At 42.5% G+C, this 123,866-nt stretch overlaps 6 protein-coding genes across 17 annotated transcripts in view; 4 read left to right on the plus strand and 2 right to left on the minus strand.

Moving 5' to 3' along the window:
- Positions 1-12,032: 12,032 nt before the first annotated feature.
- On the plus strand, positions 12,033-15,071 carry LOC111956093 (C-type lectin domain family 6 member A-like). Its single transcript, XM_024134737.2, is given in 6 exon segments — positions 12,033-12,162; positions 12,345-12,437; positions 12,663-12,827; positions 13,346-13,497; positions 13,957-14,075; positions 14,460-15,071. Coding segments are annotated over 6 exon segments (777 nt in total). The 5' UTR covers positions 12,033-12,077; the 3' UTR covers positions 14,623-15,071.
- A 9,857-nt stretch (positions 15,072-24,928) lies between these two features.
- On the plus strand, positions 24,929-41,016 carry LOC111956174 (solute carrier family 2, facilitated glucose transporter member 1). Its single transcript, XM_023976624.2, has 11 exons — positions 24,929-25,140; positions 25,594-25,780; positions 32,533-32,634; positions 33,283-33,443; positions 34,078-34,318; positions 35,090-35,252; positions 38,825-39,012; positions 39,464-39,568; positions 39,658-39,756; positions 39,956-40,159; positions 40,291-41,016. The coding sequence occupies exons 2-11, from the start codon at positions 25,766-25,768 to the stop codon at positions 40,567-40,569; spliced, it is 1,557 nt and encodes a 518-aa protein (XP_023832392.1). The 5' UTR covers positions 24,929-25,140; positions 25,594-25,765; the 3' UTR covers positions 40,570-41,016.
- A 2,461-nt stretch (positions 41,017-43,477) lies between these two features.
- LOC111956105 (polyhomeotic-like protein 1) lies at positions 43,478-55,079 on the plus strand. 4 transcript variants are annotated; one of them, XM_023976543.2, is made up of 15 exons: positions 43,478-43,566; positions 44,601-44,719; positions 44,963-45,073; positions 45,319-45,396; positions 45,636-45,773; positions 48,319-48,483; positions 48,780-48,861; positions 48,954-49,969; positions 50,077-50,200; positions 50,477-50,646; positions 50,851-50,965; positions 51,049-51,136; positions 51,754-51,907; positions 52,205-52,415; positions 52,773-55,079. In XM_023976543.2, coding segments are annotated over exons 1-15 (2,724 nt in total). In that variant the 5' UTR covers positions 43,478-43,565; the 3' UTR covers positions 52,925-55,079. The 4 variants fall into 4 exon arrangements, with proteins under 4 accessions (XP_023832311.1, XP_023832313.1, XP_023832312.1 ...); XM_023976545.2 differs by having other exon boundaries at positions 50,851-50,941; XM_023976544.2 differs by lacking the exon at positions 43,478-43,566 and adding an exon at positions 43,925-44,097.
- A 4-nt stretch (positions 55,080-55,083) lies between these two features.
- LOC111955555 (tyrosine-protein kinase STYK1) lies at positions 55,084-68,203 on the minus strand. 4 transcript variants are annotated; one of them, XM_023975760.2, is made up of 10 exons: positions 67,930-68,203; positions 64,837-64,892; positions 62,127-62,342; positions 60,128-60,361; positions 59,526-59,707; positions 58,897-58,974; positions 58,330-58,544; positions 58,198-58,238; positions 57,962-58,058; positions 55,084-57,804 (listed from the first exon to the last, which is right to left on the minus strand). In XM_023975760.2, exons 2-10 carry the CDS (start codon positions 64,889-64,891, stop codon positions 57,609-57,611), a joined length of 1,314 nt encoding a protein of 437 aa, XP_023831528.1. In that variant the 5' UTR covers position 64,892; positions 67,930-68,203; the 3' UTR covers positions 55,084-57,608. The 4 variants fall into 4 exon arrangements, with proteins under 4 accessions (XP_023831528.1, XP_023831529.1, XP_070292583.1 ...); XM_023975761.2 differs by lacking the exon at positions 67,930-68,203 and adding an exon at positions 67,769-67,814; XM_070436482.1 differs by lacking the exon at positions 67,930-68,203 and adding an exon at positions 67,569-67,604.
- Positions 68,204-70,184: 1,981 nt separating this feature from the next.
- clcn1a (chloride channel, voltage-sensitive 1a) lies at positions 70,185-99,911 on the plus strand. 2 transcript variants are annotated; one of them, XM_023976530.2, is made up of 23 exons: positions 70,185-70,354; positions 81,027-81,333; positions 82,023-82,154; positions 85,046-85,174; positions 85,514-85,647; positions 85,759-85,836; positions 86,095-86,173; positions 86,452-86,577; positions 86,853-86,937; positions 87,838-87,939; positions 89,939-90,023; positions 91,202-91,357; positions 91,852-91,921; positions 92,330-92,440; positions 93,051-93,264; positions 93,463-93,596; positions 93,694-93,878; positions 94,256-94,337; positions 94,532-94,602; positions 97,390-97,437; positions 97,719-97,823; positions 98,008-98,094; positions 98,313-99,911. In XM_023976530.2, the coding sequence occupies exons 1-23, from the start codon at positions 70,304-70,306 to the stop codon at positions 98,796-98,798; spliced, it is 3,057 nt and encodes a 1,018-aa protein (XP_023832298.1). In that variant the 5' UTR covers positions 70,185-70,303; the 3' UTR covers positions 98,799-99,911. The 2 variants fall into 2 exon arrangements, with proteins under 2 accessions (XP_023832298.1, XP_023832297.1); XM_023976529.2 differs by having other exon boundaries at positions 70,186-70,354; positions 94,532-94,614.
- A 4,461-nt stretch (positions 99,912-104,372) lies between these two features.
- LOC111955667 (protein FAM131B-like) overlaps positions 104,373-123,866 on the minus strand; it is a 27,585-nt gene continuing 8,091 nt past the window's right edge. Inside the window, exons 2-10 of one of the 5 annotated variants that reach the window (XM_023975914.2) lie at positions 119,265-119,312; positions 118,813-118,850; positions 115,563-115,598; positions 114,866-114,959; positions 113,413-113,637; positions 113,158-113,298; positions 111,041-111,366; positions 108,997-109,245; positions 104,373-106,673 (exon numbers count right to left, since the gene is read on the minus strand). In XM_023975914.2, the coding sequence (XP_023831682.1) occupies positions 106,458-106,673; positions 108,997-109,245; positions 111,041-111,366; positions 113,158-113,298; positions 113,413-113,637; positions 114,866-114,959; positions 115,563-115,598; positions 118,813-118,850; positions 119,265-119,312 (1,373 nt within the window). In that variant the 3' untranslated portion in view covers positions 104,373-106,457. Of the gene's footprint in view, positions 106,674-108,996; positions 109,246-111,040; positions 111,367-113,157; positions 113,299-113,412; positions 113,638-114,856; positions 114,960-115,562; positions 115,599-118,812; positions 118,851-119,264; positions 119,313-123,866 lie in introns of all 5 variants that reach the window. The other 4 variants (XM_023975913.2, XM_023975916.2, XM_023975915.2 and 1 more) reach the window with 4 other exon arrangements.

Below are 123,866 nucleotides of genomic sequence, written 5' to 3' on the forward strand. Positions count from 1 at the left end.
ATCTGTTCCCCCTCACCAAAATGACAGCTCATCTTGCACTGATGGCCTTTTAGTGTGACATGGGATATCCAAGTTACAGTCATTCTGTGTGTCTGAACCCTTATTGAGTGTTGCTTTTACCATCCAAGTGAGTGAATTCTTCTTGTGCAGTTCTTCCATGTAATAGTTCAGCCATGCAGAGAGGGAGAGCGTGACAGAAAAGTCTGCGTCAAGTGTTTACTTTCCGAGGGACGATACTTCAGTTGTGAGATTAAAGTCAGACAGCTCCGCCACCCACGATGACCGGGGCATTGAGTCTGCTGTGTTAGTACATATGTCAAGGGTCTTATTATAACACTTGGTGTAGGACTGTCACAGCAGGGAGCATAGTCACTGCCCATTTGAGGGCGTCTCAAGGAGAGTCCACAAGTTTCCAGAGTGAAGCGTGATAGTTTCTCTCTGCTCGAGTCAGGGTGCGGGAGCCATCATCCACTGCTCTCAGTTTTCACTTGTCGTTGGTAAACTACACACCTCCAATCCCTCTTCAGAGGCATGCACACGATGCAGGATAAAGGCTCCTTGAAATCTGGGGTAAGCAAGCCAGTGGATTAGTCAACTTCACTCACACCAAGTGCTCTAATGACGCTCTAATGAGCATCCCCTTCCTATATCTACTTTCTGGTTGGGCAGAGCCTGTCCTGACTGCTATCAGTGCTACCTCTTGGATCCTTACTACTTCCCGGATGCTGTGGGTCTCCGACTTCAACTGCTAGTAAGGCACGTAGACTCATTTAAGCATGTTGTGATGAAGTTTTGTAGCATAACCCCTATAAGTACCCTATGAGAAGGCCAGTAGTCTCCCTCAGCTGCCGTCTCAGCTTTGATGGTGCCTGTTTACCAGTTCTTGCCACCTGCTACAGCGTCTTTAACATCCATTCTGTTAACCCTCAGCAGAAATGATTTTTTCCTAAATAACGGTACCTCATTCTTGAAATAGGTCATCACTTTATCAGCCCTGAGGGTTTAATACCCCATTTATTTGCTGCCTGAAGTACCTGACGGACATCTTCCACATGTTGTTCAAATCGACTAAAAATAAGACACATCAATCCAATATGGTATACAAGATTCTCTCTCTTATGACGCCTCTAAGGACTTTCCCTATCGCATTCTTTGTGTTTGTGAAGCGAGGGAGAACTGTTTTGATAATGCCAAAGGGAAATTCTATTCCATTCATAAAGGCCCACTATGCACGGTGCTGAAGGCAGTGGTATTTTTCCTGGACTCCTCTCCCCACATAAACGCCTTTCCTTGATTCCTAAAACTGTAAACCATGAGTTTCCTCAGCAACCCAAACCAATGCCAGTATTGTTCTCTGTATATCGGGTATTTGAGCGCCTGTCCAGAACAGTCTTTCTTGTTCAATCCCTGCATATACTCACACACGAACAGTTCTCTAAAACTCACCACTCTTTTTCACGTACACCGTGGACCAGAGGTGATGCATTATGACTGAAGTTGACTTCCTGTATGAAGTTTTTGTTTCAGGAGCCCCTGAATGTGTACTCTTTTCACCTCAGCATACATATGGGCGTGGCACACCGTTGTATCTCCTTTGCACTGTATGTGTTACAGTCAATCGTTATCTCCACTCTGAAGATTTTCAAATACACCCTATGTCCCATGTCATCTTGGTGGAACAAACAGCTGATTCCTCTTCTGAGCATCCGTTTGACTAATTCTTGTTGTCTTGCTCAAGTGCTGAACATCTACAGGTGGGTCCCACCACTCCATGTGACTGTTGTAGGGCAGGCCTCTGGTGGGGACTCTGTCCTGAACCTGTGCTACAGTAACCTTTTCTAAACTGGGCACAGACTGGGTGACACGCTACTACTTCTGTAATGTCTATCACCTGTTTGTCTTGGGTAAAGTATGTCATGTTTTTGGTAGTATTCACTACTGCAATGTCAACTTTTCGAGATGGCGTTTGATGTTTTCACAACCTGACGTTTGTAGTCAGGCCACAGATCACTCTCACGTCCGGTTCAAAATAACATAAGGTTCATCATTGAAGGGGACCTCTCTTGGATATCAGGGATGAAATCTAAATTTGGTTTTTCTCCACCTGGAATGACTAACGTCAACGTCCTGCCTGCTGTAACAGAGCATATCGCCTCCCGTTATCTGAGTTGCCTGAGCAGAGTTGAGTAGTCTTTGCCTTTCCTTGTCCTACATAAGTTAAAACTTCTCAGTCATCTTAAATGTATACATCCAACGCTGAGACTCACCTTGTTAACTTTTTGTTTAATATTCTCTTCACACTCATTTACATTAAATTAGGTTCTTCAGTATCTTTCATTGGACTAATATCAGGAACCTCAACTGTTTTCCTGCAATGACGTCAGCTTTGGGAATCAAGCAAACTAAACCATATGTCAATTGTCCCAACCCAGAAAAAGGAATTTCAGTGCATTTGGCTACGCATCAGATCCAGTTTCTCTGTATTGCCCATGATGTCTATTAGTGGTCTTATGTTGTAGTGCCCGTGGCAGATTACGTTTCTCCATTCCTCACTAGATGGATGAGCCGTGAGCCCCTGTTGTTCCTAGGCTAGGGTCTTTACGCACACGTCCAATAATAACGACTCAAAGCTTGACGGGTTTTTACCAATGAGCTGTGCTATATTAACAATGTCCTGTGGTAGCTGGCCCCACCTCTCTGTGTCATGACAAGGGGAGTTGGTGGTCAGTCTTACATGTAGGTTGGTGACCTGTTTCCAATGATGCTGTTGGCACACTTTGGAACAATAGGCAGGCTTTATGACACAAGGAAGCACAACATTAAACTGAGGTCTCGCTACTTTGCACTGCAACATGGATGAACTTAGTGTATCGAGGGTTCACTCCCCGTTTCCATGGTTTGACCCCAGGCGTTCCGTGATGTGCGCTTGCCCGCTGAATCCCTACATATCCTACTGCCATGGCTTATCTACTGAGCAACATTTGTAGGCACATGATGGCAAGTCTGTTGAACCAGTCTCAACAACTTTAGCATTTTGTTTTCCTCCCTGTTGGTTGGACTTGGTTTTCTGTTGGAGCGACTGTACTAATGAGGCTACTGAAAGGTCAGTTTTTCGAGATTCGCTTCACATTGCTCTCATCAATTTTAGCTCAGGACGGATTATATTTCTTTTGTTTTTGACTTGTGGTCTGTGAGGGCATCTGCTGTGCACATTCCTCTCCGCTATCCCCGGTTATCCCAACCTCACTCTCTGTACTGCGTTCAACTCGTGTGGTGTGACTTACGTGAAAATCCACTGGCCTTTTGCAAGTCGTTCGCGTTTTCATTGCCCTGGGCAAATTAGCATTTTCTCAAGAACAGTTCATCACTGGTGTTAATATTCTGGAGATGCACTCATCTCTGACATTATCATTTGTTAATCCTGTAACAATGGCCTGCAGGCATTGGCTCTTGACTAACTCTGTCCATATTTCAGTCCTGATTGGGCATAGCTGAGGCTGACAACACTTTCCCGTCTCAGGTCAAAGACTCGGACTAAGGAGTCCAAGGCAGACTCTCCCGCTCTTATGTTGCTTTAGTCGAATTAGTGATACAGTTCAGCAGCATCCCTTACTTTCTGCAATAATATGTCCTCCAAAGATTTGCCTTCAGTGTGTAGAGTGGTCCATGTCATGTTGTTTTCCCTCCATCTTTAAGCCCTGGCTCACAGCTCTGATTAGCTGCTTCTAGTCATTCTAATTCATGGTACCCCTCTTCTCCCTCCATTTTCAAATCTGATGTTGTAGGGTGCCGAAGCTGAGCTTATCTTTCTGATTCTGATCCTATCTGTCCATGGATTTTAACAGTCTTTCATAAATGGACACCTCACTCCATTCTCTCTCTGGGCGGGGTGCCCTTCTGGAGCTGAGAACACTTCTCTGCTGGGCTGAGGAGCCCCTCCCTCTTCTGTTTCGGTTCTGCTGCAGCTCCGTCTCTCTACTGGGTTCGCTGTCCACTTGTATCGTTGGCACCGCTGGCTGGGACTGTAGGCAGACTTTTCACAGTAATCTCAGAGTCGATATTCCTTTTGGATTTCATCTTTCAGTTGAAAGCAGCCAAGACATTCCTCATTCCTCTGCATTCCATTAAATCCTCCTCTCACAGTAATCTTCCATCATTGCGCACGCAAAAGCTCGATGGCTTCTTTCTTTTTACTTCAGTCACTACACTTCCTAATCCACAGTACAGACAAGTGCCGTAATTGTACTCAGTAAAGCTCCAATAAACTCTTCGATTCATCAACAACATTTCCCTCTCTCATATTGTCCTAACTCCGGCGTCGGCAACAACGACTAATTGCAGAAAATGGCAAAGATAGCTACAAATCCACGTTTTGGTGGTTTTAGTCACCGCTAACTAGCTCAGCTAGCTACTCTCCCAAATGTCTCTACTCGTTGATCTCGTTTACCAGGAGACATCACGGGCGCGGTGCTCACATGAAAAATGAAATCTCAGCAGTGCCTCCAAATTTGTTTACCCCCGTGTTCTAATGGGTTACCTATCTCCAGGACCTGCAGTGCCCCCCCTTGATGATTCCCTCTACACCCCAGTGCCTTATTTGTTGACTTCTGTAACAAGTAAAAGCTTGGTTTTTCATGTATGTTAAACATTAGAAGCCTACTCCTAAGTTTGCTTTATTCATAGCTTTAGCATCTCCAACCCGGATGTCTTAGTCGTGGTGAAATTTTTTAGACAACACACCAAAGACCCCAGAGACATGTCCATTCCCTAAACCTATAACAGATTTTCACGCACCAAGCATATAAAACTGCCAAAGGGGCGGTGTTGTGCAATCTAACTGCAGAGATAAGCCTGTCAGAGTTTCTATGTGTGACTATCCAGTCTGTACGCAAAATAATTTTGAGCATTACTTCTAAAAATTCACCTTTCCCAGAAACAAGTCTCTCACGCGTTGCCCGCTTGCTATTAGACACCCCTCTGCCCCCCAGTGTGCCCTGGACACATATGTGAATTGATTGCCCACCATCTTATCTCTGAGCTCGTGCTCTAGGTGACCTACTGGGTACATGCTTAACACCCCGGCCATGCCCTCGAACTCTAAGCTGATTGCCCCTCAATCCTCATCACCAAATTCAATCATGAACCTACAGGTACCACCCAAATCCGTAAACACGGGCACTCCTCATGGATATCCATCCTACTAACTCGCCCTCACAAATACTCCTCTGAGCTTTTTCAGACAAAGATCTCAAGCAATCACTGCCTCATTGCCTGCATCCGTAATGGGTCTGCGGTCAAACGCCAACCCTCATCACTGTCAAACGCTCCCTTAAACACTTCAGGCGAACGAGGCCTTTCTAATCGAAACCTGGGCCCGGCTAATCCTGGCATGACATTGACTCACTCCCGTCAGTAGAGGATGCTGGTTATTCTTTAAAAGTGCACTTCCATCACGCACTCTTAAATCAAGCAATGCTCCATTCCAAACATGGCGATGGCGACAGTGGTTGGAGGGGGCGACCGTCCTTTTTGTCGTTTGGACTGACCATAAGAACCTTGAGTAACATCCGTTCTGCAAACGACTTATTGCACGTCAAGCTCGTTGGGCGTTGTTTTTCGCTCGTTTCGAGTTCGTGAATTTCCTATCGTCCGGGGAATAAGAACACCAACGCCTGATCCGCTTATCCCGTCTCTTTAGTTCTTCTGTGGCTTCTACCGACCCGGAGGGGATTCTCCCTGAAGGGCTGTGTTGTCCGGGTTGACTGTCTGGGGAATTGAGAGACAGGTAAAGCAAGCACTCACTCACACTGCGTCGCCGCGCGCTTGTCCTAGTAACCTTCTGTTCGTTCCTGTCTCTACTCGTCTGGCTGTTCTTCAGTGGGCTCACTCTGCCAAGTTAGCTGGCCACCACGGCGTTCGGAGGTACGCTTGCTTCTATTCGCCAGCGGTTTTGTGGCCTACTCAGGAGCGGGACACGCCGCCGTTTCGTGGCTGCTTGTTCGGACTGCGCGCAGACTAAGGTCAGGTAACTCTCCTCCTGCCGGTCGTCTCAGACCGCTTCCCATTCCTTCTCGACCATGGTCTCACATCGCCTTAGACCTTTATTACGGTCTGCCTTCGTCTGCGGGAAGACTGTGATTCTTAACGGTTAATCGATAAGGTTCTCTAAGGCGGCACATTTCATTCCCTCTCGCATAAGCTTCCTTCCGCTAAGGAGACGCACAAATCATCATTGAGAATGTGTTCAGAATTCATGGCCTCCCGTTAGACGCCGTTTCAGACAGAGGTCCGCAATTCACGTCACAGTTTTGGAGGGAGTTCTGTCGTTTGATTGGTGCTTCCGTCAGTCTCTCTTCGCGGGTTTCATCCCAGTCTAACGGTCAAGCAGAAAGGGCCAATCAGTCGATTGGTCGCATATTACGCAGCCTTTCGTTTCGAAACCCTGCGTCTTGGGCAGAACAGCTCCCCTGGGCTGAGTACGCTCACAACTCGCTTCCTTCGTCTGCTACCGGGCTATCTCCGTTTCAGAGTAGTCTTGGGTACCAGCCTCCTCTGTTCTCGTCCCAGCTCGCCGAGTCCAGCGTTCCCTCCGCTCAGGCTTTTTGTCCAACGTTGTGAGCGCAACCTGGAGGAGGGTCAGGTCTGCACTTTGCGTTACAGGGCGCAGACTGTGAGAGCCGCCAATAAACGTAGGATTAAGAAGTCCTAAGGTATTGTCGCGGTCAGAGAGTGTGGCTTTCCACTCGTAACCTTCCCTTACGACAGCTTCTCGCAAGTTGACTCCGCGGTTCATTGGTCCGTTTCCGTGTCTCTCAGGTCGTCAATGCTGTCGCTGTGCGACTGCTTCTTCCGCGACATCTTCGTCGCGTCCACCCTGTCTTCCATGTCTCTTTGTCCAGAGCCTTTTCTTCGCGCCCCCGTTCGTCTTCCCTCCCCCCCCCGTCCTTGTCGAGGGCGTCTCCTATTTACAAGGTACGGAGGATCATGGAATGCGTTCTCGGGGACGTGGTCACCCAGTACTTAGTGGATTGGGAGGGTTTACGGTCCTGAGGAGAGGAGTTGGTTCCATCTCGGGACGTGCTGGACGCGTTCGTTGATTGATGATTTCCTTCGTTGCCGCCAGGGTCCTCCTCGAGTGCGCAGGAGGCGCTCGGTGAGTGGGGGGGTACTGTCCATGTTTTGTCTTTGATCATCATGTCTTGTCCCTGTGCTTCCCTCTGCTGGTCTTATTAGGTTCTTTCCCTCTTTCTATCCTCTCTCTCCTCCTCCCTCTCTCCCTCTCCCGCTCTCTTCTCTCTATCGTTCCGTTCCTGCTCCAGCTGTTTCTCATTCTCCTAACGACCTCATTTACTCTTTCACACCTGTCCCTATTTTGCCCTCTGATTTAGAGTCCCTATTTCTCCCTCTGTTTTCCGCTTCTGTCCTTGTCGGATTCTTGTTTGATGTTTGCTGTCCTGTGTCCTTGTTCCGCCCTGTCGTGTTTTTGCCTTCTTCAGATGCTGCGTGTGAGCAGGTGTCTATGTCAGCTACGGCCTGTGCCTCCCTGAAGCGACCTGCAGTCTGTGGTCGCGTATCCAGTCGTTCCTCTCTACTGACGAAGAGGATTTCAGTTTCCTGTTTTGGATTTACCTTTGATAGATCCAGGAGAATCATTGTTTTGTTTGATACTGGATTACTGGAATAAAGACTCTGTTTCTATTACGTCGCTTTTGGGTCCTCATTCATCAGCATAACAATTTGAGTCAATTGGAGGTGTACCTGTGGATGTATTTCAAGGCCTACCTTCAAACATAGTGCCTATTTGCTTGACATCATGGGAAAACCAAAAGAAATCAGCCAAGACCTCAGAAAAAAATTGTAGACCTCCATAAGTCTGGTTCATCCTTGGGAGCAATTTCCAAACACCTGAAGGTACCACGTTCATCTGTATAAACAATAGTTTGCAAGTATAAACACCATGGGACCACGCAGCTGTCATACCGCTCAGGAAGGAGTTCTGTCTCCTAGAGGAACGTACTTTGGTGCGAAAAGTGCAAATCAATCCCAGAACAACAGCAAAGGACCTTGTGAAGAAGTTGGAGGAAACAGGTACAAAGGTAACTATATCCACAGTAAAACGAGTCCTATATCCACATAACCTGAAAGGCTGCTCAGCAAGGAAGAAGCCACTGCTCCAAAACCGCCATAAAAAAAGCCAGACCACGGTTTGCAACTGCACATGGGGACAAAGATCGTACTTTTTGGAGAAATGTCCGCTGGTCTGATGAAACAAAAATAGAACTGTTTGGCCATAATAACCATCGTTATGTTTGGAGGAAAAAGGGGGAGGCTAGCATGCCGAAGAACACCATCCCAACCGTGAAGCACGGGGGTGGCAGCATCATGTTGTGGGGGTGCTTTGCTGCAGGAGGGGCTGGTACACTTCACAAAATAGATGGCATCATGGGGCGGGGAAATTATGTGGATGTATTGAAGCAACATCTCAAGACATCAGTCAGGAAGTTAAAGCTTGMTCGCAAATGGGTCTTCCAAATTGTCACGTTCGTGTGTAGAGATGGACCAAGGCGCAGCGTACGTAGAGTTCCACATATTTTATTACAGAAAGTGAAACTTAGAAAAAACCAAAACAATAAAGAATAAACGAACCGTGACGACAATGCAGTGCTCATAGGCAACTAAACATAATCATTCAAACAATAACCCATAACCCACAGGTGGAAAAATGCAACTTAAGTATGATCCCCAATTAGAGACAACAATTACCAGCTGCCTCTAATGGGGAATCATACACAAACCTCAACATAGAAAATTAAACCCAGAACCCCACATAGAAATAATAAACTAGACTAAAACCCCTAGTCACGCCCTGACCTACTCTACCATAGAAAATATAGGCTTTCTATGGTCAGGACGTGACACAAATGGACAATGACCCCTAGCATACTTCCAAAGTTGTGGCAAAATGGCTTAAGGACAACAAAGTCAAGGTATTGGAGTGGCCATCACAAAGCCCTGACCTCAATCCTATAGAAATTTGTGGGCAGAACTGAAAAAGCATGTGCGAGTAAGGAGGCCTACAAACCTGACTCNCTGTCCCAACTCTACCTTTCACACAAAAATGTTAGAGGACAATTTTTTTTACTACTGTGTTGTACACACGCGCAACTGATAAACATTCCATTTTATTTTTCAGATCAATTTAGCTCTACAAATATCAACTGATCAACATTCAACTGGATTGTATTTCTATCAGTGTGTCTGCAATGGCTGACAGGTTTTATGAAACACCAGAGTTGAAGTTGTGGACATGAGCCCGCATAAATGCAGGTTAACTGCCTGTCAGGAGGTCTAAGGTAATGCTGACATCCCCATTGTATCTTGTGGTTTASAGTAAGATTTACCTGACAAATGGAGCTCTGATCTAGATCCAGGCTATTTCCGTGTTGTCATAGCATACACATGCTCTTAAATACATTCACACATGAATGCACATGCACTCAAAATAGCTTGGGGAAGGGAAACAATTCTGTAATGCTCTAAAATGCTTATATTCAAAGGCAACTTCATCTAATGTTGGTTTTTATTAATTGGGTCCTATGTTTTTTATGCATGTAAAATGCTTATAAAAATAGATAAAAATATAGCCTGTCTTGAATATCAACTGTCAAATGACAAACAAATACAAACCATTTCTTTTTTTTGTAAATATAAGGCATTTTACACAACACATCCTTTCCTTGACTGTCCTTTCACTATGGCCATCCCTTTTCTGTCTGTAAAGCATTCAAATCAGGAATTGATTCAGTTGTATTTGCTTACTCACCCCCATTTCACTGTAGGCTATTAAGTTCAGAATGGCTATGTCTCATTGAATTACACGAACGCTGATCGTAAAAGGGTCATCTGTTGTTGCCATGGTGATAGTATAGCACTTGGCTGGACATGCCCCCTGACCACTAATAGTCAATACAACCATAACAGTACACAACAATTACAGTGGGTTACATCTACATTTGTAGATATTTGTTAATGTGAGAGGACATAGTGGTCTGGATTGTTTTTTAAGAGTTTATAATGCCAAGTTGAGCATTAAAAACTCATGCTCCCATTTTCCTGTTAGTGGGCCAAATGTATGTGAATAAAAATAAAAATTATGTTTCTCATTTGTTACAAATAAAATAACTATTTATTAATGAATACTAATACAACTGGTTATAATTCAGGTTAAACATAGCATTGAATGCAGTTGTATAACCAAGATCTGTGTTGCTTCGATAAAGTTTGCTTAATCTCGCCTTTGGTATACATTTTAATCTGTACATAAAGACACACTCAATAGATATTTTTTTTCTTGTCTGTAAATATTGAACAACCTTTTATTTATTAATTTTTGTGTGTTTGGTCAAAAGTCCCTTTCCTTTGTGTGTAAGCCAAAAATGTCAAATGAATTGTAAAACTTAAATGAGGAATACATGCATTAACTCTGTTAAATATGTTTAAATAAAATCGAGATTTTGAATAAAATGATTGCGTATCTCATGAATGGATATTTCATGTAATTTCTTTCATTGCTGGTCTTACCCTGCAAAGGCTGGTGCTGGTCCAAGCTTTTGCTCCAGTCAAGCAGTAACACTTCTAATTAAAGCATTGAATAAAGACTGTTAATATTTGTTAAAACTGTGATTAGTAGAATCAGATGTGTTACTGCTTTGATGGAGCAAAAGCTTGCGCCCACACCAGCCCTGTCAAGGTAAGATTTCTAAACACAGAGCATGCTGGGAAGGGCAGCTACTGCTATATTGCTTACACATATCCAGTCCCTTTACAGATCTGTGAACACCTAACGGGTAAAGGATGGGAGGCCTACATACAAAGGAAGCAGAGGCATGATGATCAATCAAGTCCACCTTGTTGGCCACAAGAGGGCGTGAGTTGCCTTTGGAAGGTGTTCTGTATGTTCAGTAGCCTATATCGTCATGACGGTTTATAGACCAATAAAAGTCAAAGTTAGAACGCTGCAGCTTTGTTTTGAATGCTTTAAAGAGGCAAGCAGCACAYCAGCAAAGATCCTATATCATATAAAATCAACAAGATTAGAAGAACAAAGTATACGAAATACATTTACTTTTGGCAAGGCTTGGGCTCCAATATAGGCTAGGTTTGGAATAACAATGCTACAGGTCCTCATCTTTTTAAGGAATGAACTGTAGCCTATTTTAACTCACAATATTAACTGTAGCCTCAGCTCTGTAAAGTATGTTTTTCTTTCTTCGTATGGCACTTTCAAACCCCCAGGGATGTCCTATGCCTTGATATTTGCCTGTGTCGAGAACTGAGAGCTGATAAGCGTGCAGAGGGTGCGTGCTGTTGGAAGAATTCAAATCCTGTGGCTGCCGGTCTTAACTGGCTGGTGATTATCATTTGGCAAAACAAGACTCTCATACAGCCTACACATTGGTCCGCTTAAAAGCATACCATAGCACCTAAGCCGCGTCGGTTGAAACAGATATGATTATGGATTATTGAGGATAAGGGGATAAGATTTTTTTTTGAAATGCAACACTGTAGGTGTCAAAGTATAGATAAGCTCTGCATTTTAAAACAATAGCAGTTATCAAAGCATGGAGGGCATTTGAATAGAAGTCTTGTGGCTGGACATTGCATTCTGTTATGGCATACATACTGATTGCTGACCTCTTTATTTTGGGCACCATGTTGAATTGACAACACCTAGAGACCAGGGCCAGGTTTCCCAAAAGCATCTTAAGGCTAAATCCAGTTTAGAACCATAGGATCCTTAAGATGTTTTGGGAAACGGGCCCTGGAGAACCACAGATATTCTTCACAGAAACGTCACAACAAGCTATGTCGAGTTTTTACAAGTTGTCCACAAACATCACAACAGAATAAGGGTGTTTGACCATGATCAAAACTTTTCCTGCCTAACAGGTTTGCTATCAAATGTACTTTGCATGAAGCTAAGGGTGACATACCGTCTCAACGCTCATTTGGGAGGTGGAACTCAGCAGAGCTGGATCTATTTTCAGTCTCCAGCAGTGTCCTACTGCTTCGGGGGAATGGGAGTCATAAGACCAGTGGAGAATGGGACATCTGGACCAGGCTTGCTACATCCTAAAAAGARGGWGGGGTCAACAGAGAGAGGTGATGCCATTATCATAAAGTGATAGCACATTTTTATCCATAAACAAAAGCTCAGCTCAAATTCAAGTCTGGATTATTGCCTGTTTGATGTCTAAACATAATGACATAATGCTGTACTTTTTGTGTGTGAAATATGTCTATAGTGACATTAATGTCTGTGGCTGAACTATTCCCCCTCTCAGATTGGTGGTACACCCAGTACAGACAGTTATCACATTACCTGGCCCTGCTCTGTTTTCTACTGACCATGGCCACACTCCTACAGACCTTTTACTGTGAGTTTTATTTGGTCATCATTTTGAATTGAACAGGTTCAAGGATCAGAAATAGGAGTCCACTGATTTACATTGTTATTGAAGGTCAACACTTAAGGTTTAAACCCTAACTTGATCATTTAATTATAATTGTCTCCCGATGCTACCTCATCCTCACATTGCCCTTTCACTGTTTTGTATCCATCGCAATGGGGTCGCGGGGGGGTGGGGGGGGGCGTGATGCAGTGGTGCAGATCACCTTGGTCTTCCAATCCCAGTCCACCTTGCAGGAGGTCAGACTCAAAGACCTGACTCAGAAGCTGAACACCCTGAACCACTCCTACCTCCTCCTCTTCCACAAGTARCCAGCACTCAACCAGTACTGTCCCATCACCAATAGCAGCACCAATGGTGAGCACACGTTCAGGTTGATCAAACTCTTGCTATGAAGCCATTCATTATGAAGAGTTTTGCGTGAGTTTGCATAGTCCTGCGATCTGTGAGCTTTTAGCCGGGACATGGAGGATGGCCTACTGGAAATACTCRCATCCAATGGCCTGTTTGATATATGGACAGGCAGACAAAAGATGGGGAAGGATCACCAGGATCAACCTAAAATTCCAAAATGGCCGATAATGACAAGAGTGGTGCAAATTGGATACTATCACACTAGGCCTAGGCTCTTGGCCTGGCATCCTAATAACAGCATTGCTTTAGCTATTATCAGATCATATTGTAACACAATATATAATCAGCACTTGATGGTTTTAAGAGTATTTCTATTGGTGTATTTAGGAAATATTTTAATTATACAGCTGATCCTATAGAGATGTAAAAACCTGTTACATGGGGGACCTGTTTCACCCCTGTTCACCTTTACCCCTATAACATTGACTAAGCTCTGGCGTAACCTTCCACCTGTTTCGCAGAACGCGAGTGCAGGCCGTGCCCAGAGGGATGGGAGTCTTTTGGGGAGAGATGCTACCTCTACACCCATGACAGACTGGACTGSATTTCCAGCCAGTACCACTGCCTATCTGTAGGGGGCAACCTTGCCATGGTGAAGAGTGAGGAGGAGCAAGTATGACAGCCATGAACCCAATCACCCAATGATGTCGATACATATTAAGGTTTCTTTGGAGGAATGTAATTGTAACCTATTTCTCAATTCTGTAATATCACATTTGGATCTCATTTGAATCAAGAGATTATTTAGAACCTAAATCATGATAAATCAAAATCCTCACAGAAATCCTGTGCTTTGGCAGTAAATGGAGAACTGAGATTTACTGAGAATTACCTGGAACTATTGCCAATAAATAGGCTGCTCCGTCACTCAAAGCTGCGGTATTCCTTTATACAGTAGGCCTAATACAGACACAAACATAATCTAAGATCAGTCATTCATGTTTAGACATTCACTGTGCAATTCAGTACATTTGACCCTCTCAGTTAAAGTTAAGAATAGATTTAGGAGTTATACGAAAGTGTGGTGCCGTGTCTATTCGAGGCATCCATCTGAGTGTTGCATGTCTCTCAGATTTTTCTGTGGAAGAGAGCCAAGGAGTTGAGCCAGGGAGACTCCTACTGGATCGGCTTGAGGAATGGTAACCCAGGCGGGGCCTGGCACTGGGTGGACGACTCCCCGGTGGAGAAGGGGTAACTTAAAATCTTAACTTAAAGTTACAGAAGAGTTGCCTCTGAGGATAGTCTTGACGCTAAACGTTTGGATCTCAATTCTATTAGTTTGGCGTGGAGTCCTGAATCGAGACTGGATTACATTACCTCAAATCACAGTACCATATGAGGATACTTACTGTGTGAGGTCTCGTTGAAGAGATATTGGACTAGTTAAGCTCATGAAGACAGCGTATTCATTGCCATATGTCCATTTCATTTGATGAAATTCCATGTATGATGCATTACTGATGTATTACTCTGCATTGATGGTTATTTGACAAAGTAACCAAATGTATCTACAGTACATGGTCTTTTTTTTTTTTTTTAAAGCACAAACTGATGGAGTCTGTGTTACCTCTACAGGTTTTGGGACATATTTTGGGATCACGAGCCAGAGAAGGGGGACACCAGGGAACTGTGTGCCCGGCTGTCGCCAGGAGACAGCCACAGGGCCAGTTGGTACGCCACCATGTGCAAGAACAGCCTGAAGAGCGTCTGTGAGAGGACCCAGGGCACCCTGCAGTGACAGACCATATCTCAGAAGAGGAGAGAAAGGGGAAGGGAGAGGGTAGTCAGAGTCAGTGCAGTTTGGTTGCATTAAATATCTTTTAACTGTCTTTTGATGTATGGTATTGGTAATTATGCAATGTATGTACAACTGAAATACATAACGAAATACCTATGATTTGTCATTTTCTCTTGCTGGTGGATGTGGGGGTTTGCACATTGAAAATTAAGTTGCTGTAAAATTGCTAGCCTACATCCATTTTTTGACTTTTAAATTAAGAATATAAACCCATTGATTCTCTAAGTATTCACACCCCTTGACTTTTTCCAAAATGTGTTGTGTTACAGCCCAAAATTCAAATGTATTGAAGTGTAGATGTTTTTGTCACTGGAATATACACAATCATTTTACAAATTATTTAAAAATGGAAAGTGGAAATGTCTTCAGTCAATAAATATTCAACCCTTTTGTTTTGCAAGCCTAAATAAGTTCAGGGATAAAAAAGTGCTTAACAAGTCACATAATAAGTTGCATGGACTCACTCTGTGTGCAATAATACTGTTTAACATGATTTTTTAATTACTACAGTATCTCATCTCTGTACCCCACACTCTGTCCCTCAGTCGAGCAGTGAATTTCAAACACAGATTCAACCACAAAGACCAGGGAGGTTTTCCAAAGTCTCTCAATTTTTTTTAAATTTAAATTTAAAAGCAGATTGAATATCCCTGGTGAAGTTATTAATTACACTTTGGATGGTGTATCAATACACCCAGTCACTACAAAGATACAGGCGTCCTTCCTAACTCAGTTGTCGGAGGGGAAGGAAACCTCTCAGGGATTTCACCATGAGGCCAATGGTGACTTAAAAACAGTTACAGAGTTTAATGGCTGTGATGGGAGAAAACTGAGGATGGATCAACAACATTGTAGTTACTCCACAATACTAACCTTATTGACAAGAGTGAAAAGAATGAAGCCTGTACAGAATAAAAAATATTACTAAACATGCATCCTGTTTGCAGCAAGGCACTAACGTAATACTGCAAGAAATGTGGCAAAGCAAAACTTTTTTTCCTGAATACAAAGTGTTATGTTTGGGGAAAATCRTTATTTTCAAGGATAGTGGTGGCTYCATCATGTTATGGGTATGCTTGTAATTGTTAAGGACTGGGGTGTTTTTCAGGATAAATAAACATAATGAAGCTAAGCATCCTAGAGGAAAACCTAGTTCAGTCTGCTTTCCACCAGACACTGGGACATGAATTCACCTTTCAGTAGGACAATAACCTAAAACACAAGGCCAAATCTACACTGGAGTTGCTTATCAAGAAAAGAGTTGCCGAGTTACAGATTTGACTTAAATCTGTTGTCTAGTAATGATCAAAAACCAATTTGACAGAGCTTGAATAATTTTTTAAAGAATAATGTGCACATATTGTACAATCCAGGTAGAGACTTGCCCAGAAAGTCTCAAAGCTGTAATTGCTGCCAAATGTGATTCTAACATGTATTGACTCAGGGGTGTCACTACTTATGTGAATGTTAATTTCTGTATTTCATTTTCAATAAATTTGCAAACATTTCAAAAATATATAATCACTTTGTCATTATGGGGTATTGGGTGAGAAAACAAATCTATTGAATCCATTTTGAATGCAGGCTGTAACACAACAACGCTTTGAATAAGACAAGGGGTATGAATACCTTCTGAAGMCATTGTAACTTATGAATGCCTCATGAGCTGAACTACCCCATCAGAACCCAAAATATAAGTTTGTTTTTTAACTCCATTGTTTGTAACAATGGAATTATAAACAAACACTGTCGGCCTATAGCCGCAAAACATAGCTACAAGTTGAAAACTATCATTTTGATATTATTTTATCTAACCTTTGTTTCAACAGGGAGTCTGATTGAGACCAAGGTATCTTTCACAATGGAGCTCTGTATTTGACAATTTAACACATTTAACACATATCCATATAAAATACAAGAGACTAGAAAAATACTAAACTACAGACACACTCAAGAAAAACAATCACGTTCTTCAACAAAGTCATCGACCAACATTTTGAACTGCCTGAGAGGCACCAACGTGTCTAGCTTAAGGGAACTCTGAAGATCGTTCCATACATGGGGTGCATAGAAACTAAAGGCTGTTTTTCCATTCGCTCTAGCAACACACTGAATTTCCAGAGTCAGCATCCCTGTGATTCCCACTGGGTCAGAAGTTTACATACACTAAGTTGACTGTGCCTTAAACAGCTTGGAAAATTCCAAGCTTCTGATAGGCTAATTGACATAATTGAGTCAATTGGAGGTGTACCTGTGGATGTATTTCAAGGCCTACCTTCAAACGTAGTGCCTATTTGCTTGACATCATGGGAAAATCAAAAGAAATCAGCCAAGACCTCAGAAAAAATTGTAGACCTCCATAAGTCTGGTTCATCCTTGGGAGCAATTCCAAACAACTGAAGGTACCACGTTCATCTGTATAAACAATAGTTCGCAAGTATAAACACCATGGGACCACGCAGCTGTCATACCACTCAGGAAGGAGACGCGTTCTGTCTCCTAGAGGAACGTACTTTGGTGCGAAAAGTGCAAATCAATCCCAGAACAACAGCAAAGGACCTTGTGAAGATGTTGGAGGAAACAGGTACAAAGGTAACTATATCCACAGTAAAACGAGTCCTATATCCACATAACCTGAAAGGCCGCTCAGCAAGGAAGAAGCCACTGCTCCAAAACCGCCATAAAAAAAAGCCAGACCACGGTTTGCAACTGCACATGGGGACAAAGATCGTACTTTTTGGAGAAATGTCCTCTGGTCTGATGAAAACAAAATAGAACTGTTTGGCCATAATGACCATCGTTATGTTTGTAGGAAAAAGGGGGGAGGCCTTGCATGGCGAAGAACACCATCCAACCGTGAAGCACGGGGGTGGCAGCATCATGTTGTGGGGGTGCTTTGCTGCAGGAAGGGGCTGGTACACTTCACAAAATAGATGGCATCATGGGGCGGGGAAATTATGTGGATGTATTGAAGCAAACATCTCAAGACATCAGTCAGGAAGTTAAAGCTTGTCGCAAATGGGTCTTCCAAATTGTCACGTTCGTGTGTAGAGATGGACCAAGGCGCAGCGTACGTAGAGTTCCACATATTTTATTACAGAAAGTGAAACTTAGAAAAAAACCAAAACAATAAAGATAACGAACCGTGACGACAATGCAGTGCTCATTAGGCAACTAAACATAATCATTCAAAACAATAACCCATAACCCACAGGTGGAAAAATGCAACTTAAGTTATGATCCCCAATTAGAGACAACAATTACCAGCTGCCTCTAATGGGGATCATACACAAACTCAACATAGAAAATTAAAACCCAGAACCCCACATAGAAATAATAAACTAGACTAAAACCCCTAGTCACGCCCTGACCTACTCTACCATAGAAAAATATAGGCTTTCTATTGTCAGGACGTGACACAAATGGACAATGACCCCTAGCATACTTCCAAAGTTTGTTGCAAATGGCTAGGACAACAAATCAAGGTATTGGAGTGGCCATCACAAAGCCCTGACCTCAATCCTATAGAAATTTGTGGGCAGAACTGAAAAAGCATGTGCGAGTAAGGAGCCTTACAAACCTGACTCAGTTACACCAGCTCTGTCAGGAGGAATGGGCCAAAATTCACCCACTTATTGTGGGAAGCTTGTGGAAGGCTACCCGAAACTGTTGACCCAAGTTAAACAATTTAAAGGCAATGCTACCAAATACTAATTGAGTGTATATAAACTTCTGACCCACTGGGAATGTAACGAAAGAAACAAAAGCTGAAATAAATCATTCTCTCTACTATTATTCTGACATTTCACATTCTTAAAATAAAGTGGGTATCCTAACTGACCTAAGACTTGGAATTTTTACTAGGATTAAATGTCAGGAATTGTGAAAAAACGGAGTTTAAATGTATTTGGCTAAGGTGTATGTAAACTTCCGATTTCAACTGTACTTCAATAGGTGCGTGAAGATGTCAGGAATTGTGGGAGTTTCCCACGCAACGTTAAAGAGACTACCTACTTACWGATAGAGCAAGTAGTGGTGAGTGCAAAACCTGTCACCTGTGATAAATTGAAGTGCACTATGGAAACACTGCCTTCATGTAAATGATGTCACCATAGTCTACAACAGGAAGAAATGTTGATTGCATTCTACTATTTAGTGATATTCATMACCTATTTCTATAGAAGGGCATGTTTATCCTCAGTTTCTTACAGTAACTGTCCAGTGTTTCCAGATTTCTATGAAATATGACTTATAATTCATTACAATACGAGTGAAATAGTTTTCATTACAAGAAAATGGTAATTAAATATGTTAAAAATCTGCTTTTCTATGTCGGAATGGTGAGGGCATATAACATTTATAAAAAATATTCATGCAAGTAGACTGCTGATTGGCCATTGACATCATCCTCTGTGAGGAGCATTTTTAAAACGTCTATTTGAGATAAAAGTTTTAGTTGCGGCCAACAATATTATTTGGGTACGGGTTAAAAGTTCAGTTTTCACTGGACAGTTATTTTAGCTAACTTATCAATATGCTTTTTAAAAGACTACTTATGGTCTATCCACATGCCCAGATATTTGTAAGCAAGAACACAATAAATGTGGTTATCATCTAAAGTACATAAGCTTAAATCATTAACCTCATTTTTACAAGCTCTAGAAAACGACATATGCTTAATTTTACATGCATAATGGATGGTCAATCCTTGCGTAATGGATGGTCAGTCCTTGCATAATGGATGGTCAGTCCTTGCGTAATGGATGGTCAGTCCTTGCATAATGGATGGTCAGTCCTTGCATCCATAGCTCTGTCTATCAATTTGAAAGTGCTAACATTTCTCCAGCCCCAACCCTTATCCATTTACAAAAACAGTGGAGGGGTCGTGCCTTTGTTATTGTTTAAAATGCAGATTGCCCCTTTAACTTCTTAATCCAGAAAGCCCAAATCTGCTCAAACAATCCTAAAACAAAGCAGCTATAATCATCAGCTTTTCAGATACAAAATATACTTATATTATTTCTCTGACTGAGGAAACAATAAAAGTTTCTGGCATTAGCTTGGTTTGAGATTCCCTAAAAACATGCCACTTCGATACAGCTACGACCTGAAGGGACTTGAAAAGTAACTTCTAGCCGTAGCTCCAGCGAAGTGATTGCAACCTGGTCTCAGAGCATTTCGTATGATTATGTATGTAAATCTGAGACATTCTATTTAGTATGACATGTTAGGTTTCATATGGTATGTATTAATATGTGGATGTCCATCACCCATTTCATATGATATGTTACGAATTACAATACATATTATATGTAATGAATTTGCGAAACGTACAATATGTTACGAATTCTAGCTAGTGGATAACATTAGCTAGGCTAGGGGTTAGAGTTAGGGTTGTGTTTAGGAGTTAGGTTAAAAGGTTAGGGTTAGGGGAAGGGTTAGCTAAAAGGGTTAAGGTTAGGGTTAGCTTAAAGGTTTAAGGTTAGGGTAAGGGTTGATACGATAGAGTGATTATGAAAATTTGTTGGGATTTGTGTAAATCATTGTTTTGATTAGTATGAATGTTTTGCAGATTGAAATCAGTCAAAATGTCTGACGTAATCGAAAAGTAAATCAAGAACTACAGAACGGCTCCTTTTAATCCCCGATTCCCCAACACTAACCAGACCCAAAACTGCTTCCAGAATCACCTGGGTAATAACCACAACACTTTCTACCTTTGTTTGCCATTCAGCGCCGTACACAGAGTTGTTTAGGCTAGGCCTATATGGCTCCGGTGCTGTTCTCCTTTCAAACGATAGACCTTATTCAAACTGGATATTCAAAGACTTTTATACATCTCACGGGCATATCATACGTTCACAGGCAAAGCTATTTTCTTTGCTAAACCAATGTATGCTTAAATAAGGGTTTTTGAAGAATGAATCAACTTCGGCTAGGGTTGGTCGATTTGTTTATTATCTGTTAGGTTGAACGTGAGGAAAGTTCAGCACAGTTTTGTTTTCCATAGACTTCTATAGACACTCCCGCTTCCCGTCCCACTAGCCTAGATTTCCAATCTGTAGCGTCGATAATCATCAAAACAACATGACATAGCTATCATTAAATCCAGTCAATAGTTACAATGATAATAGTCTCCATGTTTTCTWGTGCCAGGCCCACTCTGGGTGGTTGCCATGGCACTTGCTGAATTCAACTTGAGCTTTAACCAAAGCAGGTAAAGCTAGAGGTAGGTTCATGTCAATAGGTGACAGCTCAGTTGTTTCGGTTGTTTCACTTGCTCCTATGGTTTTGCTGCGTTGATACGGGTAACTGTGGGAATGCTTTGTTAGGATTAGCCTAAGTCTAGGCCTAACCCAAATGCTTAGTGGGCTCCTGCTTTTTAGTATTTTTTTAATCCTTTGTGATTCGCATTTTGGATTTATTTGGGCCATAATTAATACACAACATCATTTTCAGTGTGCACGGTATGAGGCCTCACCTTCCCTCTGTATTATGTAGCCTAGTACAATGTGAACACCTTAATTGTCAACTGACATCTAATTGTCAACAGACATTTTCAACTGTCACTGACCATAATGAGCACTCATCTACTCAAAATGCTATTGACTACTGTTGTTTCCCTACTAACTTGAATACTTGAAGTATCCTTGCGTATTAACTGCAAAATACTGGCACTGTAAAGGCTAAATTAATGAAAATATCCTCTTCGTCCGTTCAAATGCATTTTGTTAGTCAGCACTATGTCCCTTCCTCCGTCCAGACTTCCACAGATCTAACAAGGCTCTGTCAGACAAAGGCCAGGATGTTGCACCCTGTGAGTGGTACCAGAGAGTCTACACGAGCCTGTGCCCGTTGAGCTGGGTCCGTGTCCCTCGTTCACTCATTCTCTCTGCACCATACTGCCTTAGAGTTAGCTTTGAACACTCTAGTGTATATTCGCTTTCAATCATGTACCCGCTGAAGAGACCTCTATTCAAATCAGTGGTGCCAGTCATCAGTTATAAAAAAAAACTTGCTTGTTAATGCAAGGTTAAAGGTGATGTGGCTGGTCACAAATTTCAAGATGAATAGTTCATAGGGTTGCTTCCTACATATGTCTGGCACCATCTCCGATCTTAACTTAAAGAACATATTCTATCATGTTCTGCCAGATGGTCCTTGGGAGGAGGTCATGACGGCCTCCCCTCATATATTCACCTGGCAAAGGCAGGAACCAAGGATTGTTTATGAAATCAAAGACAAGATGAACATTTTCAAGACTGTTTCTTCACACAGTAAAATTTCCTTCACAAAAGTTTACAACATAGGTGCACACAGGTTGAGAGAAAAATGTGAGGTGCTACCCACAGAGTGCTGTTGAGGCTACTGTAGACCTTCAWTGCAAAATAGTATGTTTTTTTAAATATTTATTTATTTATTTATTTATTTTTATCCCATTTTCTCCCCAATTTTCGTGGTATCCAATCGCTATTAATTACTATCTTGTCTCATCGCTACAACTCCCATACGGGCTCGGGAGAGACGAAGGTCGAAAGCCATGCGTCCTCCGAAGCACAACCCAACCAAGCCGCACTGCTTCTTTAACACAGCGCGCCTCCAACCCGGAAGCCAGCCGCACCAATGTGTCGGAGGAAACACCGTGTACCTGGCCCCCTTGGTTAGCGCGCACTGCGCCCGGCCCGCCACAGGAGTTGCTGGAGCGCGATGAGACAAGGATATCCCTACCGGCCAAACCCTCCCTAACCCGGATGACGCTATGCCAATTGTGCGTCGCCCCACGGACCTCCCGGTCGCGGCCGGCTGCGACAGAGCCTGGGCGCGAACCCAGAGACTCTGGTGGCGCCACCCGGGAGGCCCCAAAATAGTATGTTTTAATCAGTTATTTGGTGACGTGATTATATTTAGTATAGTTTTATCTAAAATGGATAACTTTTTTAATGTTTTACAATTTTTATATTTCTGAAAATCACTGAGGAGGATGGTCCTCCCCTTCCTCCTCCGAGGAGCCTCCACTGCTATCCACAACCCGGTGGCCGTTGGTGGGAGGAGCTATAGGAGGATGGGCTCATTGTAATGGTTAGAATGGAATAAATGGAACAGCATTGAACATATGGAACCACACGTTTGACCATTTTCCATTTATTCCATTCTAGACAGTATAATCAGCCCGTAATCCTATAGCTCCTCCCACCAGCATCTGTCCCAACCTGTTGAAGACATTCTAAAGGATACCACTATTTTCTTCCACTAACACATCATAGCATGGGTTGGAAACAGTGTTTACAGGCCTATGTGTGCCTATGGTTGAACATTGATTGGCATGTGCGTTGCTAAAAGATACGTGTTCAACAGAAACTACAAAATGAAGTTGTTAGAACAATAAAATGAAATAAAATCCCTAAATGATGCAACTGACCATGGGGGTTGTAGGAAAGGAATTGCAATGAGGAAAGGGTCAATTACAAAAGAAAATTGCTCAGAGACTAAATACAGGCACAACCATTGGTGGTTTTAGGTATAGGCGACATAGGCAGCCGCCCAGGGCGTCATCTGGCCGGGGGCACCACGGGGCGCCCGCACAAAAAAGAATTGGAACTGTGACATTTGCGCGATCGGTTTTCTATCGCTCATTTGCACGTCACGTCAATGATATCATGTCACCGTGTGGGACTGTGTGTCAATTAACCTTGTCGGAGTGGGCGCCCTGATTTTAGTTTGTGAGCTAGGCAGGCTACTGCCTGGGAAGGTCTCCCACCCAGAAGTACGAGATGGGGAGGGGGGCGGGGGTAGGTTGACCCCAGGTCTCCCTACTGGAAGCCCGAGGTAGGGGGAGCGGTGGAATCTATCAAATAGCGCACCTCTAACTTTGTACAATAATAATGCAATTAGTAAAATCAGTCACACTATCAAATGCTACCAAATAAACCACAATTCATTCATAATACTGTGAATATATAGTTTCACATACATATTGTTGCATTTTTTTCTGGTTTGTGCCAAATCGTTAAGAATAATATAAAACCAGTCTGCACACCACCAAGGTGAATCGGTTTAGTATTGACTCTTGGTTGACAGTGTTGGGGGATGGGTAATGTATTGATGCTGGAGTGCCAAATCAACACAAATTCGTTTCTATTTGTCTTTGTTACTTCTTTTTGATATTTGTGAGTCTTATTTTTGTAGATATTTTTATATTTATATAGTTCTAAATGTTATGATTATATATTTGTGTTGTTCCAAATGTCTGAATAAAAATGACAGTTAGTGCAGAATGGTGCTTTTSTTTTGTTTGTTGGGGGGCGCTGAAGGGGGGGTTCGGACAGGGAGCCATACACTCTAGAACCGCCACTGGGCTCAACCTTTATTAAATTACCAGGATGATGAAAGGACACAACCTGGGCCAGTACCATCAAATTCAATTAACATTGATGCTGCAACATCAACTGTGTGTGCCATGTTACTCCAACACACATGTCAAAAGTATTTTTGGCCTGTATTGGCCAAAATATTGTAGGCCTTCTTTTATATTGAGAATAATGGGGCACTGTGTAAGGGAGCATTTACTTTGGCCTATGGTCTGAATAATTACTAAGAGCTTTGCTCTTTATTTGGTAACAAAGCCTACAAGTTAACAATGTAAATACTTATGAACAACATTTGTTTCATTCTGCTTGTACATGTTGACTGAATAACCCTGAGGCATGGGCTACTCTGTTATTATCCTCACACTGGGACACGAGATTTCTGACAGCCATGTGATGTAATACCCAATACAGTTATTTAGTTTCAGTCCAACTGGCTCTTACAAATTCTGCTTGAGAACAAGATACGGGAGTCAATTTATTCAGCATATGTCTATAAACCTTATTGTSGAACTGGCCTATGTTACAACTTCATCCATTTAAACAAATATTAGATGGGAAGAATAAGGTCGCACGAAAGCGCATCCAAATGGATGGATCACTATCCGTATCGCGTTCGGTGACAGGCGCGTGATGCGTTGCTTTGGTACACGCGTAGCTGCAGCAGCATACATCAGCTGATCACTCTCAAGGTCGACTTCGCAGAGCATCATGGGGAGGACACTGAATCCACTGGTTCTACCCGGGGACCGCTACATCCCCAACAACTAAAACAACGCTGGTTCACCATCACCACCTTAATAGGAGAATCACGCCTTTGCCCATGACGGCATAGCTGTCAGGAGATGCGATGCAAAATAGCGAGTCACGGATAAATCAGAAAGGAGGTTGGTTAGCAGAGAGCATCTCGTTTTTCATAGGTTGATGGAAGCTGGGCTATTGTCGAAGGGGAACGTCGCGCATCCACTACACGAACCTGAGCTATAGGAAACGAATAACGTAGACATTTTCAAGAGGCTGTTTTTATAGTACCGCATTGGTGCCAGTGGAATCGTTAAGGGTGAGAGGGGAATAGCACGTCTGGTCACGACAGGTGAATTGCGCAAATTGCTTGATTTATACTATTATATAACATATGTATGTCAGCATTGCTGACAAATCGTCCGTATGAAGGATTGATAGTAGGTCAAGTATACTGCTTGTTTGCCCGTTAAGAAGGCACCCGGCATCGTGTGGTAATGGCTCCATTTGACCGCCAAGTCTCTTTTTTGCATTTCATAGAGTAGTGATTTTTAAGCGAGGTATATTGTTTGCTGCTATCGGATTCATTGTTGTCTTTTATGCATTGTAACAATGTAGCCTAACAACTGGACATAAAATAAACAAATTGAATGGAATCGTAAACGATTGAATACATTGCTATCTATGAAGATGTTATAAAGTAAGCTAGTCAGATATGAAATGATAAAACAATGTTATTTTAGGGCTACTTGAGATGAATTCGTAAAAGCAGCAGGGTAACGTTGTTGTTCTTCTTGTGTGTCAGTTTCAGCACCAAGGACAGCGACGTATCAGTTCCTTATTTTTGAGGCTGCAGCTTTGAAGACTGGGCGGTTCCGCAAGCCTTTTCCACCTGAAGATCTTTTCTCTTGTCCTCCTGTCCTGTTTGTCAACTTCTCATCAAGAGCTGCTTTTTGTTATTGAGTATTGCACTGAAGATGGTGGAGGAGGAGGTAGGTGCTGCTCCCTAATATAACAATGTGGACATAGTAGTAGCCTATGCTGCTGTTATTATATGCTGACCACGCACTACTCAGCTATACTAGACTTTGACCATACAATGTGTGGCCCCTGAAAAGGTCCCTTAACCTTTTTATGAGTACAATCCACCAAATTATTTCCAATTCTGTTGCATGCAGTCAGAATGTCATGTGACTGTTCAAAACCCACTTCATAGTGGTGTGTGTTGTACTGTCTGATGCTGTATATCAGTGAGTCATCCTCATCTTCTATGCTGAGTTTCCATGAGCGAACCAGTGATAGAATTGGACAGTTTACTCTTCTATGAATTATAGGGTCCAGAAATAGCTTTTTTTTAGTTTTGTTATGCCTTTCCTATAATGCAAATTGGATGTCATTTAATTTAGTTGAGAGAGAGAGAGAGAGAGAGAGAGAGAGAGAGAGAGAGAGAGAGAAGGTATTTCCCCTTCAACAATGCATTGGTGCAAGGAGCAGCAATGTCATGTTTTATCGCTGTGTGTTTTTGGTCTATTTTTAGCAAGTGCCAATTTAACCGTCACCTCCAGGCAGTTGTTATGACAATGAGGGAGAGACAGATTCTCTTGGATGAAGGGGGCTATGGAAGAAGCCATGTGTGCATCCATAGAAACAGGGAGGGTGAAAGAGATGCAGTCTGGGAGGGGCTGTGGAAGAAGTGGTGTATTATATCATTAGAAAGAAAGGGAGGGGAACAAAAAGAGGGACAGAGAGATGAAGCCCTGAGACAGAATCAGAGTGTACAGCTCACTCAGATCAGATAAATAAGTTCCACTTCTGTGACTCTGAAAAGGACTACAACCCTGTAGCATGCTTATTTTTATCTGAGCATTTGCTCACTTTGCAAACAACCCTATTTCTAGGCTTCTAGCACAGAGTTGCATTGTAAACATAACTGAGGTATGACGGTGCGTAATCGTGGAATAAACACCCAGCATTTGAAGAGCTCTTTTACCACAATCTTATTTTAAAACTTCTCTCAACTCTAATCTTATTTCATGACTTGGGTGTTCTTTTAAAATGACGCATTCAATATAGATCAAATTACTGTACTAATCAAGAGAATTTTACAGATTAGTTCACTGTTTTGAATGCATCTCATGGCTGCTTGTTTCTACTGAGTAATTGGGACTTGACAGGTAGCGAGGGGGGTTAGGGTAAGAGAAGAAGAGAGATGGGGAGTGGTGGAAGGTGCACTTCAGTATATAAACAGAGTGATAGGGGGAGGGAAGAGAGAGAAGGGGGGGAGCGGGTATGGTGGGGTCTATGGTGTATTGCTCCTGTTTGTTTAGAGTGTGTTAAAATACCACAGACTGTCACAGTGTACGTTTTGCGGACACACACTTTGTCTTGTGATACATCCCTGCCTACTTCAGTTCCTGTTTTTCATTGGGATGTCTGTTATAGATTTGTATGGCTTTTGTGAAAACAGTTCCACTATTTAATGGAGCCCCCATCACTTTGGGAGACCTTCCCGTCAAAACAGAGAGGTACAAACACAGCAAATATATACCATTCAAATATGTTTGGAAATCTGACAAATGGTGATGAGTAGGAGAAGAGATGGAAAGGCAGTGTTTATAATGGACCAGAATTGCATCATTCAACTATAGTTAGATGTAAAGTGATGCAAAGATCAAATAAATTATACCGATGCCAAGAACTGTTTATCAGGTATGAAGGGAAGACAAAGGGCTGTGAGAAATAGGTTTAACTCGGGACACATGAAAGCTGGGGTGTATACGAAGGGTACCGGGCAGCAGAAGACGAACAGCAGAGGCACTAATCATTTTAGAGGTGGGAAACGGGCCAATAAACAGGGGATAGAGTTTGCGGGATTCCACCCGGAGGTGCAGATCCCAGGTGGATAGCCATACCTTCTGTCAGAGATGATACCAAGGAGCCAGGGTCCGATGGCGATCCGCTTGTCCTCCAGGTACGACGACAGCTGCGTACAAACATCTGGGCAGAAGGTACGCCGACCTCTTCCTCCTGCTCAGAGAAGAGCGGGGGCTGATACACCAGGGAACATTCAAAGGGCGATAGGCCCGTGGCAGAACAGAGAAGGGTGTTGCATGCGTATTCCACCCACACAAGCTGCTGGCTCCAGGTGGTGGGGTTGGCGGAGATCAGGCAGCGTAGAGTTGTCTCAGGGGCCTGGTTGGCTCGCTCCAACTGCCCATTGAACCCAAAGGACACTCTGGCCGACGACCCAATGAGGGTGCAGAACGCCTTCCAGAACCGGGATGAGAACTGAGGGCCATGGTCGTAGACCATGTCCACGGGCAGTCCATGGATCCGGAAGACATGCTGCACCATGAGCTGGGCCGTCTCCTTGGCTGAGGGTAGTTTGGGGAAAGGAATGAAGTGGGCGGCCTTGGAAAACCGGTCGCCCACCGGCAGGATGGCAGTGTTGCCCTCAGACGGGGAAACCCATTACGAAATCCAGGGATATGTGGGACCAGGGACGGTGAGGGGCAGGCAGAGGTTGCAGAAGGCCAGCCGGAGCTTACCGAGGAGTCTTGTTCTGAGCACACACCGTGCAAGTGGTGATGAATGCAGAGACGTCAGGAACAATGGTGGGCCCCCCAAAAGCGTCGTCGCACAAACGCCAGTGTTCGCCGGGAGCCTGGGTGGCAGGCAAGTCTGGAGGAATGGGCCCACTCCAGGACCGCGGAGCGGAAAATGTCAGGCACGTACCGGTTATCTGCCACCCCCCCCCCCCCAGGGTTCGTCTGGGACCGCTGCGCCTCCCGGACCTGTTTCCTGATACCTCAGCTGATTGCCGTCGCCAGGCACGAGGTGGGAAGGATGGTCTCGGGCTCCGGGGTGGCAGCCTTAGGGTTATAGCGGCAAGACAGGGCATCCGGTTTGACATTCTTGGACCCCAGTAGAAGAGGGAAAAGTTGAACCGGGTAAACAGCAGGGTCCATCTTGCTTGCCTGGAGTTGAGGCGCTTGGAGGTGCGGAGATACTCCATGTTTTTGTGGTCGGTCCACATAATGAACGGATGTTCCGCCCCTTTGAGCCAGTGCCTCCATTCCTCCAATACCATCTTCACCACAAGAAGCTCCCGATTCCCCACATCGGACCGTCTGAGACTTCCGGGATGGCTCGGAGGCGATGTGGAATCCCTGGACGTGCGAGTGACATCGAATTCCCTCTCCATCCGTCGTTCCCGCAATCTCCCATTGATGCGAATGGTCAAAGTGATGAGGGAGTCAAGATCCATGGGCAACTCCCGAGCCACAAGCTCGTCCTTAACCTCCTCAGAAATGCCGTGCAGGAACATGTCGAACAATGCTTCCGGGTTCCACGCACTCTCTGCTGCCAACGTYKGGAAATCCACCGCATAGTCAGCCCCTGCGCGGGCGTCCTGCCTGAGCTGGATTAGCTTCCGGGCAGCTTCTCTCTCGGAGAGAACGGGGCATCAAAAACCTTCCTCACCTCTCCCACGAACACCTTCAGGCTCACGCATATGGTCGGGTGCTGTTCCCCTACGGCGGTAGCCCAGGTGKGAGCCCTTCCAGACGTCAGTGTGATGAGGTAGGCTATTCTGGAGCAATCCGAGGGGAAGGAGGAGGCCTGAAGCTTAAAAATGAGGGCACACTGGGCTAAAAACGCCTGACAGGTGCTCGACTCTCCATTAAAGAGTTCCGGGGGAGGTAACCGGGGCTCCCGGGAAGGAGGAGTGGCCGGTGGGGCGGCGCTGCTAACCGCCGTGTTACTGAGGGGCGGTGGAGTTACAATATGGCAGGCTGCCCACCAGCCAACCTGCGGAATTGCTCCCGCAGCATGTCCAACGCCTAGTCATGGCGCTCAGCCAACGTTTGGACCCCCTCCATCAGCCCACGAAGCAACTCCTCGTGCCTACCTATGGAGGCTCCTTGGGAGGAGATGGCGTTGATCAGGTGGCCTGGGTCTGCTTTTTCAATCATGGCCAGTTTGTACTATCAGGTATGAAGGGAAGACCCAGATGCAGACCACGTCGAATAAACGGTACCGGGCGGCAGGCTAGCTCAGGGTCTGTGTAAGTCAGAGGTCGGTAATCCAGAGGGGGGGTAGCGGTACAGGTCGGCAGGCAGGCTCTGGGTCAGGGACAGGACAGGCAAGTGTCGAAACAGGGAGGGCAATAAAAGAGAGACTAGAAAAAGCAGGAGATGTGACACAAAACGCTGGTTGACTCGAACAAACAAGACGAACTGGCAACAGTCCAACAGAGAACACAAGTATAAATACACAGGGGATAATGGGGAAGATGGGCGACACCTGGAGATGGTAGAGTGGAGACAATCACAAAGACAGGTGAAACAGATCAGGGTGTGACACATTATTTAGCTTATTATTTCATTGTATTCACAAGGCAATTTACAAGCAACAGTTGGGGCCTTAACATTTCCTATACTGGTCCCTCACATTTCTTCTCTCAACACCTCTTCAACCACAAGCTCTATAGGTGGACCAAAGAGCACCTAATCCGTGAGGCATGGCCAGTCCAGTATCACATAACCTCTAACAATATGCCTTCTCAGCAGTGTCTCTGCATAGAGTTCTATATTACTGGATTCAGCAGAAAAGACCCAGTGACCTGATGTATGTGGCCTTCAAGGAGTTTCATTTGAGAACTGGCTACAGGGCCATTTAAGAACACAGCCAAATGTAAATGGCCTGCATTTTGGTATCCAGCATGTACCCTTATGTATATGCATAAGGCTATAAAGTGGTCTGCTAATGTTATAATGTATACTCTAACAGAGGTGGGCAACTCCAGTCCTCGAGGGCCTGATTGGTGTCACAGTTTTGACCCAGCCCCAGTGAACATACCTGACTCCAATAATCACCTAATCAAGATCTTCAGTTTAGAATGCAATTTGATTAATCAGCTGTGTTTGCTAGGGATGGAGAAAAAGTGTGGTGAAAGACTGGTGAAATACCTTTTGTAGAGAAATGTCCCCGAGTAAGCCCTCTTCATAAAGGTGGAAACTCCTTAGACCCAAATAACTATAGACCTATATCAGTAATATCTGTTCAATAGCAAAAATCTTTGAGAAGTTAATGTATTCCCAATTTCATCCTTCCAATCTGGCTTTAGACCCAACCATTKTGCTACTACAGAATTAGTGAAACTTACTAATGATATCAATTCTTCATCTGACCAAGGCAAACGAACTGTTGCCATCTTTATTGATTTTACAAAAGCATTTGATTTAGGCAATCATTCTATTTCACCAGGAAAACTTTAAAACATCGGTTTCACTAACAGATCACTAAACTGGTTCCATGTGTATCTTAGCAATATAAAATAATGTGTTTTCATAGGACACAAATCACAACTTCTTGTACTCAGTATAGGTGTACCTCAAGGCTCAGTATTGACCCCCCCCTTATTTTCTCTATATTCAAACAAGCAACTCCAAAATGATTTGACCACTTTACAAAAATGGTTTCTTGCAAATAATTTGGTTTTAAATCAAACAAAGTCCTATATGATGCTGTTTGGTACACAGCAAAGAATAAACTCCACAGCTGACAATTTCATAATTCATGGAACAATGCTCGAAAGTGTTGAAATATCTGAATTATCTTTTTGAAAGCATATTGATTATATTGGAAAAACAATGAACTATAAGCGTGATTTACTGTATTCATTAAAAAGACCTTAGTTAATCCAACTGCTGCTTCCTGTCCTAGACTCTGGTGACATTATCTATCAAAACACAACAAACACCTTACTTTGTGAATTAGATGTCACTTATAACCATCTTTGCAGATTCCTTCTTGGATGCCATTTTAAGACATCATTGCACTAAATGGTCTGCCACTCCCAAACAGAAGACAACTGCATGGGTACCAATTTATTTTTTAAATGTATCAACTTAATTGTCCCTGTATAGGAACACCTAACCTTACAAGACTCGCACTACTCCTTTCGACAACAGCAGCAATTACAAATTCCAAGGGTACATCCTGAGATTGGAGTAAGATCTTTCAGATACAAAGGCCCTGACAGGGCATTAAAATCCCACAGTGAATTTAAGAAAGTTATTTTTCAAATGTTAAYAACAAACTGTTTGCGTTTTTAACTTAATAAAAACATCCCCATGTGAAGATATTTGTAAATATTGTATATACCTGTCTGTATGTATATATTATAGGTACTTAGTTGTATTAGTAGTTTTAGCAGTAGTCTGTATTAGTTGTAAGCCTATTAGTAGTTGTACAACAACTTTTTGATGTTGTCAATATACGTTTTTATTGTTATTTCATGGTTATTATTATTAGACAATAGTTGACATATTATTCTTGCTACTAAGTATAATTTTTATTCATTTGGACACAAGAGATTTCATCCTGGAAAATATTGAATAAATAATGAAATATTCAGTAGTGGTACAGGTCGAGAGAAGAATAAAGGTGGTTCAGGAAACGTGTAAACTTGTCTGAGACTTCGGGAAGTTTAGGCTTTACCTCAGTGAGCTAATGCTGTATGAAGTCACGTAGGCCGCAGATGACTTGGGTTTGACACCCGGCCAGAGACATTATTATAGCTTAACCTTTAACTGTATGATGTCATTTCCAGACAGTGCATGTACAACAGTATTAATGCCTCTGACAGAGTTTTAGTTTTACACTGTAGGGGCTCCTTGATCCGAATGTACTGTGCATAAACCCCTGATAACATACACTCTCCCCATTCTGTCTCTAACAGAAAAAGCAGGTGACAGGATACCTCCTGTTCTCCCTGGCCACTGCAGTCATTGGCTCGCTGCAGTTTGGCTACAACACAGGAGTCATTAATGCACCGGAACAGGTTTGTAGGTTTATTTTGTGTTTTCTTATAACAGTGAAAGCATGTGTGGGTTTTGGTTTTGTTAAACTGTATGTTATGTTTAATCGCTATACTATTGCACTGCGCTTCATCAAGCGTTAAATCAAGAGATAGTATCTTCAAAACGCTTTATCTCTAATCATTCTCTGTCACGTTCGTTATAGCGATGASACCAAAGCGCAGCGTGATTTGAATGCATCTTCTTTTAATAAAGAAAGAACACGGAATGAACTATACAAAAACAACAAAACGAACGTGACGCTATATAATCATAGTGCTGACGCAAGCAACTAAACATAGACATAGATAATCACCCACGAAATACTCAAGGAATATGGCTGCCTAAATATGGTTCCCAATCAGAGACAACGATAAACAGCTGCCTCTAATTGAGAACCAATCTAGGCAACCATAGACATACAAAACCCCTAGACTAGTGACAACCCCATAAACATACAAAAACCCTAGACAGGGCAAAACATATAATCACCCATGTCACACCCTGACCTAACCAAAATAATAAAGAAAACAAAGAATACTAAGGTCAGGGCGTGACATTCTCTCTCTCTCTCTCCCTCTTCTTTTCTCMCTCTCTCTCTCCCTCTCTCTTTCTACCCCTCGCCTGTTTAGAAACTGCGGGCTTTCTTCAACAACACGTGGATGGAGAGGTATGGCGAGCCCATCAAACCAGGAACGTGTACCATTGTGTGGAGCTTTTCGGTGGCCGTCTTTAGTGTGGGCGGCATGGTGGGCTCCTTCAGCGTCGGAGTGATGGCAGACAGATTTGGGAGGTGAGGGGTCACCCAGTATTCACCTATTTCACCCCGGTGCCATTTTTCACTGACTATCGTTTGATTTCTAATGTTAACATTTCCGAAACAGGGTAGCAAGTGCAGTTCTCAATGCAAAAACCAAAAATGTTGACATGTAGATTAAAAACCACTGCACCTTCACACAATGTAATATTATTTGAGTCAGGATACTTAGAATAACATTGCCAGTGCATTGTCAGTCATCTGCACTGATTTTAAAAGACACAACCATTTATCAGCTACCCACACATTGTCGATGGTACAACAATCAGCTGTGAATAAGGTTTATTAAAAGTATTGGGAATGTTTTCCTTAGGAGTGAATTTAGTCACTCTCCAGTTCTGGTCCTTTCCTTCGTCTATTTCTGTTTCTACCTCTGCTAAGCTGTCAAAACCAATGAGTCTCCAAGGAGTCAGCGGAGTGGGATTGGAATCGCTGCAAACTATTAAACTATTCCTCTGTTTCCTTCTCCCACTACTTCCCTCTACATCTCCCTCTCCCTCCCTCTTAACCTCTCTCTCTGTCTATCTCTTACTCTACATGTTGTCTCTTAACCCTCCAATCTGTATGTGTGTGTGTGTGTGTGTGTGTGTCTCGGGGTATTGGGATAAAGGAAATTGTCCATGTTCCTGGTCAACATCCTGGCTGTAATTGGAGGCCTCCTCATGGGTTTCTCCACCCTCTGCTCCTCCTACGAGATGGTTATTGCCGGACGCCTCGTCATCGGCCTCTTCTGCGGCCTCTTTACAGGCCTTACGCCCATGTACGTGGGGGAGCTGTCCCCCACCCCTCTACGGGGCGCCTTCGGCACCTTGCACCAGCTGGGCGTGGTGATTGGCATCCTCGTGGCTCAGGTCAGACCTTGATGGCAGCCATCTTGATTTCTGCCCCTTAACTTAGGAATAGTCTTAACATGTACAGTACCATAGCATGTGTCTGCTTGTGATGCTGGGAATAAAGTCCCCATATAAGAATATAATGTTTTATGTGCGTATTGGGAATATTCTTATATGCAGTGGTAAAAAATTTGGTGGGTAAACACTGATSGCCATTAGCAATAATAAAGTTATGGCCCCTATACTTTCAACGTATTTTCCCGCAAAAGGTGGGTAAATGCTCATGCTGAATAAAAAAAAAAGGCGCGTAAACGACGTTTACTTGCGTTTACTCTCCACTACACCACTGCTTATATGATTAAGTTGTAACCGGCAGACATTCCGATTTCTGATCACGCACCCTTGCCTCTTAACATTGGAGTAATGTCGTTGTCTAATTATATGCTAATTATTGTAATTATTGAATGAATATTCAACAATTTTTTAATAGGCGACTACATCTTGCTCTAAGAATACAATTAGTAATATTCCTCCCCTTCATTTTCTCCCACACACTGTCATGAAACCTTCTCCATTTGAATCCCTTTATAGAGCTGCCTCGTCCATTCCATGCCACCAATGGATTAGTGTATTGTTTAATACTATCAACCATAGTGTATATCCCATCAGTGCTTCCCATCCCATCAACGTACAGTATATCCCATTGATGTTTGCATGTAAGCTGTGGTGCTGTGAATGAAACACTCCTTGTAGTAAAGTTAATCCTATCTAAACCTCTCTGTGTTGTAGATCTTTGGCTTGGAGTCTCTGCTGGGGTCGGACAAGTTGTGGCCTCTGCTGCTGGCTCTGACGGTCGTCCCGGCCATGCTGCAGTGTATTCTGCTGCCCTTCTGTCCGGAGAGCCCTCGCTTCCTCCTCATCAACCAGAACAAGGAGGAGCAGGCCCGCAAAGGTGGGTGCTCCAAACCATAGAAACCATCAAATTGTTGAGGTTTGAGGGGCTTTGCACATTCTAGTAATTCTATAGCTACGCTCCAAACGCAATCATTTACTCTGGATGGTCAGGAGGATAAATGGAAACATTTAACACTCCTATTTTAGCTTGATACCTGGTATTGTATCTATTTGAGGAGAAATAATGTATTAGAATGTAGTAATTTGGCGAGTGGTACAAAGATGCCAATACCAACATACTTGTGTATGTCACAATAAAACATACACTCAGTGGTCAGTCTATTAGGTACACCACCCTGTTCGTGAAAATGGTTTGCTCCTACAGARAGTCAGTCACGTGGCAGTGGCTTGATATATAAAGCAGGCAGACAGGCATGAAGGCATTCAGTTACTGTTCCACTGAATGTTAGAATGGGAAAAACGAGTGATCTAAGGAGCTTTGAGTGTGGTATGATTGTCGGTGCCAGGCAGGCCGGTTTTATTAACTCATAAACGGCCAGRCTCCTTGTGCTTTTTGTGCACGACAGTGTCCAGGGTTTACCAAGAATTGGTGCGACAAACAAAAAACGTCCGGCCTGTGGGCGAAAACAGCTTGTTGATGAAAGGTCGGAAGAGAATGGCAAGAATCGTGCAAGCTAACAGACAGGCAAATAACGGCACAGTACAACAGTGGTGTTCAGAACAGCATCTCGGAATGCACAACTCGCCGGTCCTTGTCACGGATGGGGTATTGCAGCAGACATCCACACCGGGTTCCACTCCTATCAGCTAAAAACAGTGGGCACGCGATCACCAATACTGGACAATTGAGGAATGGAAAAACATTGCCTGGTCCGACGAATCCCGGTTCCTGTTGAGTCAGGATTTTGAGTAAGCAGCATGAGTCCATGCCCCCATCCTGCCTGGTGTGAAAGGTACAGGCTAGTGGAGGTGGTATAATGATGTGTGGAATGTTTTCCTGGCACACTTTACGTCCCTTGATAACAATTGAGCAATGTTTCCATGTCCTGAAGAATTCAGGCTGTTTTGGAAGCAAAGGAGGGTCCGACCCAGTACTATATGGGCGTACCTAATAAGCCCTCATTGGACACTATATATACAAAAGTATGTGGACACCCCTTCAAATTAGTGGATTCGGGTTTTTCAGCCACACCCGTTGCTGACACTCACTACCGAGTTCCAAACTTACTCTGGAAGCAACATCAACAGAGCTTCGTCGGGAGCTTCATGAAATGGGTTTCCATGGCCGAGGATCCGCACTCAAGCATAAGATCACCATGCACAATGCCAAGCGTCGGCTGGAGTGGTGTAAAGCTCGCCGCCATTGGACTCTTGAGCAGTTTAAACGTGTTCTCTGGAGTGATGAATCACACTTCACCATCTTGCAGTCCGACGGACAAATCTGGGTTTGGCGGATGCCAGGAGAACGCTACCTGCCCGAATGCATAGTGCCAACTGTAAAGTTTGGTGGAGGAATAATGGTAAGTGGTTCTTTTTCATGGTACGGGCTAGGCTCCTTAGTTCCAGTGAAGGGAAATCTTAATGCTACAGCATATAATGACATTCTAGACGATTCTGCACTCCCAACTTTGTGGCAACAGTTTGGGGAAGGCCCTTTCCTGTTTCAGCATGACAATGCCCCCGTGCAAAAAGTGAGGTCCATACAGAAATGGTTTGTCAAGATCGATGTGGGAGAACGTGGCTGGCCTGTACAGAGACATAACCTCAACCCCATCGAACACCTTTGGGGGGAATTAGAATGCCACCTGCGAGCCAGGCCTAATCGCCCAACATCAGAGCCCGACCTCACTAATGCTCTTGAGGCTGAATGGAAGCAAGTCCCCGCAGCAATGTTCCAACATCTAGTGGAATGCCATTCCACAAGAGTGGAGGCTGTTATAACAGCAAAGGGAGAGACCAACTCCATATTAATGCACATCATTTTGGAATAAGATGTTCGACGAGCACGTGTCCACATACTTTTGGTCATGTAGTGTCTGTTAAATACCCTTGAATGTGAATTGTGCATGCCAAACATAGGCCTGTGGCATTAATGCCCTTCCTCTGACTGGGCATGAATTTAACGCATACAGTGACAGGATTAGACAGGCCAGGCGAGACGAAAGCTTGTTGAGCCAAGAAAAGAGTCCTTGACTGACGCACAGCATAGGCCAACAGCAGGTTTTGAAATCGGTCCCTACAGTATTTCACACTGTGGGGGTCACCTGAGTGCATGTCTTAATCTCCTTTACACTGTTTTGTTTCAAACACACTGCTTTGGTGAAAAAGATAATAAAAAAGGGAACATATGTTTTGGTCAGTCTTTTATGTGACGGGTACCGTAATGAAAGAACTGGCAGGACCATGGACAGCTACTGAACAAACAACTACAACACAGGCCGGTTTTAGTGTTGGTGCTACTGGCTAGTCTGCTAGAAAATGTACTCAACGTATTTAAAGGTTTAATGCAGTTTTTATCTCATTATCAAATCCCTTTTGTCTGACAATTAAGTATCTTACTGTGATAAGACCATTTTAAATTAAAATGGTCAAAAATAAACAAATTAGCCTCTTGGCAAAGAGCAATTCTTCAAGCAATAATTTTGCAAGGAATGCCTTGGAGTGGTCTGAGTGGGGAAGGAAAAACTGAAAATGAGCTGTTATTGGCATAGAGGTTTGAAACTCTCTTATTGGTCTATTAACTAATTTACCGCCTGGTGATGTCACCAGGCAGGCCAAAACTCTATCCCACCAAAAACAGGCTGAAATTTCAGGCGGTCTTATCAAACAGCTCTTATGCTAAAAGGGCATTATCATAATTTTCACCATTTAGGGGCCTCCTGAGTGATGCTGTAGCCTAAGGCACTGCTTTGCAGTCCTGAGGCGACACTACAGACTCGGATTCGATCCCAGGCTGTGTCACAGCCTTCCGTGACTGGGAGCCCCATAGAGCGGGGCACAATTAGAGGGTTTGGCGGGGGGGATTTCCTTGGCTCATTGCGCTCTAGTGACTCCTTGTGGTGGGCTGAGTGCCTACAAGCTGACCTCAGTCGTCAGTTGAACGTTGTTTCCTCCAACACATTGGTGCGACTTGTTTCCGGGTTAAGCGTGCAGTGTGTTAAGAACGCATGACTCGACTTGACCTTCACCTCTCCCAAGCCCGTTGGCGAGTTTCAGTGATGAGACAAGACCGTAACTACCAATTGGGAGGAACAAGGGGGTTATAAACATAAATATTAATCATTTTCATAATTTCACAGTATTATTCCAACCTCATAGTGTGGAAATATTAATAAAACACAGGAAAATCACATTTTTGATCACGCTGGGCCTTTAAAGATGCTTTGCGCTACATTTCTTACTTCCTTCCTCAAAGAAAATGATATCTGTAGGATATCTTGTACAAAACAAAGAAAGATTTATGCACCTAAACTATTTCAATATTTTCTTTAACATATTGTCATTACCTAACGATTTTACAAATACATCCTCTTCTTTTACAACTTGTATGTCCTTCACATTAAAGTGTAACTTATCTGCCTCTCTCACTCTGCCATTTTCTCCCCCCAGCCCTGGTGCGTCTGCGTGGCTTCGACGACGTGAGTAAAGACATGCAGGAGATGAAGGAGGAGAGTTCCAAGATGGCCATGGAGAAGAAGGTGACCATCCCTGAGCTGTTCCGCACCGCAGCCTATCGGCAGCCGCTCCTCATCGCCGTCATGCTCCACCTCTCCCAGCAGCTCTCCGGAATCAATGCTGTGAGTGAACTATGACTCCCAGGGGGCCACAGTACAAACACATTCTAAATAGTTGAAAGGTCACCAAAGATATCTCAGAGGACAGCTTAACAATACAGGGTCGCATTCACTAGGCACGAAACGGAAGAAAAAAGGCAGCGACGGGAAGGTACTATCTGAATTTATCCAATAATAAAAGCTGTGCTACGGTCTGCCCTTATGAAGGCGACCCAGGCCCATGCAGAGTTGAATAGTTGAATAGCATTCAACATGCCTTCTACTCTCAATGATTGCATATTTGGGAGATTTGTTTGGATTATTCGATGGATTAAACATGATTTAATGGACGTACGTTTTACAGTATGATAAAAAATACCACTTTGATAAGATGTGGCTTCCTATTCATTAGAGTGTGGCCTTGTTGCAGATTAAGAACCTAATCTTATTGTCGCCCTCCACCAACCCTGTTCAGGTGTTCTACTATTCAACTGGTATCTTTGAGTCAGCCGGTGTCACCCAACCCATTTACGCCACTATTGGAGCAGGAGCTGTTAACACTGTCTTTACTGTGGTATCTGTAAGTATAACATGCTGCATATATTCGGGTTTTTGTGTTTCTGTTATGTATGTTTACGGTACGGTAACTCCTTTCTCTGTCTTTGTCAGCTCTTCCTGGTCGAGAGGGTGGGACGAAGGACTTTGCATCTCGTCGGATTGGCCGGAATGGCCGTCAGTGCCCTGCTCATGACTATTGCCCTCCTGTTGGTGGGTGTCAGTTTCTATTAGTTGTCACTCAACATAACAGATATGTCATTAATTACATTAATTCATTTTCATTGCTAGTATTGATGATTATCTCCATCTCCCTCCCTCCCTCCTTCCCTCCTTCCCTCTCTTCCCTCCATCTTTCTTTCTTTATTCCTTCCTTCCTTCCCTCTCTCTCTCTCCCTCTCTGTCTGAGTAGAAGGGCTACTCATCTCTGAGCTACCTCAGCATTGGGGCAGTGTTTCTGTTTGTGGCCATGTTTGAGATGGGGCCTGGTCCTATCCCATGGTTCATAGTGGCGGAGCTCTTCTCCCAGGGTCCGCGGCCTGCCGCCATAGCCGTGGCCGGCTGCTGCAACTGGACCGCCAACTTCCTGGTGGGAATCAGCTTCCCCAAACTGGAGGTGTGAGAGGTTTCCCATTAGGGACGAATCCTAAACCACTTAAGTCAAAATGTAAATTAATCATACGCTGACTAATTAGGTTAATTACTGACTTCCACTGTTTTTCTCTCTCTTTGTTTGTAATTCTGTAGGAGCTGTGTGGGCCTTATGTCTTTATCATCTTCATGATCTTACTTATCTTCTTCTTCATCTTCACCTTCATCAAAGTCCCAGAGACCAAGGGCAAGACCTTTGACGAGATCGCCCGTGAGTTTGGCGGGAACCCCCTGCCCCCTGCCACCTCTGTGGAAGCTCCTCATAGTAGTATCAGCGTAACACTTTCTGCCTCGCCCATCAAGGAGAAGGTTCCATTGGTGGAGGCGGCAGCAGCAGAGGATAAGTCCAACTCAACTGTACAGGAGAGCTTGTAGAATCCTGTGTTGGGTCAATGGTTAAAGGTCAAGGGTTGGGGGTCAGCTGGTTCAAAAACAGATCAAAGTTTAATTCTTTGGCAGTTCAGGTACATGGGGACGGGTGTTTGACATGAAGGGAAATATACCATGCGTGTACATGGAAAGTCACAACACACATATTTCGGTGGATACAGTAGCTAGGATGAATTAGTGTTATTTTTTCACATTTCTTTCTGTGAATATATTTCTCAACCTATAGGTCAAAATGTGTATTTTAATTGTGTTGCCTTCTTTTACTGAGTGCATCATCATTTAAACAGCTTTTAGTAAAGCCAAAGTGGGTCTAGTCAAAACAAACAACCTCAATAGTGTTTCTGGTAAACAGTAGTTTTAACAGTGAAACAGTAGATTAGGGTCAATTACATTGGTTGGCTTTCATGGTTTAGGAATAGCTTTTATAAATAACCCAATAATCCCAGAATGACCGTACTTGACATCTAATTTCAACAGTTGTTGTATTTGAGAACAAAATAATATGCTTATACCTTACTCAACGTAAGAATCCACTGCTAAACATCACATTCAGATGAGAGAGAGAGAGAGAGAGAGAGAAAGAGAGAGAGAGAGAGAGAGAGAGAGAGAGAGAGAGAGAGAGAGAGAGAGAGAGAGAGAGAGAGAGAGAGAACTTATTTCACTTTAACTTGCTTTAGGTGCACCTTATTACCCAAATAGAAATCAATTAAAATTCCATGATTGCTAATATACTCTTCAAAAAGCGATTTATGGCAAATTAATCAACATAGGGAATAATTAGAGAAATATTTACCTGAGGGAGTGCTTTTACAGCTAGCCGATAAAACAATACTTTAGGATAGCGTAGAATTGCATTAACTATATTGTCTAAGGGGACTGCAATAGAGGTTTCAAATTAAAAAGGGTTCAACTTTATTCGAAGGATGGGTAACTTTAATGCAGATAGTTATTTTGGATATTAGATTATAATAGATTGTGATATGAGTCGCGATGTTATGAACTTGGATTCGATAAGAATCAACCATAGAGAGCAAAGGACTCCATCGGTTTTCTCTGTGGTATTGAGTGCAATTTTGAATTGTTCTGCTGTGAGAGCATTCATTAAAAAATATTGAATATGATTATGATGCTTATCTATTCAGTCTGTATTTGGAATAACACAATGGGACTTTAGTTGTGACCAAATGTGAGGATTTGTGCAAAATGCTTTTTAATGACTCCATTTTAAGTCTATACTCTACTTTGTGACACTTTGTCTGAAGATTAACCTTGTGGAAAATGTTTAAAAATATAAATTTATTCAAAGATTTTATTGTATAGATATACTGTAGTATATATATATGTGTGTTACAAAAAAATATATGTATTTTTTATTTGTGGTTGTGTAAATTAGACGTAGTAATTTTTCTCCAAGCACTTTCACAATTTATTTTGCCTAGAAAGATGACAGGGTCATGGCTTTGTTCTTTATTCATATAATATATTGTGGATATATGTATGTATTGCACTGGGAAAATACATTCCTTTTGATGGTAGTATTCAGTATTTGACCTCTCCTCCAAGGAAAAAACGTTCTTCAATGGCAGCCCTCCCTCACTACTGTTAACAAGACTGTGGTACTTTACTAACTGAACCATACTCAGTTACCTTATGCACATTCACTTATTGTACAAAGTTAGGAGAGTATTTATTTGTAAATATGTATTTTCAAAATGATATTTATATGTTGACTGCAGTGGTTGAATGTCGGCTTGTTCTGGCTTATGGGGTGCCCATCGTCCAATGAGTGAAAAAGAGAAGGAAAGAGAGAACAAGTATTGGATGGTTTCCTAGTAATCCACTGAAGCATTGATATACATTGCTCTATTAACTTTCGGTTAAAGTATTATTTATGTCAAAATGGACACTGGATTTAAAAAAAACAGTTCCCTTACCACTGCTCCACAACACTGCTTCCCTCACTCTCCCTCTCTCTTCCACTTTCCACATGCCTTCCACTTGTTCAGTATCCACCTTATGCTGTCCCCAGTGTGTGCCTAAAAAAGTGTATTTATTTTCAGTTGATGATCATTGTATCCTATATTGTCACAGAGACCTATTCCATTTCACATCAGAAAACCATGTTGTTTTGAAATGGATTTTTACCAATGCGGTTGGTATTGCTTTTATGTTTGTTTTTCCTGGCCTGTGTTCCATGGCCTTCCGTTTACTTTGAGTGATTGTGTTTGTGAGTTCCTTGTTTCTGCTGCTTATTTGTGCCTCTCCTTCAGCTAATGTGTACTGTATGTGTGTGTGTGAACACGTTCTTCCTGCTTCCAAAGTCTTGTACTCTTCTTCTCCATGAGGCACCAAACAAAGGGCATTTAAGCAAGGTCTATAGCCCAGCCATAAACAATTAAAATGATTAAATAATCAATGTTGATATTGAATTGAAAAATATGGTCTAATTTATAAATATCGAGATCACGTGAAGTGCAGAAAAGCACACTATTGAATCCATTTTGTAATTTTCCTGTATTGAAAAAATGTATCACACAAACAGTATAAATCTGGCTTTGAAATACCCTATGAGACATAATGAAAAATTACAACAAACTAACAACAACCATACAGCCCCATATGTCACATGTATTTGTTTCACTTGTGTTTGTATAAATGAATATACTGTCGTTAAATAAAATATCACACATCTAACAAACACACAACCTCTGATACCTTCTGTACAGATACTATCCTTGGCAAATACAAAGTCAGCATCTTGCTTGGTTTAATCAATCAATGTACTGTGTCTGTGTGTGAAAGTGTGATAAATGTTTTGTTAACCTAATTTTTGACATCCACCAGCTGGCATTACACCTGTTCGTTTGTTTGTGTGTTTCATTTGGAAATAGTATTTCAACATGACTTGGACTAGGTGATGCTGGGAGAGACCATTTTGAGTGACAGGTTTAGAGCTTGAAGCTTGGGAGGAAAGCGGCCAAAGTAAGTACATTTTTAAACATCGTTTTGAAATAAAAACGTAACGGTAGCTTTACTTACTAACGCATCTTAGTTCATGGCAAGGTAAAACGGTTTCTTTCATTTTAGACACATGAAACAATGATTTCTGGGAAATGTGTTTATGATCGCAAAATTGGGGTAATCAAGTTCATAGTAGCGGATGCACACGGCTGCAGGAGTATTTTCAAGATGCAGCTACAGTGTAACAGGGAGCATCACATACATTGTAGCAATTACTGACATATTAACCGTGTTGCTATTGCAGGTAGAGATTACATTGTAACTATGTTGTTGTTAAACATTTTGGCACGCATAGGTCATGTGTGCCGTCATTGCTTTGCGCCGGAAAGGGACAAACATCAAAAGGAGGCGTTGTCCTCCACACAATTTTATGCAAAATATCAACAACCTAATTGAATGTACTATAATATCGTCGTGCAAAAGGAATTGTTGCATACTGCGACGCATTGAAGTCGAGAGAGAAACAAAGGTGGCAATACACCGACGTCCACGGTGAGCAATGGATTTGCAGCATACGATGGGCACGGGTAGCTAACTAGTCACAGTAGCTAGCTTGTGTACTAGCACTGGCTGCAACTAGGTACTGTAGCTAGCTAGCAAACTACTGTAATGGCTAGCAGCACTCAACTTGCTTCTAATTATAGTGCAACAAGTGAGCTGTATAGCATGTTGCTGGCTAGCTAATAATGATTTACCTTGCAAGCGACTAATAATGCATTTATTACTAGCTATTGAATTTATGTTGCATGACAATCAAATGTTTGCAAGCCAGGAGAAGGAGTGAAAGGAGGCATGACATTCTTGATTGATGGATACAATATCGTGTCAACATGTAAATATAGATGTTAGTTATCCAGGCATGACAGATATATTCCACATCTCCACAGAGTTGCAGTGTGAATAATCCTTTACCTTCCACCAGTGACTGATAGCCATGTCTTTTGACATTGTTTTCAAGTCAGCATTTGATTGAACGCTTCTCTTCTTTTCCTCAGTGATGGAGACAGATGGGGACCAAAACCAGGGCTCTACCAATGGAACCACTCCATCAGGGGTGAACTCCCGCCCCTCTCAAATGAACTCCATGTCCCTGTACGAGAGACAGGCTGTGCAGGTCAGTAACTGTGGGTGGGTGTGCATGCATGCATATGAATGGGGATATTATGTATAGCCTAATGCCTTTTTCTGACATGGCAATCCCAAATTGTACTCAGTGTCACACCGGATCATCTGTAATCCTGCCTGTAGTGTAGTTATCTCATTATCACGGTGTAAGCGCTCGTATATCAACCTGCAGGTTATTGACAGTGCAATGTCATTACTCCCTCTCCCTGTTTTCTATCTTGTGCAACTGAAGGCCCTTCAGGCGCTGCAGAGGCAGCCCAACGCAGCGCAGTACTTCCAGCAGCTTATGCTGCAGCAACAGATCAACAGTGCCCAGCTACAAAACCTGGCTGCAGTACAACAGGTAAAGAAGCATCTTTATGAACCACCCCTACTAATAATGCATGCTCAGAATAGAACAGTATGGGTGCTGTTTTGACATGGTCAAGTTGTGAATGTTTTCGGCAATAGGATGACAGTACACTATGTTGAAACATCATCATGAGGTTTGCTACATAGTCCGTTTTTACTGCTCTAAACTTGACTAGGATAGAGCTTCTGTCCATGCAGTATGGCTTTTGACATTAGTCCCTGTCGTCCCTGTTCTAGGCCACCCTTGCTGCCAGTCGTCAGTCCAGCCCTCCCGCCAACAGCACCTCTCAGACCACAAGCACAACAGTCACATCTGTACGTTTACACATCTATGACAACTAGTTGGCGTGCTACCCAAAATCACTGTTAAGAATACAGCTTCAAAGAGGCCACTCCAGTAATATTTACTTAACCACAATTTGCTATTTGAGAATGATAATGATATTCTATATATTTGAAATCACTGGCACCTGCATTGTTTGATTGTCTCCAAAATAGTCATTACAGTTAGCTTTGATTGTTTTCAAATCCACTTTTTTTCCTTTCCTCTTCAGATGAATGTAACCACTTCTGGGGGTGGTGCCATAACCAGCACCCGCGCTATAGGCCCAGGCTCCTCCGCGACATCCACTATAAGCCAATCAGTGCTGCTGGGCGGAAACGCGGCAGGACAGGGACAGATGTATCTGAGAGTGAGAACCCATGCACTATTGCTTGATTCACACTATAAGGCTGACCCGAACAAAACTTTGCTGGCTTAGTTCCAATTTCATTATGGCGGATGCATAACCAGGTCAGCACAGTACAGCTTAGGGCTGTGACGGTCACGAAATCTAGTCAGCCGGTAATTGTCAAGCAAATAACTGTCACTCTCATGGGAGTTAAATCCAGCATCTCCTGGCTTCCACACATAGCCTACAAGCCACTGAGGCAGACCTGTGGAACATCTACATTTTAAAAAGTCTAATAAATCAATGTAATATAGCCTACACCTTCACAATAAATCCATTATTTATTTTAGACTGGTCTAAAGAAACATGATATGAAGAAAATGTAGTCTATTCAGAAGAACAGAATAGCAAACTCTAGGGGCTCCCTAGTGGCGCAGCGGTCTAAGGTACTGCAGTGCTTGAGGTGTCACTACAGATCCGGGTTCAATCCCGCGACGCATTGCTCTCGACTTTCTCCTCTCCCGAGTCCGTACAGGAGTTGCAGCGATGGAACAAGACTGTAACTACCAATTGGATATCACGAAATTGGGGGGTCAAAAGTTTTTTTTTAATACTCTGAGTTCTTATGTTAGGCCCTGATCTGGCTATGCCATATGGCTGTGGGCTACACTAGTTCATTTAGCAGACAAGATTTGCTTAGAATTCCATAGCATTATTTTATAGTATGAAGTATACAATTGAACAAAGCTGAATAAAATAGAAAGGATATTTTTGCCGAAGGATTTGAGGGAGTGCGCACATGCGACTATTCTTTGTTGAGCGGTTAACATAGAAATAGGTACTCCTATATGCTTAATTTAGAGTTATTAATGTATCTTTAATTGTTCTACCAACTAAATGTTTTGATGCGACTAATGATGATTTGAAAAAAGTCACTTGAAAGGCATGAGTTCTGCTTTGTTTTTTTGCGCAGACTGTACACACTTCGTCAGTCTCTCGTTCACAATTTGAGAAACACTTGATAATGCCTCGAATTTCCGGCGGGATCCCCTTTGTGTGGCCATAATGCACCCTAAAAAATCCATGCCTTTTGCACCCCTTCTCCCTGAGTGCTGCCTGTTCCGAAGCACTTCTCACTCACACCACTCTCCATCATGTGATCTGGTCTCTCACAGGCTACAAGTGAAGACAGACACATTGGGGTGCGTATTGAAGATATTGGAAGAACTGTCCACATTTACTTTTCGTCAGCCAACAAGATGAGTAGGCCTAACGAACAGAAAAAGCACTAGCTTATATCAATCTACTATTCCCCATAGTACAAAAGTTTACCTATTCTGTGCGAGAAATAAATATTCCGAACATAGTCTGGGGCAGTTGTGGGATGTGATAAATGCCAAATTAATTAACTGCTAGCATCAAAAAAAGTTTTATGCAATGTGGCTGACGCAACAGATCAGAACATTTAACTTAAAATGATGATAAACTATTTGGCTATTTCTTCACATTATAGGTGCAGCAATGCGCACACAGCAGTAAGCTATAAGTGTAAATGTTCCATTAGTGGGAAAACACCATTATTAAAAGTGCTTTTATTATAAAGGTGCATTTTTATGGTTATCTTCCCCAAACTCGAAACTCACGCTGCTTATGTATGCCAGTTAAGCTCTATTTGGCCACGTTAGTTGTGATACAAACCTTATCAAAACATTTAGGCCTATGGGCTACATGAGGTGTGGACTATGATTCGAAGAGAAAAAAAGGCATTGTTTCTTGTCTTAAGATGGGCATCAAGTGATAATATATCATTCACAAGTGATAAGCTAATATTGTCACCCATCAGACTATTCTTTAATCTTGTCTTTACATATACTAAATAATATATGTGTGAAATCCGTTTTGATTTAGAATGGACCATTATCATGCGCATGTCTCGAAACAGAGGCAGGGGAAAAAATACATGTCATCTCTGCACTTAAATAGCGAATGGAGGACACTCATCGCAGCCAGGTAGGCTATACTCCTGTTGTAAAGATAAGCAATGTGCTTAATATTTGCTTAATATTAGGAAAGTTGAGAAATAAATATAGTAGGCCTAGCCTATGGAAAGCTGATGGGATCATCCTCTTTTTAATAGAGGCCATCACTCTGTTTGCTCGCGCAATTGCATAACCTATAGAAATGTTGCGCAACATGAGCTCATGGGCTCTCATTAAGTGTTTCATTAGATTTTCAATGACATTTACATTGATGTCAGAGTGATTAGAGGGACAATAGAGTGCTGAGTACCAGGCAGTTAGCAAGTTTGGTAGGCTACTAATAACCATCACCAGCATCAGAGCTTGGAGAAGCCTAATTACCGTGACTAAACGGTCACATGGAATTTGACTGCCTTCATGACTGGTAACCGCCGGTGTGGCGGTAATACGTTCACCACAACAGCCCTAGTACAGCTTAGCTTGGTTTGGTTTGGGCTTGGCTCAAGAGTATGAGTATAGTATCAGCTTTTGTCATTTGCCTCCATGAAAGGACTCTTTGATTGACAGTCTCTTTTGTTATACTGTAGGTGAACCGGTCTCTGAGGTCTCCCCTCTCCTCCCAGCTCATCTTTATGCCTGGTAGCACAGCAACCACTGCCATGGCAACAGTCACGCAGCAGCCACAGACTCAGCAGCAGCAACAACGGGAAGATACACCTACTTCCTCCAGCAACCAATCAGACAATGACCAGGTATGGATCAACTTTGTATTCGTGACTGAGAACATTGGAGTGAGTCCTGCTTTAGTGATGTAATCTACAAAAGCTCGTTCCCAGTCCTGTTGGTGCTGTCTTGCCTGTTCCTGTGGCCATTACAGCACAAACAGATCTGGGACCAGGCAAAATCTTGAATATTTGTGCAGTCAAACTACAGTATTGGGCTCTGAAATTGGTGAAACTCTTGCTTTTTCTTCTCTTGCATCCCTCTCTCTGGCCTCTTCTTTCCATCAATCGTCATACACTCATCTCCCCCTTTCTCTCTGGGCCAGGTACAGAACCTGGCTCTGCGATGTGTCGGCATTCCCAAGGGGGTCGGGGTCAAGACTGAAAACCCAGAGAGGGGTGAAACAGGTGGGGAGTGAATTCGCAGCATACCTAGCCTTACTTACTTGGCATACCTCCTTACGTGTTAGTTGTTCATTTTCTTCCTCATTCTTTCCCAGCGACCTACTCCCTTATCCAGTCATCTCACCAGCAGTTCAATCAGTCCACTCCACAGTCTACCACTAAACCAACCCAACAGCAACAGTCCCACATCAAGATCCCCACCTACATCCAGAGCTCCAACGCCAACCTGTCCTCTCTCAACCTCAAGACAGGCAACCACCACTCCAACGCCCCCTCACCCTCCACCTCTGTCCCACTCTCACAGCTCCTCCTCTCCGGACCCAACTTTGGCCGGGGCGGGGCTATCACCACGGTAACCTCCGCCGCCACGGCGACGCACATTCTGGTACCCACCTCCAATGCGCCCACCCAGTCCCACAGTTACCAGGTGGCTGCTGCCACCATCAAGCCCAATGTTAGTACTCAAACGCTGGTGGTTCAGCCTTTGCAGAAAAGCACTGTTAATGACAAAGGAGGCCACGGGAACGGTCCCGTTCCAATCCAGCCGAAAACTCAACAGGGTCTCCGTATGCCCCTGCAACTGCCATCCCGCAACCCGCCTGCCATCCTCCCCGCACCCCCCGCCAACAATCAGACTAGTGCCGCCCAGCCTCCGCCGCACATCCCAGTCCAGATAGTAGGAGCCAGGCAGAGCTCCATAGGAAGCCCCCAGGCTTTGGCCTTGGTCCAGGCCCGGAACACCTGTTCACAGGATGGAGCTACTCTTCTGAGTAGTTCCAGCAGAGCCAGCATTCTCACCATGGTGGCCTCCATCACTTCCAGAGAGGGAGGGGTGATAAACCGACGGACGAATTTAAAGAGCCTTCAATCAGCCCAGGAAGCACTCCCATTGGCCCACATCTCTCACGTGCAAGCCAATCAGAATCAGAGCCCTGGGCTGAAGCCAAATCCAAATTGCACCTTGGCCAACAGCATCTCCTCTCAGTCCCAAGCAGCCATCTCTCCTCCCACCCTCTCCCATTCCTCCCACACTTTACCCCTGCCTTTGGTTGAGGCGAGCAGCACCGTAGTGGCTGCCAATGGAGAGTCTATGTGTTCTCAGCCTCCCCAGGTGAGTTGTTCATTACTAATAGCACTGATGACACTACAATTTACTGATGTTTCTAAACGACGTAGTGGTTGTCGATTCCATTTGTGAAGTAATGACATTCCTCTCAGGGTAAGTCGATGAAGAGGAAATCCGAGTCAGTCGCAGCCAATGACGAAGATGGTCCCCCTCCTCCCCACCTTGTTCCAATGAGTGAACACTCCCCTGCCCTCTCCTCCTCCGCCATGGAAGCAGGTAAGGAAGCTAATAAATGGGCCCACTTGTCTTCAATACTTTGCCTTTCTCATTCCTCTCATTTACGACCACTGAAAGGATAAGAGTGCAAGGAGACAATTTTCCGCCTTGGCCCAGCCACCAAGCTGACAAATCCCCTTGGATCAATACCTATGCATGATTCCGAAAGCCTCACGTTTGCACAGATTTAGCCACTGTGGCCAGGCAGACTTGTTTAAAATTGTTCAAAAAGAAATGATAAAATCCTTCCTCTCCCCCCACCCTTCTTTTCTCAAGGCCCTGGTCCACTTTCTCCCTCTCCCTCTCTTTCCCCTGCTCTCTCGATGTCCCGTATGGGGGGTGGCCAGGGGGAGAGAGCCCCCCCTCAACAGGCTGTGGTCAAACCCCACGTCCTCACCCACCTCATAGAGGGCTTTGTCATCCAGGAGGGAGCTGAACCTTTCCCTGTACGTACAGTATTCACTTTGGGATTTGACGTTTTTGGAGAAGTTGTAGCTCTCATATACAATACAACATTCATTCATTCATACCCTTTGGGGATATATACCACCTGATATAAATAATGACATGCACTGTAGACAATATTCTCAATTCCCTGTAATCAGTATTGTTGAACACAACACATTTTGTTCCTGTATTTTGATTGACAGGTGAGTGGGCCAGTGAAGGAGCCAGCTGGAGAAGATTTGGCCATGGACAATCTAGACGCTAGTCAGCCTGAGACTGTGAATACAGCTACAGGTTCGGCTCAGACCACAGTCCCAGGTCACGTTTCTATCAAAGCCTCTGGTTTGACCACAAACTGCAATTGGTATTGTTCTTTAAACCTTTTTCTTTTCTCTTCCCAGTGCTGAAATGTGAGTACTGCAAAAGCTTCGCCCCAGCCAGACAGTTTAGAGGGACCAAGCGCTTCTGCTCCTTGACCTGTTCCAAGAGGTACAGTCATAGTACAAATTCACTGCAGTATGTCTACTATATGTCAGTATACACTGAGTGTACAAAACATTAGGAACACCTTCCTAATATTGAGTTGCACCCCCTTTTGCCCTCAGAACAGCCTCAATTCACCGGGGCGTGGACTCTACAAGGTGTCGAAAGTGTTCCACTGGAGTGCTGACCCATGTTGACTCTGCTTCCCACAGTTGTGTCAAGTTGGCTGGATGTCCTTTGGGTGGTGGACCATTTTTGATACACGCTGGAAACTTGAGCGTGAAAAACCCAGCAGCGTTGCAGTTCTTGACATACTCAAACCGGTGCGCCTGGCACCTACTACCAAACCCTGTTCAAAGGCAGTTAAATCTTTTGTCTTGCCCATTCACCCTCTGAATGGCACACATACACAATCCATGTCTCAATTGTCTAAAGGGTTAAAAATCCTTGAACCTGTCTCCTCCCCTTCATCTACACTGATTGGAGTGAATTTAAGTGACATCAATAAGGGATCATAGCTTTCACCTGCATTCACCTGGTCAGTCTATGTCATGGAAGAGCAGGTGTGTTTAATGTTTTGTACACTCAGTGTATGCCTACTATATTCCTCCATGTTGCTCCAGGTATAATGTGAGCTGCAGCCAGCACTTCCGCCTGCGACAGGGGGGTCACCTCTCCCACTCTGACGAGGACGGGGTCCTGAGGAGGAGGGTTCCCCACAGGACCAGCTCCGAAATCGCCAGTGCCAAAATAGCCGGGAGACCCTTACCAGTTAAGGTAATGGTCAGTTGATCATTGATAGTTGTACACTTGTTTGTGAGCTGACATGGATGACTGAAGAGACTTCTGTCACGTGTATCGCTGTCTGTTCAAACTAGAAAGGGTGGAAAGTATGGTGCTCTCTAGATGGGTTTAAATCACTAACCCTAATTTAAACGTTTACCTTTCAATCCTCAAATAGCCTCAAAATCTGCTTGACGGTAAATGCCATATTTGTCGTGTTCAAGCGTGGCCATGTTGTGACTACCCTGTTGCACACGTACCTCTCACACAGTACTGGTTCATTGTCTACAGTGCCGCTCAGAGTCCAGCCGATCGGAGGACGTCTCCAGCTGCGGAGAGGAAGAGGACGACCTCATGTCCCTCTCCCCGGCCTCCTCTTCTTCCTGCCACCAGCCTCCGCCCACACTCCGATTGGAGGGCTCGGAGACGCCCCACTTCCTGCCCGGCAGCCCCGCCCAGTGGAGTGTGGAGGAAGTGTCTCAGTTCATATCATCTCTGCAAGGTTGGTACCACAGAGATGAGCTCTATATTGTACTTCAGTTACTATAGACATCATTGGTTGATACCATCAGCTTAGAAGGACATGCGTTGTCATGCAACAACACCCAAATGCTTCTCTGTGTTTCTGTTGCTTTTGAAATCTGGAATTACAGTTATCTTGTTTTTTTTGTTGTGCTTTTTTAAATCTCTCTTATTCTATGATGAGGTAGCAGGCCATTGCTATTAGATTTTCACCATTGTAAATGCTATTCATGTTATTGTCTTGCTTATTGTCTCCCCTTCCCTCTCTCTTTCCCGCCCTCTCTTACTCCCAACCTCCCTCTTTCTCTCCCTCTCTCTTCCTTTTCTCCTCTCCCAGGCTGTGAGGAGCTGGCGGACCATTTCCTGTCGCAGGAGATTGACGGACAGGCCCTGCTGCTACTCCGAGAGGAGCATCTCATGTCCACCATGAACATCAAGCTCGGTCCCGCCCTCAAGATCTGTGCCCACATCCACAACCTGAGAGACTGAGAGGAAGAATGAACGGAGGAAAGGAGAGGTACTCCCAAGAGAAGAAGATGTGATGGAGAGAGAAAGGAGGTGACAATATGGCTGTTGAAATACTTTTGAACCGTATTAAGTGGGGTCCCTGTTGATTTTACTATGTTTTGTCAAAACAAACATAGAATGAAAAGCGGAAAAAATGAGCCTTCTATCCACAAAACGTGGACCTTAAATGTGGAGTATTATGTTATATTATGTGAGTGTGCAAACCCTTTATATGTGTGTAATATTTGCCTATATATTTAAATATACCTTTGTTGGCTGGACTGCCTTTGTTTACGCTGTAGAAAATCATTGTGGCCTTTGAGTAGTTTCGACGATCGAAAATTAGTACTAGAACGGAGTCGCCCGTAAAAGAAAAAAAACGTGTTTCATATCATTCCTTATTTTTACGAGTCATTATGAATGGTAGGGTCATGTTAAGCAATAGACCATTGCCTTTGCCAACGATTACTGGGGAGTAGCAAATATATTGGCCTAAGAAACTTGATAAATAGAGGGAGACATTTTCTGTCTGTTGAAATGAGCAAGTAACTCACAATTTGTGCACAGGATTTATATTAAAAAACGTCCTTTTTAAAATATATGTGAAGTGGCAGCAATAATCTATGCGGATCTGAAGTACAGGGATACCCGATCCAAGTGATACCATCCCATAGGCTACTGCAGTTTTCCAAACATGTTTCAGATTATATGCCTTCCTGCCTATTTGAAATGTTAGGTTTTTTTAAACCTCAACGGGATCGTTATCCCTTAACCGGGACGGTTGTTGCTAAATATGCGATAATGTGACTAGAAAACATTGTATACAACAGCCAACTTTCCAGGACATAGACATGTCTTATATGGGCAGAAAGCTTAAGTTCTTGTTAATCAAACTGCAGTGTCCAATATACAGTAGCTATTAAAGGGAAAAAATGCCATGCTATTGTTTGAGGATAGTGCACAACAAAAAAACACTTATCACGGCAACTGGTAAGATACATTCACCTCTGAAGGTAAATAATGTACTTACATTTAGTAATCTTGCTCTAATTTGTCATCCTGAGGGTCCCAGAGCTAAAATGTAGTTTTGTTTGAAGAAATCAATTTTTATATTCAAATGTAGGAACTGGTTTCTACAGTTTGACCCCACTGCTGTCTCCCACTGGTACCACAACCACCCCGCCTGGTCATCTAGATGTGTGAAGGTTAGGGTCTTGATCCATCATGTATGACATTCCTGGGAGTGTGTAAACTTAAATGTTTTATTACCATAGCATTTTTCTATGTCCTCTATAGTTATGTACTTGAAAATGTATAAATTGACCTATTTGGCACATTTGGGAAAACTCCTGGCAGACTTGATGCAAAATATTTGTGTAGCGAGGTAATTCTTCACTGAACCAGTCGGAAACTTTGCATACACACTGTTGACATCTTGTGGACAAAATCTAAATTACACCTAGGATCCTATCTTAATGTATGGCCTTTCTCTTGCATTTCAAAGATTAAGAAGAAGAGGGGGAAAAAATGAAATCGCATGTTTTTTGGTTTGTATTATCTTTTACCAGATCTAATGTGTTATATTCTCCTACATTCATTTCACATTTCCACAAACTTCAGTGTTTCCTTTCAAATGGTATCAAGAATATGCATATCCTTACTTCAGGTCCTGAGCTACAGGCAGTTCGATTTGGGTATGTCATTTTAGGCGAAAATCGAGAAGAGGAAAAAAAGGTCCGATCCTTAATCTTATGTAAGGTCTTTTCAGTGTTACTCACAGGAAGAGCTATTTACAGTAGTGGACAGAAAATGTCACCAAGGTCGTGCTCATTAAGGCATCAAACGGAAGAAAACTGACTGAAACAGAGAGGGACTACCTGGACTTATCCAATAAGAATCAGTCATTTTCATGCCGCGTGCCCTAATGAACATGACCCTGGATTGTGGTATTCCTCATAGCTTTCCTCATAACTTGCACCTGTCCAAGGCTCTTGTTACAGTAGCAATGACTGTGGCTATTATGAATAATCAATAATCTTATGATTAGGTGCTCTGCTAATTGTGTGTTTTAAATTTAAAGCTTGGAGAAGGCTAGGTCAATATCGTGCAAAAAAATAAACGAACTACTAGGACAACACGCAGAAGTGCTAGTGCTTTTATTTTGCAACTGAAGTGATGAGTGTTGTGTAGACTGAACTTATGTGTAATCGCTAGTAGTGCTCTTTACGTGACAGTCCTATGGCTGGTTAAGACTTCTGAGTTTGTTAAGGCATATTTGTTAGGCAGGGATCCCAGCTCAACTAAGAAAATAAAGGATCACTGCTTGTGGTACGACAGATACCTTAAAGGGAAAATCAAGTGATATACATGTACAATGCATCATCATGAGGATGTGGCTGGTGACACTTCTTGAATATCTTCAAAACTGCTGACATGCAAAACATCTTGGGACTGTATTAAAAGTGGCCTAATGGGGGAGGGGAAAATACCAAAATATATTTTTGGGTGGATTTTTCCCTATAACTAACCTTCCCTGCTGGGCTAGATTTTATGATGAGAAACTCAGCCATTTCTATTTGATTAAATGGCAGACTGATGGCACAGTGGTTGTTTTAAAGGGTTAAAGTGTGAGTGGCCACAGTTTACAAGTAGAATTCTACATCTGCTAGTGTGGGATAGAGACCCAAGTAGGGCCTTGGAAGACACTGGCATTGTAGCCTGCAGGGAAGGTTCATTTGGTTTTCTGTTGGAGCCACATAGATATTCAGTATATAGACAGTGGATAAATATATATACATACATACACTGAATATACCAAACATTAGGAACACCTTCCTAATATTGAGTTGCACCCACACCTTTTTCCCTCAGAACAGCCTCAATTCGTCGGGTCATTAACTCTACAAAGTGCCGAAAGCGTTCCGCAAGGATGTTGACCCCAATGCTTCCCACAGTTGTGTCAAGTTGGCTGGATGTCCTTTGGGTGGTTGACCATTCTTGATACACACAGGGAAACTGTTGAGCATGAAAAACCCAGCAGCGTTGTCGTTCTTTTATTTTTGTTGTAATCTTTAAATCTTTTACCCCTTTTTTTGTGGTATCCAATTGGTAGTTAGTCTTGTCTCATCACGGCAACTCCCTTACCGTGCGTCCACCAAAACACAACCCAACCAAGCCACACTGCTTCTTGACACAATGCCCACTTAACCCGGAAGCCAGCCGCACCAATGTGTCAGAGGAAAAACCGTGCACCTGGCATCCGTGTCAGCATGCACTGCGCCCGGCCCACCACAGGAGTCGCTAGTGTGCAATGGGACAAGGACATCCCTGCCGGCCAAACCCTCCCCTAACCCGGATGACGCTGGGCCAATTGTGCACCGCCCCATGGGTCTCCCGGTCGCGGCCGGCTGCGACAGAGCCTGGACTTGAACCAGGAGCTCTAGTGGCACAGCTAGCACTGCAGTGCCTTAGACCACTGTGCTACTCGGGAGGCCCAGCATTGCCATTCTTGACACAAACCAGTGCATCTAGCACCTACTACGATACCCCATTCAAAGGCACTTACATTTTGTGTCTTGCCTATTTACCCTCTGAATGACACATACACAATCCATATCTAAATTGTCTCAAGGCTTAAACATCCTTCTTTAACCTGTCTCCCCCATCATCTACACTGATTGAAGTGGATTTAACAATTGACATCAAAGAGGATCATAGCGTTCACCTGGATTCACCTGGTCAGTCTGTCATGGAAAAAGCAGGTTGTTTTGTATATACATACATACTGAACAAAAATATACATTTGTTTACATCCCTGTTAGTGAGCATTTCTCATTTTCCAAGATAATCCATCCACCTGACAGATGTGGCATATCAAGAAGCTGAGTAAACATTATGATCATTACACAGGTGCACCTTGTGCTGGGGACAATAAAATGCCACTCTAAAATGTGCAGTTTTGTCACAACACAGATGTCTCAAGTTCTAAGGGCACGTGCAATTGGCATGCTGACTGCAGGAATGGCCACCAGAGCTGTTGTCAGATCATTTAATGTTAATTTCTCTACCATAAACCACCTCCAATGTAGTTTTAGAGAATTTGGCAGTAAGTCCAAACGGCCTCACAACTGCAGGCCACGTGTACCCACGCCAGCCCAGGACCTCCACATCTGGCCTGTTCACCTGCGGGATCATCTGAGACCAGCCACCCAGACAGCTGATGAAACTGAGGATTATTTCTGTCTGTAATAAAGCCCTTCTATGGGGAAAAACTCATTATGATTGGCTGGGCCTGGCTCCCTAGTGGGTGGTCCTATGCCCTCCCAGGCCCATCCATGGCTGTGCCCCTTGCCAAGTGATGTGAAATCCATAGATTAGGGCCTAATTAATTAATTTCAATAGACTGATTTCCTTATATGAACTGTAACTCAGTAAAATCGTTGAAATTGTAGCATGTTGCATTTATATTTTTGTTCAGTATAGTTATGTCCTGATACCTGAGTGTTTCTTCAGTCTCTCACATTGTATTGAGGATAGTATGGCACCTAAAGAAAAACAAGATTTGGTGTTTTGACATTTGAAACGCTCTTCCAGCAGTCTTCACGATAATGTGAAAAAGCGACACTGAATTTAAGACCTTGGTTTAAACAAGAAGCCCAGGAGCCAATCAGAGAACAGTGTAATTGTGGGCCTCTCCATATCCCGCCTCATGCAGGTACTTCTCAATGTCCAGTGGCCCAGGCACTCGAAGAACTGGCCTATTGTTGGCACTCTTCTCTCCTGTTTGAAGCTTCTGGATCACCTCAGCCAATGCAGGGCGCTCGTGTGGAGCGAACTGGCCACAGGACTTGATTATGGAATACCTGAAAAGGGTACAGTAGCTTTTGTAACCAATTTTAACTGGTTTTGTGGGGATCATTGTGGCCACTTCTACCAATGTCTAAGAACTAGTACTGTTATATGTTTTCTGTGGTATACTAGGTCATTATTAACGGATTATTACTTAATGTGGTCGCTTACAGTGAGTTAGAACAATTAGCTGGTCTCTTCTGGGTCTTTCCTCTCTGGAGGTATTGGAGAAGATCACCGGCCATGACTTTAGGGAATGGTGGGTCACCTACAAAGTGGAGGAATAAATTTGATTATTAGGGTGCGTATACATGATTAACATGATATCCGTGGGATAAAAGTTTGTGATGGTTGTAACAGTTCAACAGACCAGTAATGATAGATTATTTATTTAGAAAAGCATTTACCGAGTGTCACCATTTCATGGAGCAGGATACCAAAAGACCAGCTGCAAAAAAGGATGGTTGGAGAGATCACTGTCAAAGTTCAAAGTCTCATGACTTTTTCATATTATATGTCCAATCAGATTGGCGACTTACACGTCACTGCTTTGACTGACAAGTCTCCTTGCCAATACTTCTGGAGCCTGCCACTTCCTCGTCTCAGTGTTCTCCAGCTCTCCTGGAGTTCCTGCTTGTGTTTTCCTGCGGTATGCTGGACCCAATCCCCACAGTTTAGCCGCCAGGTCTCTGCCAACCAACACGCTCCGAGCTCCAACGTTGCCATGGATACAGCTCTGACCATGCAGGTATTCCTGAATGCTCACATAGAGAGGATGCTGTGTTTTACAATGGCTATGGAACATTCAAGCATGTAAAAGCCATTCATACAGACGAATCAAGTAGGTAAGGCCAGGAGTTTTTCCTAAACACACAACTTGATGAGGTAAAACTATTGGCCCTACTTATAAATTAAAATGATATGCATGCATTAACCCTTTTACATCAGCAGTTGTCACTAAGTGCTTACACAGTTCTGAATAAGAATGATGGAATCGTCAGGTCGACATTTTCATGACATATGCACACAACTTGAACTATCAATTTCAATTGTAGACATACGGACAGAGATGGATGGAAAGGAGAGTGAGATAGAGAGAGACCAACCAGAGCAGAAGCCACTTGTCCTCCCATGGTGAAGATACGCTTCTCTGTGATGTCGCATGGGGACTCCCCACCTGTGTCCTGCCAAGAAACAGCACTGTGAGTCTCCATTCACACTATCACTAATGGTCATGTCCATGTTCACTGTAGTCTATATGATTACAGAGTGTTTGCTCAGCCTCTTGAGATCCACGTACAACTCGAATGTTCAGGCATACCTGGCGACAATTCACGATTTACGTAAAGGTTGTGCAAGGCAGATCTCTGGCTATGACCCGTCCCTAACACATCATCATCATGTTCAGTATACTCCAGTCTGTAGGAAAACGTTTTGGTGAAACAATCTTTCTTCGGACAAGTTCAAGTAGGCTACCTCTTTGTTTCACTCTTGTTTTATACAGTGTTCTCCCTGTTGAACATCCCCAGATATTTGGCAATGTAGGAGTACCCATAGAGATGTATATAAGCCATTTTAGCATGGACATTGCAATTGAGGGCTTCCACCATGCTTCACCCATTTTAAAGTAGTCAACTGGGTGGGGATTCCTATGGGTCGTAGCCTCAATGGCGCTGCCCATGTGGTCATAAATATAAAGTGAGGTCCTCTATCCATCTCTATGGGAGTACCATACCTGTCGACACCTCCATAGGAACCCCAGCAGGTCCCTGTGCTCCAGTTCCTCCATCACGGTGATGTGGGGGGTACGTAGGGAGAGCACGCCTATCAGACAAGGCAGGAAGGAGTGGGTCCCCAGCTCAGACAGGAAGGAGGCAAAGCCCAGGAAGGACTGGCGCTCGCTGGCATCAGCTGTCTCTGGGGGAGAAAAGGTGCACGTTGAGATTTACTACATTGCAGTTGGACTGCGTAGAATCACTGATCTACAAATTACCTAACATCCCTCATAACTACTCAATATGTTATCAAGATTAGTGATTCTGTGCCTCGCTTTGCTCAAACTGATCCCCTCAAACACACCGAATGTGTCTGGCAGTAGGCCTTCTACATCTGGCAGTAGGCTACTGAAGGGAAATGTAGTCATTTTTCTTATGGGTTGGCCTAGGTCTGTTGATTTGAATATCGAATCAAGATGTCATAGTGACACCAAGACCAGGTAACATCCCCAAAATGTCAGGTTTTATACTCATAAGCCTGAAGGTCTTACAATACACTGACTGTCAGTCTCTGGATGGGAGTGTCTACTTTATAACTCCAATGTATATCAAAGAATGTTACCTTTAAGTGTCCGTAGAATCACATCTCTGTTTTCCATCCTTGCCCGGTAGAGGGTGACAGAGTCGTTCGGTTTGACAAAGAAGGACAGGGGCAGCGGAGTGACTAGGTTGAAAGAGCCATGCTGCCCCTCTCTGGGCATCTCCGGTACTGCAGAAAAGGTGTCTGGGGCGTCACGCCGGATCGGAGTGCTCATCGGTAACTCCTCATCCTCCAGTGGGTTCAGCTCAGGAGGAGCTGCAGGTAAACAGGTGGGTATTACGCATATATCAAATTATATATATGAAATTCCTCAGACCAAGAGATGCAACTCATGCATTATAAAACAAAAATCAGTCTCTGCCTATGTAAGCTTTTTAAAGTAGAAAATAACTTTGACTCTTGGTTGAGGTGAAGCCAACATATCCATTGTTAATCAGAGCCAGACTAAATCAGTACCACAAAAGATACAATACATCTCCTTCAAATGTTGATATTTGATACACAATTAAATGTTCACAATACAGTAAATAGCCTATTAAATAGTCGACAAGTTAACAAGTAATGTTACGACCTCCTAATGCTCGGCTATGAAAAGCCAAATGACATTTACACCTGAGGTGCTGACCTGTTGCACTCTCTACGACCATGTACGGCCATGTACGCATATAATCTCTACCCGACACAGCCAGAAGAGGTCTGGCCACCCCTCAGATATTGGTTCCTCTCTAGGTTTCTTCCTAGGTTTCTGCCTTTCTAGGGAGTTTTTCCCTAGCCACTGTGCTTCTACATCTGCATTGCTTGCTGTTTGGGGTTTTAGGCTGGGTTTCTGTATAAACACTTTGTGACATCTGCTGATGTAAAAAGGGCTTTAGAAATACATTTGATTGATTGAAATGTTGGATTCACATCTCTAACTAAAGCAAAAATAAAAAAGTTAAAGAATAGGATTAAACCAGTGGCTCAGATGAAACTATGCAAGCTTTAGAAATCCTTTAAAATGTTGATATTTGGCTGCATTGTCAACCAAACACAACTCAATATGACTTTTGTAATACACTATCTTACAAAGTAATGTAACAGTATTTATTCAACCTTAAAATGAGTAACACATCCATGGCCACATTTTGAAGTTAGCCTATAAATGTCTTCTTATGAAAGGATAGAAAGTGTGCATGTTCAAGATAGCATGCAAAACTCGCAGGTCTGTGGAGATCTATAATAATCTGTGAAGAATCTTGCGCAGCATTGATCACTTGCACTATTGTATTTGAATGTAATCTTAACTGCAATCCAGGTCATTTGGTTGTGCTATTAGATGAAGCACAGTGAAAAGACATTAAGTTGTTGTATAAATGCAAAATATCTGACATTGTATTCCCATTTGAACTTTGTTCTGTTTTTAAATGGTTGAAAGTGCAGTGATTTAGACACATTTAGATGACAACTAAACCAAATAAATCTGACATTGTTTTTCCATTGGAATTTGGTCATACCTTTTAGATGGTTGAAAGCATAGTGATAACACATTGGGAATTCAACAAACTTCTTTGTCTTTTTGATTGGGTGAATAAAGATGAATCTCATTGATCAACGTCTCAACCAAATATTACCCACATTTCCATGTTGAAATGAGGCAACAATGACACAAGATCTTGGCAGGATGTTGGCTTCTCTATGACATTTCGAAGGGGGGGGGTGTTCAGGGGAGGGTCCACTTCAGACAAAAAAAACTCCCAACAAATCATGAGTTTGGGTAGGAGGGGCTTAAAATGCAGGCGGGAATTGTGCTCATGTTTAAAATAGGGCGGTAACGTTACCGGTGACGCGCATCCCATTTCTGACTCATCCTCTCTGTCCCGACTGACAACACAACTTGTAAAGACGTATTGAGCTGGAGCGTCAATACATTGCCGGAAGCAACCCATCTGTCTAGAAAGACTTGTACAGAGTGGGAAGATAAAAGTATGCTGACTCATCAGTCAAGCTCATTGGCATTACATCAATGTGCACACCAACTTACCCTCAATGCCCTGTAGGTTCTGTCTGGCACTTTGCCTCTGTGTGTGTCTGCTCAACCTTCTGGTACTGTGTGGTCGGGCTACGATTACGCTGGGTCGTCCGCGGATTCCCTTTCCAGGGCAGCACCTCATCAGGAGAACGATTAGCAGAGTGACCAGGAAGCTCGCAAGGAGCAGGATGGGCACGATGATGACTTCCTGTTTGTACACTGTGATCTCTGAGAGACAGAGAGCGAGAGAGATCAATATCAGAGTTAGAGTATTACTACCGTTGGGCACTTTGACAAGGCACTTAACGTCTAACCTGTTACAGATGACCCTGTGCTGCAAAAGGACAACATTTTCTGAATCACATTGGGCAACAATAGAGTGAAAAAGAACCAAAGAAGTATAGAATGTAAATGGTTGAGGATGACTATGAAGAAGCTTATTTTTCAATACTATTCTTTATGTCTGTCTCCCTGAAATGGTGGTCTTTGTGTTCTGTAATGTCTCTGTCAACACTATAGTACATGCCATTTAAAAGCAAGCAGGTGTGGTCTGGCATTTGTTTTGATAGTCAGAAACATGAGTAGGATACACTTGAAGTAGCAAGAACAGTACATGCCAATAGGAAATAATATGATATGAATGAGGAGCACGAAATCACCCCTGACAAACAGTAATTACGTGTCTGAAATACAGTACCAGTCAAAAGTTTGGACACACCTACTCATTCAAGGGTTTCGAAGAATCTCAAATATAAAATAGATTTTGATTTCTTTAACACTTTTTTGGTTACTACATGATTCCATATGTGTTATTTCATAGTTTTGATGTCTTCACTATTATTCTACAGTGTAGAAAAGAGTAAAAATAAAGAAAACCCCTGGAATGAGTAGGTGTGTCCAAACTTTTGACTGGTACTGTATTTCAGACACGTAATTACTGTTTGTCAGGGGTGATTTCGTGCTCCTCATTCATATCATCTTATTTCGTAAGCTACTTACAATATGTACACTGCCTTCATTTAAAGGTCCAAATGCAGTGGTTTTTATATCAAATCGTTTCTGGGTAACAATTAAGTAACTTACTATGATTGTTTTCAATTAAAAATGGTCAAAAAGCAACAAAAATAGCTTTTTAGTAAAGAGCAATTTCTCAAGCAAGAATTTTGCTTGGACTGTCTGGGAATGGTCTGAGTGGAGAGGGGAGAGAGGTTTGGCAGAGAGGTTTGGCAGAGAGGTTTGGAACTCTTATTGGTCTATTAAATAATTTACCACCTGGTGAAGTGACCAGGCAGGCCAAAACTCCATCCCACCAAAACAGGCTGAAATTTCAGGCAGTCTTTTCAAACAGCTCTTACACTAAAAGGGCATTATCATCATTTTCACAATATTATTCTAACCTCGTAGTGTGCAAATATATTTTTAAAGCACTGGAAAATCTAGTTTGACTGCACTGGGCCTTTAAGTGCAATGGAAATAGCATACTGAAAAAGGTGTAGATTGTGGTACAACATGTTTGCGCCACACCTTGATTGTATGGCTAAGTCTACCTACAGTGCGCCAGCCAAAGTAACTGGAATGCTTAAAGCCAATTGTTAATAGATTTTAACAGTCTGGTTGTTATTCATTCTTCTTGTTCCTTCAAATCTTCTGGAGAGCCTGAACCATCTTTCCCCTAACCTGTGCTGCTCTGTAGATTGACAATGTACCGGACAACGCGGCAAACCCTGTGCTGTTCCCAGCCTGTCTTGTGGGCATGCTGGATATGAGTACTGGGACAGCAAATGCAACACATTTCTATTATCTCTGTATAACGGATCAAAGAAATATTGTATAGTGTTTTATTAGGGCACACAGTGGAAAATTAGTGTTTCTTATTGGACAAATAAGTTGTTTCCTTTTTTTCTTTTTCTTTTTGGTACCTAATAAATCCCAGTCCCTCTAATCTATATTTCACAGGTCTGATGCTATCTATGTAGTGTTTTATGTATCCAAAATGTTTTCTAGACGGTTGGAAGTGGCTTCATCGTGTTGGTTGCAGCTCTTTTGCTACATCTCTGTTTGGTAAAGGCTGGGAAAGGGAACAAGTCTCCAGATTGCCATATTTATTCAATTTGACAAATTATCTTTACATAGCATACCCCTTGAAATGTATGTTTGGTTAAAACACAAAGATCTTGTGTAAAAAATTGACTGTGATGTCGATCACATTTCAGCACAAATAGAATCTCAGTAAATGGACAACCAGTTTGTGACAGAATGTTAAAGCCCACTTTTTACACTGGTGGGAAGATCAGCAAAACGGCCCAGGAATATATCAGAGGACAGCTAAATGTAACCTGGTTAAACATTTCCTTATTATTTCCATAACATTGTCTATCGCAGTGTTTCCCAACCCTGGTCCTCGAGTATCCCCATCACTACACATTTTTGTTGTAACCCTGGACAAACACCTTATTGAGGGCTTGATGATTAGTTGACAAGTTGAATCAGGTGTGCTTGTCCAGGGTTACAATACAAATGTGTACTGTTGAGGATACTGGAAGACCAGGGTGGGGAAACACTGATCTATCGGATCTAAAGAGTCCATGGAGTTCATGGAGTGTTTCTAGTCAATACCTTTGGCTTGGAGACCCAACAGCTAGTGGGTGTAAGTTGTAGAAGGTGCAAGACAAGGCGACACAGGAGAAGTAGAGAAAAATGATCATGAGAGAGGAGCACTTACCACAGATGGTGTCCCCCGGTTGACACTGATTATCAGCATCAGAGTAGGACGACATCCTGAGGAGTGGGAGCGAGCAAACACACAGATATCATCATTAGATTACCACCGGTCAGCAGCCTCAGAAAGTCCTCGGCTGTAACGACACAGCATGGAGTATTCAAACACCTTCGACTGTCACACAAGACACATAAAGACATCTGGAGTCCATTTTCTCCATCTCAAAGTTGATTCCACTGCATTTTTTCATTGTTTCCCTCTAATCAGGGACTGATTTAGACCTGGGACACCAGGGGTCTGCAATTAATTATCAGGTAGAACAGAAAACCAGCAGGCTCCGGACCTCGTAGGGTAAGAGTTTAGTACCCCTGATCTAGGTTAATCAATGTCTACTTTAGGAAAAGGGAAAAGACTGTACACTTGTACAAGTGTCATACAATTCTCATGTCTTGCACTTTTTCCCCCAATCGATAATGATGACAATGTGATTAATTTGAACCCTGGTACATGTTTTTGTTATTCTGTGTACATATGTTTTGACTGTGCTAGTATAATTGATGTAATCTCAGAGAGATTGCTTTCTGAATGAATAACCTAGATTAACTCTAGATATTGGAATCCCAAGTAACTATGGTCTCTGGGTAGATCTGATGCTGAGGCAATTTAAGATACAGTAGTGTGACTATGGCTATAGTATAATCACACTGACTGCAGGAGGCGTACAATATGGCAAGGTTAGTGTTATACCACGCTTGGCATTTTGGATGTGTCCTAATCACGTAAAACCCTGGATGGGTTGGGCATGCCGGGTGATGTAAAAAATCTTCCCAGCGTGAAATAGTTCTGAAATTGAACAGCATGACGTCACAATCGGCACACGATCAGAACAATTGGAAACTATTTCACGCTGGGAAGATTTTTTTACATGACACCGGGGCATTGGTGGTGCTGCATCATTGGTGGTATTTAGGCCTGGGTACAGTACAGTATGTTACATTCAACTACACCATTTTTAAGTCTCATCACACAGTCTGACTTTAATTGGTCACTATTCATTCTCTGATGACGCTGCTGTTTGAAGTTATTTCCATATGATTTGGGCATGACATTTGAAAAATGCTATCGTTGATAACCTCTTCCTAATTTAGTAGGCAGGTTCAGGGCAGGTCAATGTGACAAGTAATTATTAGGGGCTATAGTAGGAAGAGACTGTGTGTATCTGAAATGGCACCATATGCCCTATATAGTGCACTACTTTTGACCAGAGCCCTATGGGCCCCACTACATAGTGAATAGGGTGACATTTCAGATGCATCCCCTGTTTTCGTTTGTCACCACAGAGATAACACAACAACCGGTTGTATGGAACAAGTAGAGGTCCCATTGACAGTTCCCTGGACATTTGTTTCTTAGATGGAACTACAATTTGAATCAACTTGAGACAACAGAGATTGGGCCAATTCTCTTTCCTCTTGCTTGAGGATAGATTTACTGCTGTGCAAATGTCAAATGTAAATGTTCAAAATGGCAAAATTGATCAAATACACTGTCATCTTAAGAACCAGATGTGTTGTTTATGCAGCCATATTTAGGATTATAATACTATAATAACATCCTTTACTTACAACATGGCTGCCTAGCTTGGGGGACCTGTATTTACTCAACAATGTTATCATTGTCTTGCCAAATTATCATACAAGACGACAAGTCGACTATGGTAGAAACAAATTGGTTAGGCATGCTATGTCCTTCTCACCTTACTTTATTTCAGGTCACAACCTGTCTAGATGAAGGATAAATCCAAGGAAAAGTGATGAACTCAACACTTGAAAGTCACCTGACTCTACTACTGTCTACCTGGATGTGGTTATACCAAGTTATATATAGGCTTAGGGTGTGTTTTGTTTTGTCACCTGTTTCTGTCACTGTCCTCAGGTAACTATAATGAGTCGCGGTCACAGTACACTCCTCCACATAGTGTTGTTAGGAAGCACATTCTGACAGCATTTCTCCGTTTTCCCCTCCCTCACCTCTTTACAAGTATGTGTGTCACTCAACCAGCCTGGCCGCATTTCTCTGTGACGTGCATTTCTCACACACAACCCACACACATACACAGCACATAATACAAAACATTCAACTTTTAGGTTTCAATATATTGGACCTTGTATTTTAGCCGACAATGTATTTGACCCTTTATTTTAACCGTAAATGTACATTTCTTCACACATTTTATTGTGGCAACCTACGTGGCATGCTCCCTGTGTAAGGCTGATTCTCATTTATTGTGTAATGGTATTATGTCCTCAGCATCCAAAGCTCCTCATAGGAAGCAGTAGTATTATCACGTTTTGATATGAGCTCCTCAAAAGAAGCAGTCGCATACTCACGTTTGGTATTAGCTCCTCATAAGAAGCAGTAGTATACTCACGTTTGATATTAGCTCATCATAAGAAGCAGTAGTATACTCACGTTTGATATTAGCTCCTCATAAGAAGCAGTTACTATCACTCCGTCTCTGATATTTAGCCTCCTCATAAGAACCGTAGTAGTAACTCAGCGTTTCTGATATTTAGCTTCCTCGATTAGAGAGCAGTAAGTATACTGCGACGTTTGGTTTAGCTCCTCATAAGAAGCAGTAGTATAATCACGTTTGATATTAACTCTCTCATAAGAAGCGTAGTTATACTCACAGTTTGATATTAGCCCTCATAAGAAGCAGTAAGTATACTCACGTTTGATACTAACTCCTCATAAGAAGCAGTAGTATACTCACGTTTGATATTAGCTCCTCATAAGAAGCAGTATATACTCACGTTTGATATTACTCCTCATAAGAAGCAGTAGTATACTCACGTTTGATAATACTCCTCAAGAAGCAGTAGTATACTCACGTTTGATATTAGCTCCTCATAAGAAGCAGTAGTATACTCACGTTTGATATTAACTCCTCATAAGAGGCAGTAGTATACTCACGTTTGTATTAGCTCCTCATAAGACAGTAGTATACTCACGTTTGATATTAGCTCCTCATAAGAAGCAGTAGTATACTCACGTTTGATATTAGCTCCTCATAAGAAGCAGTAGTATACTCACGTTTGATTTTAACTCCTCATAAGAAGCAGTAGTATAATCACGTTTGATGTTAACAATCGTCTATTATAATCCCCATGTGATAAATCCAGTTTGTGATATTTGCCATCTCCCACTTTCCCAGCCTCACTGTCAATCTCTCTCTTCTGTTGTTGTGTGTTTCTTTCCTCATGTTTCTCTGCTTTGTAACTCTCACAGGTTAGCCCTGCCCTTTGCTGCACCTTTTCCTCCTCAACCTTATCACCTCTTCACGGTGAGTTCTGTTTTTAGACTTTTGGTGTGTGTGTCCTCTATTGTGTAAAGTGCTACGGCGTGCGGGTTTGCAATGCCCTCACAACTATTTTAGTCTCCTCCTAATCACCGGTGTCCATCAAAGGTCAAAGGTGTTGTCGATTCACGGTGCCTCCAAGTGGCCAGTCAACACCTGCGATTTCCATTACTTTTCTCATAGTGAAACTGCTCTATCCACCCCTATCAACAATCACAGGCACTGCGGGCGTTGGGGAAGTAACTTAGGTACTATTAGGCTTTTGGTGCACTGTCACTGTAGCTCATGAATGAGGCAATGGAAGTTTGCCCTGCCTTACAGTGGTATGGTACTGTGTACAGGGTGAGTGGCTTTGCAATGGCATGTTGGGGTTTCTTTTGTGTTTTGTAATCACTCACCAGTTTTCCAACACCATCGGAAAAACACCCATGGAAACTGCTTGCTGTCCATCTGTTAACTGTTAAAGTAACTGTCCAGTATTTGCATATTTCTATGAAACATGACTACTAATTACTTAAAATATCAGTGAAATAGTTTTCTTTCCAAAACATGTTAATTAAGTATGTTAAAAAGCAGCTTTTCTGTGTTAATGGTGTCGGTGTATTCATCATAAAAAAATAGTAATGCATGTTGACTGCTGGTTGGCCAACTCAGGTGTATGACATCATACTCTGAGGAAATAGCAAGCATTTTTGAAATGATCTATTTGATATACATGTTTGAAGTGTGTTTAAAAATATATATAAAAATCTCCAACTTATGCTTTGGCTACGAATACGAGTGTAGAATGAGTCAACAACATTATTTGGGTATGAGTTATTAACAGAATATGAACTTTTAAAAGTGAGATTTTCACTTAACAGTTACTTTAAACACCCAAAACATCAGTGCTAAAGGGGCTGTTTTAAAATGCTCTGAAAACATCTTGTGATGTGAAAACCCCTGTGCTTTCCCTGCCTCTACCATAGTACGTAATTGTCCCCTTTCTGGTCATTTAAATTTAATTTCAAATGCCAAGATAATCAAGTTTTTAATGAAGTTCAGTATTGCCTTAAAGTTGCACTATTCAAAAATCTCTCCGCCATTTCCTGGTTGCTAAAACTCTAATTTCAGTTTGACAAAACAAGATGGTACAATGATTCTCTACTGTACACTATCTAAACCGCTCGGAAATATATTTTCCATAACCAAAAATATTGTTGTTTCAGCTGTTTGAAGCTGGTGTACAAAACCGCCAGTAAAAGACTCAAAAACAAAACTTAATAACGGGGAGCATAGAAATAGCACACATAGAACATATCTACTGCTTCTTAGACTTGCTTTCAAGTAGAATGATGGATCTATAACTCACATTTCTCTGTGAATTTGGATCGGGTCGCCCAAAAAGTTACATATTGCCACGTTAAACTTCTTGGAGACATATTTTTCAGAGTTACGGATGTTTTTCTATTTGACAGGCACTGCATATCAACATCTGTTTTCTCAATTCTCATCTGCTCTCTATATAGTGTACTGTTCAATACTGTACAGTAGAGTTGCTGGCCCAGACAGTAGCAGTTGCTAGACCCTGAACCTTTCTGGACCCTGAACCCTCCAAACCCACGAAGCCAAAAGAACAGTCTGTGCCATAGCTATGCCCTCATCATATTGCAGTGCCAACTCCAATGAGGAACATCCCTCACAACAATGAACCTCTCTCTCTCCCCTTCTGTCTTTCCCATTTTACCTGCCGTACCTCTATTCTAATTAACAGGTGCTCAAAGTCTTAGGGGGTTGCCCCAGGCAACAGGGTGGGTACGCCATTACCGTAGATCTAATGATAGAGGGAGAGAGCGGGATAGAGAGAGGGGAGGTTAGGGATGTGTGAGGTATCTGTTAGTTTACACGCACTGCTTACCGGGACAGAGGTGGGCAATCCGAGTGGTGGGGAGATCTGCTGCAAGGGCTCGCTTACACTGTGTGAGAATGTGTGTGTGTGTGAGAGCGTGAGAGTTTTTCTCTGTGTGTGTGTGTCTCTGGTGTGTGTGTGCCTGCGCACACTCGCGGGCGCAGAGCTGGAAATGCTGAGACAGACAGCTGGTTTATTTTTGGGTCAGTGACAGTGTGTCAATGGCCGCAGATGCGTCGGAAAGGAAGGCTCTGAGATACCAACAGACCCTGGTCAGTTCTTTCTCCCACGCTCTCTTCCGCTCTCTTTCTGTCTCTCTCTCTCTCTCTCTCACTACCTATCTCCTCTTATCTTTTTCCATTTGCTCTCATATTGCGTTACGCAGCAGCAGGCTGTCTCTATCTATGACATTAATCTTGCACAATCTCTTGCATGACATAACGGGTCGTCTCTGCTCTTTACGGTCTGTGCACAGGGAGCATGGGGACACACACACACTGTCTGGTAACGGTGGTCCCGGAGACCTCTTAGCAGGTCCGTGACTGTGGCAACAGGTGTCTGTGTGTCTGAGGACCCCACACCTTCAGTCTCCGTCAGGGTCTTAACTCTCTCTGTCTGGCTCTTTCTCTCTGGCTCTTTCTCTCTCTCGCTTTCTCAGCCACCTGTTCATTATCCTCTCCACCTTTTAATTCCTTTCATTTATTACCAACAAACATAATGCATTTTTACGTAGAAATAGATGGCTGTTCAACGACCTCCTTGATATTGTACGGTGGTAAGTGCCTCTCCATGCTCTCAGATAGACCTGGGAGGAATGTGTTTGCATGTAAGTGGGATTTCATCCATGGAGATGAATCTAGGTTTACAGCAGTGTGGTGTGGGAAGGGGGTAACCCGATCGTGCATGTGGAATATATTTGTTAATCTCCGCTCGTCACGTAGTCTAAGATGACCCCGGGGTCCAGAGTGTTCCAAAACATCTGGAGGGACTTAAACCATTAGACTTTCAGTATGTATTTTTTTTTTGATTCGTAAGAAACACCGGCTGCAAATTGGTGTGGCGTATTGTATTTAACAGGGTAGTTCTATACCGTGGGCCTTTGGCTAAGGTCATAGGCTGTTAGCCTGTGTATCCACATGCTGGTGGTTGTGTGTGTCTGTGTACGCATGTACTGTATGACCTGTGTGTGTTAGTACAGGCCATGTGGACTATGATAACCGTGTGTTTACACTGTCGCCCGGGGAGCAGGGCTATATTGAGAAGTGTCACTTTTTTTGAGCGGGAGTTTGTTTCTGTTCTCCTTGTCATTGTGCTGTGGAGGATCAAGAAGTGAGATCACAAGGGGGCCTCCCATTCCAATTGAACTAGATGCCATTGCCAGGCACAATAGAGAGTTATGTGGAGAGTTGTTGACAGACATGCGGAGAATGTATGTGGTTAATACTCCGTAAGACTGAATGATATTTTCGAAGACCTTCGTGTGTATTACATTTGACTTTAACTGACATAAGAGCGGTGACACACAACACTGTCCAACCTTCCCCGTCATGTGACCTATTGCTGTAGATGTCATGTGTCTGTAGGACAACTGGACTAGCAGATGGACGGACCTGCATATAGGCAGAGGAAAGTAGACTGGTTGGCAGGCAGACAGACAGCGCAGATTAGCAAAGTAGATGGGTAGATTCGTATTTGTTACTAATACTATTGCTACTACAATTGCTTCTTATATTTGTCTCTTCTGGTGCCATTAGGCTGTCACTTGAGGACATGCAATATTGTGAATACAGTTAAGGGTATTGTCAGGCCCGACGTGCAGTGGAGGGCCCTGCAACCGCTAACAGTGATTATTCTTAACAGGACCGTTATGTATTTGATCTATCGAAACTATCAGTAACAGCCTGACGCTGTTACAGAAAACTCACTCATGGAGTCTTCATCTATTCTCATGTTGTTATCTCTGATTTTCATCCACCCTACCTATCTCACAGGTGTGTCCAGGTACTTTTCATTGTGAGAAGTACAAAAAGAGCCGGTATGAGGATTACGAGCAGATACGTTCCTTGAGATTAAATCTGTTTTGCAGTGAGTTGATCAAATCTGACACTGGCGTTTTGTTGATTTCTCTCTATATACTTTATAATAAACGCGCTCGCTTTCCACTTGACGAACATGCTCAGGTGTCGCGGTCCGTCCACACGAACCAAACTCCCCTTACAGAAGTCCTTAAGGGTCAGCGGGACGGACAGATAGTGAGAGATCGAGAGAGTAAGAGGTGTGCAGCGGTGAACGTTGGGTCCCACCGGTGCTAAATATAACTCCCAGAGTAGAGTTACACGCGGTGAGAAAGGGGGAGAGAGGGAAAGTGTGTACGAGGTGCATGATGTGTAGAGGCAGAAGAGAGCGAGAGGGGCTTGGAGAGGGGAGGAGAAATCTGGAGAAAGAGGGGGATTACACGGACGGTCAGAGGTAGGGAAAGGCAGAGGATGACTGAAATAGACTAATGGAGGGCAGCAACGTGATGGTATGTGATAAAACGGGTAGATCAGGCGCACGGGTATCATTTCAAATTTGAATGGGTTGACTGCTCAAAAATGTTGAACGTTTAAATCAACCAGCTTGTTGATAAGGTGTTGATACAGGCACTTTACAAGACTAATCTGACACAATGTATAGGCAAGCAAATTGATGGTGAGGTTAACCATTTTGTAATAATATTACAATGGTTACAAAARCTTTAGCATATACGTTGTGTAGTATATTAGCAGTGAAATAAGTAAGTAGTATATTATACTGTGTAGAATAGCCATATGTTAGGCATGCATTACATCCATTGACCTGTTAGTTGATATCATGACTGCCCTGAGTGAGATCCAGTTAGATGCTAGTTAAGTAAATGTCTGGTAAATGTTTGAATATTTCTGTGTGTTACTAGACATATATTTGGTGAAGTCTTTAAGATTCCAATTTACATCAGAGATTTGCCTTCCTGTCCCAGTGGTTTGCCAAGATGTTGTGTTACCAGAGTATATCCTGCATGTGAGAGATAGCCTTGAGTTTGTACAGAAACCACAAGGCAAAAGAGAAAGGAGTGGGTCTTGCAGTACGCCTCTCCTCATCACAAATCTGTAGGGGGAGAATTTCCTCAAGTTCCCCCCCAGATAAAAAAAAAAAATCAAACATACAGTATGGAATTCCTTAGAATAAAAACAAATGTTTATATAAAACATTATTAGACATTATTTTTTCCCTCTCCAGTATTAACATGATTATCTTTTGAGTATGGTGTGTAGAGGAATTCCCTCTCAATTGCAGGCTGGTGTTTCAGCTAACGCCACCTTGCACTAGTTGCCAGGGGCGAGTTGGAGGAGGGAGGTTTCTTCTTCCTTGGTATAGTAGAACTAGTGACATAACAAGCCTTTACTGCTGCACTACAGGGGACTGAAAGTATTTCCGACTCCTTTTCTGGAGGCTAGTATTTCCCAACAGGTCCAACAGCTATATGGATTTTGTGGAAGCCTTTGAAGCCTGCTACTGATTTGATAACTGTGTTCAAATCCAACAGCACACTGTTATAAAACATTCACCGTCACTAAATCCTGTCCACAGAATCGGCAGACAACAGCTGGGAAAGTGCCCGCATAGAAAAAATACTACAGTTTACTATAGAATACTACAGGACTTACTGTAGTAAACTGTAGAKTACTATACTATACACTGTTGGATCCCTCAATCGGGATGTGCTTACTATATAATTGTGTAATATACTGTAGAATACTATATTACACACTGTTATATCCCTTGATCGTGTAGTGTTTACGATAGAATGTTGTAGTATACTATAGTAAATGCTACAATATTATCCACAACAACAAAAAACACTGTAGTAAATACAGTAATGTCCGCAAAAACACTACACTTGTATAACTATAGGAAATTCCACAGTATTTAACTCTGCCCATTCCCCTACCCCATATCGCAATTTGTGCCACCCAGAAGTGAGAAACTTACATGCCAATTATAGACCATATATTTTGTTCCCTACAGGTTATAGAAAAGAGCAGAAGCTCTGAACTATCCGTTCAGACCCCAGTCCTACCTACCTACATGTTATGGAACATTTGCTCTTTTGGTATTTCTCCAGTAGATTTCCTGAAGGAGACTCGACTTCTATGTCAAAGATAGAAAATGTTAAACCACTATAGTAATGTCTGCAAAATCACTACAGTAAATACTACAGTAACAAAAACACTACAATAAATACTGCAGTATAGTATTGCCAGCAAAAACACTACAGTAAATACTACTGTTCTTTTACTACAGTATTAATACTAAAGTTAACTGTAAATACGACAGTAAAGTCAGCAAAAACACTACAGTAAATATTAGTGTTTTTACCATATTATAAACTGGGTGATTCGAGCCCTGAATGCTGATTGGCTGAAAGCCGGGATATATCAGACTGTATACCACAGTAATGAAAAAACATTACTTTTTACTGTTCTAATTACATTGGTAACCAGTTTTTAACAGCAATAAGGCACCTCGGGGGTTTGTGGTATATTGGCCATATACCACACCCCTTTGTGCCTTATTGCTTCAGTATACTATAGTATTTTTTTTATGTGGGTGTTGATTAAAGAAAATCCTCACATATTCTGTCTGGCTCAATGTACACTGAATAAAAATATAAACGTCTTGGTTTCATAAGCTGAAATACAAGATTCCCCAAATTTTCCATTGATACAAAAAGCTTATCGCTCTTCAATTTGGTGCACAAATTTAATTACATCTCTTAGTGAGCATTTCTTCTTTACCCCTTTGCCAAGATAATCCACCTGACAGGTGTGGCATATCAAGAAGCTGATTAAACAGCATGATCATTACACAGGTGCAACTTGTGTTGGGGACAATAAAGGCACACTAAAATGTGCAGCTTTGTCACAACACAATGCCACAGATGCCTGAAGTTCTGAGGGATTGTGCAATTGGTATGCGGACTGCAGGAATGTCCACCAGAGCTGTTGCCAGAAAATGTAATGTTAATTTCTCTACCATAAGCAGCCTGGTTTGCTGATGTCAACCTTGTGAACAGAGTGCCCCATGGTGGCTGTGGGGTTATGGTATGGGCAGGCATAAGCTACAGACAACAAATACATTTGCATTTTATCTATGGAAATTTGAATGCACAGAGATACCGTGACAAGATCCTGAGTCCCATTTTCGGGCCATTCATCCCCGCCATCACCTCAATTTTTTTTTTTTTTTTTAAGTATTTGTGACCAACAGATGCATATCTGTATTCCAAGTCATGTGAAATCCATAGATTAGGGCCTAATAAATGTATTTCAGTTGACTGATTTCCTTATATGAACTGTAACTCAGTAAAATCTTTAAAATTGTTGATTGTTGCATTTATATTTTTGTTCAGTGTATATAATAGTGCCTATTTTCCTCAACATGTTGGTAACCATTAAGAGGTTTGTTGGACACTGAGAGCTGATACAGGTATGATACTTATTGTCAATGTATCCCATGGTAAGCCGAGCTGTGACATGTCTGGTCCAATGGAAGTCATGGCGTGTGTGCAGCTCATGTATATGTTGGTGATTTTACTCGGTATACATATCCATGTGTATGACTGACGTACAGTACTCTTTCTAGGACCCACAGAGACAGACTTGTACATGCACAATAAATTACGAGGTGTCGAAAGGTTATTGAAAGGCAGCCCAAAGCGTAAATGGGGCGCCAGGTAGCCTAGTGGTTAGGTTGCTGGATCGAATCCCCGAGCTGACAAAAAGTAAAAATCTGTCGTTCTGCCCCTGAGTTAACCCATTGTTCCCCGGGCGCCGAAGACGCAGATGTCGATTTAAGGCAGCTCTCATTCAGAGGGGTTGGGTTAAATGCGGAAGACACATTTCAGTTGAAGGTATTCAGTTGTACAACTGACGAGGTATCCCCCTTTCCCTAAATGCTAGGACTGAATGATTCCTAGTGTGGTATTGTTGACTAGAGGTCAACTGCACTGTGCAGATGTTGTTTGTATCTGAGCACTTGTAGTATACAGTATACTCCCGACTTCAACTGTATATCAGAAGGTTTTCAGACTTCCCTCAACAGGTTGTTGGTTTCCCACAAAAGCTTTTGTTTCACAAATTCCATTATGTCTGGTGTATGACGTCAGTATCTAAATTATGTGATAAAGATCCGTTTATCACTTGATCAAAATGTTCATTAAACAATAAAGGTGCAGTGTGCGTATATACAGTTGAAGTCGGAAGTTTACATACACCTTAGCCAAATACATTTAAACTCAGTTTTTCACAATTCCTGACATTTAATCCGAGTAAAAATTCCCTGTCTTAGGTCAGTTAGGATCACCACTTTCTTTTAAGAATGTGAAATGTCAGAATAGTAGTAGAGAGAATGATTTATTTCAGCATTTCTTTCTTTCATCACATTCCCAGTGGGTCAGAAGTTTACATACACTCAATTAGTATTTGGTAGCATTGCCTTTAAATTGTTTAACTTGGGTCAAACGTTTCGGGTAGCCTTCCAAAAGCTTCCCACAATAAGTTGGATCAATTTTGGCGCATTCCTCCTGACAGAGCTGGTGTAACTGAGTCAGGTTTGTAGGCCTCCTTGCTCGCACACGCTTTTTCAGTTCTGCCCACAAATTTTCTATGGGTTTGAGGTCAGGGCTTTGTGATGGCCACTCCAAAACCTTTATTTTGTTGTCCTTAAGCCATTTTGCCACAACTTTGGAAGTATGCTTGGAGTCATTGTCCATTTGGAAGACCCATTTGCGACCAAGCTTTAACTTCCTGATTGATGTCTTGAGATGTTGCTTCAATATATCCACATAATTTTACTTCCTCATGATTCCATCTATTTTGTGAAGTGCACCAGTCCCTCCTGCAGCAATGCACCCCCACAACATGATACTGCCACCCCCGTGCTTCACGGTTGGGATGGTGTTCTTTGGCTTGCAAGCCTCCCCCTTTTTCCTCCAAACATGATGATGGTCATTATGGCCTAACAGTTCTGTTTTTGTTTCATCAGACCAGAGGACATTTCTCCAAAAAGTACAATCTTTGTCCCCATGTGCAGTTGCAAACCGTAGTCTGGCTTTTTTATGGCGGTTTTGGAGCAGTGGCTTCTTCCTTGCTGAGTGGCTTTTCAGGTTATGTTGATATAGGACTCGTTTTACTGTGGATATAGATACTTCGTACCTGTTTCCTCCAGCATCTTCACAAGGTCCTTTGCTGTTCTTCATGGATTGATTTGCAATTTTCGCACCAAAGTACGTTCCTCTAGGAGACGGAGCGCGTCTCCTTCCTGAGCGGTATGACGGCTGCGTAGTCCCATGGTGTTTATACTTGCGTACTATTGTTTGTACAGATGAACGTGGCACCTTCAGGCGTTTGGAAATTGCTCCCAAGGATGAACCAGACTTGTGGAGGTCCACAATCTTTTTTCTGAGGCTGATATCTTTAGATTTTTCCATGATGTCAAGCAAAGAGGCACTGAGTTTGAAGGTAGGCCTTGAAATACATCCACAGGAACAGCTACAATTGACTCAAATGATGTCAATTAGCCTAATTTTCTGGAATTTTCCAAGCTGTTTAAAGGCACAGTCAACTTAGTGTATGTAAACTTCTGACCCACTGGAATTGTGATAGAGTGAAATAAACAACTGTTTGCAAACAATTGTTGGAAAAATGACTTGTGTCATGCACAAAGTAGATGTCCTAACCGACTTGACAAAACTATAGTTTGTTAAGAAGAAATTTGTGAAGTGGTTGAAAAACGAGTTTTAATGACTCCAACCTAAGCGTATGTAAACTTCAGACTTCAACTGTATATGGATGTATGGGTTCTACTCCATATTGCATATTGTCCCAAGCAGCCCAGCACCCCATTGACATTGATGTGCGTTTGATTTCAGGAGGATGTTTTGTGTCAATATGCCCATCTACTGTGTAATAGGCCTTTTCTAAATTGGCCAAAAGTCCGTCCTCCGCCCTCTCTCTGTCCTCCCTCCTCCGTGACCCAGAAACCTAGTGGTCAGGTGGTCGAGAAGATGTCAATTCGTTAATAGGCAAACAGAAGAGTAACCTCCCCTCCGCGACAGCCACCTTAATCGAGGATAGTCGTGTTTCCTACCGGAGTCCTTGAAAGAGTTTTGTATTCTGCCACATATCGTTTTATCTATAAAATGTCTTGCACAACTAACTTAATTTGTTTTTATCACTTTAAACATTTATTTTGGGATCCACCTCTGTAAACGTAATTTGTCTGACGCTTGGCAGCGCGAGCGGAGAAGGAGTCTCATTTCATACAAGCGCATTTTTGTCCACGTTCCCTCTCCTCGATTCGTTTTGACCTTTTATCAAATAGAGGAGAGAAAGGATGGAGGAGAGAGGATGCAGAGGTTGAGCAAATCCAATTGAGAAAAGGCCATAGTATGGAGTTGCAATGTAGGCCTTCACTTTGCGTGCAGCAGGTATAAGAATAGATCAAATAAAATAATGAGTGTTTTTTACATGGAAGCCCACATTAACTATACAGTATTATGACATTATTCACGTGTCAAACTTCATTAAGTTATTCCGTCATTATGTACATAGACAAAGGTTCATCTATTTAAATGGGTTTGAAGACCATTGAACTGTTCATGTGGAAAATATTGGAGTGGAGAACATATTCCTTACAAGGTGGTCTGCCATTTTGATTGTGTTTTTATCATAGTAATTAGTAGACTTAATTGACCGTTTATGCAAGTAATTCGAATATGTCGTCTTCCATTTAGAATTAGAATGGAATATTTGCCACCTCTCCAGTTTGATAGTGAAATGTGTCGATCATGATTTACAAAGCGTGTGAAATACTTACCCACAACCAACTGCTGGTCTTGTCTGATAGAGGATCACATACCTTGGGTCTTGGCTTGATCTTTGGTTGGTATAGTAGCTTACCAACCCCCTGCTCCCCCCTCCCCCCCCCCCCCCCCCCCCCCCCACACCCCCATAAGAAATTAATGTAATAGAATGTATCTTTGAGTGATAGCTATGTATTGAAACTACAAAATGATAAAAGCCAAGTAATGTAGTATTAGATTTACTAGATAACAGGAAATGATTTTAGTGTGTGTTTCTGAAAGTATGTCCGTGTTTCTATGCGTGTGCCTGCATGTCTGTGTGGGAGAGCTGCAGGCTGGAGTTATCTCTTTACCAGATGTCTGGATGCTGTAATTCATCCAAATGTAGACACATGCTTCCGCTCAGTGAGATTTTAAGGTCAACATGTTGAGGAGTTTTGTCTTTCTGTAAACTGGCCTTCTTTAGACTAGTTGAGTATCTGGAGCGTCAGCATTTGTGGGTTCGATTACAGGCTCAAAATAGCCAGAAACAAAGACCTTTCTTCTGAAACTCGTCAGTCTATTCTTGTTCTGAGAAATTGATGTCACGGCTCTCGTCGTAATGAGGATCGGGCCAGAGCGCAGTGTGGTAGGTGTTCATGATTTTTATTAGATCACAAAACACTCGAACAAAATAAACAAGAGGGAAAACTGAAACAGTTCTGTAAGGTGCATAAACTAAACAGAAAATAACTACCCACAACTAAGGTGGCAAAACAGGCTGCCTAAGTATGATTCCCAATCAGAGACAACGATAGACAGCTGTCCCTGATTGAGAACCATACCTGGCCAAAACATAGAAACAGAAAACATAGAAATAAAAAAAACTATAATGCCCACCCTAGTCACACCCTGGTCTAACCAAAATAGAGAATAAAAGCCAGGGCTTTTATGGCCAGGGCGTGACAATTAAGGCTATTCCATGCGAGAAATTGCCAAGAAACTGAAGATCTAGGACAACGCTATGTACTACTCCCATTACAGAACAGCGCAAACTGGCTTTAACCAGAATAGAAAGAGGACTGGGTGGCCCCGGTACACAACTGAGCAAGAGGACAAGTACATTAGAGTGTCTAGTTTGAGAAACAGATGCCTCACAAGTCCTCAACTGGCAGCTTCATTAAATAGTACCCGCAAAACACCAGTCTCAACATCAACTGTGAAGAAACGACTCCGGGATGCTGGCCTTCTAGGAAGAGTTGCAAAGAAAAAGCCATATCTCAGACTGGCCAATAAAAATAAAATAATAAGATGGGCAAAAGAACAGACACTGGACAGAGGAACAATGCCTTTAAGGCCCTGCATCCCAGAGTCGCCTCTTCACTGTTGACGTTGAGACTGGTGTTTTGCGGGTACTATTTAATGAAGCTGCCAGTTGAGGACTTGTGAGGCGTCTGTTTCTCAAGCTAGACACACTAATGTACTTGTCCTCTTAACTAAACTTGGATTAGTTAACACAACGTGCCATTGGAACACAAGAGTGATGGTTGCTGATAATGGGCCTCTGGATGCCTATGTAGATATACCATTAGAAATCTGCCGTTTCCAGCTACCCTAGTCATTTACAACATTAACAATGTCTACACTGTATTTTTGATCAATTTGATATTTTAATGGACACATTTTCTTTGCTTTGCTTTTCTTGCTTTTCTTTCATAAACAAGGACATTTCTAAGTGATCCCAAACTTTCGAACGGTAGTGTCTGTATATTGCTTTTACATTCTTCTATGATAGATGAATGTTCCCTTAACGTAAGTTTCTTATTTTCATATGTAAACATATATGAAGTGTTACGTGTAGATATACTGTATGTATAATAATAGTATATACTACATGATGTATTTTCTCTAAAATATACACATTCGGTGTGAAAATAAAATATCTTAAACTATTCTTATTTTCCTAAAATGACATTTTTGCCCCTCTAACCTTACCTGAACTACATTTTCAGCGAGTCTTCATTGTCCTTTGCTCATGAACATATGGGTAATGTAGTCTCTCTTCCTCCTGTCACTTTCAGCTGTATGGGGAATACAGCGAGCACCCGAGTGGGTCTGGCCGCCGAAGAGAGGCCACCCGACTGCTAACAGAGAGACAATGGAAGAAACACGACCACCATCAACATGGTCACCATCTGCAGCATCGCCATGGCCACCATCACCACAGCCACCACCATGGCCACCCCCACAGTCACACACATGGACACGGGCACCACAGCAGGCACAGGGGTCGGCATCACTCGGATGAGGCAGGACCTGCACATACGGCTACAGAGCAAGGCAACCCTTTGTCTATAAAGAAACGCCGCTCCTACTCAAAGTGCAGAGGTGAGGAGTCCATGCTCCGTAAAGTCTGTGGTGGTTAATTTCTTTACTATCAAATGAGGAGAGACAAACTTATCACACAAGTCAGAGTCATACTTGAACTAATCTTTATTCACTTATTAATAAGGGAACAGGTCAGTACAACACACACACATAAAGTGAATCGATTGAGTGCTGTACAATAATGATGTCTGGTCGACGAATCACCCTCAGATGATTCGTTGAGAGCCCCGAGACAAAGGTACAAAGGTATTTTATAGCCAAGATACACCCCTTTCAGTCTACATCACAAACAACAGATGTATGGAATGGGTCACAAGGTTAAGATTTGTATGAAAGATACTTATAATTCACTGCAGACATTATCTGCTGTAAAAACAGTTATCTTGTGTAGAGACCAAGGTCTGGCCCTGGGGTCATCTCTCCCTGGTATCCATTAGAACAGAAACATTAACTCATGCTCTGGAATGCGGTATCACCCAAAGGCATCATAAATCTTCCAGAGGCCCATCCTCAGTAGAACACACACAGATGAGCGTTCTAACAACCTCTTATTCTGTTGCATAAAACAACCATTTGATGTTATAAACGTATTATAACATAATCTTGCAATTTTGCTTTCACAAGTCGCTGGTGATAAATGAACTCGAACAGTGTTAAAGTGAATCATGTCTGTCATGTTGTTTGCTCAGACTGTGTAGCGCGGGTACAGAGGTTCCTGGTCACCAAGCTGGGAGAGGACTGGATCTTCCTGGTGCTGCTGGGCGTCTCAATGGCGCTGGTCAGCTGGACCATGGACTACACCAGCGCCAAGAGTCTACAATGTACTACAATACCCACAATGCAACACATRTGAGCCACTGAACCGGCAGATCATACAGTTGCATGAATGCTTTTACACCATAAATAATGATCTAGACTAGACACCTAGTTGCTTATTGTCGGAGGGTTAGGGTGAGTGGTTATCGAAGTGTTGCAAAATGGTTCCGTGGTAACCTGATATGCAAAAATCWTCTTGCAAAACAAACATTACAAAACGCTTGAAATTATGGTTACAGTCATTACCCTCATTAGGGAATTTAGTGAAGTTTGTATGATGGAGTCTCTCCAGGCTCTGTTCTTGCACCGCTACTGAGTCAATTTTCAATGATATCTGGACAACACATCTGTACACTGTAAAAAAAAAAATATTGTTGATTCAACTTACAAATGTTTGTCACCAGGCTACTTTAAAATCGCATGTCAAGTCCAGTCCAGATTTTGTGTGGAGTTAAAGTTTTTCTTCAACCTAGTAAAGTTAGTGGAACTGACAAATGTGGATTTAATAACTTGTTGAATGAACTTCATACTTTTAGTCTTCATACCTTTTTTTTTTAGTTGTGCTAACAAAGCTACTAAAGTTGTTTTGAAGTCTAGAGGATAAGTATTTGCTAGTCAGAAAAGCTAAACTAAGTTTTTTTAACTTACCAAAGTTTGTTACCCGGCTGCCTTAAAATCTTAAGTTGTGTCAACTTCCAGTTGAAACAACTACTTTGAAAATTACCCATTTCAGAACTGACTAAGTCTTTGAAATGATATAATATATTTCAGTGGGGAACATTATGCTCCCATCTGTCTCTTGCTCATGTGTGAGCTTTTTCGCCAGTTTCGAAACTGACAGTACACACAACCAACCAACAGATCACTTTACCTACAATGGCATTCTCAGTAACAGTAGGCAGGTTTCCATTGACCCAGGTTTATTCGACAAAAGCAATGTTGCAAAAAAAATCATTGCAACGTGTGTAATGGAAACGGCAGATACAGGAGAAACTTTATTTTTTCGAACTGTCTTTATTGCGACAAATGATGATGGAAACTGTGTTTTCTGATTAAATGATGATAAACTAATAATTTTGAAGGTACATGGGGCACGTGATGTCACCACATAACTATAAAGCTCCACATCACAGTTCATTCTAAATACCTACTGATTACAAAATCTAATTTTTTCAACTATAAAAATAATGTTTCTTTGCAGGACAAGGATTGTCCTGACTTTCAAGAGTGCCTGAATTGCTTCAACTTGCTTTTCTGGTTGGCTGGCAAGTTTCACCATCCAATTGTTTTAGATCTACAGGAGTGCAGTGTTCACCATGGGACAGACCGTGGCGATACGTTGGCACATGAGAATTATTAGAATATGGCAAATATTAGTCAATTATACACCGGGTGGGTCTAATCCTGAATGCTGATTGGTTAAAACCGCATTCCAGCTGGTGTCAATTCCACAAGTTACCACCCGCTAAATCTATGAAGTTAAAATGCCTATTTACTCTGTTCCATCTGACTGCGCAATCCACTGTCTCATCAGCCCAGCCAGGCAATTTATAAACTTGATCTCCACTATAAAAAGCATCTTCACATTATCTCAGATTTCTTTTAGACTAACATTTAGTTTTCGACAGCGGAGATTTGTATTAACCTTGCTGTCTGTCTCTGAAACATTGTTTCAATATTAAAATACAATTTCCAGCTGTCCCATAGTAATGACCGAGTCGGGACGATACAGAAAGACAGGCAGGTAGCGTTTCTCAGCCAGTTGAAAATCATGAATCGGCTTGCATAATTTTTATGGATATTATACAAAGAAATGTAAATTGAAAAAATATCGAACTAACGAAGTGCAGGATATTTGCAGTCTTTCCAGCTTCAGCTTGAAGTGATTGTGTTAGCTGTGCTGTTTCCTCTGTTGGCTGTACTGTCTGACATGACTGTATGTTAGCCTTAGTTAGTTCACATGGCTAGCTAGCAAGCTATTTTCTTTCTAAATGTCGACAAAAAAATCACTGGGCAAATTAATGGAAACAAAGCTACTGACAGAAACGTTTTTCTTGTTTTCTTTTTACATGAGGTTGTTTATCTACCTACGTTGAATGCACTAACTGATAAATGCGTCAGCTAAATGTCCAAATGTAAATATATAACGCACGGATGCAAAGCATGCTGGGTATTATTCTAATGAGCCCCCCCAAAATAAATATAAGTCATCTGAACTTGACATGTTCAGTCAACACTACTGTTATGTTGCTTCTGTTGATTTAAATGTTGATTTGACTTCATGGTTGTGAATTTCTAAGTTGAGTAAAAATACTGTTTTTTGCCAACTCAATTTGATTTAATACGTTTTGAAATCTAAGAATATTTTTGGTCAACCCAACACATTATACAAATGTAGTTTTCTTGGCTAGACAAAACGAGTCATTTTGACTGAATCTCAATATCTTTTTTTTTACGGTGTACATTTCAATGAAACATGGTGACGCTCAACAAGTCAGTGCCCCTCTTATAGAATACCACTAATGCCAAGAGAAACGTCTACAAGTGGAAACAGACATGTGTCAGTCCAGATGGATTAGAAAACCCCATCTTAAAGTGTATTTTCTTTGTAACTGTCTGTGTCAGTGTCTGCCCTGTCATAACCAACTTCCGTTTCTCCTCTCTTCTCACCTACATTACCTTATCCTCCACCCTCTTCCCTGATCTTCACCCCGTGTTCTGTCTCCCCCCTCATTTCCTCCTCCCTCTTGCTCTTCTTCCTCCTCCCCCCTCTGTTTTTCTCATTTTCTCCAATACCTTCCTGCTTTTTCTCACATTCCTTCTCATGCCTCACTGTCACCCGTCTCCTCAATCCTCCTCTCCCATCCCTCTGTCCCTCCCTCTGTCCCCATGTCAGTGTACAAGTGGATTCACTGGGAGCTGAGGGGTAATGTCCTGCTCCAGTACCTGGCCTGGGTCAGCTATCCTATGGTGCTCATCATGTTCGCCTCCTCCTTCTGCCACCTGGTTGCCCCACAAGCCATCGGTGTGTACACGCTCAATGCTTACTGCTTACTTTCCCCATCACCCGCCACCCCTAATGACCTGTTACCCGCAATCTGTTATCCATTGATTTTTCTCCCCTCTCTGCTTGTGTACCTACCTAGCCCTGGCCTGACACACTGATGTCCTCACTATCTATCTAGAGTTATGACCCTTTTATTGTTGTTGAGTCAAATGTATATTTTTTCCTGTAAAACAGCAATTTTGTCATTCTTTCTCTTCCCTGACCTCTTTTCACCTCACCACCCTGTTTGTCTTTCTGTTTCTCTCTGTGTCTCACGCTCTCTCTGTCTGTGTCTCTCTGTGTGTCTTTCTCTTTCAGGCTCTGGTATTCCTGAGCTGAAGACCATTCTCAGAGGCGTAGTGTTGAAGGAGTATCTGACTGTCAGGGCTTTTACTGCCAAGGTCATTGGTCTGACTGCAGGTCTGGGCAGTGGGATGCCAGTGGGGAAAGAGGTGGGTTACACACACTCACATCTGATTCCCTGATTACAGCTGTCTAAAAAGCCACTAKAAGTTTCCTTGTTTCTGACCCCTTTCTATTTGTCCTTCATATTGCTTCCCAAGGGCCCATTTGTTCATATAGCCAGCATCTGTGCTGCTGTGCTGAGCAAGTGTATGATGTTCTTCTCAGGAGTCAATCAGGTAAGCAGTTACTTGACCAGCATTGAGAATAATGAGGACATTACAGTTTTGTCGGATCACTTCGCATTATACTTTTAGGCGTTTTTCATTTACTTTCTCTTTTCCTCCATCTGTACCTTACTGGTATGGGATCCTCTTATCCCTTTCCCTCAATCTGTCTGTCCCTTCCTCCTGCTCTTGGCCTCTCCCCTTCCTCACTCTACCTTACCTCTCTGTCCCCTCCCCCCCCTCCCTCTCTCTCTCTGTGTGTGTCAGTAGAGCCCATACTGCTACACAGACATCCTTACAGTTGGCTGTGCGGTTGGGGTGGCTTGCTGTTTCGGTACCCCTCTTGGAGGTACAACACTATATTCCTTTTCTTTCTTTCAATTCACCTTCCATCCATCTAGTATAAAGCAAGCTACGAAGTCAGCTGAAACAATTGTCACGTGTCTGACAATCAATATAGGCATGGTGCTGAAATAGCCTAAAAAGAATTTATGGATTTGTGACGTCATAGCAAGCCTTCAGTGTATAGTAAATATGCAATCTAGACTTTGACTGCATGGCACATTTTGTAATATCATATCTGAATMATATTTTACCAGTCTTTCTTTGATCCTGTCGTTCCACCAGGGGTGCTGTTCAGTATAGAGGTGACGTCCACTTACTTTGCTGTGAGGAACTACTGGAGAGGTTATTTTGCCGCCACCTTCAGTGCCTTCATATTCAGAGTGCTCTCTGTGTTCAACAAAGATGCAGGTGGGTCAATGTACTATGACATCAGTATGGGATGCAAGCTTTWTGGTAAACACATAACACTTTGTGACGGCTGTCTACAAACATGTTTGGCTCGAGGGAACCCTTTCCCATAGAACCGTATCTGTGAAATGATATAGGCCTATTCCGGTATGATCATGAAAACAGAAATTCTGCTAGGTGTTGCCTTCTGGTTTCCTCTATGTTGTATAGTAGGAAGGTATACATTCTAACACTCTCTCTGTCTCCCTCTTCCCCTGTCTTTTTGTCCACCACAGTCACCATCACTGCTCTCTTCCGCACCAAGTTCCGCATGGATTTCCCCTTTGACCTCCAGGAGCTGCCAGCGTTTGCCATCATCGGGTGAGAGAAAGGGTCGAGAGGGGGCCCCAGGAGCGTGGTGAGGGCACGGTGACCACACTGTGTGTAGTTCTTTGTCACAACCCAACATGAATGCATAATCTCAGTCTATGTGCCATTAATCTCTTATGTTGGTAGTTATTACAAGAACGGAGATGCGGTGAATGGTTTTGCTTGCTGGTGTGCTTGCTTCAGCTTCCTAGACTACAGAGCTAGAAATAGATATACTATAGGCTAGATCAACACTAACTAAATGAATAGCTGAAGCAAGCACGTATACACTGAGTGTACAAAACATTATGAACACCTGCTCATTCCATGACATAGACTGACCAGGTGAATCCAGGTGAAAGCTATGATCCCTTATTGATGTCACCTGTTAAGTTCACTTCAATCAGTGTTGATAAAGGGGAGGAGACAGGTTAAAGAAGGATTTTTAAGCCTTGAGACAATTGAGACATGGATTGTGTATGAGTGTCATTCAGAGGGTGAATGGGCAAAACGAAAGATTGAAGTGCCTTTGAACGGGGTATGGTAGRAGGTYCCAGGCGCACCGGTTTATGTCAAGAACRGCAACTCTGCTGGGTTTTTCACGCTCAACAGTTTCCTGTGTGTATCAAGAATGGTCCACCACCGAAAGGACATCCAGCCAACTTGACACAACTGTGGGAAGCATGGGCCAGCATCACTGTGGAACGCTTTTGACACCTTGTAGAGTCCATTCCCCAATGAATTTAGGCTGTTCTGAGGGCAAAAAGGGTGAGGGGTGTTCAATTAAATATCAGAAAGGTGCTCTTAATGTTTTGTACACTCGGTGTATATTCTTCAGAAAATGTACCTTTTTTGTTCTTATTTGGACCTTGAGAGTGAGTGAGGTAAAGGTCCTGGTGGTTGTCTCTTCAGGATCTCCTGCGGGTTCCTGGGGGCCTTCTTCGTCTGGCTGAACCGCCAGGTGGTGCTGTTCATGAGGAAACCCAATGCCATGACACGCTTCCTCACCAGACAGTGAGTTACAGGGATTGGGGAGGTATTTTGATGAGACACTTGAGAAAAATGCACACCTGAATTGGAGAGGATCAGGCTAGGGACTTAGATGGGAATAGAAATAGAATAGAATCATTCATTGTCCTCTTCCAAATAAATGATTGTTGCTGACTGGTAGATTTTACAAAAACCAACAGAAAATCAAACCATCACCCAGACATTGATTGATCCATCTATAAGCAATCTGTGGTCCCTGAGAAATAAATTAGTTACACACACTCGCTCTAAWACAAATGAATGATTTAGCAGCAACCAGTGCAGCTGCTTTTGTCAGAGCTGCACATATTTACACTGTAGATTATGGACGGGAACACTGGAATTAGACCAACAGAGAACAGGACSGGGTCATTATATTGTCAGCTTTGAAAGTGTTCAATTGGTGCTTGTTCTTAGGCCTGTCCTACAGGGAGACAGAGGGGGGTTATCTTGTAGGAGGAGAAGCAGGACGTTTTTGATGACGGTATTGTGGCATAGAGTGCAGTTATATTGAAAAGGTTATACGGTGCATTCAGAAAGTATTCACACTCTTTGACTTTTTCCACATTTTGTTGTGTTACAAAGTGGGATTAAAATGGATTTGTCATTTTTTTGTCAATGATCTACACAAAATACTCAGTCAAATTGGAAGATTTTTTTTTTTTGTGTGGGGGGGATAAAACACTAATATATTTTGATTAGATAAGTATWKAACCCCCTGGTGTAATATGTGAGAATCACCTTTGGCAGCGATTACAGCTCTTTGTCTCTTTCTGGGTAAGTCTGTAAGAGCTTTGCACACCTGGATTGTACAATATTTGCCCATTTATTCTTCAAGCTCTGTCAAGTTGTTTGTTAATTATTGCTAGACAGCCATTTTCAAGTCTTGCCATAGATTTTCAAAGCGATTTAAGTCTAAACTGTAAATAGGCCACTTAGGAACATTCAATGTCGTCTTGGTAAGTTTTTGTCCTGCTCTGTGTTCAGACTGGAATGCAGTCTGAACCAGGTTTTCCTCTAGGACTTTGCCTATGCTTAGCTCTAGTCCTTTTKTTTTTATCCTAAAACACTCTGTTGCCGATGACAAGCATACCCATAACATGATGCAGCCAKCACCATGCTTGAAAATATGAAGAGTGGTACTCAGTGACGTGTTGTGTTGGATTTGCCCCAAACATAATGCTMTGTATTCAGAACAAAAAGTTCATTTCTTCACCACATTTTTTGCAGTATTACTTTAGTGCCTTATTGCAAACAGGATGTACTGTATGTTCTGGAATATTTTTTATTCTGTACAGGCTTCCTTATTTTCACTTTGTCATTTAGGTTAGTATTGTGGAGTAACTACAATGCTGTTGATCCATCCTCAGTTTTCTCCTATCACAACCATCTAACTCTGTAACTGGTGGCCTCATGGGGAAATCCCTGAGCGGTTTCCTTCCTCTCCGTCAACTGAGTTAGGAAGGACGGCTGTATCTTTGTAGTGATTCCAAAGTGAGATGAATAACTTCACCATGCTCAAAGGGATATTCAATATCTGACTTGTTAAAAACATTTTTACTCCTGAAGTTATTTAGGCTTCCATAACAAAGGGGTTGAATACTTATTGACTCAAGACATTTCAGCTTTTTATTTTTTATTAATTTGTAAACATTTCTCAAAACTTGTAGATCAGAGACAATCTAAATGTAATACATTTTAAATTCAGGCTGTAACACAATGAAATGTGGAAAAAGTCAAGGTGTGTGAATACTTTCTGAAGGCACTGTGTATCCTATTTAGCAGACAATTTTATCCAAACCGATTTACAGTCACGCGTGCATACATTTTAGGTACGGGTGGTCCCGGAAATCAAACCCACTATCCTGGCATTGCAGGRGCCCTCTACCAACTGAGCTACAAAGAACCACAGGGATATAGGGTTGTAACGTAGAGTTMAAAGTAGAAAGAGAATGGCTGTTTTTAATCCTTATTCTTTCACCAGCCGACTGATTTTCCCCGGTGTTGTGACCTTAGTGATAGCCACCTTGACCTTTCCCCCTGGATTTGGACAGTTCATGGCTGGAGAGGTCAGATTTCAAAACCAATTTTGTTTGCCCATTTTTTGTTGTTGTTTGTCACTATGTTAAAATGACTATACTCTGTAGAAGACCCGGTTTATCGGGACTTGAAAACACGTCGGTAACACTTTATAACACTTTCATGAATAAGCATACATTATTATAAAGTGTTACAAATATTGTTAAGCTTGGCTAAAATGCGACTTATCTACTATTCTCAATCGTGAAACAGGTAACTGCAGAGACACACTCACAGGATCGTCTAAAGAGTACAACTATTTACCAAAATGTGTGAATTGTTAGCTCTCCACGTAATTTCAACCCAAAACATCTAAGTGGTGACGTTGAATCAACGTTAAACTCATTGGATTTGAATACAGTCATCAACGTAAGTGCGTTTTTAGTTAACTTTTTTTTTTGCCAAAATCCAATCACATGGTGTCATTTTCTTTTCTCACGTTGAATTCAAGTTAGTTGACAACTCAACCAGATGTAAATCGAAGCTAGACGTTGCCCTGACGTCTGTGCCTAGTGGGCTGGCTGCCAGTACCAGTATGTTTCTGCGCTCATGAGAATTCCACAAGGAGTTGGCACCCAGGCTAACCCTGGACTGGGTAGAATCTAGATGTTCAATATTAGCTAGATATTAATTGAAGAAGCCTCTTCGCCCAGCTATGTAGAAATAGCCCCAGGTTAATCATGTGTTAAAATAGCCTCCTTAGTGCGAATGAGGTGTGTTTTTAAATCACCTGTTGTGTGGTGACATCTTCACCCTCAAGCTACAATGTTTAGCACCTTTTTAAGATCTGACTTGTGCCCCGTTTCTACGGTGCTAAAATGCAGAGGTATTTCTGAAACCGACCATTCTGCTCACAGTACAGTATTGGCATTTATTTCAAAAACCTCTCTTTTGGCAATATATTGAATAGGCCTATGGGTTGACATATGTGATGCACACAAAACAATCTTCATCTGCAGTATTTTGAACAAGTTCTGACTACAGTACAGTTGGGTTTTGTAAAAATATCACTCTATATATTTTWAACTATTCATTACACGGTTTAAAACAATTTATCCCAAACTCTTTTAACACTAACACTTTTTAACAAAATGTTTRATTAAAACGTTTTAACAGTACTTGCCATTACTTTTCCCTCGTCCTTTCCCTTCTTTCATGCCACATGCAGCTGATGCCCAGAGAATGCATCAACTCACTGTTCGACAACTTCACCTGGACTCAAATCTGGCGCTCCCCCCCTCCCCCCGGCCTGGGGCGCTCCTCTGCCTGGCTGCACCCCGACGTCAGCGTCTTCGTCATCCTCCTCCTCTTCTTCGTCATGAAGGTACCCCTCCTCATTCCCCTGCTCCGTTTTTTTTCCTTCTCCACCCCGTAGTGTTTCTCAGTATAGTCACACATTGCACATAGCGTCACTCAATGACAGTGACAGACTCCTGGTTGAGTCACTCATCTCAGTAGAATAAGAATCTCCTACAAAGAAGAACCCTGTAGTAGAGATGTAGTCCTCAACAGATACATTAGTATCACACTTGACATAGTTGCCTAGAGATTTCCACTGTGTGTACTGGAGGATAAGAGTGCAATACTGTGAGTGTTAGCATCAGTATGTTTAGCGTTTCCCATTGAGAATAAATAGATTTGTATCTTGTCGCAATGGTATTGTTGGATTGGAGAACTGTCATTGGATAGAGTGGTCGGGAATGTAGTCTATCATGTGAAAAATACCTTTCAAGTCAAATCATTCGTCTACACTATGGTGGAAGTACTAAGATGCATTAATTCTGCTCAGTTAGTCATTTAATTCCACCCATGTCTCAGTTTTGGATGTCTGCTGTTTCGACAACGATGCCCATCCCTGCTGGAGCCTTCATGCCTGTCTTCATACTCGGTAAACAGAAGCGCAACATTATATGTCATTAGTCTAAATATGAACACAAATTACATATCAGTTTTTATTTTGTCTCATGGAAATTGACATTATCATTCGGTGGTGAAATAATCTGATCGAGCGATCCAATGTAGGCCTACAGTACATGACTATGGTATAAAACATCATGGATAATCATGAAGTAGAGCATTCTGGATAGTTTTTAAATCAGTGTACCTTCAAGGATGAGATGTCATATATAAAGAGTGTAAAATCATTAGTGAGCCACAGAGATAGATGAGTGCTTAGAAGGAGGTCAAATTAACATTGAGTGGTCGCAGGAGGGGGGATAAATGTCTGATAGCCAACATAATAGCAACGTAAACATGACATTCCACCTCTCATATCCACCATCATCTTTCTCCCCAGGAGCCTCTTTCGGCCGACTGGTAGGGGAGATCATGGCTGCCCTCTTCCCCCACGGGATTCTGTTTGATGGAATCTTGTACCGCATCATCCCAGGAGGGTACGCTGTCATTGGTCAGTCTCCCTTTCCACCTCCTCCTCTCCCTCTCTCTGTCAGTGCCTGCCCGTCATCCGCCTTTGGTGTGATAGTGAAATGTCACTGTCTGTTCTCTCTCTCCTGTCCTCCGCTGTCTCGGTGACCCATAAACTTATACGCTACCATTAATCTCCTTCATCTTCCCTCTCTCGCTCCCTACACATCCCCCTCCTTCCCTCTTTACCGCCACTCCTTTCATTCCATCCCCTTTTCCCTTTCTTCCTTCGCTATTCCCACGTGCCGTTCTGTACATCAGTCATCCCCCTGCTTTTCAGCCCCGAGTCCCTGATGTTTCTCCTCCTCATCCCTTGTTCTTTACCCCATGCCTCATCTTTTCTTTCCCTCCTGTACTTTTCCCTCGACTGTCAGTACTGTGTTGCCTCTTCCCATTAATCACTCCCATCGTTTTCCCATCCACCCATCACCCCCCCTCTTTTCATTTCTCCCTCCTGTGGATCATCCAGCTACACATCCCTTCCACCTGAAAATGATTTATTTCTCCCCATTTCTCTTTCTCTCCCCCTTCCTCTGTCTTCCATTTCTCCCTGCGTCCCCCCTTTCCTTGCTCTTCTCCCTCCTCTCTCCCAGGAGCGGCTGCACTGACCGGGGCGGTGACCCACACGGTGTCCACGGCGGTGATCTGCTTCGAGCTGACGGGACAGATCTCCCACATCCTGCCCATGATGGTGGCGGTGATCCTGGCCAACATGGTGGCCCAGGGCCTGCAGCCCTCGCTCTACGACTCCATCATCCAGATCAAGAAACTGCCTTACCTCCCTGAGCTGGGCTTTGGACACATCAGGTGTGCAGAGAGAAGCTGCAACCGAGGTGACATGTTGGCTCTGAGGGACCCAGTTGCATTGAGGGTCCCATGCGAAAACAATGAGTTGTTTGTGTCAATATGGCCTCCTCAGCATGCTTGATTCTTCAACATAGACACACCAGAAGTACACAAGTGTTGAGCATGAATGAATGATTGGCATTTCCTTCTGACTTACAGCCAGTATAACATCTTTGTGGAGGACATCATGGTTAGGAAAGTGAAGTTTCTCTCGTTACAGTCCACCTACAGGGAGTTGATATATCTTCTGGACTCCATTTCTCTCAAAACAATACCACTAGTGGATTCAACAGGTAAAATTAATGCGTTTTTCATGAACGTGAGGATACATTTCAGTGTCTTCGAATCATTTCTTGAGTGGTTCGTCATGTGACTCTCTCTTCCCCGTAGATTCTATGATCTTATTGGGCTCCATCGACCGCTCAGAGCTCCACGCTCTCTGTGATTGGTGGCTCTCTGCAGAGAGGCGTATCTTCAGGCAGGAACAGTGTTTACAGGAACAGAACCAGTATGCCAAAGACAGCTGGGAATCCTTTGCCTTTGTGGATGAAGACGATGAGGAGAGTGGAGATAAGGTTTGTCAGACCGAGAGGGTAAATGTTCATAGGGAATCAAAAACACACTCTTAGAAAATCTATCAAATCAAAGTTTATTGGTTGTGTACACAGATTTGCAGATGTTATCGCAGGTGCAGCAAAATAGGGTTCTGAAAGGGTTCTTCTAGGTTCTACATGGGTCTACATGCAACTTTGTTCATCCAAGAAGGTTCTTCGGCGGGTTCTAAAATGATTCTTTGTTTGGTGACAAAGTTCTACCTGGAACCAGAAAGTGTTCTTCTGTAGGGGCAAGCTGGAAAACACTTACTGAAGCGTCATGTGGCAAAGAACTTATTGTATTATGTCATTATTCAAGCTGTGAATGTGATGAATTACTGTTTTGTTAAATTTCCCAGAGCACCCCAGTTCAGGAAGAACGAAATGGCCCCCTGCCGTCCCCTAAACCGCAGGAGCCCTCGTCCAATCACACAGCTCCTGGTGAGTTGAACCATCTCTCTGGAACAATATTTCCATGGGTGCCTAGCAACAGTCCCCTATTATTATTCAGCGTATTGCATATTCATATTATTATACAGCTTTGAATTATTAGGTTATCAATCTCAACATCAAGATACCTTTGTAGAAGACTTTGACCCTCGTCCATCAAATCTTTTATCATCTGTCCTTTTCAGACAAGGGCCCTCTTCAGTCCGTTAGGAGAACTCTGTGGAATATATTCTCCTCCCAAGACAAACAGGCAGAGGTACAGTCACAGGTAGTCTATAACTGTGTGTGTACAGAATTTCTGTGTCTGTTTCTGTACCTGTGCGTGACTGTACGCTACTGCTGAGCGAATAACCACAATGTTGGTTGTTTTTCGGTAATTGACCAACTTCAGTTAAACTATAATAATTTAATTTTGTTCAGGTTGTTTTCTGCGAGTTCAATGCACATTTTCTCTAGAGATAAATCAGATCAAGCCCGAACTGTGCGATGTAGTGGGGAGTTTTAGTTTCCAACATGCCAATAATCTACTGAGTTAAGCGCAAGAAAACATGGTAGTTAACTACAATTACCATAATCCATTGCGTGCCTACTTGTCCGCTCCATGTGGTAGAGATGAGATGACTTGGAATTATGTAATAAAGTCAACAACAAAAAAACGAATGTAATATACACTGAGTATACAAAACATTAGGAACACCTGTTCATGACATGACCAGGTGAATCCAGGTGAAAGCTATGATCCTTTATTGATGTCACCTGTTAAATCTACTTCAATCAGTGTAGATGAAGGGGAGGAGACGGGTAAAGAAGGATTTTTAAGCCTTGAGACAATTGAGACATGGATTGTGTATGTGTGCCATTGAGAGTGAATTGGCAAGACAAAATATGTAAATGCCTTTAAACGGGGTATGGTAGTAGGTGCCAGGTGCACCGGTTTGAGTGTGCTAAAACCTCTACAGGATTGGTGTCCCCCCCCACGGGACGGTTAATCTAACATAGGCTAATGTGATTAGCATGAGGTTGTAAGTAACATGAACATTTCCCAGGACATGGACATATCTGATATTGGCAGAAAGCTTAAATTCTTGTCAATCTAACTGCACTGTCCAATTTACAGTAGCTATTACAGTGAAACAATACCATTATATTGTTTGAGGAGTGCACAATTATGAACTTGAAAATGTATTAATAAACCAATTAGGCACATTTGGGCAGTCTTGATACAACATTTTGAACAGATATGCAATGGTTCATTGGATCAGTCTAAAACTTTGCAAATACACTGCTGCCATCTAGTGGCCAAAATCTAAATTGCGACTGGGCTGGAATAATACATTGTGGCCTTTTTTCTTTCAAAGATGATGGTACAAAAAATATATAATTATAGGTTTTATCTTTTGCCAGATCTAATGTGTTATATTCTCCTACATTCATTTCACATTTCCACAAACTTCAAAGTGTTTCCTTTCAAATGGTTTCAAGAATATGCATATACTTGCTTCAGGTCCTGAGCTACAGGCAGTTAGATTTGGGTATGTCATTTTAGGCGACAATTGGAAGAATGGGGCGGATCCTTATTAAGAGGTTTTCTGAACTACAACGCTGCTGGGTTTTTCACACTCAAGTCTCCCATGTGTATCAAGAATGATCCACCACCCAAAGAACCTCCAGCCAACTTGACTCAACCTTGTACAGTCCATGCCCCAACGAATTGAGGCTCTTCTGAGGGCAAAAGGGGGTGCAACTCAATATTAGGAAGATGTTCCTAATGTTTTGTTCACTCAGTGAAATGGGCATCACTGTCATCATGGGACTTTTATTAATTGTTTTATTCTGTGTTGTTACAGCATTCAACCCACATAATGCATTTAAAAATTTAAAAATTATAATAATCGAAAACCTCAATTAATTTTTTCATAATCGAATCAAAACCAAACCAACCTCAAAAATCACTAATCGCTCAGCATTACTGTATGCACACCAAGGTCTTCCTAATGATCACTAAAGTATTTATGGAGTCGAGAATTTGAACAGCAAATGAATTACTGAGGTAATGAGCCGTTGAGATGTAGATGGCGTCTCTCCTTGGCGGTTCCATTGAAAACCATATTTCAAGGAAATATGAATATTTATCCATTATATTTGCGTGGGATGAATCTTATTACTGGGCTCTGTTCTTTATGTAATCACACTTCTTTTTCTAATTGAGTGTGACAAATGAATTCACAGGACTTGCAAATGGAGATTGTTCAGAGAGGCTCCCTAGTCAAACATATTTCCTCTATGTTCTCTCATATGGAAATCAGCATATGAAATATGGTTATTATTTGCCTTGTATGGCTGGTTGACTTTTCATATTACCAATTTATACTGCAAATATGAATAACAATGTATGTTAATGATACTATTCAATCTCCCTATTCAATGGTGATCATAATATTTTGCCACTGATTGTAGTTTTACAGTTTTCTACTGGATAGGCCAGCCTTTGGTACACCGCAAACTTGTGACTATTTCATTCTGAAAAGCCAAATCCATGACTATTTTATACTCAAGGATGCACTTGTAAGGGTGGGAATTGAATTGGATTCATACTTTTCCTGCTGCACAAATTACTGTCCCATCTCTCTTTTCAATATTGATTCGTCAATTTTCCCACACAAACCCATCGTTGTTGTAGTCTTCCACTGGCTAGCACAGCCTTGGGGTTGAAGTTTGCACCCTAAACTCATGGCCATCTGAAAAGTTATGTTTCACACACACAAGCAGGCTTAAAAAAACTAAAAGAGTATATCCACGAACATGCAGCCCACACAAAACATGTTGTTCTTGACACTACTCAACCAAATACGGTACAAGACTCAACATGTTTAGAAGAGACAAATATGAGTGATTGGAACAGTGATTGGAACCGCGYCAATCAGCTAGGTTATGGGACGCAGAAAATGGGGGGGGGGGGGCAACTAAAATGTGTGCATGACGTTAGTCAGGAAGTGTCTAATCTTACACCCTCCCCTCCCCGCTATTTTCTCTCTCTCATCAGGAGCCTCGCGCCAACCCTCTCCTGTCCGATACGATGACACCAGAAGAGGTAACTGATCTCATTCAGGCCCACTTGTGAGGTCCCAAGAACTTTACATCCCCTGATGCAATACCAAATGATTAGAGCAGGCTGCCTTGTACATTTTCAAACACTTTTGTCCTTGTCTAAAGAGTCTGGCCTAATATGTTGAAACCCATAAGAAGGTTAAAAGGTGTCAACAACCCTAAATCTCTTATGGAGGCAGTTGACGTTGAAGGTTGCTCTTTAGAGTGTATATAGCCAATTACAGTGTTGTGTTTCTTCACCTTGTGTCTTATTGGCTGGTGCAGATCAAAGAATGGGAGGAGGCTGAGATGGACAAGCCAATGGAAATTGATCAGATCCGAATAGATCCTTCCCCTTTTCAGCTGGTGGAGAGGACCTCACTACACAAGGTTGGTTTCAAGTGCTGCCAACTCATACCAATTTGGAGATGCAGTATCTGACATCATGTCTAGACACAACTGAAATACAACCGATAGTAGATTTGCTCAGAACAGAAGCCATAGCAGAATGCTGAACCTAAAGCAGTTAGAAGTGGGCTCTAATTCTACGTCTGACCTTTTATGCCTGTCCCAGACCCACACACTCTTCTCATTACTGGGCCTGAGTCATGCCTATGTCACCAGTATCGGAAAACTGGTGGGTGTTGTGGCACTTAAAGAGGTAAGGAAATGTCATCTTCTAATTTTCACTTTCTTTTATCTACAGTTTTTACTGTTTTTCCATTTTCTTTTGCTTGTGACTGAACCTTGCAATTTAGTAAGGGTTGAGTCGTTATTGCCTTATGAGTCTTACTTATCATGCTATTTTTATGTAATTCAATGTTGTGTTCTTCTGTGTCCCCTCTCTTTCCCTATCCCCACTACCCTATTCTCCCCCAGCTCCAGAAGGCCATAGAAGCCTCTACGCATAGCGGGGTCCGGCTACGCCCCCCCCTGGCCAGCTTCCGCAACATCAGACGGAAGTCATCCAAGCCCCAGACAACCTCAGCCCCCACCGCCCCCTCCTCCCCTCTCTCCCCCGCTCCCGTCGTCCCTCACGCCCCTGCACCGCCACCTCCCCCGACGCAGGAGGAGGAAGAGATGGCGGTGTGGATCGAGGGCACGAGGCGGGAGGTAGTGGCGGTGAACAGCAGTAGTAGCAGCAGCAGCAGCGGAACAGGGAGCAGCAGTAGCAACGGTAGCCCTTCGCTACCCCACTCGTTGCCCCTCTCCCTCCCCCTCACCTCGCCCCTTTCCATTCCCCTCACTGTCGCCCTCTCCGTCCCCCTTGCTGCCTTCTCCACCCCCCTCCCCGCCCTCCGGGCTGCCACAGAGCAGCAAGTGGAGGAGGAGGAGGAGGAGAGTAATGATGAGGAGCCCATCTAGCCTTTTTGACGAGTGCTGTTTTTTTTTATAACGTGTTTTTTTTTAATATGGTGTGAATTTCTCTTTTAGTCTTTCTCTATCCCTTTATTTTCTCTCTCTCACTATCGAGCTTTCCCTCCGTCTTTCCTCTCTCGGTGAATGATGTCTGAATCCATGAGGAGAAATAATCTGGGCTCCATAGTAGTACTTGACTTTTTAAGATCATTGGTTTAATTTTTTWTTTTATTTAACCTTTATTTAACCCACCTTTATTTAAACAGGAGACAATGGCTACCGGTGGTGTTTCAATAGCTAAAAATTCAACAAGGCCCACCCTGTGAGGGAGTTCTATGATCACCATGCTGGGTTGATAGATGACAGTGTTAAATCAGACTGACGACAGCCAACTCAGATGTAATGATGCTAGAGATTTTTTACTTAATAATGCTATGGCTACAAACGGAACAGCCACCATCCACCCCCCTTTGTAATTTAGATTAATCGCTCACTTGATGATAACACAAAACAAACACATGCTGAATGATTTTATGATGGTGAATTTTCCTGCCCCCACCCCCCCCAAAAAAAAAACTGGGGAGTGTTCTTTAGGCACTAGATGGAGGAAAATGGACTGAAACACGAGGGACTACCTCAGCAAATAAGAAATGCTCATATTTGTTTTACGTTGCGAAACATCGTAAAATGTTACTCTTTGCATGCCCTAATGAACAAAACCCGATGTTCTTCTGACACCACTGAGCACAGAAGAAAAAAGAAACGGTTATGACACAGGGTTTTATGTGAAAAGTAGTTGAATTATGAATGAACCTCTTTCTCTCTGGCTCTTTCTCTCTGGCTCTTTCTCGCTCTCGCTCTACTTCAAACAGTTTCTCAGGTTGCTCCCTATGTCTTTAAACCTGCAGATTTTGGACAGAGGAATCTTTGCTGTCTGTTAAATGAAAAGGATTTCTATTATATTTTGTCAATCTGTTTTTTAATGTCTGAATGTACAGTATGTATGTTTATCTGTCTTTAGTCGTGTATTTATTTATCTTTTGTAGAGACGATTTTTCTCTGAATGTATAAAACGATGACTAATGTAGTTAATAAAAGGTTAGTAACTTATCTGCCAAATGATTTATTGTTGTGATTATTCAATGCATATGGATTTAGAACAAAACAACTAATACAACTATTATAACAAAAGTTAATGCTACTTACATTAAATGAAGATAGGCTTTTTGAATAAACTAAGCAACATGCCTGTTAACTTAAAGCAGTAGAGGCATCTTTGTCATATTGATGAATTGGTGAACAAATGAGTGGTTCCCAGCTCCACTCCCACTCCAGTCTTTTTCTGTCTCTCACTTCTATTGTAATCAACGTTACAGGCAGTAAAACAATGTCCTCCAACAGAACAATTAGTCAGTTATAAAGAAACAGACAGAGGGTAGTGAAGCCTACAGTAAGACGCCAGTAACGAAATCAGAAAAGCCATATTGTTTACAGGACTGTAACGCTCCAGATTTCATAGCATTGTGGGCGAAACTAATGGATTCCAAAATTCAATGAATAAATGTTGTTCCCTTTTAATACTTTTCAGCTATGTCCGAATTAATGGGATATTTGAGTTGTCCTTTATCCATGGTGGACGTGAGTGACCCAGTATACTCTCTAAATCCTAACCCAGCTGACAAGCATACAGAATTGAATTGAGAATGTCTAATAAATTACAATTAAATTATTGAATTTGAATTGAAGTAGTAAACAGGATACAGAATTGCAATTAAAAAAGTAATTAAAGGAAATATAATTGAATTCAGTGAAATTCAAATGTCTCTTCTATATTTGGGGTAGTCTATACAAAAATACATTGTGTACATAACATCAATCATGAAAATAGAATTGGCTATTCTAAGCACTAAGGTTAAAAGAGTATTTTTATTTAACATTTCTTTAACTAGGCAAGTCAGTTAAACAATGACGGCCAAACCCTAACGACGCTGGGCCAATTGTGCGCCGCCCTATGGGACTCCCAATCACGGCAGGTTGTGATACAGCCTGGAATCGAACCAGGGTCTGTAGTGACCCTCTAGCACTGAGATGCAGTGCCTTAGACCGCTGCACCACACTTTTCCAGAGAAAAGTGATATATTCTTTGGTATCTGTAAGTGTGACCTGTCAGACTCAATGAAACTCATGTTTTATGATTTAGTGGAATTTCTTTGAATTGCACTGAATTAAATTCTACTTCCTGTCACTCAAACTCAAGTTCAAATTCTACATCCTGTGGGATGTGGCCAATTCAAATAGAATTTAAGCTCATGAGTTGAATGGGAGTCAAAATTCTAAATTGAGCCCAACCCTGGCATGCAGTGGCCAAAAAGCATCCCACCAGAGCTTTAAATGGTATATGTGACCAACCACCTCGATTAGGTCTAATGTGGCAAAATTTGAAATTGTGTTTTTTACATTGGATAAAAGTAGAGACTCAGCTACAAAATGGTATATCATACGCTGCAGTTGAGGAACAATGGGGAAATAATTCTGCTTTGAAAGTTGATAAACTTGTAACCCCACTTTTGAGAAAATGGACCTTGAATGTTCTGGTACACCTACTGGAGAGCTATTCTTTATCTACAACTATTCAGCATCATTCACACCCTCTTGAGCCTTAGTCCCACCCATCTCTTTAAGGATTCACATGTGAGGCACGTAGCTAACTTGATGGGTCATGTAATCATCTGGCGAATTGGAGTCTTGTTTAGACATGTAGCTAGCTAGCCAAACAATAAAAACAGATTGTCATAGCTAGCTACCATGCATGAAATGCTGTAGTATGAATCTGTAGGTAGCTAAATGTCACGACTTCCGCCAAAGTCGGCTCCTCTCCTTGTTCAGGCGGCGTTCGGAGGTCGACGTTTGGAACATTGGGGGTCTCGATCAGCCTTACCTCGGGTTTCCACCCCGAGAGTAATGGGCAGGTGGAGAGAGTGAACCAGGATGTGGGCAGGTTTCTGAGGTCCTATTGCCAGGACCGGCCGGGGGAGTGGGCGGCGTTCATGTCCTGGGCAGAGATGGCGCAGAACTCGCTCCGCCACTCCTCCATTAACCTCTTCCCCGTTCAGTGTGTATTGAGTACCAGCCAGTTCTGGCACGGTGGCATCGGAGTCAGACTGAGGCTCCTGCGGTGGACGAGTGGTTCAGACACGCGGAGGAGACCCGCTCAAAAGACCAGCGCGGACCGTCACCGCAGTGAGGCCCCGGTGTTCGCACCAGGGGACAGGGTCTGGCTCTCAACCCGAAACCTGCCCCTCCGCCTGCCCTGCCGGAAGCTGGGCCCGCGGTTTGTGGGGCCATTCAAAGTCCTGAGGAGAGTGAACGAGGTATGTTACAGGTTACAGCTTCACCTCGATTACCGTATTAACCCCTCGTTCCATGTGTCTTTCCTCAGGCCGGTGGTGGCTGGTCCGCTCCAGAAGTCTGAGGTACGGGAGGTCCCTCCGCCCCCTCTGGACATCGAGAGGGCCCCGGCGTACTCCGTCCGTTCCATCCTGGATTCAAGGCGTTGGGCGGGGGGCCTTCAGTACCTCGTGGAGTGAGAGGGGTACGGTCCGGAGGAGAGGTGCTGGGTTCCGGTGGCTGATTTATTAGACCCTGAACTACTGCGTGAGTTCCGCCGTCGCCGGCCGGATCGCCCTGCGCCTCGCCCTCCGGGTCATCCCCGAGGCTGGTATCGACGCACCGCTAGAGCCACGCGTCGGGGGGGGAGGGGTACTGTCACGACTTCTGCTGAAGTCGGCTCCTCTCCTTGTTCGGGCGGCGTTCTGCGGTCGACGTCACCGGCTTTCTAGCCATCGCCGCTCCATTTTTCATGTATCCATTTGTTTTGTCTTGTTCCCTGCACACCTGGTTTTCATTCCCCAATCAATTCATATGTATTTATTCCTCTGTTCCTCATCATGTCTTTGTGTAGGATTGTTTTGTGTTACGTGTATTTTTATATTGTGGATATTGTTACGCGCATTATTTTTTGTCTATGTTCCGTGTTTTGGGCACATTTTATGTTACTTTGTGCTGTCATTTTGACCGGAATAAAACGTGCGCCTGTTCACTAAACTCTMCTCTCCTGCACCTGACTCGCCTCTCCTGCACGCCTCCAATACACAATCCTAACACTAAAGTTAACCAACTAAGTTCAATGTTAGCAAGCTAGCTAACATTAGGCTATAACTAGCAATGCAAATGACTTTCTGAGATACTAATAATATTACTACACAGATCATACACGTAACGTTAGCTAGTGAGCCAGCAAGCTAATGTTCGCTAGCTAGCTAACCATACACTTAACTTGCAATGAAAACAACTTTGACTAAATTTGAAACTTATAATATCCGAAAATGTAGCTTAATATCTGAAAATGTAACTAGACTCTTAACCGTATACATGGATGAAAGCTTCATGGCAGACTGGAACCCCTTTAACTTTAACTAAGTAAGACATCCTGTGTCGTTTCCGTTTTGTTTGTACAGCTTGTTTGGCCCCTTGTGTCAAGTCAGTCCGGTTCACACTGACCGTGTGCAGAAAGTAGTCCATCACAACTTCTTCCCACTGATCTTTGTCGATAGCGCCTGCTAAATTCAGGTCAGCAATGTTGTTGAGAGCAGTAGCAACAGTTTTGCAGTTCTCCATGGCTAACATATCTTTCAAAAAAGCTGTGGTAGCAAGGATTATCTACACATACTAAGCAGCTCATGTTATAGACAGAAGTGTGCTACATGGCAGACCAATCCGAACTCATCTCTCGGCATGTCCAGCCTATCCATTATCTTAGCCAATCAAGGCTAGCGGGAAGGTTCTTGCCTTTTTCTGTTAATTAACCAACTAGACTTGTAATTTCACAATTATATTCATATTTACAGATGGTATAACAAGTTTGTTATTAAAGCACATGAAAGTTCACATGTTCCAGAAGGCATTTCTGCCCAAAAACGCATTTTGATCAACAAAAAAAGATATGTTAAAATCCCTCTCTTGTGAAGTAGTGATGTGCGACATACGGCCAGCTTCCTGAAACAGTCACAAATTATCCATAATTTTTGTGCGCGTGTGTAATCTCGGAAACCAATAACTAAAATCTTGTGTAAGATACCCAATGAAGTTCTGGGGGGGAAATATACTACAACAAGGGGAGGAAGCTCCACCCCCCTCTCTCTGCAAGTTTCAGACAAGTCTATGGGCCAAATATCCCCTCCCCTTCTGAGATATATATCACATTTTGGGGGGATGGTCATTTAGCAGACACTCTTATCCAGAGCAGCTTACAGTAGTGACTGCATACATTTGAGTAGTTTTCCATACTCGTCCTCTGTGGGAATCAAACCCACAACCCTGGTGTTGCAAGAGCCATGCGTTACTAACTGAGTCACACAGGAGCTTTGTCCAAAAAAGCTTTGTCTGTTGAAAGACGTTACGGTACCATTTATGTTACGTGCGTCTGAGATTAGTTTGTGTGTAAAACTATTGAACACCACACACAATACCACTGCCGACAAGAATATGTTTTTCGAGAATATATATATATATTTTTGCATACATACATAAATACATACAAACTGTACATACATACATTCATACATTTGAACACTCTCACATACACATACATGCAAGCACACGCACACACACAGAAACACACACTGATAAATATTACTTTATTTCCTTTTTTGTTTTTATAGAAAATCATAATTACACTACCGGTCAAAAGTTTTATAACACCTACTCATTCAAGGGTTTTTGTTTATTTGTACTGTTTTCTACATTGTAGAATAATAATGAACACATCTAAACTATGAAATAACACATGGAATCATGTAGGTACCACCAAAGTGTTAAACAAATCAAATATATTTTATATTTGAGATTCTTCAAAGTAGCCACCCTTCGCCTTGATGACAGCTTTGCTCACTCTTGGCATTCTCTCAACTAGCTTCACCTGGAATGCTTTTCCAACAGTCTTGAAGGAGTTCCCACATATAATGAGCACTTATTGGCTGCTTTTCCTTCACTCTGCGGTCCGACTCATCCCAAACCATCTCAAGTTGCTTGAGGTCGGGATTGTGGATGCCAGGTAATCTGATGCAGCATTCCATCATGCTCCTTCTTGATCAAATAGCCCTTACACAGCCTGGAGGTGTGTTCGGTCATAGTCCTGTTGAAAACCAAATGATAGTCCCACTAAGCCCAAACAGATGGGATGGCGTAACACTGCAGAATGCTGTGGTAGCCATGCTGGTTAAGTATGCCTTGAATTCTAAATAAATCACAGACAGTGTCACCAGCAAAGCACCCCCCACACCATAACACCTCCTTCTCATGCTTTACGGTGGGAAATACGCATGTGGAGATCATCCGTTCACCCACACCGTGTCTCACAAATACGCGCCGGTTGGAACCAGAAATCGAAAACTTGGACTCCAGACAAAGGAAAGATTTCCACCGGTCTAATGTCCTTTGCTTGTGTTTCTTGGCCCAAGTCTCTTCTTCTTATTGGTGTCCTTTAGTAGTGGTTTCTTTGCAGCAATTCGACCGCAAAGGCCAGATTCACACAGTCTCCTCTGGACAGTTTATGTTGAGATGTGTCTGTTACTTGAACTCTGTGAAACATTTATTTGGGCTGCAATTTCTGAGGCTGGTAAATATAATGAACTTATCCTCTGCAGCAGAGGTAACTCTGGGTCTTCCATTCCTGTGGCGGTCCTCATGAGAGCCAGTTTCATCATAGCGCTTGATCGTTTTTGCGACTGCACTTGAATAAACTTTCAAAGTTCTTGAAATGTTCCGTATTGCCTGACCTTCCTGTCTTAATGACGGACTGTCGTTTCTCTTTGCTTATTTGAGCGGCTCTTGCCATAATATGGACTTGGTATTTTACCAAATAGGGCTATCTTCTGTATACCCCCCGTAACTTGTCACAACACAACTGTTTGGCTCAAACGCATTAAGAAGGAAAAAGATTCCACAAATGTACTTTTAACAAGGCACACCTGTTAATTGAAATGCATTCCAGGTGACTACCTCATGAAGCTCGTTGAGAGAATGCCAAGAGTGTGCAAAGCTGTCATCATGCTACTTTGAAGAATCTCAAATATAAAATATATTTTGATTTGTTTAACACTTGATTGGTTACTATATGATTCCATATGTGTTATTTCATAGTTTTGATGTCTTCACTATTATTCTACAATGTAGAAAATAGTAAAAATAAAGAAAAACCCTTGAATGAGTAGCTGTTCTAAAACTTTTGACCGGTAGTGTATATATTATTACTTTGTATACGGTTTACTATTAATGTTAAATTACTTTCAAAAGCATGCACTTTCTTTTGGTTGTCTTGTGATTCTCTGTAATGTCCTTTTTCTTTCTCTATACTCCATTCTTTCAATTTTAATTAATTAGTTCAATATTACTGCAAAACAAGTCCTCACGTTTCTGCAAAATGACAGATTTGTCTTGAAAGTTCCCTTTTATCATTGTCGTATCCAATACTTTCTCCTCCAGGAAAAGTCGTTGTGTTTTTTCTCAGTCCCAGAGTGGGTAAATAGCTGGAAGTGGGGTAGAATAGCTTGATTGGTGGATTATGGATAAGTATATCCTGTTTGTCACTCTTTCGGACTATCCCCCTCAATTGGTCGCCACGGCAACAATAGACCCCTTGGCCACCTCTTCGTCCTTCTCCTCCAACGATTGGACAATGCAGGGTGTGACCACAAAGGGTATGCGTTCTGCCATTGGTTCTGGGCGTGCTAGTTGTGGACTGGTGCCTCCAATCGGGGTGGCGTCTTCTCTAAGCGGGGACGGGGTCAAAGTTGGTTCTAAGGTTAACGTAACCTCATCGTCCTATGAAAACAGTAAATGGATGGTTTACTGACTATACTGTACTTACCAAACTGTGAGGATCAGTCAAGAGGAACTACCTGTGGGTACATCATAAATCCATAACTCATGTATTACCCTTGAATGACATCTTGTGGCTGGAGGACTTTGAAGTTAAACACTTGTAGTAGCCAGGACAAACATAAAATCCTTCAATAGTTTTACCTGATAAAGTAGGATCCTGTTCAAATCTAATGTTAAATGTACCATTTATATTGCTAAAATGTATATTTTTAAATACTATTGCTGCTTCCTGTTGGCATGGCTTTTTGATATATGGCCGAGTGTCAAAATACTAAATTCACCAAACTGAGGTAAAAAGGATGTGTATTTCCTGGAATTCTTGTGTGGTTAAAATGTTAGTCTGTGTAATGTAGCAACACGTTCTGCCCACCATAGGGAACTTAGCGTAATACAGTTGCTTGCAAAAGTATTCATTCCCTTGGCATTTTTCCTATTTTGCTGCATTCCAACCTGGAATTAAAGTAGATTTTTGGGGGGTTTGTATCATTTGATTTGCCTACCACTTTGAAGATGCAAAATATATTTTATTGTGAAACAAACAAGAAATAGGACAAAAAAAGAACTTGAGCGTGCATAACTATTCACCCCCCCCCCCCACCACCTTTTGCAGCAATTACAGCTGCAAGTCTCTTGGGATATGTCTCTATAAGCTTGACACATCTGGCCACTTGGATTTTTGCCCATTCTTCAAGGCAAAACTGCTGCAGCTCCTTCAAATTGGATGGGTTCCTGCTGGTGTACAGCAATCTTTAAGTCATACCACAGATTCTCAATTGGATTGAGGTCTGGGCTTTGACTAGGCCATTCCAGCATATTTAAATGTTTCCACTTAAACCACTCAAGTGTTTCTTTAGCAGTATGCTTAGGGTCATTGTCCTGCTGGAAGGTGAACCTCAGTCCCAGTTTCAAATCTCTGGAAGACTGAAACAGGTTTCCCTCAAGAATCTCCCTGTATTTAGCGCCATCCATCTTTCCTTCAATTCTGACCAGTTTCCCAGTCATTGCCGATGAAAAACATCCCCACAGCATGATGCTGCAACCACCATGGATGGTGTTCTCGGGGTGATGCGAGGAGTTGGGTTTGCGCCAGACATAGCATTTTCCTTGATGGCCAAAAAGCTACATTTTTGTCTCACCTGACCAGAGTACCATCTTCCATATGTTTGTGGAGTCTCCCACATGCCTTTTGGCAAACACCAAACATGTTTGCTTATTTTTTTCTTTAAGCAATGGCTTTTTTTCTGGACACTCTTTCGTAAAGCCCAGCTCTGTGAAGTGTATGGCTTCAAGTGTTCCTATGGACAGATACTCCAATCTCCGCTGTGGAGCTTTGCAGCTCGTTCAGGGTTATCTTTGATCTCTTTGTTGCCTCTCTGATGAATGCCCTCCTTACCTGGTCTGTGAGTTTTTGTGGGCTGCCCTCTCTTCGCAGGTTTGCTGTGCTGCCATATTCTTTCAATTTTTTTTATAATGGATTTAATGGTGCTCCGTGGGATCTTCAAAGTTTCTGATATTTTTTATAACCCAACCCTGATCTGTACTTCTCCACAACTTTGTCCCTGACCTGTTTGGAGAGCTCCTTCGTCTTCACGGTGCCGCTTGCTTGGTGGTGCCCCTTGCTTAGTGGTGTTGCAGACTCTGGGGCCTTTCAGAACATGTGTATATATACTGAGATCATGTGACAGATCATGTGACACTTAGATTGCACACAACTGGACTTTATTTAACTAATTATGTCACTTCTGAAGGTAATTGGTTGCACCAGATCTTATTTAGGGACTTCATAGCAAAGGGGGTGAATACATATGCACACACCACTTTTCAGTTTTTTAATTTGTAGATTTCTTTTTAACATGTTACTTTTTTCATTTCACTTCACCAATTTGGACTATTTTGTGTATGTCCATTACATAAAATCCAAATAAAAATCTATTTAAATTACAGCTTGTAATGCAACAAAATAGTAAAAACGCCAAGGGGGATGAATACTTTTGCAAGGCACTGTATAACATCATTACATATGTCAAAGGAATTCAATATTTTAATACATTATGATAGTAAATGTACCACACTCACACCTTTTTACAACAATGACATCTATTCTTCCTACTTTAACCATGCCTACTTGTAAGGCCTGCTGTTAATATTGACAATGCTTAGTACCATTAGGCATCAATGCGTATGATAATATTGATGATATCTAAAACATTACAAAAACCATTAGTCTTAAAATCAACACATTTTCTTCAACCACATGGCTCACCTTAGTCTCCTCCTCTTCCTGTTGCTCTGGAATGCATTCGCTCTCCTCCTCTGGCTCCTCCCCCAAGGTCTCGACCACACCAACAACCATGTCAGCCATTGGCCCGCTCATGTGTCCGACAATCTCCACCTGCGCAGAGCCCCATAGGTCAGCCAGGCGAGGGTGAGTGGGCAGGCCCAGACTGTGGATGGTGCTGTTGGGTGTGGCTTGGAGGGAGTGGTTTGCACTGTGTAGTCTGTGTTCCATTGCCTGTAGATAGGGAACACAGTTCATTCACATAACATAATCAAGAAACCTCCCCATGACCCGATAGTACGTAGTACGATTCCATGTTAGTCCTGTATTGACGCTTTGCCTGTTTGATGGTTCAGATTTGCCAAATGGAGGGCGAAGGAGAGCTTTGTATGCATCTATGTGTGTGGAGTAAAGGTGGTCCAGAGTATTTTTTCCCTCTGGTTGCACATTTAACACGCTGACAGAAATTTACTACCCTTTACACCGCTGCTACTCTCTGTTGTTATCATCTATGCATAGTCACTTTAATAACTCTACCTACATGACATATTACCTCAATTACCTCAGCTAACCGATGCCCCTGCACATTGACTCTCTACCGGTACACCCCTGTATATAGTCTCGCTATTGTTATTTTACTGCTGCTCTTTAATTACTTGTTACTTTTATTTCTTGTTCTTATTCATATTTTTATTTTTTATTTTTTAAACTGCATTGTTGATTAGGGGCTCGTAAGTAAGAATTTCACTGTAAGGTTCACCTGTTGTATTTGGCGCATGTGACTAATAACATTTTATTTTATTTTATTTGACCTTGTTTTGTTCAGTTTCCAGTTGTCTTGAAAGCACAATAAATCCAGAGAATGCCAGACTTTCTAAACAAAGTTTGATGACAAAATTTGGCCACGAAAGACCGCTGCACCACGTTCCTGTTCAAGTTAGCACAGCACAACAAGGTGGGTCCAAAAATGTATTGAATGCTGCTGCATAAATGATGTATTATGCCAGGGAGATATTTATACTGTAGCTAAGAAAGTAATACTAAATGTATGTTGTGTAGTAAACTGTTAGTAGCCCATGTGCCTCACCCTAATAACTTGATCCTTTCCCCTTCATAACTTAGCCTATTGTTCTGACTTGGTGGTGCACATGTAGCCTATAGCCTCTTTTAGAGAAATGTCATCATCAAATATTGTAAGAGCTTTCATTGTCTGCTTATATGCCCCCTTTATTTATCCTACGGTTCTGACTTGGTGTACAGGGAGAATACTGTAAGAACGGCCCATGTTCTGAATTCTGTCACTGTACATTTCAAAATTGCTGAACAAATAGTTATATTGACTATGTCTGTCCTAGCTCACTCATTAATGTCTTAGTCGAAATTACGGATTGCCTCTTATCCGCTCGTCATCCCCTTATGCCATCGTTTGTACGTCTCAATTGTCAGTAGAAACCACATTTGTTTAAGCTATGTTTTTTTTAGAGGCCGTAAATGAGGCTGAATGAACTGTTTCGCTACGAGACAAGGCTCCGCTGAAAGCCAGGTGTAGCAGTTGTAAGGTGTTGGGACTCTGCTGTTGGAACAGCTTTGTGTAGGCCATAATAGTTTGTGGGCACCGTTTGTCACCATTATAGTCCAATTAATGTATTGTTCAGTGTTGTGTTGTGTAGTGGCTTTGCTGGCATGCATCTAATTATATTTATTTGAGTTTGCCCCCACCAAGATTTACATGTTAAAATCACAACTGCTAATAACACTAGTGTCTCAGCAAACTGCTAACATACTACTGTCTTACAATGGTTGTCAGTTAGACAGTTCCATGTTGTACTGTATTTGTATTTCATTAGGATCCCCATTAGCTGTTGCAAAAGCAGCAGCTACTCTTCCTGGGGTCCACACAAAACATGAAACATAATACAGAATGACATAATACAGAACATCAATAGACAAGAACAGCTCAAGGACACTGAAACACTAAGTCCACCAGGTGACAGTGATCTATGAGGCAGTCCAGTCCAGACTGTCTCACCTGTTGCTGTTGGTAGAGCATTAGCTGCTGGTGCTGGTACAGTTGGATCTGCTGCAACTGCTGGAGCTGCAGCTGGCTCTGCTGCTGCAGGGTGAGCTGTTGGGGCTGCTGCTGCTGGATGTAGCCCCCCACATTGTCCACCTCACCGTAGCCCTCACCGGGCGTCCCTCCTCCACCACCTGCCATGACGTAGGCGGCCGGCGAGGCCACGCCCGAGGGATCGTTGCTAATTGGCTCCCAGGCGTCGGAGGAGGAAAGGCAGTAGAGGCCCTGGGCTACGTAGGTGTTGGGCCATACGTCGGCTGAGGAGTGATGCATCGCCTGGTCTGTTGTGTTAGGAAGGGATGAAGGGAGAAGTATATGTTTACATTTTGGATGACATACAAGATATACACTGAGTGTACAAAACGTTAAGGACATCTGCTCTTTCCATGACATAGACTGACCAGGTGAATCCAGGTGAAAGCTATGATCCCTTTTTGATGTCAGTTGTTATATCCACTTCAATCAGTGTAGATAAAGGGGAGGAGACGGGTTAAAGAAGGGTTTTAAGCCTTAAAACAATTGAGACATGGATTGTGTATGTGTTCCATTCAGAGGGTGAATGGGCAAGACAAAAGATTTAATTGCTTTGGAACGAGGGCATTTTAGTAGGTGCCAGGTGCACCGGTTCGAGTATGTCAAGAACTGCAACGCTGCTGGGTTTTTCACACTCAACAGTTTCCGTGTGTATCAAGAATGGGCCACCACCCAAAGGCCATCCAGTCAACTTAACACAACTGTGGGACGCATTGGAGGCAACATTGGCCAGAATCCATGTTGACACCTTGTAGAGTCCATGCCCTGACGAATTGAGGTTGTTCTGAGGGCAAAAGGGYAGCAACTCAATATTAGGAAGGTGTTTTGTTTTGTATATTCAGTGTGTACTGTAATCTCAGAGCACAAAGCAAAGATCTTTGATGCATCACAGAGTTCATTTGTATTTTATTTAACCCTTATTTTACCTTTACAGCAAAGGCCCTTGAAGCAGCAGTATCACCAGATATCAGAAGATATTTACAGCAGTATCACCATTTCAACAAGAAATACACTGGCAACTTACCTAAAGCTCAACATATCTAAAGGTGAAAATGAAAGCTCGCTTGACGATGAGCAAACCGTGCCTTAGTTATTACAATGTCTATACCAAGCAGATTCTATTTGGTCTCTGACTTGATAATAGCAGAGAATAGGCCCGTATGGTGCTGTTAATGAGAGCAAGGCTAAGTACTTGTGTTAACCTACAAGCTCCCCTGGGGTTTTCTGTTACAACACAACACAACACTACCCAACCAAACACCCCAGGGCCACAGCGGCCATTTTGAGTTTCTCCGCAACATTTCTTCATACAGCCCTGATGCACCTCTAGCCGGCCTGTCAAACGAAGTGGAAAGGACATCAATCAAACCGGAGTAAATAAGCTCAATCAACGTGGCTGGAAGCCTTCGACAGTGAAATATGGAGCAGCACAGACCAGTACAGAGTGGATGTGGAGCTCACAAGTCAATTACGACCCCTCTTCCCCTCTTCAACTAAATAAGAGCTAAGTTATGTGGTTTTGCATTTGGAACTAAAATTGTTGTGTAAAAGTATATGCTTAATTTAGTATACATTTTTGTTTTTATTCATTCATTAAAGCTGGAATCCATAGCGGTGAAACGGCTATGTCCATTTTGCAATATTACAACAACAAATGTGCTACTTCAAACAATGAACACTGTCTCTTCCTCTCGGACATCATTGCACACCATTGCACGCACAATAGAACAACAAAGTATGTGGTACGATTTTTTTTTACCACAATGCTGGATGCTCATTACCTCAACAACAACAAAAACATGAACAAATGCTCCTGGGGCGGCCAGTGTCGCTGTTGCAAATCTCAGCTTTAAATGCTATATGCTATCAAATGTTGCCTTTACATCCTTCTCAATTTCACAATAAAGCACTATGGCATTGGATGAACAGATTCAGTAAGTGCTGTTCATTGAGATTTAGTTTGCACTTTAAAAACTAAAGGTCTAATAAAATGGCTGCCCTATTTGTAGTGTGTTGTGGCCATGTTTGTAGTCCTGTACCTCTGCTGGTGATGCTCTCCTGGTTGGTCTCACTGAGGTGGGCCACACTGCCTTGTTTGGAGCCAGCACAAAGGCCATCTTCCTCCATAGATCTCCAGCCCAGCAAAGTAGCCTCCGATAAGGCAAATTGTGCCATTAATCCTGGGAGAAGCAAGGGAAGAGACTTTCTAAACAGCGTAGAATACATGGTTCCAAATCTCATTTATTGACGTGTTGATTTGTTGAATTTTAATTGGTTCTTCTGTTCACTCTAACCTGCAGTGAAGCGGGCCTCCTTTTCTCCTTCACTGAGTTCACTGTACATTTCGCTCTCCATCCGCCTCTCCTTCTCACGTTGCGAGGTTGGGATTTTGGTGACCACAGCCCCTTCAGTCCCAGCGGATGGTGTGTTCCAGCTCTGCCATTCGATCATGTGAGCCACTTTGCCCGAGGCCATGGCAGTGGGCTTAGTTACTTTATCCTTCATGGAACGGGACACYCCTAAATAAAGAATAGATGGGGGGAGAACACTGTTTCACAACACATTCAATTTGTGAATATGGCACCTCCCACAATGGATTTGGGCTCAGGAAGTGAAATGGGCTGGGAACTGTGGAAAATGCTTAATGGCTTGTGTGTTCTTTCTGGGAGGCAATGGTACAGTAGCCGAATATGAATTCGGTACAAAATGGCTTCTTCCTCTTTCATGTATGTCTCAGGAGCTATGGATGGTTGGAGATTGAAGGGGGTGTAGATGGGGCTTACAGCATTATCAGAAGCTGTCTATTTATTCGTCAAGGCTTGTTGACTTGGTCAATCTTTCAGTCGTCTGTGGTGAGCAACAAGGGTGAAATACAGAACTTATTGTGACACATTAATATTCTGAGTCTTTACTCCTCAAATTAATCAAGAAGATGAGATTCATTAGACTTTAAGCATTTGTTTGTAATTTTGTAATCTTTGCTTTAAACATAATTCTCAAAAGGCCCCACTGCAAATCCTTAATTAAAGTGCAAATATCTGACGATAACAAAGGATGTATTCATTCAGAGTAAAAATCTAATTAAATCAATTGAGTGTGAACTGAATCCATTGGGGAATAGCAAATACGCTGGGATGAATGAAGCCTTGCTTATTTATTTCAAGTGGAGTTAAAAAATATATTGTTGTTCTCATAAAATGCAAATGTCATTCATAAAAGAATATTCATTATATATTTGTATTCAATGTTATGCAAAGTTATTTTGAGAGTAAGGAAAGTGGTTTTGGGGTCTTTATTATTCCAAGGTCGATATAATCTGACTGTTAAACACAAACACGATATCAATCAAATGTACCTCAACTTCACCAGACACAACCACAACACTGTTGTATGGCTCTGTGCACAAACAAGCACAGAGTCATAAAACTGCCTTGCCACCACAATAAACAATCCCCACCACCACAAATACCACACTACAAAACACTACATTTCCCAGCATGCCTGTGGAGTTGCATTGTGGTTTCTGCACTTACTTTAAAACGTATATATTTTTTTAAATCTGATTGGATTCCATCAATTGCCCATAACCGGCCATTGATGTGTGCATTAGGTATCAATGGGGAGGCAGGAAGTGAAACAGGAAGGGCACCCACAGGGGCGACCATGTTGGCTCCATCTCCTCTTCCTGTCTGGAGCCAACATGGGGCTGGTTTACCATCTACCAGGACAGACACACACCTGACACACCTGTCAGTGAGGACTTAGCCAGAGCACCGATCCCGTAGGCGTTGGAGTTCCTCTTCAGACGAGGCAGGATAGAGGAAGTGTCCTCCATAGAGAGCTATAGAAAGGGATGAGGGGAGGAGAGAAAGAAACAAATAATTGTGGAGGGGAAAAGGGAGAGGAATGACCAATTGTTGTGAGGGGGTAAAACAATATTGTTGGTTGAGGATTAGATATGCGATAAAATAAAATAGGGGAAAATCCTACTTAACAAATGATCAAATACAACTACCACCATATTAAGCAAAATATACATTACATTATCCAACACATCACAAATCATATCAGCACTTTGGTTAAACCAGCGATAGTCAGCACAGTAGTGTAGTAGTTCACTGTGCAGTCAGTGTACTGTACCTGTGGGGCCTGTGATTCATACGATTGATACATAAAGGAGCATCATGCTAGCAGCTAGCGTTAGCTACTGTAGATGAGGTAAGGTTATTACAGCTTGTTATCTCCCAGCCTGAGATACTATGTAACACAGGCAGTACAGTAGATTAGCAGCAGCGCTAAGATAGAGAGATGGGGAAAGAGGGAGGGAGGGAGGTGGGATGAGGAGAGACTGAAGGAAAAAAACATTGGCTTATCTACAGACAGAGAGAGCCAAACTACGTGGCGGAACTGAGGAAGAAGAGGACGAGGTTAGCACAGGACTTACATTGATTCCTTCCCAGGAAAACTCGGCACGCCCATGCTGAGAGAGAGAAGGGGGGAGAGGAAGAAAGCCAGGAGAGATATAGGTATGTTTGTAGAGGAGCCAGGAAAAGGGAACGCAACAGAGAGGGGATAGGATTAAAAGAAGAACACATACAACAACAACAACAACAACAACAACAACAACAACAACAACAAAACGGACAAATAAGGTGTGTAAAAGATACACAGGATGAAACCTGTGTATCTGGTGGCGGGAGGAAGAGAAAGCGTGAGAAAGCGTCTGAGTAAAGAAGGTGGAATACAAAAAGTGCAAGAGAGATTTGGATGATGTGGGCGGGTGGACGATTGAAATACTGATCAATTGAGGATAGAATAGAGATGAGAATTCACTGTCTGTGTGTGAATAGATTTTCTCATATCAGCTTGACCATAGGCTTTGGAAACCGAAATAGAAATAGTACTGTTTATTGCCATTGATGTCAGTGTTTGTGTTTGTAGTGCTTCCCTCGCAATAATAGGATACAACTCATTATTCATAATTGAATAATATCTCATAGTATCATAACACATCCTTATAAAGAGGACAATCCATTACATAAATGGTGCCCCTTGTGAGGAAAATCCCGACATAAAATGGTGCCCCGTGTGAGGTCATTCTCCTACAATACTCTGAGTCGATATTCACTTCATAAGAAGAAATTACCCTTGACCACACGCCCAAATTGGGGGAAACAAATAGTATTTTCAATTGACTCTCATTGTAAAAGAYCTAACTTCCTCGTTAATTTTTTGTTATACAGAAATAACAAAACATGCAGAAAGATAGCTTAATCAGGTCAAAAATCCCAACCTATGGTTCAAAATGCTCCAACATAGGGAATTAGACCCTGCGAGAAGAGCCCTGTAGCTTCAGGCTATTCGGCGTGGGAGAGTGGGAAATTGTGGGAACCCGGTGTCCAAGTAGGCTACATGTAGCTATGTGTGTGGAAAACATTTTTGTCACAGATAAGACATTTATCTCGTTTAGTATAGTCTGCATGTTTGTGTTGTTGGTCTTGGCTAGCTTAATGTCCGGGCCAGTAGCTAGCTAGCGCTTAAGTGGCTGCTAGCGCCGTCATAACAAGGGGCATGAGGGAAGCCCTATAATATTACATGTTTCTAAGTAGTGAGAACGCACAGGAGCAGGCAGTGTTGAAAAGTAGTATTTAGACATGTTGTGCTTTTCTTAAATGTAGTTTTGTAATTGGCTAAAACAAGCAGACAACAAGAAAACTGTGTTTGATTTTTTTTTTCTGTGAGCCAATGGAGTAACAAAGGTAACCATGGGTTGTTTCCCCCCAAGGCAGGCGTGGCCGCGATGTTCTATCTAATACCAACCGGGAGTATACACTAGACATAAAAGTGTAGAATCTGACCCATCCTCAGGCCTATCATACTCCATTGTTATGATAACAAGGAAAGGCTTGAAGTCAACTCGGACCTAGTTGCCAGGGGAAACTGCAACTTCTGTGGCCAGTTAAGTGACCCACCTGGAGTATACCCATTGGCCATTGCGTTTTGTCAGAAAGAACAAGAATGGCCTTGGAAGATGTTGAGTACTGCTGCTTCTGTCTGCATCACAAACAGCTGTCAAGGATGTGATGTCCAAGCATTGCATCAAGTGAAACAACAAATATAAACTGGCAGACAGGTAGCCTAGTGGTTAGAGCGTTGGGCCAATAACCGAAATGTTGCTGGATCGGATCCCCGAGCTGACAATGTAAAAATCTGTTGTTCTACCCCTGAACAAGGCAGTTAACTCACTGTTCCCTGGTATGCTGTCATTGTAAATAAGAATTTGTTCTTAACTGACTTGCCTAGTAAAAATTTTAAAAACAAGACAGTGTAACAGAAGCAAAATAGCATGAACACAGGATCAATACCAACTGAGGAATGAACAAAAGGAAGGGACCTATAAAGGGAAGGTAATGAGGTCCAGGTGTGAATCATAATGATGAGTCCCAGGACTGGTGGTTAGTGTTCCGGCAACGTTGAACGCCGGAGGAGAGGAGCAGAAGTAGACGTTTCTATAGGAACATGTATTGCAACAGCAACTTCATCTTTAATAGTAATACTTACAAAACACCTCATGAGTTGTCACAGTGATTAAGCCCCATGAAGTCCACGCTAGCCGCCCAGAGGATTTCTGCTTTACTTGGGATGGATAAAACGAATCCCACAAAATGTTGAATTATTCACCGGAAAAAGTGACCGTGGTCAGTGCTTGCTCTTTATTTATGAGGGCTTGCGGTGTGGGGTTCGTCACTAGAAATGATTTATCATGGTTACAATGTGCATTAACAGGAAGGGCGAGCAAGAGCAGCATGGCGTCGGTGTCCTTGGAACTTCTTCTTCCTAGCAACAGGCCCAGTGATTTCTGCCAACAGGTTTCCCCCGGTGAAACACTTTTGTCTCAATCGGCCAATCAGACATCAGTGGTCTTGTTGTTGCCATCAAGCTCTGGCCAGTCCAGAGGAGTACATACTGTCTCTCTAACCTCATGTGTTACGAGGCTGCTGGCTGCATCTACCTCAGCTCAGCTGCCACTGCTGTGTTGACAGGTTTCAGACAAATAGGTGGCCCCTGGTCAATCCATATCCATCCATCAAATCCAGAACTATATGGGGTGAACATTTTTGTTGTTGTTGCTTGTCAGACATCTAACAGAAATGGGGATGGGGGTCCCATAAAACATATTGAAAGAGCATATTAAGTATAGTAGAATATGTAGCCTACACGCTCTATTCATGTTTAAACATCTGTGGTGGTCTTGTTGGTTGTCATTGTGTAGGGTCTTTGTGTTGTTTTAAAAGACCCCGTTGTGTATTGCAATTCAGCCTTGTAGCCTCTTTAAAGAGAGAACAACAAAACAGCAACAGCGGTAAAGGAGTGAGATGGATCGTATGCTATGTCCCTGGAGTGGGAGATTATATATAGTACATAATGGTTTGGGCTCTCGAGACCTGCTCCAGTGGCCTTTGTGAGAAATTCAATATAAACCATTTCTGAGCAACATTATATCATTGCACTCTCAGTATAGGGAGCAGTGTGAGCGAGACACGCTCAGTTTAACTACTAGATATTTTTTTTWAAACATGAAACTACACTTTTCCTCAATGGCCACTCGAGGGTAGAGCTGGAATGGTGTAAAATCCAGACAAATGATATTTCACTTCAGGGGGATAAAACGTACATTGAAATGTCATCCATACCTGCTCCCCATCTTTCCGTACAGGAACAGCGTCCGCTGCTAGAAAATAAACAAAGAAAAAAACAGAGAGAAAAACATGAAGCCAACCTTATGCAACCTTTACTGAGTAGAGCTGATAGCACTGTCGAACATTTACGCTGACGTTCACACAAAGCACTAACGTTGTATTATTATTTGCATCAGCTGTTAGCATATTTGGGAAAAACTAGTATGTCATTATTGGCCACGATCTTTAGATTCCTCTGCTGATTGTGTTCAAAAAGGTCTCGAATGACAGCTTTGTGTGGTATATAACTGCATTGTCATTAGGATGCATTTGATAGTAGGCCTACTAAATCATGCATTGAAAAACTGTTACGTTTTAATTTAGTATTAAACTATTAGTAAGACATATTATATTATTCTACCCAAAATACAGAAAATACAGTAAAGTAATATTATATTGGCACATACTGTAAATTGACACTGCATTGCGTGCCCTCTTCTCCACACAGAAATAAGCTGAAAAAAGTAATTAGTTGAGTTCAAAATCCTTAAAACACTTGTCTGTAATGTTTTATATCCTAACATCTCACTTTAATATTTTGAACAGTTAAAGTGTCATTTAAAAGGGCAACACACATAAAGGAACAGTATCCATCACAAAAGGGGAGTTCTGAATGGAAACACATCTTCATGACTATCTAAAGGCCCCGTCTGAAAGTGAACCCTTTTAACASTTGGAAGTGTCCTTTAAACAAGCAACCTCCAACATAAAAGAAAGTCAAATTGAGTTCTAAGATCTGAATTGAACCACTTCTCTCTTTAACTACAGCTGAGTTGKCACCCAGGGGAACCTGGAGGCCGTTTTCCTCCATCAGACATTCACACACCAGAGACGTCTACAGCTGATGGAACTCCAAGATAACCGAGGGGAAATGAGGGTGAGGAACAGGTGGTAGCACTCGAAGAAAAAAACAGAAAGGAGGACATGGAGAAAAGAAAACGGAGGGTTTACTGAGATGGGGTAGAGGGAAAAAAAGAGAAAACTTCGAGAAGGATGGGGCGCTCCAGTAGACCAGTATTTTAATGGTATCAGTGAGTTTTATAGTATGTTATCAAGCCTGCATCTTAACCAATGGAATGAGGAGGTGAATGTCACCACCTCATGTGTGGTGGTCCGTCCATCTGTAAAACATGCGTATAAAAAACAGGCCCAAACACACTCATCTTAACCCCACACTTGTCTCCTTGGCCTGTCAAGAGGTCTTCAACAGCTTGGAGTAAACAGCTGTCATCTAACAGCTTGGAGAAAACTAGACAGACATACCTCTTGACCTTATAGAGAACTAAGCCTCCTCCACTTTGCTGTAGAATTTGTCTCGCTGTAGAGAATTTTCTTTCCCGCATTCGTTGTTGAACAAAAACCTCCGAGTCAGATATTGAACCTTTTGAGAGGAGAGGTGAGGTCTCAACCGTCACAGGAGTCTTATGATACAACTGTACAATTATAAAGGTGGGGGAAAAAAGCTTTGTTCCGACCAATTGTGTGGACTGGGGAAGGGTAGGACTATGTTTACAAAGTGGGCGAAATAGTCGCTGCACTGAGCGACTTCCGTTACGGAGCATTTATCCTACTGTGACCAACCGAGCGGAAGCCAGAAGCCGCGAGGGCCGTCAAAGCAAAAGGCGGGGGAAGGGAGCATCGTCGGACACTGCCGCGATCACTCCTGACAGATCTCGTGGTTCGAAATGTTTGGGACCATCATCATCTGTCTTTTGCGATCGCTTGGGGCCGAGTGGGGCGTCTTGGTGGTGAAGCACAGTGGCTGACGTGCACCCTGACACTGATTCAGGGCGAAGGGCAAAGTCTGACTCACCTCAGCTCCAGTACCAGTGCCGAAGGGCGTTCTAGCGGGACACCGCTACATTGTTTTGATAAAAAACTGTTGAGATATCACAAATACTGTCAACCTAATTTACAAAAGCACGGGACCCAAAATACATACCCACTGGGCACAGAAATCAACTCAACAGCTATTCCATGTTGGTTCAATGTAATTTCATTAAAATAACGTTGATTCAAACAGGGTGTTCCCAGTGGGTAACTACGAGGTAAAAAACGATTCCAAACTATTAATGGCAGAAAAATCCCTGGATATAAAACAACCAGAACTACATGCTACTAATTCAAATGGTATGTCTCAGAGATGAAGTTAACACTTAGCCACCCTAAGCCATTGATGCCCAACTATAGCACGACCCATGATTCTCTCTGTCTTCTTCTCTCCATTCCACCTTTACTCTTCTCTCTCTTCCAAATCCCTTCCTCCCATCCTCTTCCCTCTCTCTCCGAGCCCCTCTCTCTCCCCTCTTCACCTATGCCCACTAGCAGTCTTCCACACTAAAAGTCATGAGCAGCACAACCGTGACCACCTGTCAAGCAAACTACACCGACCAGTCACCTTGGCCCCATGTCCGTCACCTTGCGAGTCGTCAGTCAACTCCCGTCATCAGCCATGCGGTGTGTGTGAGACACAGCGAGTGTACTCCGCTCAATACAGAGCATCCGTCCGTCAGTCTGTCAGCACTTTTAATGAAATCAATATTGGGGGGCATTCCTGTGTAATGCAATATCTCAAAGACACTCAATAGAACTGAATAACAAACAAGATGAGCGGTGCAAAATAGTACACAACAAGCTACAGCAGGTCTCTGGCCAGGTCAAGGCTTCAACAGAATGTTCAGCAGTGTGTTTTCAAGAGAGAGATAGTCAGATTAGAACATAAACATTCAGTATACAGAACATAAACCTTCAGTATACAGAACATAAACACCTTCAGTATACAGAAACATAAACACTTCATCAGTACAGATTAGAAGATAAACATAAACACTTCAGTATACAGAACATAAACATTTTTTTTTACATTTTAGTCATTTAGCAGACGCTCTTATCCAGAGCGACTTACAGTAGAGTGCATACATTTTTATTAAATTTTTCATACTGAGACAAGGATATTCCTACAGGCCCCCTCCAAATCCTACCGGCCAAACCGTCCCTAAACCGGACGACGCTACTGGCAATTGTGCGTCGCCCCACGGATCTCCGGTTGCGGCCGGCTGCGACAGAGCCTGGCGCGAACCGAGCCAGCCTGGCGGCGAACCCAGAGACTTCTGGTGGCGCAGCTAGCACTGCGAAGCAGTGCCCTAGACCACTGCGCCACCCGGTAGATGCGTATGTTTCAGTATACAGAAACATAAACACTTCAGTACAGATTAGAAACATAAACACTTCAGTATACAGAAACATAAACACTTCAAGTACGATTAGAAACATAAACACTTCAGTACAGATTAAGAAACATAACCTTCAGTATACAGAAACATAAACACTTCAGTATACAGAAACATAAACACCTTCAGTATAAACAGAACATAAACACCTTCAACTATACAGAAACATAAACACCTTCAGTACAGATAGAAACATAAACACACTTCAGTATACAGAACATAAACACCTTCAGTATACAGAAGAAACATAACACCTTCAGTATACAGAAACATAAACACCTTCAGTATACAGATAAACATAAACACCTTCATATACAGAAACATAAACACTTCAGTACAGATTAGGAAAACATAAACACCTTCAGTATACTGAAACATAAACACCTTTCAGTATACAGAAACATAAACACTTTCAGTATACAGAAACATAAACACCTTTCAGTATACAGAATAAACACCTCAGTATACCAGAACATAAACACCTTCAGTACATGATTAGAAACATAAACACTTTAGTACAGATTAGAAACATAAACACTTCAGTATACAAGAAACTACAAAAACTTCAGTATAGAAACATAAACACTTCAGTACAGATAAACATAAACACCTTCAGTACATGAAGAAACATAAACAACCTTCAGTATACAGAAACATAAACACCTTCAGTACAGATAGAACATAAACACCTTCAGTAACAGATTAGAAATAAACACCTTCAGTATACAGAAACATAAACACTTTCAGTATACAGAAACATAAACACCTTCAGTATACAGAAAATAAACACCTTAGTAATACAGAAACATAAACACCTTAGTATACAGAAACATAAACACCTTCAGTATACAGAAACAAACACCTTCAGTACAGATTAGAAACATAAACACCTTCAGTACAGATGACAGAAACATAAACACCTTCAGTATACAGAAACATAAACACCTTCAGTATACAGAAACATAAACACCTTCAGTTATACAGAACATAAACACTAGTATACAGACACATAAACACTTCAGTATACAGAAACATAAACACCTTCAGTATACAGAACATAAACACTTCAGTATACAGAAACATAAACCTTCAGTATACAGAAACTAAACACCTTCAGTATACAGAAACATAAAACCTTCAGTATACAGAAACATAAACACCTTCAGTAATTAGAAACATAAACACTTCAGTAACAGAAACATAACACCTTCAGTATACAGAAACATAACACACTTCAGTATACAGAAACATAAACACCTTCAGTATACAGAAACATAAACCTTTCAGTAAGATTAGAAACTAAACACTTTCAGTTAAGCAGAACATAAAACACTTCAGTATACAGAAACATAAACACCTTCAGTATACAGAAACGTAAACACTTCAGTACAGTTAGAAACATAAACACTTCAGTATACAGAAAATACACCTTCAGTACAGATTAGAAACATAAACACCTTCAGTATACAGAAACATAAACACCTTCAGTATACAGAAACATAAACACTTCAGTATACAGAAACTTAAACACCTTCAGTACAGATTAGAAACATAAACACCTTCAGTATACAGAAACATAAACACTTTCAGTATACAGAAACATAAAACACTTCAGTATAACAGAAACATAAACACCTTCAGTATACAGAAACATAAACACCTTCAGTATACAGAAACATAAACACTTCAGTAAGATTAGAAACATTAACAGCTTCAGTTTCAAGAAAATACAGGTAGCAGGTAGCCTAGTGTTAGAAGGTGGCGTGCTTAGTAGTTGAG

The sequence above is a fragment of the Salvelinus sp. IW2-2015 genome, linkage group LG31 (genome assembly GCF_002910315.2).
Source record: "Salvelinus sp. IW2-2015 linkage group LG31, ASM291031v2, whole genome shotgun sequence".
NCBI lineage: Eukaryota > Metazoa > Chordata > Actinopteri > Salmoniformes > Salmonidae > Salvelinus > Salvelinus sp. IW2-2015.

Bases quoted from the DNA above. Each gene is read 5' to 3' on its own strand.
- LOC111956174 (XM_023976624.2), top strand. The intron at 39,013-39,463 runs GTGAGTGAACTA...AACCCTGTTCAG, and splicing joins AGCTCTCCGGAATCAATGCT to GTGTTCTACTATTCAACTGG. The intron at 40,160-40,290 runs GTGTGAGAGGTT...GTAATTCTGTAG, and splicing joins TCAGCTTCCCCAAACTGGAG to GAGCTGTGTGGGCCTTATGT.
- LOC111956105 (XM_023976543.2), top strand. The intron at 48,862-48,953 runs GTGGGGAGTGAA...ATTCTTTCCCAG, and splicing joins CCCAGAGAGGGGTGAAACAG to CGACCTACTCCCTTATCCAG. The intron at 49,970-50,076 runs GTGAGTTGTTCA...CATTCCTCTCAG, and splicing joins TGTGTTCTCAGCCTCCCCAG to GGTAAGTCGATGAAGAGGAA.
- LOC111955555 (XM_023975760.2), bottom strand. From the start codon at position 64,891: ATGTCGTCCTACTCTGATGCTGATAATCAGTGTCAACCGGGGGACACC. The intron at 62,343-64,836 runs GTAAGTGCTCCT...TCTGTCTCTCAG, and splicing joins ACCGGGGGACACCATCTGTG to AGATCACAGTGTACAAACAG. The intron at 58,059-58,197 runs GTAAATGCTTTT...TCCACTTTGTAG, and splicing joins CCATGAAATGGTGACACTCG to GTGACCCACCATTCCCTAAA.
- clcn1a (XM_023976529.2), top strand. From the start codon at position 70,304: ATGGCCGCAGATGCGTCGGAAAGGAAGGCTCTGAGATACCAACAGACC. The intron at 86,938-87,837 runs GTGAGAGAAAGG...TTGTCTCTTCAG, and splicing joins CCAGCGTTTGCCATCATCGG to GATCTCCTGCGGGTTCCTGG. The intron at 92,441-93,050 runs GTCAGTCTCCCT...CCTCTCTCCCAG, and splicing joins AGGAGGGTACGCTGTCATTG to GAGCGGCTGCACTGACCGGG.